Source organism: Pelecanus crispus, chromosome 2 (assembly GCF_030463565.1).
Source record: "Pelecanus crispus isolate bPelCri1 chromosome 2, bPelCri1.pri, whole genome shotgun sequence".
NCBI classification, from domain to species: Eukaryota; Metazoa; Chordata; class Aves; order Pelecaniformes; family Pelecanidae; genus Pelecanus; species Pelecanus crispus.
The window spans coordinates 150,100,662-150,222,557 of record NC_134644.1 but is presented as its reverse complement, the minus strand read 5'-3'; the positions used below and the strand labels follow the sequence as shown (position 1 = coordinate 150,222,557).

The 121,896-nt window shown below is 41.2% G+C and overlaps 2 protein-coding genes across 2 annotated transcripts; both read right to left on the bottom strand.

Annotated features, from left to right (window-relative positions):
* Positions 1 to 812: 812 nt before the first annotated feature.
* On the bottom strand, positions 813 to 67,807 carry LAPTM4B (lysosomal protein transmembrane 4 beta). Its single transcript, XM_075706060.1, has 7 exons — positions 67,712 to 67,807; positions 50,890 to 51,001; positions 43,604 to 43,677; positions 42,840 to 42,962; positions 29,869 to 29,967; positions 22,025 to 22,120; positions 813 to 887 (listed from the first exon to the last, which is right to left on the bottom strand). Exons 1-7 carry the CDS (start codon positions 67,805 to 67,807, stop codon positions 813 to 815), a joined length of 675 nt encoding a protein of 224 aa, XP_075562175.1.
* A 17,973-nt stretch (positions 67,808 to 85,780) lies between these two features.
* Positions 85,781 to 120,457, bottom strand: MTDH (metadherin). The gene is given in 15 exon segments (XM_075705702.1): positions 85,781 to 88,543; positions 90,159 to 90,315; positions 94,268 to 94,405; positions 96,908 to 97,027; positions 97,588 to 97,712; positions 100,056 to 100,154; position 100,467; positions 102,105 to 102,190; positions 104,277 to 104,415; positions 104,417 to 104,529; positions 107,072 to 107,140; positions 108,673 to 108,852; positions 109,323 to 109,404; positions 113,726 to 113,827; positions 120,053 to 120,457. Coding segments are annotated over 15 exon segments (1,887 nt in total). The 3' UTR covers positions 85,781 to 88,472.
* Positions 120,458 to 121,896: the final 1,439 nt, after the last annotated feature.

The following is a 121,896-nucleotide window of genomic DNA, read 5'->3' as shown; positions in this document are numbered from 1 at the left end:
AGCTTTGCCACCTAACCATGGGACTTTAAAAGAAGGGATTTTGTGACCTCAAAATACTATTTGTGAAGTTGGTGGGGAGGAACAAGGTGCGCAGGCAGGAAAAGAAAATTACCAGAAGTTGGTAAGAACTCTTTTTTTTGAGTGTTAGAATGGTTGCAGGCTGGGACAAAGTGAGTCCGTGTAGACCACAGGTTCTGGCTTGTTACACATCACAGAGTGCTTTGTCTATTCTCATTTCCCATACTTCCCAATTAAATTTGTTTCCCATTAGCCAGGTTGATGAGAATAGTGTGTAAGACTCATTCTTCTTCTTGCAATCATCATCCTTCATAGCATAGTAACTTAATAAATTCTTGCAGAACAGGAATGAAGTAGAATGTCACTTTTATGGACTTGGTCTGTATTCTGAAGGTGAAAGTGGGTATCTGAGAAACACATTTGTAATGCTTTGGAAGTTTTACAAAGAAAAAAAGAAAGTTACACTCTGAACCAGATTGAGAATGCAAAGTTCTATGTTCTCTAGCACTGCATGTCAGACATGGTGGAAAAAGCTATTCAGTGACTACCGTAACCTTAGTGCTATCAGGAATTGTTCTGAAACTAGTTCACTAGTTTCTGAAACACTACTGTAGTTGCAGCAAATTATTAAAACTATCTACAGAATTTTAATCATACAATTTAGGTTTCAATATGTCAGCAAAACAGAAATGTATAACCCATAGAGGTTATATCCTCGAAGTGAAATTATCAAACTATTGCTCCAACATCTGAAAAGTAAAGCTATCCTCCCTAGGCACACAGCACCCTCTCACTTATGCTGACACATAAGGTGGTGGTGGATCTTTAGCAGCTCCATTCACAGGATCATCATATGGTGGCAACAGAACCTGCAGGAAAGGAAAAGAAAGGTTATATTTTTAAAAAATAAGCCAGCTGATAAAATTTACAGAAAAGAAAACCCTTAAGGCCTTGTCCTAAAAAATAACAAAGAAGAGTAAATTAGTAAGCAGGAGCAGACTACTTAGAAAATGAAACAGTATTAGCTTGAAGTTCCTCCTGTTCAATTTGTGTGCCTGTTTTCATTACAAAGGAAAATGTGATTTCTTCTCATTTCTTATTGACTACAGCGACGGCTTGATTTCAGTCAAAGATCATTCATCTCTGGTACCTGAATTTGTTCAGTCTCTCCGTGACAGTAGCTGCTTATTCTGCAGCTCTTCTCTGTCAACAGCGCTTAAACCATGTCTCCTGGAGGAGCGCTCAAACTGCTAAGCCAGAGTGAGAAAAGTCCCCAAAACCTCTCTTTCTGAGGTCTCCCTGGACTAGCTAATAATTATTTTGGGGTGGGGAGAAAGAAAGCAAATGTAGAACAAATTACCCTATGTCTAAATAAATCTCCAGTTTTGTGCTTCTGGGGCACTTAGCCATGAGAAGGAAAACCTACGTTACCGTAAGCCCTTCAGTGAATACTTAAACATCTGATAGAAATTAGGACAGCATATATCATGCCCATTCATAGGAGTCCAGGCAGCTTCCTAGGACATGGGAGACGCAAGTTCAGGCCACACAGGGCAGAGGAGGGATTTGAACTGAGATTTCTACTTCTTTAGGCAACCATGCCAGCTATCATGCGATTTTTAATGGCACCAGCACTGACATCAATTAGCTTGCATGTGAAAAGGCAAAGGAGCACTTGGTCTGTGAATTCCAGCAGGGACTTAGGATAAAATAGATGTCTGAATGAAGAATGAGTGTACATTCCCTAAATATCTCAATATTGTGTAAGAATATCAGTTGTAGTGCATTGGCAGAGATACTTTATGCAGCTGAAAATCAATTATTCATGACAGAATTTCCAGATTATCAGCATCACTTCTTGGTCTTTAAAGAGCACCTAAAGCTCATTGTCTAAACATACATAGGGAAAATCCTGTTCTCAATAAAGTCAATGGAAGTTTTGCCATGAGAGGATTTTACCAGTTCTTAAAGAAGTTGATAACCTGCCTTCTGCAAAGCAACATCTGTAATCATCCCTTTTGGACCTCATCCACAACATATCAAAATCAGTGGGAATCTTTCTATAGTTTTAAATAGACTTTGGATCAGGCTTTTGTGGGATAGTTCCAAGGGTGATTCACATTATACTTGTATGAGTTTACAGACATGCACTGATGGCCGTATGTTCAAGTACATCTGTGCACGTTTGTTAAATTACAGAATGGCTACCTTGGCATCTTCAGCCCTTAATCAAAAGAGTTTCATTATTTAGAAAAGGAAATTATCAGAGCCATCACTCTTTATTAATACCATATGTTTGGGCTTGTAAATGCAATACTATGCACACATCCACTACATAATCTAAAAAGCCTCGTATTGAAAAGCATTTAATAAGTTATGTCAACTTTAAAGGGTGCAAACAACTTATGACAGGCTACTTATCTAGTGAAATTAGGACGTGTAACTTCAAGTAAATATGGTGATAAAAATCATAAATATATTTTGCAATCTAACCTCAGTAAATCACACCACTAAAGCGTGTAAACTGTGAAAAACTTTATAGTTGAGATCCTCTCCCTAGTGCTGATCACTAGTTTAATAACAGGGTTTCTAGTAAAATCCTTGTGTTACTAAAAATGGCACCAGTTTCTCAAATGCATTGAAACATGTTCATTAGTTGATTATGAAGCAACATAATTAGTAATTAAATCTGATCTACAGATGACTCTGAATATGAATCAAGTTCACTTTGTGAAGATTTAGCCATCTTATTGCACTCTTGTAATGCTAAGCCCCAACTGTGGTACATTCCTTTTAGGTTCAGAGTCCATTTCGTCAGGTGTGATAAGAAATGATAGCAGACGCAATCCAAAAAACTGTCCATCTTCCAGGTCGACAAGCTGATTAATAAAGGACAATACCTCTTCCTGTGCTCTGATCCTCTTTTAGATCAATGTGTCCTAAGACTACTGTAGTTACATCAATATTATTACTTCAGTGTTGAGCTTACTGTCATTTGCAGTAAGTTTCCTGGAGGATTTACTCATATGAGTGATCTTCTTCATTCCCTCCACTCCCATATGAAACAAAATCTGTCTGGTAGGAGAACAGCCTCCTAGCGAGGCTTTTACCTCTTGGGAGGTGAGCACTCCGCTTTCCTGTATGGACCCAAAACTCATATGTGGGTCAATGGCCCCAGGGACCCACAGAAGACGCTTTCTCACTTATCAACAATTCAACAAGAAGTGAGGGGAGATAGGAATACCTACAGGAGTCATTTTGGAGAAGCCACTGGCTAAATCCTAAAGCATATGGATTTCTATAGGAATATTCAATGTATGTGGGGTATGAACTGGGGAGACCACTAAAAAGGTTCAGAAGTTTCACAAGAAAATATCTACAGTGGAAGGCTAAAGAGTATTTGCCAAATGTCTGTAGGGTTTAGGGTCACTTTATTGCTGGCAAAGGTTATTTGTCTGAACAGTTCTGTCAGTGCTGACTTTCCAAGCTTACTCCCCCCACATTTTCGTGTTTGAATATTTAAATATCCTGATCTTGCATTCCCTGACATGAACAGAATAGTGATAAAAATAATCAGTGTAGAATAAGCAGAATTCAAAATTACTACCTTTGCCTAGCAGTATTTGAGTTAGACAAAGAAAATATGGGCAGGATATTAAACAAAGATTAAGATGAATGAATGTGATGGACAACAAGTGGAAGAAAGCACTCAGAGTTTGTGGAATATATGGCGCCGGCTGGGACCCCAAGTATCTCGTGTCATTAGTGTAGTAAAAGTCCTTTAAACTAATTTAACTGTTTTACTTTCAGTCAATGTGGTTTTGTTACTGTTACTTAATCATCTGTCACTGTAAGTCTAAATCCATCAGCTTCCATGACAGTTTGAATAACTCTACAATTACAAATCTTGCAACTCTGCCTCTGTAAGACTACCTTTTAATTATTTTTGACAAGAACAGAGTTTCAGGCCACTACTTTCCCTTAATAATTTTCCCATCTTTTCTCAATTAAGTCTATTTTGGCAAAAGGGAGAAATATGATAAAACTTGAATTATCTCAGCTTTTAACAGTTTACTATTGAAATGGTTAACAGTTTACAGAAATGTGACAGAAGAGAGAATTCCATTAGAATTTTAATCGTTGAATTTATACCAAAGTAGCGGAGAAGAAAATCTGGATCAGAGTAGTTTTCCCTTCTCTTGTGTTAATTTTAAATCTCAACATGGTTTAATGGAAGCAGATAAGTGCCCTGGACATAAAACAGCGTAGTTATTCAGGCAGTGCGTTATGCTCTCCAGAGACATAAAATGGAAGCCAGTCACTGAGCCAAAGGGTGAATTCAGAAACTGAAAAAAATAGACACTCACTATTCAGTCTTATCTAAGAACCTAATTAGAATGGATGCAGTCTAAAATAATTCATGAAGGACAAAAATATATGCATATTTTAGGTCCATGGTATCCCCAAGGCAGAATATCCACTAGGACAACTGATGCATTTTGCTTCCTAGGCACTACATTTGAGCATTTCCTTGCTTGTTTGTTGTGAATTGAGAAAAATGTATGTTAGTTCCCCTGGATGCCCTGGGACTAATGTTAACAGAGTGTTTGAGGTTGTCACTCACAAGTTACTATAAAAAGCAAGCATGAAGGACCCCCATTTTTTGGAGCTCAGTGGTCCCTGTGAAAAGAAGTTCTGGCTTTTTATCAGTAGACCAGCAAGTAAGTTTGGAAGATTAGATGGTTGCAGGGTTCAGTCCTATAGAATGCCTAAAAACTGAAGGACAGAAGCTCCTAACTTCTTTCACAAACCCTATAACTGTATTTAAGAACTATGTAGCATTTTAACATCATCCTTTAACATGCAGCCAGAGGAGGAGGTGACATTACTCATTGTTTTTATAGTTGTCTGGTGATAAAAGCATTGCACAGAGACTGTGAGGTCAGAGCTCTAGGGGCTCCCAAACCAAGGGGGTTCAAATCCACAGCTTCTATCTGCCATATGAATGCTCCAGGCACAAGGTGTTCAGTTAGGTTGGAAGGACCATTTTCCACCCTCCTGTTGAAGCCAAGTATGCAAGAATCCATGGAAAAAGAAGGAAAATAGGAGAAAGTGTGGCTATGTAGCCCCATGGTTAGGGTGCTTAAGTGGGACAGGGTGTCCTGGGTGCTGGGCTTTGCTCCCAATACCATTTAAGAATTTTGTGATAAGCAGTCTTCTTGTATAATAAGCAGAAATCATCCAGAACTGACCCGTAAGAAATCCTGGTTCTGACTTAGCTGGTGTCATCCAAGTAGTTTGGATAATTGTATTACATAAGCATCTCTCTATTGTAAAGCACACGATACAGGATGACCTTCTCTGGAATAAATAATTACCATACAAGTTTGCCAATGCCTATAACATATTCGGTTAATATAAGCATATGTAATTTCTTATTTTTTACATCCTGGTTAATCTGGTTTTGGAGAGTAAGTTTTTAAAGACATTGCTTAGAAAAATGCCTAAGAAGCAGCACAGACAAATATTTATATATTCAAACAGTTTGGAATTAATCTTGGCCCAAAGGTGATTGGGGGGGGGGGGAGGGGGAATTACATAATTTCAATGATGACTCTGTATTTTTGCAGCTGATTCCACATTTATCTGACAAGTAGAAAATTTTCTTTCTTCAGCATGTGTACAAGTTTTCTCATATTGCTGCAGTCATTCCTGTTTGAACTCAAGCTCTTAGATCTGTTTGGTGTCTAGTACATTTCTAGAGGAGAAAATGTGCTTAGCCCTGTATGAGTAAACTTAAATATTTGATTGATTGATTGAATATTTCTGCATTCTTAAGGGTCTCACCCAAAACTCACTGAACTCAATAGAAATCTTTCTGTGTCTCCAGAGAGCTTTGGATTGCTTTTTCCCACAGCCATTTGTATTCTTCACTGGGTGGAATGGTACAATTGTCACATAACAGCTTTGAGTTTCAACAGCATTTTGGCTGACAGCTCTATGAAACTTTTGTGAGTTCCCATGGCAAAATACCTTGTTGATGTCTTGTTAGAAACACACATTGTTAGAGACAGCTCTAACATAGTTTTCTCTAACACCTAGAACAGAAATGCAGTCGAGAGTGCCAAAAAAGCTATAGATTAAAAATGTCTATGGTAAATGCTGATGGTTGTAGTGAGCATTCAGGATGTTTTCTCAAACTTCAGCTTTTCAATAAAACCTCAAGTCCTTTACGCTGAAGGACTTCACATTGCATAAATACACAGTGTATAGACAGGGACGGGTAAGAATGAGTAGCTGAGTGGAAGTAGGGTCATCACTACTGCAATTTAATCCTGGTCCTGTTGCTGACCTTTTCAGTTTTGACAAATTGTTTGACTTTGTCTTAGGAAGATCTCCCATTTGTAAAACAGGCATATTATTTGAAACATCTTAAAAGGTGTTGGAAACCTTAAGACAGATTTAAAACTCCCTTGGATGAAACTTGCATATGACTGTATGAGACAGGGACTAAATTGTGGAAAAATTTACAAACTAAATATATATTTGCAGGAATTTCAGCCTATGCCTGGAAATGTTTAACCCAACTTCTTCACCACAGCTATGTATGCATTACGTATCATTCTTCTGCAGAAGTGACCTTTACATTTCAGACACCCAAGCTGCTACCAGGAATCCTTATGGGAGGCCTCTGTGAATATGCAGGGAGGAAAGGGAGAGAGGGCAAAAGGAGCCTTTTGTTTCACACAGCTCACATACACGGTGTCAGTGGGTTCAGGCATTATTCTGTTTACTTAAAAAGGGAGGGAGACTAACCACAAAGTGAATAGTGGTAGACAGATGGTAAGAAAATGCCAGAGCTAGCGCTGGACTGTTTCACAGGTAAAAGTGCTGAACCACAGGCATTTCCTTGTCTGGGAGCCTCTGTCCAACATGCAGCCCCTGCTGCGGTGATGGGATGAACACTGACACGGCTGCAGGCTGAAATACTGTCACCACATGCCTTTCCTAATTCAGAATAAATTTTCTCATCAATGTAGCACAGGGCTGATACATCAAGTTCAGAGACAACTGAATTGAAAGATGAAGTTTTAAGCAGCACATGCTTAGTTGCACCAGTCCTCTACTCCAGGTTCACTTAATCTTAGGGATTCCAGCCTGAGACCAACCACCGACTTGTACCAATCTGATCCCATTGTGCAGTTTGGAGAAGGTTTAGTGGTATGCAATCACATTTACTAATTTCATGTTTACTTCCCTGCTCTCCTGTCATTCACCCAGCCAAGAGGAGTGGAATTTCCTCCCACAGCTGCGGTGCTTTGAGGAGCCATTAACTGCAACATAAACCATGCTCAGCTGCAGTGAGGGAAGGCTGCTGATGTGACCACCTGTCCAGTTCAGGATAGTCCCAACAGCCCTTGCATGCTGTTGGGTTCTTGACTACGCAAATATTATGAAGATCACCTGGGGAAACCAGAAGATTTCTGTGTGCATAAACAGCTATAGCTGGCTGATTGTTTCACTCTGTATACAGGAAAGGCTGAGGATAAATCTGTCTTTGCAATGTTTTCCTGTCAAGTTTGACAATGTAGTTTTCTTCTGAGAAGTCTGAGATGATTACACAGGAAAACGTAAAATTAAGATGGGACAACATGACTTTTTATGGTGATTATTAGTGTACTGAGTAGAGTTGGGTAAAACCACAATTTTTGGCATACAAATATTTGGTAAGAAACTGTATGAAATATTTGGTAAGAAATCCTATCTGTCTTTTTTGATTAAAATTTTCAGAAATCCAGATCTTCACAGTAGAGCCCTGTTTTGGAGGCTCAAGACAACCAGGTGGCAGCTATTTCCTTTAGTACTATGTATGACAATGAGCGCTGGACTGTATGTAAATATCACTGATTATATAATTAATTTTGTATTTTACTTGAGAGGAAATAACCATATTAATGTAACACGTGTTTTATTTCCTGTATAAAATTTACTGGAAGTTACTACATCTACTGATTTTATTGAGGCAGACTCTTCAAAAATTTCCAACGTTTCTGTACATAGGGTGGGAAGAAGCAGTGGTTATCATGAGTTTCTGAAGAAATGTGTTTTTCTCCAGTGGGTGCCCAAGAGTTTTTAAGCCCCAGGGTTTTCAGGTGTCTCAGAAGTGAGTCTCCCAAGGTCTTCTGCTACTTCTAAAAATTCAGTTAATAAACTGCAGGTGCAAACTGCACCTTTGGGTCATCTGATCTGGTCACCTCTGAGGTTACTTCAGAAAAGTAGGTAATATTTGGCTCTGAAGAACAGTAGAACATGCACACTCAAATTATCAAGGAAGAGAGATTGACTGAAACACTTAAAAAGCATGAAAACTAAATCCATTCAGAATTCAGAGTTTTCTCTTTAACTCCTTAACATGTAGACACACTTTACACTGACTGTATGAAAAAACTGACAGCCTTCAGGAGAAGAGGTAGCTTTTTCCTAGTAGTGAAGAAACTAGTAGTGAAGTAATAATAATAATTCTGTGGTGAGAAGCAGTCAAATGTTGCATACAAGATAAGCACTGGAGAAAGAAGTAGAGATTAGCTTTCATCACACTGCAGCTAAGTATGCGCATGTAGGGATAGCTCTACTGGATCGGGTGCAAGGTCCACCCAGATCACAGCAATTAGTGATGGATAATGAAGGAAGAAGAGCAAGACAGAACAATAAAAGAAATGAAGAACGAGCAGTACAAGCATATATAGTCACAACTTGCCAGGAATGTTCTCCAAACTGTCAGAAATTTGAATGTTAAGGACTTGCTGAATTACTAGTCATGTCTAATAAGAATTTTTCTTCCACTGATTTTTCTAGCCTGCATTTGAACCCATGTTATCTTTTAGCACCCGCAATGTCCTGTGGTAAGCAGTCCCACGGCTAATCTAAGTGTTACATGAAGAAATACCTTCTTTGGTTTGCTAGTGGTTTGCCGCTAGCTATTTCACTGAATGTCCCTTAGTTCTCTTGCTAAGACAGCAAGTGGTTGTTCCTCCTTTACCTCCTCTGCCACTCATGATTTTAAAGACCTCTATCATGTTCTCTCTTGTTCTGTCCCTCTTTCATCCCACTAAGGGTCCTTGCTCCCCTGCAGTGCAGACCACAGTTAATTTCTTCATACTGAGAAACTCACTTGACAGTTTTGGATCCATGCTGAAGGGAGAGCTCCGAGACCAGGCACGCAGAGAAGCATTACAGTCAGGAGGGTGCTGGGCAGGGAGCTGACCTCCATCTGGATGAAGCTTCCTTCATTCTCAGGAGAGCAGCAGGCACTTTCACCCACCTGACCTGCGTTAGATATTCTTCAAGATGAGATCAACTGCCCTTTAGAAGCAATTCTTGTAAAAAAATGCTTATAAATATCTGCTTCAGAGGTGGCTGTTTACAATGTAAATGGCTGCTCTGGTCAAATGAGTCCAGTCAAAGCAAGTGTTTCTGAGGAAGTCAGAGAGCAATGTTTACAAAAAAGCTTTCCGACTTTCTTTTTCTCCTTCCCCTGTCCCCAGATAAAAAAGCCCTGGGTATAGGGCCAAAGCTTCATATCCGAGCCAAATCATATTTAATATCAAATGAGAAATGTTTTACTTTGCTTTATGCACAGATGCTTTTGCTTGAAAAGTTTGTCCAAAATGTGCTAGTTAACTGCTATTTAAGGGTTTCATGATATGTTGTCTGTCAAATAAATCCCAAGAAACCTTCCTCTCAACATGGACAGGAAGTATTTTCATATTTATATGTATGCATTTCCATTAGAAACCACACTAGAATGATTACAGATGGAGTAACTGGAAGCAGAATAGCTCAGAAATAATTTATAAACCCATTCAGTGAAGAAATAGGCCTCAATGCTGCAAAATCATCTGTGCAAAGTTAGAGTTGGTATGTTTTGTTTGACAAAACTGCTTGTTTATTCCAAGCCACCAGCTCTCCAAAACACTATTTAAGAAACCTTACACGAATTTATGGATTTCTGTAATGAAGCAGCACAATGTTTTCAGTACTCCAGATAGAGGAATAAATGTATATATTACTAGGACACAGCAATATTTAGGGACAGATTGCGATTGCCCTTGCGTGGGAAGAAAATTGGATTCAGGAAACTATTGTCTTTTTTCTATCATGTGCAACCTCATAAAAGTCATCCAGAATAATGGTGTAATTATCCTCTCCCTTCAAAGGCATGGAGGGCTAGTTCACCTCAGGCCACAGAAGTCTTTCCTATGTCTTGGCCAGCCCTCTACTGCTCCATCTCTAGTTGCGCATCATGATTTTGTACAGACAGAACTTATTTATTTTTTCAATTTTTCCTTCTTTTTTTTTTCAAAATGAGCATTTGCCAGATAAGCACATGCTTTCTCAGGGGGTACTTGCCTGCATGTCATCAGTACTGAAGATGTGAAGTATACTTTGACTCTGTCTAACAAATGGTTGATGTGTTGTCCTGAGTGCAGAGACTGTGACAGGCCACTAAGCTTTTGACAGGCTTTTTAATTACTAACCTGCATCTCTTTCTAACCTTATCTCCTCTTACAATTACATTGTGTATCCCACTCAAGAGTTAACAAGACAGGAACTTAGGAATAGCTCACATGGGGCATCCAAATTGTCATCTCCCAGGAGCGTGGTTATCACAGCCGTGCTTGCATTACAGATGTTGCTGGAAAGGCTTCTGTCTTATCTTCATCTCACCAGAGGGACCGTTTGTCCCTATCTATATGCCTAGGGACATGGGGTGACCCAATGTCAGTCTTTGGGCACCGCAACAGAGAGATGGACCAGTTGTAAAGTTTGGAGGTAGATTTTGAAGTCTCATTGTAACATTTGGGAGCAGTAAGATCTGGGATTTTGAGGTGACCAATCTCCAGTTCTGTTTTTCATACATATTTTTCACTAATTTTTATTTTTATATGAACACATTATTTTGGTATCACTATTAAAAAGTAAGGCATAATGTTGCCATATAAAATACAGTTTTTCTTGCACAGTGTACTTAGGCATTTCCTAGTGTCCCGGTTTCGACTGGGGTAGAGTTAATTTTCTTCCTAGTAATAGGCATAGTGCTGTGTTTTGGATTTAGTATGAGAATAATGCTGATAACATACTGATGTTTTAGTTGTTAAGTAGTGCTTACACTAGTCAAGGACTTTTTCAGCTTCCCATGCTCTGCCAGGTACACAAGAAACTGGGAGGGGGCACAGCCAGAACAGTTGATCCGAACTGACCAAAGGGTTATTCCATACCATATGACGTCATGCTCAGTATATAAACTGGGGGGAGTTGGCCGGGGGGAAGCGATCGCTGCTCGGGGACTGGCTGGGTATTGGTTGGTGGGTGATAACCAATTGCATTGTGCATCGCTTGCTTTGTATATTATTATTATAATATTGTTATTATTATCATTACTATTTTATTTTATTTCAATTATTAAACTGTTCTTAACTCAACCCAGGAGTGTTTCTCACTCTTACTCCCCCGATTCTCTCCTCCATCCCTCCGGGGCAGGGGGAGTGAGCGAGCGGCTGCGTGGTGCTTAGTTGCTAGCTGGGGTTAAACCACGACACCTAGTGAATGTTGAAAGGAAGCCTTTGTTTATAACTAAATTATTATAATACTGTGTTAAAACTGCAAAGGACTTGTGAGTGACGTGAAAGGTGATGAACAGACAGGTTGAGGGAAAAGTCTTATGCTTATATAAAAATCCATTAATGTTAGTAAATCACATCTGCAAAGCACCTGTCAACCAGAAACTCCCACAAACTTTTGCACATCTTCTAAATTCGGTACATGAATGCCCACTCAGCCTTGTTCTTTCTGAAGTTGAGTGTTTACCACAGAGTTGATCTAAAGCAGACCTTGCTTTCCTCACTGCTCATAAGACAGAGGACCAAAACCACAAGCGCTGTGCAGCTCGGGACAGAGCACAGCAGACAGTCCTGTGTCCATAAACAGTCCTGGGGGAGGCTTGGGAAGAGCGCAGTTGCTCTATGGAAGCCATTAAAATGAATTGAAGTCAGACTGAAAGAATGGTCCGGAAATCACCAGAAGCCATTAACAACCACAGGAAGCCCGACTTCTCAATTATTGTCACACCCTCAGCAAAACAACCGCAGCTGGGTGCTCCTCCCTAGTAGGGAGCTGAACTTTGCTTTCTCACAGTCTCTAAGAGAACAATGCCACCTACTGAACCACCAGCTGCAGCGGCTCCCTCCCACCTAACTGGTGGCTGATGTTCTTTCTGCATCGGCATGATTTGTGGTGTTGGGCAAGTTTCGGCAGAGAGGCTCGGGGCTGGAGGAACTGGGACGCGCGAGGAGTTCCTCCTCCGCTTGGCAAAGGCCAGGCTTGCGCTGTGCAAGGGGATGTGATGCAAAGATAACGGATGAGCTAGTGCTGGAGCTGAAGGCAGGACCGCCTCTGGCAAGAGCAGCTTTGCAGAAGGGCAGGGCTTCTAGCGTGGGCCAACTATACGGCTATAAAGCCACAGCGTGGCTCACTGCTGCTGGGACTTGGCCTCTTGCACCCTGCTGCATTTCCCTGTTTGAACAATCCCTGCCTGAGTGAAGTCAGGCCTTCCCCAGCCTTGGTTGCACAGTCTAACTACGACTTGAGCCTGACCTGGAAAATTCACACACGGCTCAGCTTATGCACCCATATATCCTTGGCAACACAGATTTAAGTTGTCATCGGCTTTGTGCCACACTGATACATATCCTTGGAATTATACTGAAGACTTCGACTCATTTTTTTGAAGCCCATAAAACGGCAGCTGTCAGATGGTAATGAATCAACCCTGTTAGAATAAAAGGGTCTGTAAAGAAACACTGCAAATTTATAAACACTCTGGTTTTTCCTACATTGCAACACTCCCAATTAGTGAATCCAAAAAGATTTGGAAGATTTAAATTACACATCCACATTTCATGTCTTCTTTTTAATCTAATTACAAACACTGAGAACAGATTTGTCTATTTCTTTTGCAAATGTCTTACGAATTGTCATGTATTAGAATAATTCCAGTATTTGAGCTGCAAACATAAATACAGTTTTTGTGTTTAAAATAAAAATCTACTGGGGAAAATAGATAAACATGTATATTTTTATCTTGTAATTTAACTTGTAAGTAAATGTAATGACTGTAATGACAAGTGAAAATGTTTTGGAAGTCTTGTTTTTAAACTCAAGAGCTCCAAGTTGACACCGTTAATAGCCTGTTCCAATCAGCACAGCTGGCTTCTGACAGCAGCCACCTAGTAATAGGTGAGACCTATAACATGAAGTGTGATTAGCAAGTAGCACTAAGCAACAGAGCAAATAGGCAGTATGAAGCCATTCAGACCACAGGGAATGCCGGATTTTAAGACAAAATCCTTCCATAAAAAAAGGAAGCAGCGGAAGAAAGAGATGAGTATAGATGATAAGATGGGAAAGTTAAAAAAAAGAAGAAAAAAAATCTCTTCACTAAGATCAAAGGACAACAGATGAGGGATGAGACTTCACTGCAGGTAGAATATGAAATGCTGGAGCAACTGAATAGCTGTTTGTTGGCAGATGCAGACTATCATGATACTTTTCTGCAGCTCAAAGTCAAACAGGAGAGGAGGAAGTGTACACGTTGCACATGCACACTAGCAAGACGTGAATGCTGGCATCCACGTGGAGCCTGAGCCCTTTGAAGATTCTCTGATTAAAGACATTGCTCTGGGAATGTTTATAAGTGCAATTCTGCAGAAAAACAGATCCAGCATTTAAACCACACTCCCAGGTCTCATGTAGACTGTTGCATGTGGTTACTAACTAATCAGCCCCTTTACTTCAAGCACTGGGTTGTTCTGCTTATATCCTTTTTTTTCCTTGCCCCTACTTCTTCTTCCTCTTCTCTGCCTCCCATTTTACCTGCTTTCCCTCTTGCAGGTTTTATCAGACAGTTTCCACTAGGGAAGGTCAGAGATCCTCTGTCTGGACTCAGTTGGAGGCCCTGAGAAAGGCTCAGGGAGTGAGTCACACCAGGGGTATTCATTTGTGGTGCTCGCTCACTTTAAAGTATGTTCATGGTTACTACTCACTGGAAAAAGATGCCTCTGATCTAGTGTCCCAGTAATACAAACTGCCACACAAGACCAGCTACCTGGTGAACATTGCCAAGTTTTTAGGATTTTTATGCCACATTATGGAAAATATCTTTAAAGCAGGGTTTTTCTCCAAGTTGTCTTCTACGCTGACACGTACCATCCCAAAACTAGCTCAGTAGTTGGAAATCACAGGTCCCAAAGCACCTATCAGAAACAAGAGCTCCTGTACGTGGTTTGTCTGCCTCTGGGCTCCATCTTACACTTCAGTCTGTTTAATTGGCATGAGTCTAAGGGTCCTCTCTGTCCATAGAACCATAGAATCACAGAATCATTTAGGTTGGAAAAGACCTTTAAGATCATCCAGTCCAAACATTAACCTAACATTACCAAGTCCACCACTAAACCAGTTAAGTGTAGAGTAGCAATTTCATGTTTCCTGGCTTGGTGGCTGGATTATTTATAATGAAAATAAAAACTAGGAATCATTAAGATTGGAAAGGACCTCTAAGATCATCATTCCAATCATCAACCCAATGCCACCATGCCTACTAAACCATGTCCCAAAGTGCCACGTCTACACGTCTTTTGAACACTTCCAGGGATGGTGACTCCACCACCTCTCTGGGCAGCCTGTTCCAGTGCTCGACTACCCTTTCCGTGAAGAAATTTTTCCTAATATCCAATCTAAACCTCCCCTGGTGCAGCTTGAGCCCATTTCCTCTCATCCTATCGCTAGCTACTTGGGAGAAGAGACCAACACCCACCTCACTACAACCTCCTTTCAGGTAGTTGTAGAGAGCGATAAGGTCTCCCCTCAGCCTCCTCTTCTCCAGGCTAAACAACCCCAGTTCCCTCAGCCGCTCCTCGTAAGGCCTGTGCTCCAGACCCTTCACCAGCCTTGTTGCCCTTCTCTGAACACGCTCCAGCACCTCAATCTCCTTCTTGTATTGAGGGGCCCAAAAATGAACACAGATTTGAAGTGCAGCCTCACCAGTGCCAAGTACAGGGGGACAATCATTTCCCTGCTCCTGCTGGCCACACTATTCCTGATACAAGCCAGGATGCTGTTGGCCTTCTTGGCCACCTGGGCACACTGCTGGCTCATGTTCAGCCTGCTGTCTACCAACACCCCCAGGTCCTTTTCAGCCAGGCAGCTTTCCAGGCACTCTTCCCCAAGCCTGTAGTGTTGCATGGGGTTGTTGTGACCCAAGTGCAGGACCCAACACTTAGCCTTGTTAAACCTCATACAGTTGGCCTTGGCCCATTGGTCCAGCCTGTCCAGATCCCTCTGCAGGGCCATCCTACCCTCCAGCAGATCGACACTCCCACCCAGTTTGGTGTCGTCTGCAAACTTACTGAGGGTGCACTCAATCTCCTCATCCAGATCATTGATAAAGATACTAAACAACGCTGGCCCCAAAACAGAGCCCTGGGGAACACCGCTCGTGACCGGTCGCCAACTGGACTTAACTCCATTCACCACAACTCTCTGGGCTCGGCCACCCAGTCAGTTTTTTACCCAGTGGAGTATGCCCGTCCAACCATAAGCCACCAGCTTCCTAAGGAGAATGCTATGGGAGACAGTGTCAAAGGCTTTGCTGAAGTCCAGGTAGATGATGTCCACAGCCTTTCCTTCATTCACCAGCCAGGTCACCAGGTCATAGAAGGAGATCAGGTTGGTCAAGCAAGACCTGCCTTTCATGAACCCGTGCTGACTGGGCCCGATCCCCTGGTTGACCTTCACTTGCCTGTTGAGCGCACTCAAGATGAACCTCTCCATAATCTTTCCTGGCACCAAGGTCAGGCTGACAGGCCTGTAGTTCCCCGGATCCTCCTTCCGGCCCTTCTTGTAGATGGGTGTCACACTGGCAAGCCTCCAGTCATCAGGGACCTCCCCTGTTAACGAGGACTGCTGAAAGATGATGGGTCCATAGCCAAACTAATCACCTTCCACACATATAGAAAAACACAAAGAATGGATCTTCCAACCTTACCAAAGAATATTCTTCGTCTGCTCAGAGGAATCATCCAGCAGGAATGAAAGACCTAACTCTGCACTTCTCAAATAGGTCTCCTATTGCTTTGAGAAAGGGAGAGCAAACAAAAGTGTTGACAGATTAATTACAGGCTACTTAGTTGATGCCACGTCCACAGAAGGAATGTATCTGCATTGAAAAAACAAATACCTTATTAACCCTTGTGGATAAATGTATGTCAGATAGGATCCATTGGAGTGATTTGATTAAGTATGTAAGGATCTAAATCCTGCTTTGAAGAGAGATTTACGGCTTTATATTTTATCCCCACTGGCAGCATGACTGGAGATGAAGTTCGATTGATTGGCTTCAGTGAGAGTTAAAAATAAGCAAAATGAAATCCCCTGGCTGTCCAAGAGCACACAGGAGCTGTTCCTGCTCTGGAGAACAAAATGTCTAACTTTGGGTTATCTTCTGCACTCGTACACTGGCAATTTTTCCAAATTGGATTAACATTTCCATGGTACTGCTGTCACAGTTTAAATGAGTGTAGAAAATTAATCTTCATCCATGGTGTGCTTGAGCAGTTGGCAGGAAAAGCAATCCCAGATTGGGAAAGTGGAAAAAATAATCTTCAGGTTACTATGGTTCACTGCGGGGGAGCCACCTTACTGCCATTCCAAAATCTCCTACAGATACCTCTAGAAACTTAGGGGAGAGAAGTATTGCAAAAACACTTAGAGGATGGAGATGATACCATATCCCAAAGTGACTCTGCTGTGACTAAGGCACAGAGCTGGATCCCCAGGTCCTGGCATTATCAGCCCCTGGAGCATAAGACGGTCATGTCTTCGCAATGGCTGGGGTCCAGGCCATTCCCCTGCCCAGTGCCAGCTGGTCCCCCCACCCCATAACACAGTCTGTTCATGGAGCTAAGCCAGGTATGCTCATGTGGTGTCAAACTTCTATCAAGGGCCACAGGAGGACCTCTCGCCTAACAGGGGCAGCACAAATATCCCGTTCACAGCCTGCAGTGGGGAGGATGTCCATTTGGTCCAGATGGCATGCTTGCAAAAAGGGTGGCTTAAACCACCTACACTGAGTGACAAAAATCAGATTACTGTAGCTATCAGGTTAGTTACAGTACAGATCTATGAGCATTATTTACAAGAACCAGTTTGATCGGGGGACCTAACTGGAAATTTCTGTGCTGGGAATTTCCCCCCCAGATCAGTCCACACTTAAGTTGTTCTCATAGCTTTTAGTGGTATGAAAATTAGACAGTTAGTAGGAAGGCAGAGAGGCAGCTGAATATTTTTTTAAATAAAGTATTACTGAATTGGGAGCTGGTAACAGAGAGGGATCTCTAGAGAGGATCTCACAAGGAGCATGAGAGAAGGTATGACAGACGCAGGAGAGTGCCAGCGACCGGCGTTGGCAGAGCAGTCCTGTATGCGGACAGAAAACACAAAAGCTCATCTCTTGGAAGGACGAATCAGTAGATTTCCACCATACAGCCAGCCAGGAGGAAGATGGATGAATACTGTTGTTGAGATCTGTACACTCTCAACATGAATTTACAGAGTCATGACGGACTTGCTTTAGATAGAAACAGGGGAGACTAATTGTGAGACCCACCAAGGGCTTCCTGAATGCAGAGAACCAAGGAACAAGGAACAAGAAGCAGGCCCACATGGCTGTGCTTAAGGTGTTATCCATTCTCCTAATCAAATCTGGATGTGATGTGTAAGTGTGCTTACATACCTTGCCAGTGGTAAATTAAGAAATGCAGTAAAACAAAAGATAATGTCATTATTATTTTCAGAACAAATTTCTGGACTGGAGATCCAATTATATACCATCACAGCTTCTTACTCTTTTGAACCAAATGCTAGTGCTCTATATTAAAAAAGTTTCCTTCTTTCCTAAGAAAGAGACCTGTAATCCAAACATCTCAGAAGGGTTCACAGCTGCTGCAGCCAGCAAGTAACTGTGGACCCTTCCTATCTCTCATACCACAGCATCCCAGCTAGTAAGTATTTGATTGCTCTTCTTGAGAAAAGTTCAGTTATTAATGTCATATTTCCATTTAAATTGAAACTCCTGGATATATTTTTCAAGGGTTAGGAACAGGTAAAACAGGCAACTGCTAGTTCACAAGTTAGAAGAGGGGAAACAATGATCTTTATGAAGGTGTAAGTAAATTTGTATCTAACTGGCAATGGAAGATCCAAGAACCTGACTTTGCCAAGATGTTAATAGACCAGAGAGAAGAATAACTATTGTAGCTGACATGCCTTCTCTTACAACAGACGTAGGTCTCCCTTCAAAAAATGGCACACGACAATCATCAAGTAATCATAACAACAATCATCAAGTAATCATAACATGAATGCAATTGTTTATGGCTATTTAATTGTCTGTAATTAGACTTATTAAAGGACTGGGGTTTACCCATTCCTTTTCCATTTTCAGTACAAATCCTGCAGGTGTATAGAATTTTGAATTCAAGGATGAAATTGTTGATGATTTGTTATTGAAGGCAGAGATTTCTTTTTTCCCTTTAGTGCAAATTATAATAGAAATGAGGTATATCTTTCATTTTTAGGATATTTTTGAAGACAGCTCTCCCAAAAAATTGTAAGACACAGTAATAAAACATTTGTAGTAATAAACTCCTTAGCTTCATTGAAAATACTTATGTAACTGCAGGAAGATTTTTAATTTCTAATCAACCCAATACATAAACCAGATCTTTTAATTTTGGCAGGAAACTAACCCATACTCTAGCCCATATTTAAACTCTATTCTAAATGTTTTTTGTAATACAGTGTCTAGCACTTGCAAACTTAATAACTTTAAAAAAAATCTTGTGTGTAGAGTGTAGATGAGATGCATTAATTACTATGCAGAACAAGGAATATTAGCAGGTAGCAGCTGGGATCTGATCTCTAGATTTTGGAAGTGTTGGGGTATCTTTAAAACTTGTTAGTCTAAATTGTTGCTATTATACCCACTCCCATATTTAAGCTTAGATTTTCACTTCCATTTGTACTGATTGGTATTCTTTCAGCTAATGATGATGGTAAGTATTTATCAAAAAAACATCCCTGAAGACGAGAATATGCCTTGCAGATATGACCTGCAGCTCTGTTGGAATTCAGGTAACAGGTTTGATTCTAAAAATGACACATTTCTTTCAAAGCAGAGGGCAGAGATTGACCCACATTTTTTAAGAAACTTGTCGTTTCTAATTTAAGGGCATGTTGGCATGAAGGAGCCCCACCGAAAGAAGTTGCCCAGCGTCAGTAAGAATGAAAAAACATTGTTTTAATACAAAAATACACTTGAGTGTTGGGGGAATATTATACAATTCAACAGACAGCAGTGACCTATCACAGCATTTCAAACTTTCATGAGGTTTCTTCAAGAGTCCTAAATTCTCAAAGGTCCTCCGCACTCAACTTTCAAAGCCCTATTCTACCACAATTCATTTTGAAACCATTTTTATCCAATTGTGTTGAGCTTACTTTTTCACAGTCATGTGAATAGGGGGTTTTGCTGATGTCTCTCAATGTAGACATAGAAAAAAAATCTTTTTGAGTCTGTGATTTGGGCAGGTGAAGGGAGGGAAGAACAATCTTCTGATTCACAGTGGAGAACGATGAGGATTTAACCCTACAAACTGTTGTTCCTTGCTGAAGCTCAGTAATGAGCAGAATAAAGAAGGAGGCTGCTCAGGAGCACATCAGCTCCTCCATCACATCTCTGAGTGCACTGCACTGGTGGGTGTCCATGGAGCTTGCCAGGGAAAGATGTGCAAGAGATGGAGACCGACTGTATCAACCAGGGATGAAGGAGCTCATCCTGACTGGAGAGAAGCTGTCAGACATGGGTTTGAATGCAGCTTGCCTGCACGCCAAATAAATAATTCAAAACCCAGGCTGTTAGTGACTCTCTCTCCTCCGGCCTCTGGCTGAGCCTGAGAAACTCTTCCCCAGCAGCATTGTTCCTGAGCCTTTCTGTACTCCTGAACAAGAATTTTTGGGTGAATTTTTTGGTTAGCTGATAAATTCCCAAACAGCTCTTTCTATAGGACCTGATCTAACATCATCTCATTGAACTTACTTAGAAAGAATGAACAAATGCATCATACCTGAAAGCAAGAGATTCTGACCATACTCAAATTAAGGAGGTGTAAATATTGAGGAAAGAAGAACAGTGCAATGGTCAAGGCACTAGCTAGGAATGCACAGCCTTTCTCAAAACCTGCTTCTGCTGTAGCTGTCTTGTAAGAAAGATCAAGATAAGCAAAGTTAAATGAAACTCTCAGTGCAAGAATATGTCATCTGTAAATGCGATAAAAGGGCTTCCTTTCCTCACAGAAACACTTACAAGTGCTTTAAAGATGAGGAGGCAGCTCAGAGCACTTTGGTAATTACTAAATACAAAAGTACCGAGAGCAGTTTTGGTAAACAGGCATCTCTGAAAACCAAAGTCTTTTGCTTTGCAAAGGCAGCAGTGGGGCAGGTGTTTTTAATGCAGCTGTTAAAAAGCCTTAGTAAGTTTAGTTTCCCAGATAATCCAGCTGACACTTTCCCACCCACAAGCCTGCCAGTTCTGTGGGTTGTAGAGTTAACAATGTTTGAAGCTGAGTTACAACTACCCACAGGCTGAACATAAGAGCTATCAAAATTATTTCACATAAAACTCCTGGTTTTACTCAAAGTAAATTCCAGTAAAGAAAGTAGTAATACACTTAGCTTTCAATAAACCCATATTTTTATATGTAAATGTCCTGGTTGCCAGCTCTGATCATAGTCCATAAAACTTCTTATGCTTTTCTTAAAGGTCCAGGTATTGAAGACAAATAACTATGCAAGAGTTACAACTTTCATGTAAAAGTAGTAATAGTTTTCCAAGCCCTTGCGGCTGCACAAGAATCACTCATTCCAATTGTTAAAAGTTGATGGTCTAATACCTCAGCATGTGGAGACCACCCACACTTTTGGAAAGCCTGAGGAAGGCACTCCTGAAATTTTACCCAGATGATCCAAAGGACCAAGTACATGCTGCTCTCATTCTGTTATGTAAATGATGTAAAGACCCTCATTACATAAACCAATGGAGTCACCCCAGGGACTGATTTGGCGCAGTGCCTGCCCTCAGTGTGTAGTTTGGGTGGAACCTAGCAGCTTCATGGAGATACTGCTGCAAACAGAACTAGCGCTTTCCAGGGACTCTTTCTTCTTCTATTCCTTCAGTGCCTTCTGCAACAAGCAAGACATTGCTTAGCAGTGGTGCCCTGCACGTGTGCATGTCAGCACTAAACGACTATTAAGTCAACTGACACCTTCCGTTCTTTGAGGTTAAAATCTGTTTATTCATTTCTTTCATGTTGATCTTCATTTCATTCTGTCTCCTTACTATACAAAACGCATCATGCGCTGGGATATGAATCACTGAACTTTTGTTGCCTTTTAGCTCCTCTCTGTGAGTGTGTAAAGCACTACACCAGATGTTGAGTGTCCTAAATCACAGTTTCTATAGCCAAATCCACATTTCACAGCAGGTGTAGACCATGACATCCCTGGGTACTAATCAGTCCCCACTCTGTCCAGATCATCACACAGCTGGAAAGCTCAGAACTGGCGGTCATTCCTGGGGCCACGAGGTAAGCTGTAGTTTATACTTAACACAGATTCTTTAACAGACTATATGTATAAAATAAAACCAGTGTTTTAGCAACACATGTGATTTATAACCATAGCACACCAGTCTGTTGAATCTCGTCTAAACATAACCAGCAGATGAGGACTCTCAAAGGAATTAAGATGGTTAACTAAGGAGTCAGAAATTAATAGAAAATAAAGCTATTAAATGCATAATATTAGACAAAAGTTTACGATCTAACATCCTTACCGCAGTGTCATTGGTGGTAATGTACACCAACACATCAGAGTTGTTTCTACCATTAATGTATCGGTAACAGTTCCACACGCAGCTTATCAAGTAACCCTGCAAAAAAAAGGGATTTATTATTCTGTGCAGAAAATAAACCATATATATTTTTCTGTTAGAGCATTTCTATTCTTATATAAATAAGAATATGAGCCTGATAGAAGCATGGGACAGTCACTTTGCTGGTTGCAGTGACTGTTAAGTATGTGTAGGGATTCTGTAAGTAATCCAACACTGTTCCTCATACTGACAGAGCTGGGGTTGTTCATCCTGGAGAAGAGAAGGCTCCAGGGAGACCTTATAACAGCCTTTCAGTATATAAGGGGAGCTTACAAGAAAGCTGGAGAGAGACATTTTACCAAGGCCTGTAGTGACAAGACAAGGGGCAACCGTTTTAAACTGAAAGAGGGTAGATTTAGACTACATATAAGGCAGAAATGTTTTATGATTAGGGTGGTGAGACACTGGAACAGGCTGCCCAGAGAAGTTGTGGATGCCCCATCCCTGGAAGTGTTCAAGGCCAGGTTGGATGGAGCTTTGAGCAATGTGATCTAGTGAAAGATGTCCCTACACATGGCCGGGGGGGTTGGACTATATGAGCTTTAGAGGTCCCTTCCAACCCAAACAATTCCATGATTTTATGATTGTGTGATTATGGAGACTTGTGTTGCACTATGAGCCACTCCATCTAGGCAGAGATACTGCAATCTAGACCTATCTATCTGAATGAACTTTACTATTCCAGAGATTTAATATGACAGCATACTTAATATAGACTAATTGTTTTGGAAACAAAGCATTTCTTTGGGCCTGAATATAGCTAAAGTAACATAATTTTGTGTATATACTTTCTATTTTACTTAAATGAGCAGGTCATATATGCTGGCTTTCTTTCTTAAACATCTCTAGAAAAGGAGAGAGATAGGAGTTCAGTCAGACACCTCATTACTATGCATGGGATACTGCGTACAAGCAGGGGTGAGTTTTACAACATAAAATGAAGGTACAAGTTAAACCATGACAAACAAAAGAAGGTGCTGCAGATGCAGAATCTCAGGGACAACAGTAAAAAGTAAACAGAAACCAGTTTTGGATTGCTTCATGGCAAAGATTTTTAAATATTGTTAACTGGGGCTTAGTAGTATTAGGAAGTAGAAGCAAACCCCAGTAAAAATAGCGCAAGCAGGGTGGGGACTAAAGAACTGTCAAGCAAATTACAGGAAACCCTCCTTGTCTTGTGAGTGGAAGCCTGGCCAATGACTATGTGATGATCCTATATATCATGTGCATTGTTCCAGTACTCTGTTTCACTTAATCTGACATTAAAGCAATGTATTCCATATGACTGGAGTGGTCTGGGGTCTTCCCATTCTTGCCTGACTAGAGAAAACTGCCAGTGCAAAAGTTTTTCTTGAAATCTGAAATTATTTCTGACCTTCTAATTGATATTACAAATACTTAATTTATTTTCAGTGTAAAGCAAAAAAAAACCCATTATTGCAGGCAATAATCCTACCACAGGACCATAAACTTCACTGGTTTTGTTCTTGGAGCTCACTTGGCTCTGGGTAGGGCTGCTGCCTGGCAAAAAACTAGTTGTGTCCACTTTTTTTTTAAGTGGTTGGGCAAAGTCCCTTTCAACAGCAGGAGAGATTCCAGTCTGGCCAGCAGAGATTCCAGTCTGGCCAGCAGAGGTGAGCAAAGTGATTGGAAGGAAGACAGGAGGCAATAACACATGGAGGGGAGCGGGAGTCAGATCCTCAGCATGCCAGGGAAAAGACTGATGGGACTAAACAGTTCCCTATGGAGCTTTCTGCTTCCCATGTAGTCACACATGGCAGTGATGAGGAGAACAATGTGTTTTGATAGTGCCTAGCTTATATTTTTACTTAGTAGGTTCTGCATAGCAGTTCTTTCACAAACCTAGCGCGTGCAAATTAAACTGCCAGCGCTGATTGGATTTGCATGTGTGTCTCACTCTGAGTGAGTCATATTTTTGTGACTCACTTGCACTGATGACCTTCCAAAAGCCTCTTATCCTTTTGAGCTGCCCCATGCTTCCTCTCTCTCCAGAGCTGTCACACACAAGCTGGGTTTTTCAGGATGCCACATGACTCACTGATGGCTCGCTTGCAGATCGGGAACAGTTTTTTCCAGTTTTTTCCACCAGGGTCAGCTAGGCTGGCTGAAATCCAGTAAGTTTGCTTCCTCTTCTTAATGGCATCTTACAGACCCTGGATGACTTGGAGGTGTCGCAGACTTTGACAATACTTTCTACCATTAAATGGGGAGAGTAAAAGTCTTCTGGAGGGAGCTGAGTCTTAAGGTTAGGCTGGCTCTACAGCCTGAGCTGCAGGCTATGCAAGCCTGCTCTAGGCTATTGAACCAAGTGGTATAAAGGCATATACATACATATACATCGTATACATATACATGTCCAGTTCTGGGGGACACAAGCCCTTTACATTAAGCCTACCTATTTGCAAACCTATTTCCATACTCCTCCTGTTAAAATCCAAAATGAGGGAAGCCCCTTTTCAGATAATACTGTCTTATCTGGGAGAAGCTAGTGGGAGATTTATTTTTGAATGCTCCCGTTCTGTTACATGCAGTGAATAAAACACTTTTAACCCCACAATGAACACCTACAGCTGTTCCAGCTCTGAGCCCTAGCTCTAATCCGCCCTGATCCTGCATGCACAGGCTATTTCTCAGTGGGTGAGGTCTGTTCCAGCCCTTGAATTAAAGAGGTCATCGGCCTTCACACACCAAGTAATTGGCCCCAAGATGCTGACCCACATACAGCTGAGAGTGGCGGCAGCTTGAAGCATGTCCTTGTCCAAGTGCTTTGGATATGTGCTGCTGGCCTGCTAATTGTGAGTCATGGAAACTCATTTTCCTCAAGCTGTAACTTCTTCTTTAAACTTGTTCCTAATCACTGTTTTATACTGATGCTGCTGCACCATTCAATGGGATTGCTGATTCAGTTACCAATTTTTTTCCTGAAAAACTTGGCTGAGGTTTCAAAAGCTGCTTTAAAATGTGTGGCTGGACACGCAGTATATAAATATATCAATTTTTCTCTCAGGAGACCAATGTTCACTTTTGGAATGGGCCCTGCGTAAAAGGCATTAAGTCACTTCAGCCTAATCCACCCTTAATGGTATTCACACATACCACAGCACAGGCTGCTGACGGACGTCTTTTGGGCGGGCAGCCCCAATAGCCACCACATGAAAGGATGGACGTGAAAGAAGGGCTGAGTGTGGAAACAGGCACTGTGCCTACTTCCACCAGCTTTCAGTCTTCCTGTCTGAATGGTGGTAAACGACTTTAGCCCCTAAGGAACTGAAACCCACAAAACTTTATAACCCTGCCTCTTGCCATTGTTATTGCATATGCACTTGTTAAGCTGCAAAACAACAGTAATGTACTGCACGACTTCTGCTCATCAGACAAATGCCCAAGCAGCTGACTGACCAGCATCTTTGGGGAAATTAGAGGTTGCTGTATCCTGCTGTTTCTTGTAATGCAGCAAGGAAAAGTCTGTGCCAATCTGGGTCACAGCAGCCCTCTGGGCAGCTCCCTCACTGGCAGCAAGCGCAAAGTCAACGCCACAGACCCAACAGAGTGCCCACGGGTTAGGAGCTGTCTGCACTGAGTCACGTTTTATTCTCCAGCTGCTTTGAATTTTCTGTTGACAGAGCTGGGCTGGTCTTCAGTAACCGGTGAAAAATGAGATAAAGATTTCTACGCAAACTGAAATTTATATGAAGATTTCAGAGGGATGCTAATGGCGGACCAGTTGGCCACGTGTATTTCACACGTTGGTGCTGCAGAAGGAGAAACAATGGGTTGCCGTGCTGAAGTAATCTGCAATTAAATCCATCTTCTCAGCACACTAGAATGTGTATCTTGTGAGTATAAAAAGGCTGTACAAGAACCACTCCTTATAACTGCAAAGAAATGCTGTGTTGAAAAGAATTAATGATGTCAAACTAAACCACTGGCCTGCAACACTTTAAATCACACCTTATATGGGCCAGAACATCATCTGTTGGCTTACAGTCACAGATACTGGAGTATGCAATTTAAAGCAAATGACCCCTGCTTTAGACATGCTTTTCCTATAAGCACCCTGCCACCAGCAAGCCTGGTGCTGGGACCTGTCCCAGGCTTTCATGGAACAGGTGGCAACCTTGTGGCTCTGTATGCACCATTCCTGGGAGCGGGGATCAGAACTTGGCTGTGTGGGCTGTGTTCATGCTCCCAGATGCTGCTCCATTGCCCCTGCGGGAAGGTAGCAGGCACTGGGGTGATGTGCCGCAGGTCAGGGTTCCCCTTGCCAGGATGCATCCCCCTGGGCTGAGACACGCAATCTCTCAGGGTGAGCACAGAACTTGATTCTGCATCACCCTTTCCCATCTGCTGAGAACACCAGGACATGCAGAGTGGTCTCTTCTCCAGGCTCAACACCTTGTACATGCAAGTTATAGACATATTACGGAGACCAGGGTTAATTTTCAGTTTGCTGAAGACCAGCTTATCTCTCTGAACTGGAATACCTTTCGGCTGCCCCACTGGCAACTATCTCTTCTTACCTCCTTTCCAGAAAAAGAAAGGCCAAAAAGGAAGAGAAGAAGAGGCCATACTCTGCAGCTGCATAGTGCTCAGGGCAGCCTGGGGGAGAGGTTTATTCTGGTTGTGTTTGTGCTCACCTGAGCCTAGCTCATTTGGGCCTGGGGGGCTTTGCCCACGGTGGGGAGGGGGAGGTTGAAGCCTCAACTGTTCTGTCTCAGCAGCTGGGGCTGGCCAGAAGAAACCGAGGCCCTGTTCCCCAAACCAGCTGCAGAGAAGGGCACAATTCGAAAGCCACTGTGCTGGCTATATGCCATCTGAAGTCCTGTGTACATGTACATAAATACATCTGTGCTGCTGAATGTCCTTCCTCAGCCAGATAGGAAACACCTATGTTTCATGGTATGTAACTCTGGTTCAGTTTCTAGACAAACACAGTAAATGGAATAACACATTTTGGTCTACTCCGAAAAAGATTCTGTGTGAAACTGCCTGAAATGTCCATTAGCTGCTTCGGATCCAAGTAAATCCTAGAAACTAAAAAGACAAGTGCTTGTGCGTGGTTAGCTGGCTCGCTTACTACCCTTCTCTTGTCCCCTTTCCCTTTTCACAATCCCATGACTGCAAAGCACAAACCCACCATCTCATACTGCTATATCTTGATTTCTGCTCAGTAGTGTTTTTCTTTGCTTGTAGCTTCACCCAAAACAAAAGTGTCATGATGCCAAATGTTTCTGAGGAATTACGTGATTCCGTTTCATATTTCCCACCAGCTGAATGCAGCTTTTCCTACTGTAGCTTTTCCTAGGTTACAATGTTTTGGTTTCTCTCCCTATTTCTAGTTGAACTCCAGAGGGAGAGGGAGCTCAGGCATATTTTTATGCACAGTACCTTTTCAGTTTCAGTATATAAACATGGTTATACCATCTGTTAAGTCTATCAGTGATAAAGTGTGACGCATCTGATAGTGTCCAGCTTTCTTTTCATGGAGCAGATTCCATGAATCTGCATAGCAGCTCTTCTGGAAACACAAGAAATTAAAATAAAATCCTAACTGGAATTTAGTATGTGTTTCTTTGTGAGTCATATTTTTTGTGACTCATTTGCACAATAATATGTTGCTAGAATGAGCATTATATGAGCCACATATACTCTTGGAAAAAGCATACGTTAGCCACTTGAAAATGAAACAACTCTTTTGCACTATTAATTTCTTAGGTTTCTTTTTTCTGTAGTAAGTATTTTTGCCATTCCAATTTTAGTTGCAGGTTTTTTATAAGCTTGAGACTTCCTTGCCATACTTAGTTGATGAAATACCAGACCCACCTGGCGTAAAAATGAGCTAATGCCTGCATCTGAGGAATTTAAAGAGCACATCCCTTGTGGCACGTGACAGATCTATGTATTTATTACATTTGTACATATTTCTTCAAGGGGCAAACAAAATCAACAGTACGGCCATGAACATATAAAGCCAGAAGGCTAAATTGTATTTCTAAATCACAGAAGTGAATATCACTTCCAACAGCACCTTAAAATACCCTATCTGTTTTTCTTCAATTTTGAAGTAGCTTCAATAATCTAATATACCTCTTTTGTCACAATACCTTTCCCTGTTCATTTTGTCAAATGTGTTGTCTAGAAGCAACATCTCTGGTGTCACTGTGGCTCTTTGGGACTAATGCATAATTGCTCTGCAGAGAAAGAGCAAGAACTATTCTGAAATAAAACGTAACACGAGAAATACAAGAACAGCAGCACTGCGCAGGAAGAAGCTTGCAGAAGGGTGCAAGAAGAGGGCAAATATACCAGCATACTTTCCAAGAGGTCCAAGGCTCAGGGGTCCAGCTGAACCATACGTGGTTGTTTTTCATACATTGATTTGTCTGATCTTATTCTGAGCTCCTTTTGGACTTCTGCCCTGCACAGCAAGTGGGGGCTGACCTTGCTGGACCATGAACCTGGGTGTGGGGGTTTCACATGAGCCCTTTCTGGCTGTGCTGGGCAATGCTACATCTCCCCTTCATCTGGTACCTGCCACCTCTAGCCCTCTCACCCGCGAGGTTTGCAGAACAGCAAATCATAGAATCGTTTAGGTTGGAAAAGACCTTTAAGATCATCCAGTCCAACCATCAACCTAACATTACCCAGTCCACCACTAAACCAATTAAGGGTAGAGTAGCAATTTCATGTTTCCTGGCTTGGTGGCTGGATTATTTATAATGAAAGTAAAAGCTAAATCATCACTCCCTGTGCCCCCTTTTGCTGCCTGATGTGACAGTCCTTTACATTGTTCCTCCCAGGAGGGATTGTTTGGATCTATTTACCTGCTCTGCAACATCCTTTTTGAGATAGGGCCCCAGAAATGAATGCACGCTTCCAGAGGCTGTAGGCATCAAAACTGGCAAAGAACTCTTTTGATTTCTGGTTTCTCTATTCCTTTCTCAATATTCTTAGCATTTGACCAGAACCAAGCAGTAAGCTAATATTTCACAGGTCTATCTATTACAGCTACAAGATCCCTTTTCAGGTGGTCATGCTTAGTTCAGAGTCCACCAGTGCTTGTGAAACAACACTGTGCTCCCTCTGTGCCCACCACTTAGAATTTATCACCACTGACTTTCTCTGCCATTTCATTGCTCAGTCACTCAGTGCCATGACATCCTTCTGCAAAGCTTTCTTGGCTGATTGTTTTCCCTATTTTGAATGACACTGCAAAAAAATGTTCTTAGATTTCCTTCCCCTTCCCAGAACTTTTATGAATGTACCAAACAGCATGGGTCTCACTGTTGTAAAGACTGATAATTTATCCTTATTCTCTATTTCCAAGCTACAGTCTGTGGGATGACCTTTTTGCTTGTCCCTACACATCTTAGGGTGTTTTTTAAAGCCTTTGATGAGAGACTCTGCCAAACACCTTTTGAAAAACCAAGAAATCTGTATCAACAGGCTCTTCCTTGTCCACTGGACAACCCAATCCTTCAAAGGATTTATGTGTCATGAGCTCCCCCTACAAGCATCATGCTTTTCCATTGTGGCCTATACATTCATGTGTTTGTCTATGAGATTTTCTGCTTTTTTTTTTCCATAATGTCTATCACTTTGCTTTGTACAGCTGTTAGGCTATCTGGTCTGTAGTTCCCTAGATCTATGCTAAAGCTAGGCCTCCCAGCAAGGGACATTCCACCCATGACAAAAGTAAACTTTATACACAGTAATGCACTTACCTTAAAAGCCAAAATGATACTTATGAAAAGGAGGATAATCACAACCAGACACGTAGGGTTCACAGACATAATCTCTTCCTTGTAGGGAAAATTGCTGGGCTGCATAAGCAAAAATAAGCAAAACACTGTAAGTTAATCTCACGAGTCATTTAAGAGCCATTCAATTAGTGCACTCTATAATTAACAGCTTACAAAACTTGCTGTGATCTACTAAATCTGGAGCTCTCTGCACCAATAACCAGTTTCGGTAAGTTTGGCTGGGACAGGCATTGCAAAGACTCAGCTGCCAAACGTTCACCAGAGGGCTGAGAGGTTTGTGCTTTGCTTTGTATGTGGTGTGGGCTGCCTTTTCCTCTGTGCACATGGGTTTTGTATCTGACACAAACTAGCAAAGGACATCTCTCTAGGAGCTTTGCAGCAGGAAATCTGCCATCTTCGGCAATGGCAGGCAACTCCTGTACTTATTAACTGATCATTATCTCATACTGGCGCTGGTTGCCAAAGACCAGTGGCAGCTCCTTCCAGAAAGTCAATGCAGGAATATCTGGACAGCAGGGTCCTTTCACCTAAATATTTGATCAAAAGGCATTGGGTCTATTCTGCTCTGTCTTATTTTGGCTAAATTTGAACTACTTCTTCAGGAGCACTTCTTAGTGCTGCTGTCTGAGTGCATGCCCTGTGGAGGCATGGGTCCTACAGGCAGGCAATGTCATGATTTCAAATCGAAATGTGCTCCAGGTCCTTCTGTTATCTCATACATGAAATGGAGGTGACAAAATTATTCTTCCTACTTCTTCCTACTTAGCTTAGGCTCTAGTGATTTACAATTGTGAAACACCTGAGGATCACTGGCTGAAAAACAACGTTTGAAAATGTTTTACTATATTTGTTACTGCTTCAAGAAAACACACCCTTTAAAATGAATGTTCCAAATCATTTTGAAATATTGCAAGGCACAAGTTCCTGTTTCAGTTAGAGTAAACCATTGTTCACAGACAGAGCTGTTCTCCACAAAAGATAACACTGCTGCAACAGTAGCTCATTATAACTGAATGCATTAGCTCCTTCCACACACAACCCCCTTTGTCCTTACAGGTCTAATTACTCAACCAGGCCAGCTCTGCATCTTTGTCAGAACAATTAACTAGACCGAGCTATAACTGTATTCTTGGCAATGATGGTGTAAATCCAGAGTAACTCCTTAATACCCCTTATACCAGATCTCAGCCCACTGCATCAGGAAATTCTCCTTTTTTTGGACAGCTGCTAGTGAGAATAGCTCTTTATTTAGTGCTTCCATGAACCGTTCAGAGTGGTTAACATCAACAGCAGCTGTAACCGTTTGCTGATAAATGTTACATAAGCACATTTTCCGCTTCTTGACAGCAACGTTTCTGTTCCTGTACTGAATTTCACGGCTGAATTTTTTATCACGTTATCTTCTTTGTTGAAGTATAGCTTTTGTAGGAAACTAGCTTGCCATAATTCAGTAAGTCATTTCTTTTTTTTTTTCCCCACAGAAGATTATTGCTAAATATAGTGGATGCAGTCACCTGGAGACCAAGAAAGCAAGAGTATATGCCAAGAAAAGATGCACTGAAAAATAAACACAAACCTTACATGCAGAAAATTTTAGTATTTATGCCACAGCCTGCCCTCCTGCTTGCAGGAGGGAGGCCATGCACATGGTCTAGTCAGTTAAGGACAGTTACAGTAAAACTGCCCCAAAACAATTTTTTTAGCACTGACCTACCATTAAAAAACTAGTCAAACTAGTTTGTGAATGTAATAAAAAACTCCTAATGAGGCTTTGGTCCTCCTACACTCTGGTTTTTGGGGAGCAATCACTGGTCAAAGACTGGATGACTGCATGCTGGGGCCTTGGCCATAACCTAATGGCCTGTTTCCAGACATCAACTCAACTGGGATTTGCGTGGGGGCAAGAGGAGGGCAAGAAAATGACCAAGAAAGGTCCCACTACCTTGAAGAGCAGGAAAATCTGCTGGAGCCATGAGCCCTGGCCAAGTCTGGGAGCAGCATGTGCTGCGGAGCAGCGCTGGGCCAGCCCTTACATCAGCAGTGTTTCAGGTGAAAGGACAGTAATTCAGTACTGAAAGCAGCAAGCCAGGAGAGCACGTGAGGAGCAAATGCTGTGGTTTTGTTCCCTTTGCACTCAGCTTTCTGGGTCTCTGTCCTGAAGAGATGTGAGGTACAAGCAAACCCCAGCGAGGTGGTGGGTGCTGCACCCATGCGGTGGTCACCCCACCCACAGACGCCCGGGAGATCTTGATGCAGGGCACAAAATCCAAAGCTGCCCCCTCCTGGGGCTTCCCAGATTGCTGTGTGGGAGAATAAGCTTTTGGGGCTGTGATGAATAGCCCCCGGGGCAGCAGGTCAGTGTGGAAGAAACTCCCTTTGTTAACCAGGCTGGTGGCACCTGCTGACTAGAAGATGTTTAATGCTGGCTTGCCCAGGCTGGCCTATGAGCCACCTAATCTGGACTCAAAACTACAAACCTCTTCAGTGCAGTAGGAAAAGCAATTTCTAAAACCTGCAGCTTTTGGCAAAGAAGCAGGAAGATGATGGGAAGCATCTTGGCTGGCTCCAGGTTCACCTGGTGCAGGCACCATCATGGAGCTGGTGCCGTCAGGAGGCACTTGGGATCCTCCCATGGCAACAGCTGCTCCCAAAAATCTCATTCATTCCCACGGAAAACCAATACCAACAGTGGTTCAAATGAATCAAAGACACCTTGCCCTCCACCAAGTTCAGTGATAAGCTTAAACACCAACGTGGGTGTATGAGGTGGGAAGAGAAATTCTGCTCCTGTGCTGGGGGTTAGCTCTCCTGTGGGAGACCAGTAGTTGAAATCCTGCTGCTGGGAAGGCCGCCGGCACTGGACTCAGTGCTGCAACTTCTGGGCAAAGCTCAGTGTCAAATGTTGTGCAAGGTTTGATGAAGCTGAGACTGAAATATGGCTGGGTGGGAAAAATCAAGCCTGTCACTGGAAATACAGGAGTGATTTTGCAGCAGGACATGATGAAATTCCCTATACAAACAAGAGGCAGTTGTTGTGGTGTGGCACCGTGTGGAGTAATTGCTGGAGGTGACTTAGACATTAGACTTAGATTTACAATTTCAAGAAAAACACGGCATTGAAGAAGCTGTCCAGATGAAATGCAGCTGGATGCCAGGAATCTATCCCACAGGGAGTTCCCTAAGCCTGCAACCTTGGATGTTGGCAACATCAGGGGAGCCTGGTGCACTGGCTCTAAGGGGAGTTGCCCAGAGGGAGGAGTGGTGTGGAGACACCACGGCCAAGCTCTGTGATAAGGGACTCAGGAGAGGACCACAGCACCGATAAGCTACATAATTGATACCCTGAGCCAACAAACTGTCATGATTTTGACAAAATGCTGTCCTTTTGGTAAACTTTGCTCATTATAATATCATTATAATACCAAAACACACCTCCATCCCAAAACCTACCCACCTCTAAGGTGAGACCACTCCTCACTGAGCCTGCGCTCTGAATTTTTCCAAGCCTATACCTTTAAAATGAAGCGAGAAAGTTTTACACCAATCGTAATAAAAGTATGTACGACTAGAGTCCCTCAAGCTCCACCTGATGTGTAAAAATACTATAAATTAGCCTAAGAGAGAGGGGATGTTAGGGAAGATACCATCGTGTACTACTCTGACCTCTGGGATCAGTCGACGGGCTGAGCCTCTCTTCCCCCGCATCGGGACACCTTTGGGTAAGAATCGAACACTTGGTTATACCAAGTGCCCCCCACCCCGGGAAACTGAGAAACCTCTATAGAGTCACTTTTAGGTCCTTTGATGCATCTGTACTATCCAAAGCTTTGGTATTTGCATGTGCCTTGCAGTCAGTGAATTTATCACCGGTAATCCAAAGAACCTGTGTGTCTGTTGCTTTAATAAATTGCTTTGATTTATTGGTCTAGCCATGATAGTGGTCATTGAACACGACCAGACGCTGTAAGTGTGGCCGTGATAGTTCATGCAGCACGACTAGACGAAAGGTGCCTACGTTATTTGTGAATCCGTAATCGTGATAGTTCAGTGTACTGAACGCGACCGGACTTATAACGATAAATTGGGTACCTTCCAAAGCCTCTCTTGATGCAACAGAAAAAATTGGCGTAGTTGGCAGGATTACCATGGATAAACTGCTGCAAAGATTCAAATGTGCCCCTTCTCAGGCTGGGAAGGAGTGGGCTCAGAAATTTTGGAAGGAGTGGGCTCAGAAATTTTTGAAGGATAAAGAGAAAGTGGTAGAACGTATTGAGCAGTGTCAGGCGGTGCAGAAGTTTGGAGTGAAAAAGGGTAAAGGTGTGATTTGTGCAGTGTTAGGAGTTTGTTTGTCTTGTGCTCAGCAAGAGGCTAAAGAAACCCCTGCTCCCAAACTAGTTTCTGATGTAGAATATACAGCCTTAAAATCAGAAAATGAGGTGTTGAAGTAATCATTGGTTTTTGAGAGGGAGACAGGAAAAATGCTAGGAACCTGAGTTGATAAACTTGTGAATGAGAATAATCATCTTAAACAATTGCTGGAAAGGGTTAATTGGCTGTTAGATCAATCTTCTGTTCTGGTTAAGCAGATTCGCAGATTGATGCATAGTGCAAGCTCTGAAACTTGGGATGGTGATATTTGGTTTGACAGTGATGATGATGATGAGGTCGAAGGGACCTCCGACCCTGAGCCTCAGTTGGTTTCTTTATGACCTTTGGTTAAAAATGGGACCACTGTTGGTGATGGTGATGAAATCCGCACTACTGTGTGAACAATCCCATGGTCACCAGCAGAACTGATAAAAATACAGGAGAAATTCTCAAGGCGGTCAGGAGAATTGGAAGTTGAGTATGTGTGTTGAGTTTCTCTTGAAGGAAGAGAACGGATTATGTTAAGTGAAGAAGAAGCAGGAGGCTTGTGGGGACCAGGAGTATTTTTAACTACCACGCTGGGGGAGCATAATTATTCCTTAACTGCATGGGCTGCATACTGGGCTGGTGGCATAGATCCTCAGGAGAGAGGGGAACCTCTGGAGATTAAAGCCACAGGCTATTCTGTCCTGGCTGCAGCAGTACAGAAAGCAGCCTGCATACAAGCAATATATGAAAGAGACGAGTTAAGGAAATCCCCAATGTTAACCCCTATCGACCCGGCACAATTAACTCCTCTTATTCGTGGTCTCCCTGATTGTCTCATGATGTTTGTAGCAAATGCCCCTAGATATGTAGCTAGGTCCGTTATAAAACCAGAAGAAACTACTGGACCTCGTGGTGGAGTAGGGAATCATATCCGAATACCTGTTAAATCCCTAAATGAACTCTCCACAGCTATTACAAAAGCTGCCTGTATCCAGGCTATGTATGATCGTGGCCCTCTTGGTGTTCCCATGTCAGACATCATAAATCATGGGTGAGAAATGGGATGGGGTGATCCATCTGTTGAAACTGAAAATCCTGGTCATAACATCAGACAAATTAACCCATTAATCGTCAACCTAGGGTTACGACAATTAATAAAATTCCTAATAGACACAGGACCACAAATTTTTGAGAAGCTGGGTATACGACCCGGACGGCAAAGAGTTAAAATTACTGGAGTGAATGAAGCAAGTACTATTCATCAAACTGCAAAGGTTAATTTATGGCTCCTGGGCAAAAAAATGCATGCTGTCTACGCACTTTGCAGTGAAAACTCATAATGAAAATATTTTGGGTTTTGATGTTTTGAATGGCCGAACATGGCATCCTGCAGATGGTAGTATATGGTCCTTTAGTTCAAGTCTTAATCCTAACCCTGATAAAGATTGGGAGGCTACAGTGCATTTACTCCACACAGCCCCTGCACGCCCTAATATTGCAACCTTAACAGCCACACTACAAGCAGCTGCACACCCATGGATGGCAACGCTAGAAATGTGCCTATGACTCTGACTAAACCTCGTGACACACTTGCTTGGGAAACTATTGATAACAGTGGTACAAAACATAGAATTACTACTAGGTGGATTTATCATGTGTCATAAAAGGGGTAACCTGTTCAGACTATCCCCGCCAAAACAGTTTTTTCCTCTTTTCTTTTTCTTTTGCAGCACCCCGCAGGATGGCGAACGGAAATGCTGTGTTTATGTTACTATTCTAAACTCTAGCAATGCTGCTCCTCTTAGTCTCTGATCCTATTATTGCTATTCCTGTTGGACCCTGAAAAACATTGGTAAATTTTCTCATTGACACTGGGGCCCAAATGTCAGTAATCACAAATGAAACAGCACGAACCCTGGGCATATGACCTGGCCGACATAGGGTTAAATTCACCAGAATTAGTGGTGTGGAAAAGGAATGCGCTACTGCAAAGATTTCACTCTGGTTGTCAGAAGAACAAAGATTAACCAGAGCAGAGGTGTTAGTTGGTGCCTCATATACTAACATTCTAGGATTTGATATATTACGTGGACAGATGTGGAAACTCCCTGACGGAACTGTGTGGAGTTTCGCGAGAAATGAAAAAGGAATCAGGCATAGTGAAATTGAGTCTGTTGCAAACATCCATACCCCTACCCCCCTCTAAAATCACTAATGTTCGGCAGTATCCGCTGCCAGCAGCAGCACTTATGGGGATTGACGGGTGGTAACGGACTTAGAAAAAAGAGGCATTATTAAAAGGACATGATCAATCAAATTCTATCTCTGCTCAGTTCAATCAACAGGTAGACAGCCTTACGCGGCTGCGACAGATTGATGTTGTAAATGATAACCAAGAATGGGAGCGTTTACTCGAATGGCGGCATGTTAAGCGTGGTCACACCGACGAGCCGACTTGTATCGGGAAGGGATAGCCCGAGGAGGGCCCATATCAGTTAAACTATGTGAACAAGTAGTAACTGCCTGTTCGCAGTGTCATTTACTACTTAACAAAGACCATCTGAGTAAAGCGCGGCCCCTGCACGTTCTGGTGAAAATGCTTCAGATTGGAATGGTACCAATGGTATTAACTACCCCCAAAAACCCCTATGCATGGGAAGCTAAAGATTGTTGTGGAAAAGTACACCGGATTAGCACCCGGTGGATCTCACCCTCTTTTTAACCCTGCTGGTTAAATACAACCGAGCACGCTTTGTTTCTTTTTGTGTTCACAGGAATCTCAAAGAAGACTCAGACTGAAGTAGATGCCCTGGCGACTGAAGTAGATGCCCTGGCGTACTGCTAAAACACATCCGAAAAAATGGACACAGAACTCTCACCACTATTCATCATGATGCTGAGGAGATCTACCATGTTTTAGAAAGAGTGAAGAAAGACGGAGAACACCATTGGTGGGACACTCTATTTGGATGGTCACCAACTGCAACAGGAGTTCTAAATAGGATGCTTCACCCTGTAGTTGTTTTATTAATACTTGCTGTATCGTGTCTTATTTTAACCATTGCTTTATATTTTAAGCTTTGGATTATGATGAAACATTTGTCTCATCTAGTATCCCCACAAGATGTGTATATACTCGACGATCCTCACTACCAAAAACATATGTGATGCACCCAATACATTCCAAATATCGTGAAGCTTGAGTGACTATAGTCACGGGGTGGATTATGTGGAGTAATTGCTGGAGGTGACTTAGACATTAGACTTAGATTTACAATTTCAAGAAAAACACAGCATTGAAGAAGCTGTCCAGATGAAATGCAGCTGGATGCCAGGAATCTATCCCACAGGGTAGATCTATACCTACAGATAAATTGGGTACCTTCCAAAGCCTCTCTTGACGCAACACACTGGCACACTAAAGTCATAATTAAAGTGTCATTTATAACCTTGTCATGGACATGGAGAGGGCTGCATGCATAATAATGTACCTGGTAAACTTTCAATTTAAAAAGAAATTACTGCTTATACATAACAAAGCTCTATCAGACAATTAAAAAGAATCTAAAACTTGCATGGGAAGTATATTTCTACTGCATTGACATTGTACAAATGCACAAGAAGAATAAAAAGTCCAAGGCTGAAGCCCCTTCTCATTCCCTCAGCCTTTCATGTTTTCCTTCCCCTTGGACCACAAAAAAATCCACTTTAAAAGATAGTGGGTACTCATTCAACAGTTACAATCCTCCAAGCATCAGAGTCTTACAAAATTGAAAGAAAACAGTAAGGTGTCTGTAGAATTTTTAAAGTTCTGCTATGAAGTTAGTAGTACTTCTTCTTTGGAATTTAAAATGGCATTAAAAATGTCAGAAAGGATATTCCTTTTCTAAGCTTTAGTTTATAGGAAAAAATTCTTTAGCTTTAGTGTCTTTTACGTTCTCTAGACATTTCCCCTAGGATTTCAAGGCATGACTGATACCACCTGAATTGTTAGACAGCAGCGTTTCAGGTAGTCCCATAGTAAAGCTATTTAATGTACTTTGAAATTTTCTTTAGATGAACTGTAATAGTCCTGTACTTTAATAAAAACCAGCTTTGCGTAACTCAGTTGCAGACTAGCCTGTTCTGCACCTCTGCTTCAATTCATTTTGTATACTGTTGTCAGATGACAGAAGATGAAGTGTTTAATTTGAAGGCTTTAGAAAGCCCATATATCAAAGGTTTAGCGGGACTAAAGAAAAGAAATGTGCTTTAGGTCAAACTGCTTTAGACCATTACTGCTCCAAGAACCAAAATAATTTTTATTTTACACATTCTGGATTTACTGTACGTGAAGGTTCTTGTTGTTCTAGTGACAGTGATAATGACCAAGATGTCCAACATAACCCTTAGAAAGTTTTATCACATGTGATTGCCATACAACATTTCAAATGCTAGATTTGTAACATCTACTTATTTTACATGACCCTCCATGCTGAGGTGCTCTTGCAATTTATGGGAATTAAGTGGCACACCTGTGTGCAACTGGGTATTAAAAGGCCACAAAACGTTTCCAAAGACAATTGTGCCTCCGAAAGAAGCAGCCAATATAGGCTGACAGTACCAAATACCCGGTGAACACAATGTTCTGTATTTTACAACTGCAACATTTTCAGCTAGGGCTCTGCCTACTCCATTGGTGGGTACTCATTTATCATCTTGCTAAAAGTACATGGAGGGTTTTACAGTAGCTTGCAATTCACCACTAATAGACTGAAATCTGGCAGATGTGCACTGAAGTGAATAGATAGTTCCAGATACTAGTCTAGGGAAGAAGAAATGGTTAAAAACATGGGGTTTTGACCTTAGAGCAAGAAAAAAATGTTCTTCTGAGACTGCCAAATATATTCTATTACCTAATGCATACCTTCTTCCAGATATTCAATAATGGATTTGAAGAACAATTGGGATTTTTCATTTCCCTTATGGAGCTGTGCTCCCTAAAATATCATTCCCCAAATTCAAAGCAGGTTTAGAACAACAAAAGCTGCAAGAATGCCAGGAAGAAACACAATTCCCTCCCTTGCTTTCTGCCTACCTTGGCAGACCTCTGCAAAGGGGGTGAGGACAAGATGACTCTAGGGCTTATTTATAAATCTTCAGGAGAGATCACACCCAACTGGCATGACTCAGGTCTCACCTATGGGAACAAGGGTATTAATTGCAGTCTTGCTCTAAACATGGTGTTTGATATGACAAACATATCTGCCATGAGTATTATTAAAAGGTAGGGAAACAAGTCCATGGGTACAAGCCTGTTTAACAATATTTGGGTGCTAGCACTGCATTGATGGTGTTATTGCTAAAAATTTGAAAAGCTTGTTTTCGGTTTCAACTCATTGTGTGTCTGAGTATCTGATACCAGTGGATGTGATCTTCACCTCTCCCTTTTGCTTTTGCCCACTCAGAGAGACTGCTGAACCAAATGTGACGTCCTTTTGCCAACAGTTGTGGCCCTTCCAGGTAAGGGTCCAAGGGATTCCTGCTGAGCCACTCATGCGTGGGACCACAGCTAAGACACAGGAGGCATAAACAGCTTCAAAGCTGATGCAGAACAGCTTCAAAACAGCTTCAAATCTTTGTTGAACAGGTGACGTTAACTGTACAAAATTCACCACAGCTCTTGGTAGATTTTGCCAATCACTAATCTCCACTGTGAATGATAAAATAGAAATGACTCCTTGTTTCTAAATGAACTTAACTTGGACTAGCTTTTAGCTACTCATTATCATTATGCCTCTTATCTAATTTAAACAACCTTTTAATACCTCATTATTCTGCATATGAAAACTCTAACAGCATTACCTCTTGGTCTCCTTTCTCGGTAAATGAAGCAGGAAAAGTTGATTGTCTCTCATCATGCTACAATGTATCCAGCTTTTATATAGTTTTTGGAGGAACTTTTCTGCATGTTTTCTGACTTTTAAGCATTGTTCTTTACACCCAGAAACAGACAGACAAAACCTGTGTCACCAACTGAAAAGGGAAGTCTCCTCTCCATTACTGTTCATTATTGTCCACAAATCCCACGAGCAGTTTTCGGGAACAGCAAAAAGCCTGGGGACCCTTTTTTTGGCACTTAGTTCCCTAGACTGTTTACAGGGTCACTACATCCCAGGTACAGTTGCCATACTGTATGCTTATTTATATTCCTCATTTTTTTTACATTTTTTTTGCATTTAGCAATGTAACACACATTAATGACTGAATTCAGGTTCTCAGTCAGTCTAGCTCATTCTGATTAATGGCTCTGTCTTTAGTGTTATTTACTTCTTCATTAATCTCTGTGTCAGTGACAGGTTTTATTAGAAGTGATTTTGCCCGGAAAAGGCACAAGTACTGACTCTAGGAAATGCAGAGATGTGCTCACTTTGGGCAATGCAGGGATAGGGTCTTTCAGAGAATGACACAGAACAGCTAGATTAGGCTCCTGCTCACAACCTCCTGCAAGAGGACTTGATCTCTCCAGACAGTGAGCCTGGGGAAGCTCTCCCAAGGGTGACGCTAACCTTTACGAATGGCCTCTTGGGTACCAAGGTTATTAATGGAAGTCAGGAAGAGCTTGAGACCTAGTGCTGATTCCTGGAGTCCTTCCTCTACCCAAAATAGAAACCCATTGGCAGATGGTCGGCTTGACCACGACCCTTTGCAGTCTGCCAGCTAACCTCTCCTAATCCATTTGATACATCCTTTATTGATCCAGTTCTTTCTTGTTGCTCTGAGTATCATGCTGCGAAGTCACACGTCTTACAACACTCTATTATGCCCCTGCCTATCTTTATTGACGAAGCCAGTAATCTTGTCAGTAACAGAAAATGAGTTTGCCTGCAGGACTGATTTTCCATGAAACCACGCTGGCAGTCATTAATCATATTCCTCTCTTCTAATCCTTTATCAATTGGCTCTCATCTCAGCACTGCTGTTATTCTGCTTGGTAGCAATGTCAGGCTAATCAGCCTATAATTATCCTGGAAATCCCCCTTGCCCTTTTCAGCACTGACAGTTTAGCACTCCTGAAATCTTGCGGCATTTCATTACCAGTCCGGAAAATGATTTACAACATCAAGACAAAGATGTGTGCAACCAGAGGTTTTAATGCTCCAGAGCAGCAATGCAGCTCACGAAATGCTCTGCTCTGTTCCCAATACCTTCCAAGGTCTGCTCCTTGTATTTCTGCTACGGAAGGGCCTATTACATTTTTATCTGCAGGAACAACACTGATGTATTAGCAGACATTTTGAGAGAATTGGCTGCTCTTTGCCCTCCTGGTAAGCCAGCTCCAGCTGTGGTGGCACCAGCTTTGCAGCAGAAGAGCAGGGGCCTTTCTGTGTGCAGCTCCCAGCCTGCTCATGTCCCCGTCATGTTCTTGTACAGTGACCAAGACAGAATAAAACTGGGTTACAACTCATGCTCTGGGAAGGGGGGGAGTTCCTGCAGCCACACAGACTCTTGTGCTGCCACGAGAGTGCAGCTGGCACCGATGCAGAAGCGAGGGACTGCAGACAAAGGATGGGCAGGAGAGGTCCAGCCAGCAGCAGTGCCACCTTCAAGCACTTGCCAAGCTATGGCCTATTTGCTCTTTTTCACTTTTACCTCTGAGAACCTTTTGAATTACTCCTCTGCTTCTCTTCCAGTGTAGCATCAGCCGTGAATGCAGGCTGGTGTTAAATAAGGCGCAGGATAACAGGCCCCTGATGCATCCCAGCTCCCGCTGTCTTGACACATTGCCTCTTCCTGCAGATTTGTGCGGCTACTTATCTGCCTGCTGTTTCTCATTACCTGTTATTTATACTGCCCTAGCTAGTTTTCCATCCACATAACAAAGTTCACAGCCAAGCTAATCTGTATTCACGTTCTCAAGGCAGATTTTCAGAGACAGAGGCACCATTAGCTTCTCCCAGAGCTCCGCAACTCCACCTGAACCCTGCCGGACATGGCAGATGGTCCTGTGATGAGACAGAGGCTGGTGGGCTCTTGTCTTTTCTTTAGGTGGTTGCAATCATATCTTGTAAGCTTATGCAATACTGGCTATGGATATTTGGCCAAAGTAGGCCATGGCAAGAAGGGAGCCTCTAATTGTCTCTGAGACAGAATCCAAAAATATTTTCTAGCAAAAACAAACTTTCATTGAACCAAACTCCTGCCTAATGAAATCTGTGTAAATTAAAAGGAGCAACAAAACATCCTTGAAATAGCACCAAAAATAAGCCACTGGATATGAACACAATAACTCTGAGTCCAAAAGCAATGACTTATTATCTATGTCTTGCAATATGAATCTCATTGTTAATTAAATAGTGCTGAGAGCTTCCACAACACTGCAAAACTTTAGAGCACTGCACAAATATTGTAATAAGTTAGTAATGTAACCTTGCAAGGATGTTGAACAGACACTAGCAAGGACTGAGAGGACTTTTCAAGGACTGCATAGGAAGTCAATAGGAGCCCATTGGATAGAAATACAGCACAAATGGTGCACCTTGCACAGTTTTTTTTCCCCAAAGTTCCCAACGGCTTGTGAACATTGAGTGATTTACCAGCTGACGGAGGTAGTCCTGAATTGTGCTGGGATAAACAAGTACGCTGATGGCAACCAATGTGTTGAGAGCAAAGTCAAAGATCTGGTAACAGAAGAAAGGGATGATCCAGGCTGCATGTTGCTAAAAAGGAAATAAAATAAAAATTCATCAACCACAAGCTAAAATAGGATATATGCCTTTCTGCATTAAAATCTAAGCAATATCTGACAGAATACATTACATTTCGTAAAGCCATAAGAGAAAAGAACTTGTTAAATCAGCTAAAAGAAATATGACATTCAGGCAGAAGAGTTGGCCAAGCCAGCTTGGCTGCTGAACTGCAGTAATATGTGTGGTGTAAGTCAGTCCCACAACTCATTATACTAGGACATTTAGAAACCACATGGCAATTTTTCCCCTAATTAATAGGATTAATACTGGGACAAACCACAGGCTTGGCAGGTGAATGGAAAAAAATTTCCTTAACTTTGGTAGGTACAAGACTCAGGTCTCTGAATTCACAATTTCCCCACAGCTTACTGACATTTGAAACTGCAGACAGTAAACACAACAGGGCAGCCTTCCCACCTGCCGCACGGGGCCCTGGGATACCACTGATCTAAGCAATTAGTTCTGCTGCCTCTTTGACTGCCTTTTTTTTTCTCTCTGTTTTCAGCTATACAACTAAACAAAAAAGTGTTGGAAAGCAATTGTCTTAATTTTGTTTCTACAGAGTTGTATAGTTCACTTGATTCCTGTCTTTACCGAATATAAAGAATTACCTTATATGCGCCATATGTAGCCATTGCACAGATCAGAATCATAAGAAGAGAAATTGCTGTGGCAATGCACATATCTGGAAGAGAAACACATCAATATGATTGCAGATAAATTCAGAGCTTGGTTCGGTTATTTTGCCATCTGCCTTACGCAGAACATCTTAAAGGCCAGGGTGGGAAGTGGGGTGGAGATGGGGGCAGGTGCATCATTCAGCCATTGCTGGAGGAAATCTCTGGCTCTTGTGGGAAATCTCCTAAATATGAGAAGCACAGGCAGCGATTACATTGCACAAGCCTCTACAGCCTCTATGAGGCTGCGGAGAAGCCATGACTGGTTTAATTTTCCTGATGATTTTCAAAAATCAGCAGACTTGACTAGAAAACTCTTTTGCCAGTGACGATGACATCTGTAGTCAGAAAGTGTCTTCTTTTCTGCACTACAGATTGTATTTGTACTAATAGCTTCTGTATGCTATTGCTCACACATCTCTCAAAACTTTGGAAAAGGAGAAACGAATTTTTAAAAGCAAAACTGGCAGGTAGAGGCATTTTAGGGCAGAAATAACACCTTGGAAATTTTCATTTCAACCAAGAATACTACAGAGATACACAGTTTATTAATGAAGATGTATAACTGTCAGGAAAGGTGAAGTAGTAAAGGAAGGAAAATATTCTTTAAGGTTTTGATTGGAGTAATTACAGGACTCCTATCTTTTTCTTCTCTTGCCGCACAGCTTTCAATTAACTTTTCATTAGATTTAAGAAGTTCCTAAGCCACAAACAGCTAGAGGGAGGTCCTGGGGAAAAAACTTACATATGTTTGATCTTTTCCTATATGCATCCCTTGAAATCATTACAGGCCATAGTCAGGATACCAGAATTGTATTTCTGAACCCAACCTTATGGTGAGTTTGGGAGCACAACTGAACATTGCAACTACTTTTCTGAGGCTAAGCCAGTGCACAAAGAGGAGAGAGGACATGAGGTACATAGGACATGACTTTAGAGAACCCAGCTCTGTGGGTATCTGTGAGCCACCTGCTGCTCACATTGCTGTCACCAGGTGCATTTAAACTACCTGTCATGATGAGACATTTGGTGGACTTAAGACGCACAGATACATGATGGAGTTCAGCCTGTTCATTACCCATCACTGCCTGACTTTGGAGGCATTCAAAGTGTGAAGATGCCTCCATTTGATCACAGAGTTGCCACAACATCTAACTCCAGCACATGATGAGGACTGTCCTGCAGCAAGGGACAGTCCCTCCACCTCCCTGGCTGCATCAAAATGAGGTTCTGGGTAGGTGCCCTGGAGCCTGCATCAAAGTCCCTGAAAGGTCCTCATCTGGTAGCTGTGGACAGGTCTCACCTACTGCCACCAGGCAGCAATGCAGGTTCATCTGGGTCATGGCTGAAGAAGAAGGACAGACACTAAGTTTGGTCTGTCATTTTTTCCAGCCTACCAGTACGATCATAGAATCATAGAATGCTTTGGGTTGGAAGGGACCTTTAGAGGTCATCTAGCCCAACCCCCCTGCAGTGAGCAGGGACAGCTTTAACCAGATCAGGTTGCTCAGGTCAGGTGTAGAAGACAAAGGACCCAGTCCTTGACCCTCCTCCACCTGAAGGAACACAAATCTGCACTAGCGCAGAGCTCCTGCCGGCACTAATCCAGATTTCTGCTGGCCCTTGATGCAGAGCGGAACCTGAGACTTGAGAAGCTGGCAGAAAAACGAGCAAGAGGAGACTGTGGCTGGCTGGTGAGGGCATCTCTGGAGAGTGCTTATGTACGTCGGGCTACAGGCTCCTTGAGTACCGTGTCTACCAATGGTAGGATTAAGGATTTAGGAACCCAGGTCTCCCCTTTCCCAGGACACTGCCTGTGTCCTGGTTTTCAGGACTCTTGCTCTCTCACTCTTGCCCCCAGATTTTGTCCTTGTGATTGCACAGGGACTCAAATGCAACAGAATAAGCCCTATTGCACGTTACTTCCTAATTTAATGGATGGGGCCCCTTTCCTGGGCACTTGGAGGAGCACATTTAAACCATGGTAGCCTGATGAAGGCCTGGAGTCCAGACAACCTTACTCACAGTGCAAATGCTTGAATCTTTGTCTTATTGTCCAGATAAGCAGATCTCACCCAGGAGAGGCACCAGCACTCAGCGCTGAGGTTAGGTGCACCCCTGCACTCACTGCTTCCTACCTGGTGGCTTTTCCCAGCTCAGCTTGTGAGCACTTGGAAATGCCATCAGGAGGCAGCTGGGCTCCCTGCCTATAAATCAGGGGGAGCTGACATCTCAGTGCATCCCAAATTGCTCTTCACTCCAAATTGCTCTTCAGAGACACCTCCTTCACCTCTTTGTACAGAGAATCCGGACATCCAGTGTAGGCATCTGAGCTGCATTGCCATGACCAGTCTCCAGCTTTTTAGGAGCTGTAAAGCTGTGCTGTGCTTGTTAGAGCTGATCTGAATTCTTCCCTCAGGAGGAAGAAGCACCCAAAAAACAAACCCATACTGATACAAGGTGCTGCAGCCTCTTCAGACACTTATTTATGTAGTACTTTGTTCTGGCTGCCCACATACATCCTGTGAAATCAAAATTATTTTGAATAGACCAGGTACAATTGAGGTAATGAAAGAAAAAGAGAAAAGCAGAAATGGCTGCTTGTAGCCACTAACCTCAACTGAACCTCTTATAAAAGAGGATCTTGGATCATTATTTTTATTTTAACCATCAGTTTGAAAGCACTGCTCATATATTTATTCTGTCCATTCTTAATCCCAGTCACTTACTCACCGTATCCAAGGGGAAGCTGCTGTCATTGTCATTTGCAGCAGATGCAGCAGTCACAGACCTCGCTTTGCTCATGACCACAGCAGTATTGGTTCAGAGCCAGAGCCTAGCAAACTGCGATAAACTTGACATTGAAGATCTGGTCTGACACACTTGTGCTCCCCATCTCTGTGTCTCTAGCTGTGCTCCACTGTGCCAAGTCCTACTAGGCTCAGGCTGGTTCTTTCTCATTTAAGGCTTCATTGGGTTTTTTGAGCTGTGTTGGGTTCAATTAATGAGAATGAAACTAGATATGTAGCACATTAAATGAGAAGCTAACAGGGGTGTGTGAATTTCTTTCCAGCCATGCTGTACTTTCCTTGGCATTCATGGCTAGAAGGGTGGTACTTGGGCTGCTACAGTGGTTACACAACCTATTGTTCTAGACAGCTTTTTGAGTTTTCAGCTCGGTTTTAAAGAAACCAGTTGGGTTTTTTTCCTCTTATACCTTGCAGTGAGATCCTACCTTCCTGCAACATTGGGGAGAAGATGCTGCTGAGGCTGGGCAGATCTCCTGCCATGGGGTGCTTGTGTGCATGCAAGCTCTGCAGCTGGATCTCCCTCGAACCCATCTCACAAACATTTCCTTGCCTTCCCCTCTCCTCTCGCAGAGGAGGCTTGTGGCAGGTGCTGCAGGGACAGGGAGGAGCAGCCAGCAAGGCCAGTCCCTGAGCCAAGACCTGTGTGGAGTGATGGAGACCTCAAATCCTCCAGCTCATCACCTGCCCCAGCTCTGCAGTAAATCACAGGCTCATGGCTCTGACAGGAGGGACCAGAAAGCTACAATCCTCAGGCAGTTTTGCCCACCTTCCTAGCCTTATTTATTCAGCAGCCTGGCCTCCTTACTGCTAGCTAAGGATTACTGCTTCGCTCTCTCCTCCAAGCTGCTTGTGGGAGCTCAGTGCCGCTACTGTGAGATGCCGTGCAGCCTTCAGGGTCGCAACCTGTGTGGCGGTGGTATTTTCTCTCCAGCAAAGGAGGGAGGCCAATGAGAAGGAAAGAGCTTTCTGCCCCTTTAAGCCCAGCTCATTTACTGCAGAGGACAAGGCTAGAGGGGAAGGTGCAGCCCTGAATATGCTACGCTGGGGCAAGGATCTAGTTTTTTCCCCTCCCTGTGACATGGGGCTCATGCTACAACAGGTGGTGTTGAAGGATTGGGGCAGGAAGGGTATGTACTCTACCCTTTACCTGCCACAGGAGTTCAAGCCTGCTATCTGTAGGTTTTCTTATAAAAATGTTTCTATTTGAATTAGTCTTTTTGTGCCCCAGATGCATGTCACGTTCTGCAGCGAGACCATCTCATTACCCTGCCCTGTCCTGAGACCTCTGCTTGTCTCGTCCGCCCATCCCACGGCCGGGATACGGGATGATTTTGGCCTGGGTTGCTGACACCAGTCTCAAAGTTCCCATCAATATCTAAAGGGCATACATAACATTTCAGCTCTAGTTGTCATAACACTTATGAAGTATCGCACACATCTGTGACACTCTGAAGGTAGTAAATAAAACCAAGCAAGACTCGCTGCTTGTTTGGGCTGGATCATGTTCTGTGTCAGGATCATGTTCTGTGTATCTCAAGAAGCTGAGCAGGAGGCTCAGGTGAAACCTTCTGGGAAGTCAAAATGATTTATAGGGCTTTTCCATCTCCTGCAGAGGCATTATTAGTCTTTTAACAGCAGCAGTATTACATTGGGCAGCTCACACGATTCTAATTTTTCCTAGTCCAACTTCTAGTTCATAAACTCCCTCAGGCCCTAAGGAAATAATAAAAAGAAAGATGAGACTAAATGGGCTCAGCTGAATATCCAGTACAGGAGGAAGCCCAGCATTTTCCCTGGCTCCCAGACATACATCTCAGAGAGCCAGCCAAACCACACATGCTGGTGTCTTCCAGTACGCCCATCTGCTGCATGGCAAGTCTTGGCAGATTATTTTCCCCCTTGTTTCCTTTTGTAGAATAGAAGGGAAAAGCTGTAAGCGACAGCTTTTTCTAAGTGCTCAGGTAAATCCTTCCTCTGCTTAACTGAACAGGCATTTTGGAGCCTCTGGTAATGACTTGGGAACCACACTAAATCCTGAAATTAAGGCTGAACAGCCATTCACAGAAGAACTGATGTTGCACTGGCATTTTCAAGCAGTTTGCCCTTGACTGGTTCTGGCTCTGTATGTGGAAGGAACTTTTCCCACTGCTGGAACAGAAAATTGAAAATGCTCCATAAACCAGGCCTGAGCACAGCCAGAAATAAATATGAATACAAATATTGGGGGAATCCTGGTTTCTTGGAAGTCAAGAGAAATTGGTCATTAACTTCACATTAGCCATGATCCCACTACTATGACCCAGCTGATAAGTTTATTTCCAGTTGATATTTTCAGATGTTTTATGAAGGAGCCTACTTGAGGAGGGAGGGAAAGGGAGTGACAATTTTATGTGCAAAATCTGTGTCTGCATTCTTTTTTGGTTTGCCATTGATAGGGGCATAAAAAGTAGTAATGAGAATAATGGCTACTAGTATTTGCATCATTATTATTTGTCAACACAAGTACATATAGATAACAACTTTGGGACCTTCATTAGCACAAAAATTGATGTATCTTCCTGTATTTTGTACTCATGGTTTCACATCTAAGAATTTCAACACATGTAGCTAACCTGGGAAACATTTCTTCAAAAAAGACAAGTAAAAGTAGGACAAGAGAAGAGCATGTGGAAATTTGATGTTTTATCTTGTAAGAAAACATTTCCTCAGATTTGAACAAATATAATCATACTTAAAGAAAAAAAAGAAAAATAAATTATCTCCTGCCAGCTATTTCCAGTAACTATAAAAGCCAGCAGCTTGATTCAGCTGCCTTTACTCAGTAAAGCATTAAACTGGAGGGAGTCAAAGAATAGAAGGAGACATTAATTCAAATGTTCATTCGTAATTTAACTGCCTGTAAAATGTTCCCTTTAGTGAATGGAAATGAGGTCGCTTGGCCCACAAGCCATCCTTTTACAGTCTTGCAGGGTTCACTTCAGAAGCCTCAATAAAAAAATATAGAAAATACAATTTTCAAGTATAGATGGAAATCCCCAATGTACTTGATCTGACAGCTATTGCATTACAAAACAGAATTACTGTTTTAAAGCCTTGGGCACTGGCAGGCCTCTGATGTCGGCTATATAAAACCACACTGACAGACAGTCATTACCAAGGTTAATCTCTGAGAATTAGGACAAGGCAGTCAGTTTTAATATGTCAGAATCAGCTAGGAGCCCATCTGTATCTACTATGGTCCTTACTTTCTTAAATCCAGTTATATAAAGAGATTTTTAGTTGGAAGTTGTAGGTGGTTTTTCAATGAAGACACAATAAAGTAGCAATTGTCCCTTATTATTAATTAAATGTAGGCCCTCAAGGCATATCTGCACTAAAGAACTTGTGGAAATAAGCATCCCTTAACTGATACCCAGCAGCTCTGACACACCATGGGTGCAATTATTTTTCTCACATGTGGGGCTACTCTTCCTACTGATATTTTTTATTGACTTCAGTAGGAATGAGCAAAGGCCTTTGAGCCTTTTGCTGCAGATGGGTGCGATTATGAGCAGCAAGACACCAGTGTAACTAGTAGGAGACCTTGTTTCAGATTACTGCGAGAAACGTTGAACGTAACAATCTTGTGAGCAGAAATGAAAATAAAGAGACATTTTTATCAAAATCACATCGAGGGAAAACTTTTCTAGATACCTATTAAATGGCAAATCAACAAACCAAACATCAGCAAATAGTTTGAAACAGTCATGGAAGAAAGAAGCGTTCACAAAGGACAGGAGGTTTTTGCAGGTGATATAAATGGCCTGGCTCATCCTTCCCTGAAACTGTATTGAAGATTTTCTATAATGTCCTTTGGAAAAAAGGATGCAGCCCTGTGTTATCACTTATGTTATATGCCTATGACTATACAGTTAATTCTTATACTTGCACCTATTACAACAGGTTTGTGCAAGTCATACCATGTGCACATGGGGGGGGTGTATAAATACATACAACATGAATGAATACATTCAGCCAGTTACAGAAACAGCAGTATGGATTCGTATGCATGTGCAGGCACTACCAGACATGGTGCTAGGAGGTGCAGAGACTCCATATCTCCCTGTGTCTTGCAAAATACCCCTGGGGCTTTCAGCATCATGCTCAGGGATAACATCTCCATGTCAAGGGTTGGCTCTGCCCTGCCAAGCCAGGACACAGCAGAGCAGATGGATTACTAATAGGTAACAGATAAGGTTACTACTAGGTAACCAATTTGAACTGTGCCATGAATACACCTTTCACAATAAAAATATATCTGTAAGATACCAAGGTGAAGCAATGAATAAAGGACAATAATTACTGAAATGATAGGACAGTTACATACATGCTGGAGCAATGAGTACTAGCATTTAGGCAGTTTGTACTTACTGGCATCATCCATAAATTCAAATTCACCCCCTAATTCAGCACTGGTTAGGTGGTACTGGTCAGGATCAGTCAGAGCGCTCAGCAGAATCAGCAATACCACCGAATTAATAATCTATAGAGAAGAGAAAGGGAAAAGGGTCAGACTGTGAAAGTAATCTGTGGAAAAGCTCTGGGTAGGATATACCTGCCACACTCCATGCCAACTACGGAGTTTTCCAACTGCAAAGCTGTGTATTTAACTGCAATTAATTTCTCTGGGTTTGTGTAAACAGGACCTATTTCTTCCCCAAGTGGTGGCAGGAAAATGAAACAAAACATGGATTACACCTTGTTCCGACTCTCTCCCATACCATGAGACAAGTTACCACTGCTCTTTCAGATTCTAAAACATGTTAGCACATCCATTTCAGTTTGTTCTGTTGCAAAAGCTAAAATCAATTAAAAAATTTTGAGATTATTACAAATGAGCGCTGTAGTCAAGGATTATTAGAATGGCAGAGCTGGAATTGTGGACAGGCCTTGTGAAATTGCTAGATGTTCAAAGAGGAGCTGATTTGCTGGAAAAGACTGAATTTTAAAAAAGGCCATGAGTGATGAGTTGATTCACATGACCTGCTAAATCATGAGGCCTTGGGGGGACAGGAGTAGGTGGCAACATGAGCCCAGTGTCTGATGTGCGCATTCCTGTGTCATATGGCACAGAGAGACATTCACATACACTGAGGCCTTGGCTATGAAATGCAGTAAGTGAATTAAATGCAAGAATTTAGTATCAAGTGATTCAGTAGAAGCAGATTGACAAGTATCAGCTATGACAGGAACCCAGAGGTAGCCAAGAGATATATTTTAAAACAAATCTGAACAAAATGTTCCTATCACTTTGAAGCGAAGAGGACTAACTGCAAAAAAGCAGATTGCTCAGCACGAAATAATGCAGCCTGGCTAAAACATTATTCTACAGGAAGGTAACTGATGAACAGGAAAATGGAGAGAAGAAAGCTGATAATAGACTATGCTGGGAAAGATTAATTTTTATTGCTTTGGTTTTCACTTCGAAGTCATCCTAATCTGATCACAGGTTACTAACAGCAACAAAAAGGTGCAGGAACACAGGCTATAATAAAACATGAACAGGCTAGAGAATTTCTTGGGTAAGATAAATACTTTTTGATAGGAAGATTCCATCAAGTTTAGCTGATACCAGATCTGTTAGCTATGACCTTTGAAAAATTGTTGAGAATAGATAGAGTTCACAAGACAGGGAAAGAGCAAGCACAGTTTATGCCTTTAAAAAGCAGAAAGGCCATATAAAGAATTTCTGGCTAGATAGTGAGATTTAAGAATAAAATAAACCCAAAACTGGATAATCAAGTATTCTCCCCATTAGGACTTCAAATTTGTATGGTCATAACCAACAATCACCATGGGCTTGTCAAGGACAAACCGTAATTAATTCATCTTATTTTCCCTCTCTGACAGGCTAAGAGGCCTTGTGGACAAGGAAAAAGCAGTAGATATCACCTCTTTGCATGTTAGCAAGCCTTTTGACATTATGAGGTTCTCATAAATGAGCTAGGAAAACCTGGTTTGTTTGAAAGTGCAGGAAGGCGAGTGCACAAACAGCTGGACAGTTGTAACAAAATAATAGTTGTCAAGGATTCACAGCCAGTGCAGAAGATATATTGATTAGGGTTCTCCAGTATTATTGAAATACTTGGTATTTCAAGCCACTTGTGACTTGTATTTTTTTTTAATTTGCAGACAATGCCAAGATGTAAGCACTTTAGGAGATAAGCTTAAAAAGATTTTGACTAACTATGGCAGAATTCAGACAGTAGAGCACAATTCAGTACCAACAAGCACAGAGCATCACATTTGTGGCAAACTGTAGAAGAACAAGAGAAGAAATAACTGAGTAGGTAATAGTTCCTCAGAAAGAAGTCTGGGTATGACAGTGAATGAACTGAACTCGACCCAGCGCCATCCATGAGCTCATCTTTGTGGCTGCGTGGTGGTGGGCAGTACTGCAGAAACCTGGGTATTAGATGCACAAGCATCCTCCCACTCGCCCTCCAAAGGGCCTCTGCAGAAAGGGCCCAGTTCAAAGTCCTTCTAAAACATACCAAGAAAAACCCTGAGGAGGATTCTGCAATAGAAAAGAAGGTGACCAGACATCTAGAAAGTGTGACTGACAGGGAAAAAAAAAGATTGTTTAGTGAGGAGAAGGCGGAGGGAGATGCTCTCAGTCTTTCATATGCAGAAAGGTGAGGAAAAGGAGGAGGCAATAGACTTCCCTGAAGATCCACTGTGAGATGAGTAAAGTAGCAGATTTAAATTACAGCAAAAGGAAATTTAGGTTAGGCAGCTTGCTGAACAATAAGAACAATCAGACAGCAGAAGAGATTGTCTGGAGGGGGTTAGAAATCTTCATTACTGCATTTTTTCATAGAACAGTTAAATAGCTTTGTGTTGGGAATGCTGTAGCCATAGATGGTCTTGGCTTGGCTTTGAAGACAGGTCAGATGAGTGTCAAGATTCAAAGTTATATTCTGTATATCCTACTAATTTTTAACATCAAGTGTAACTTATAACTTTATATTGCAATCCAGTTCTTGCTTTATACTCTCTTGCGGAAAGCTAGAGGACATATGCCAGTAATAAATATGTTACTTAAGGAGAGTACTTAAAATAACCAAGCAGTCAGAAACTGTAAACGTATATAGTGTTGCTATTTTAAAGGCATATGAGTTTAATCTTTTGTACATATATAGTCAGGAAGATTAATAAAATACTGATCTAGGCACTCTACTTTCTCCATATGGATATGTCCAGATTCAGATTACGTGTTCGTCAGCATTGCCTTTAAGTCTCCATATAAGACACAGATTGTGTTTGCCTGATCTGAAGCCTGCTGTGGTCAGTAGGAATCTCTCTAATGCTCTTTAGTGCATCACTTTTCTGTTCTAGCAGGTTGTTCTCTTGAGATGCTCATAATGATCTCTGAGCACCTTCCATCTGCATTGTCAGGAGTGCAAGTGAAATACTTCATGTGTTTATTTGCTCACCTTCTTTCTCCAAGAAGAAATATGTGCACACTTGGGTGTATTGTATTTGTTAGGGTTTTTCTTTTGTTTTGAAAGTGATGCAACTGCTGAATTTTGAAAAATGCTTTAATATATACATTTAACCTTCCTAAAAGCTTACCGATGTAGCATCTTCCAAGGACACATAATCAAGGACAAGAGTATAAAGTGATTCCCTGTTGATACATGCAGTTGGTATGAGAGTTGAAATCTCTGTGCTAGCAAAAGCAAAGGACATTTTTCTGCTCTCTCAATAGGGCCAAGATTTCCTTCAACATGTTTTACATTCCTTCAGCAACAAATAATGCAACGACTAATTAACAATGTTTAGAAAGCATTTGCATTATGCAAAGTTTCAGTAAGCAGCTACGCCCTATACCTTCCCAATGAGACATGTCATCCTCCTTTTATGGATGGAGAAACAGAAACATGTTCATGAACATGCAGCAGCGTGGTGTTCAGCAGCAAGATTTTGCACTATCAAGTCAGAACTGTGACCAAAGGGTCCTGCTGGCTTACAGCCATGGTGCTACCCAGAGTTATAGGAGAGGAGCCCTGGGGACTCTAACAAGCCTTACTGGCCCTGCCCAGCTCCACCTTGACCTCCCCACACCCCTGCCCATGGCCCAGGACTCCATTTCAGCTCAGCCTGGGGGTCATGTGTCCCTGCCCCAGTAGCACCACAGGAGTGCCGGTCTCCAGCCATGCTTCTTGGATGGACACCTTGAATGCATGTTGTAGCTTGTCTCCAGTTGTGCCCCTGGTCTTTCCCCCTTTTGCTCCTGGTTGGGCTCCCTCAATGGCCCCTGACCCTGGTTCATCACCTGCATGTTGGGGGTTGTTGATGGGACCCTGTTACCAGCCCCCAGTTCTGCACCTGGGCTCAGCACCTCCAGGATGGTGCCCAGAGTGCCCAAACAAAAGACTGGACAAAGATCCCACAGAAAGTCCTAGAAATGCCCAACTGTCCTCTTATCTTGATAAAATAAGAATTTAAAAAATCCCCAAATGTTGCTTCTCTGGCATCCAGAAGGAATACATCCACCTTCTTGTCTATGTAGGATGAAAATAACTCTGCTTTGTAGAGACCCCAGAATGTGTAATCATAGAATCATAGAATGCTTTGGGTTGGAAGGGACCTTTAGAGGTCATCTAGCCCAACCTCCCTGCAGTGAGCAGGGACAGCTTTAACCAGATCAGGGTGCTCAGAGCCCCGTCCAACCTGACCTTGAATGTTGCCAGGGATGGGGCCTCTACCACCTCTCTGGGCAACCTGTTCCAGTGCTTCACCACCCTCATTGTAAAAAACTTCTTTCTAATGTCTAGTGTAAATGAAAAGGGGAAATATTATGGGACATATTATGGAGGAGATAGCTAGTCCAAATATTGGAGCATTACTTGGATTTCCTGCTCTGGGCTTAGAAAACACAGTTGCAGATTTGAGTAGAAGGTACTTTAAACAGTAACAACTGTGTGAGAGAAGGTACGTGCAGGCATGAGGGAGAAAGGCAGCACGTGCTGCGAGTAGGACCAGCACCACCAGCCACTGATACTGCTTCCAGCTGTAGAATCATAGAATCGTTTAAGTTCAGAAAGACCTTTAAGATCATCCAGTCCAACCATGCTGTACTGTGATAAAGAACTGGCAGCTTATGTACGACGTGAGGCAGCTCTGCTAGAGGGAACATATAGCACTTAGGATGCAAGGAAGCAACCTCACGTCTTCCGCAGAGAGCATCCAGCATTTAGAAACTATATAATGCACTAAAATTTAGACCTCTGCCACCAGTGAGTTGTCTTCTTTCCCACATCATTTGTTCCAGAGATCAGCAGTGAACTGTGGTGACCCATGGAGATAAAATGCAGGGGAGGGAAGGTGTCTGGGACCACTGTATCAACAGGTGATGAGAAAATGGGTACCACTATAATTTCAGACCCTTCACTAACATGCAGCTGCATCATATCTACCCCAGCTCACCTAAAATAAAATTAGTTCCAGTAGCTCATAAGAGCATGCCATTAATACAGATCCTTTTGCTGATCCCTAACTCAAGCAGAGAGAGAAATGTTCAAGCCAGTGACTTACACAGATGTCTGTAAATACTAAAAAAATTGCCAAGACTTAGAATGGCTTAATTTGTCCTTGCCTTCCTCTAGCTTACAGTTGAAATAAAATTGCTCTGATAAAGGAGTTTAGAAGAGGAAATATTAAGCTCACTTTAACTCAATACATTGCATTATTTGTTTCTATTGAAGTCCACAGGGTCCCCTCTACAAATATTCTGCTACAGTTCTCCCAAGATTTGCTAATGCAATGAAGAGCGTTCCTTATATTTACAGGAAAAAGTAAGAAAACCCCCTAGCTTTATTTATATTGAGGGTTCAATTTATAACTGAATCCATGCGTGTGACGGTCTGGATGCTGTCTATGTGGTGAAAGATACGCTGTTAATTCTGGGCCTGTTTTCAGCCTCACTGAACTCAAGAGAGAACCACTTAAGTACACTCCTTAAATCTCTGCGCTGGTGAAGCACTAACTTGCTGCCTGTGCTCCCCATCGGGCGCCCTTTACAGTTCCAGAGAGCTGGTTTAATGACAGCGAACACCCCAGTAATATTTAGGTATAAAACCTCCATACTTTTAGATAAGGGGAGAAAAATAAAAAACTGCAAAATAAACTTTGTTTTTATGGTATAGAACATAATGAAAAACTAGATTTAATGAAAACACAGTCATTCTGGGTTAACCCCCCAATTTTCTGTAGTCCGCATTAGTGAATTATAATACTGGGATTGATATAGGTAGCTAGTTACCGAAAGCATCACTGTGGTTTACTCTATAGTCCCATACCTAACACAGTATGAGCTACTAGATTAAAAAGGAGATGATGTTTCTGAACAAAAAATGGCTGTGACTGAGCAGCAAATAACAGCAGATTTCTCTGAGGACTTTGAATGGCAAGCCATCTCAGGGTGTTGCTGACCAAGGCTCCTAAACCTTGGCCAGGTTTTGAACTGGTGCGCACAATTCTAGCATATTTAAAAAACTCCACAAAACTGGCAGGGTTTAGTTTGTTGCCCTCTACAGAGATGCTATTGAAGAAAATCACCAATGACATTAATTTTACTAGTAAGAAATCCTAAATTTTTTTAACAAAACTGAAGAAAGTCTCAAGCAAAACTGTATGCCCTCCATGCCCCTTCAAAAAACTCAAGGTAAGTTTATGACTCTAAGTGTTTGTCCTCTATAGAAACAAACCCCCAATCTTAAACTATTTTGCTCCTTGAAGTCTGTAAATATTTTAGAATACTTGGATATTTGAACTCAGTATTACTGTTAGAAAAAGTAAGAAAGTGTGGAAAATGTATAGTTAAGCTAACTCAACATCCTTAATTCTCCCCATCTACCATTGCCTTCCCACCTGGCATGTTCTTTGCATTTTTCTTGCTTTTTTCTTTTGGCATAGAAGACATTAATAAAAGCAAGAACACTTTTGTTCATCAAGAGGACAAAAGAAACCTACAAAAGGGAAAAAAGTCAAGTTTAGCTCAATAGTTCAGGGTAGATCTGCGCTATCTGGGGCACCTTTCCCAAACTTATTTTGTTAGCATTGATGATGAGTTAAAGTTTATGATCTATTGCCCCATATAGGCAAATTTTTCTATCTCCTCTCTCTCTCTCCCTGTTAGGCAAAGTATATTTTTTTTTCTGAATTCTGATTAAAGTGGAAACAAGGAGGCAATTTTAGCAATAAGGGTTTTGCAGTTGTCTGACTGCTGTGGACAGTAGGAAAACAATGTGAGAAGGCATGACGTGACCCCCTCATGGCAACAATTCAGTCATCTTCCCCCTCAGGGCACATAGGACCCAGGACCTATATCTGAGCCCACCTCAGTCAGTGGCTTGAACTCCTAGGAAAGAAGGAGCAGGAGAATCCTGGCTGCCAGAGTAGATAGATACCTCTCTCTCTTTTTTTCTGCTGTGTAAGCCTTCTGCCTCATGCTAATGAAAATGTTTCAGCTTTCCAATGCAGGGGGACAAGCTGCAGCTGTGTTAGTGATACACAAAACAATGAATGGTCCAAGGAAGGAAACCCGGACACCCTTAGTTATCTTTTCACCCAGTGAAACGTAACAGTGTGAAAAGAAACAGAAAGATGGTCACACAGAGTTGGGTTAAAGGAAATCCTTCACGACTTTCACCAGTGAAAGTCATTATCAGACATTGTTACTGAAGCCAAAAGGTTGGAGGAATACAGAAAAGGATGAGCTGTTTATTCAGGAAATGCAAGTGCTTAGTTGTATTACAAAGCATCTTAAAAACAAAACATAAGCCTCCATGCTTCAGGTTATTGTCCACCTTAAAATAATAGTAGACTAAAATAAAATGTCTTCCCTGCATAAGTCATTCTTTCTTACTTCCCTGTGTGGTTTCTCAAAGCATATGCTTCTAGCTGTTACCTGAAATGCTGCACTGGAATAGGGAGAGCATTAGTCAGATCAGAAGTAGCAATTAAGTTTTTATGTTCTTTAATCTGGAGAAGACAGGGTAGAGTCTGCAATTCTTGTTGCTTATTTTTCCAAATTATTCATGAGAAGTCAAAGAATGATCCAGGCAGGCTCAGACTAGTGTATTACAGAGTGCATATTATAGAGAGCATATAATAGAAAGCTGCATTAAATATTTTAATCAGACTTTAAATATAAACTCAACTTTGATTATTATAATGACACTAAGCATTGAACTTTAAAGACTATGCTGATTAAATCGATAGAGGAAGTCCAGCATAATTTATCAGCACTCTTCTATACAAATGACTCAACTACTGCCTACTGCCAGCCTTTTAACGGTCCTAAAACCCAAACCACAAGAGGTCTGTTACTAATGAAATGTGGTAATGACTAAATTTATAAAAGAAAAATCAGATGGACAAACTGTGCAGGATGCACACTGGAGGTTTCTGCTTCCCTGGAGATAGAGTTTAATTTGTTATATACTTAATCTTAGTCCTGTCATGGTTTAAGGAAATAGGATATTTGTATGCAAATTTGTCGGTGGATTCTTTGTTACTTTTACATTGTATTTAAATGAAGTTGAACCTGTTTCTGAGCAACGTCCTGAAAATGATTGCTGAAGTCTTCTTCCCAACCTTGGAGAAATATAATCATATAATATTGCCAGACCAACTCACAATTTCTACTAAAGCACATCTCAGTTCAGGATGCTGTGGACAGCTAGCAAAGAATTGGTACGCATTAAAACCTTATGAGAAAAAAGAGTTGTTCAGCTGGTCAGTTGGGATTTGTCCTTGACTTCCAGAAATTGATTTGAGTCTTGCAGGTTACTGTGAAAGGTTGAGGGCAGACCTGTGAAAGTGTCACTGTTGATGTGAGTTGTGGTAGCTCCCATGGGTCTGAACCTTAATGTGCACTTGTGACAGAGGACGGGCCAGTCAATGAAGCTGTAACTGAGCAGTTGAGTACTTGGGCTGGATTGCCCAAGGCAGCTGGCCATGGCCAGCAGCTAGTAAGTCTTACCCACGCCAGCTCACAATGCTGTCTGGGCTCAGACTCACCTCTCGCCTCTTTGGACATATGTTACTGCACTGGTGAGAGGAGCGTGCCCCAACTTTTGACAGTGAGCCACATATGCCCACTTCATTAAGAAAAACACACCAAACCTTTGATAATTATTCTTGTGTAGTCACCACAGGCAATATCCACAGAAACCATGCAAGGGATCAGGGCTGTCAGTAGTAAACTCCATCCTTGCATCACTCTGCAACCCAAGGCAGTGATTTAGTTTGCAAGGAAGAAGCAGGCACACCACAAAGGATGGTACAGTGCAGATTATTACTGAAATAGTATACAACGTGATCACATGTACCCGATCTGTCTGGGCACAGCTGTTTCACAGCTGGAAAATGCACCTCCGCACGGTGAAAATCTTCCACAAACCTGTGTTTCTGCCAAAAGCATTTGCCTGTCTGTTTTAAGTAGCTTAATATATCTCCTGACAGAGCAAGACCTTGCTCAGCATAAGCCAGGAATGAAATGAAATGAAAACCAGCCACAGCACTTTAAAAAGCTCTTCTAAGGCAGAGGACTAGGATGACGGTAGTCAGGGCTGACTGCAGGCATCTGAAAGAGAGCAGAGCCGCAGCAGGTGCAGGAACAGTGCGCTAGGCTCAAGTCCAGATTATTTCTTCGGTGATGCCTTGATGGCAGATTCAGTACCACAGATCGACCAGGAGCACTCTCTTCAGCAACGAGTGTGTTTTTTCTCTTCCTATTCTGCTGTTTGAAGATTTGGGGCTTGAAACCTCCAGTCCAGCTGCAGAACACCACAGAAACTCCCGTGCACGTTTTCAAGCCTGGGACACTTTAAACTTCCAGAGTTATACAGTCAAAGCATGAGCCTCACAGTAAAACCAGAGAAAAAGAAAGCAATCCAGGAAATTAATTCCTGGCTATTTCGCAACATCCATTCCATATGTCCAGGAATATATAAGACTAATTGCATTTTCACTGACGTCAGTCTAATCAACGATCGGTTTACGAAGCTTAATGTGTTCTCCTCTGGCTCACTAGGAGATACATATTAACCTTCAACACAACTTCTAAACGCATTTTACCTGATTAATGTAATACCTCCTCTCCTTTCTATAAATACATTCATGAGTTTTGTATAAAACCCAAATGTAATTATAGCACACTGGACTCTTAATGGGTTTCTTTCCTTTAACAAGCATTTATGTAAACTTTGCTCCTCTTACAACAAACCATCTGTTTTCTCACTGGAGGGAGACAACTGTTCTTTGTAATCCCAGTGAATTTATTATCCAGTTGAAGGCCTTACTAAGGAAAAAAGGGTTATTTTACAAAAGTTTACATTTTCTGAATTGATAAGTGTGTTGATTAGAAGAGACAACTGTGTCATTATTCTGGACAACTGATGCAGATTATCAGCTATAGTTGCAATGATTCATACACTCTGGGAAAAATCCCACTGCGGTATTTGGGGTTATAAGAAAACTTGTGCATGTAAGGAGATTAGAGCTTAAAGAAGTTTTCAGAAATCCTTGTGTTGTGTTACAGACTAAGAAACCATTCAGTAAATGCATGGACTGTCCAAAAGATGCTTACAAGAAATTTTAGCCCTCCAATGCCTTAAAAAGTTTTTAAATAAAAACATTAATAAGCACACTAATGTGTGACAGAGTCTGCTGTTTCTGCTCCTCTCTGCAACACAGCAAACACACAAACCTGGTTATTTTCACTCAGAACAGAAAGCACACATAACACCAATGAATCCATCCTTTTTTCAGATAATCTTTCTGGCCTGTTCATGGATTGATTCTGTCACCCAGAGGTGAGTGATTAGGGTCTTTGCAAGCTGTCTTACTGATTGTGTGATTTAAATTCCTCCCATATGGTACTTTATTTTGTAATTGAACTGAAGAGGCCCTGAAACATGAATTGGAATGAGGAGGGAAGGATGTGGGATAAGGCCCTGCACTGCAAAAACCAACCTGGGTTTGCACATGGTAGGAAGGAGTTATTTAAGGAGTTCTCCAGAAGCCATTCTTGAAGCAATTAATTGTTATATTATTTAATACTGTCTCTCTAGATAAGTTACAATCAGAATGTAGTTATTGAGAAGGTCCTTCAGACAAGACACATTTTGTTCATGCTAATTATCAGTGGTGGCCTTTATTCTTTGCTTTATCGTGTCTAAAATGCATACATATATTTTCAGTTTTTTAAGAAAGTACCATGCAGGCCCTGAGCAGGTATTCGTGTGCAGGATCAGTCATTTATTTCTCGCTGGTCTTGAAGAAGATAATGAAATGGATGAGATCCACTCCAAGAGCAAATACCCTGAACCTCCTCTGGTTCCAGTCTTAGTTGGATATTCAACATGTACATCAATCATACAGGGAAGCCTTTGAAAGTAGGATTCATATTTTTCTTTATTCATAATGAATTCCAAGTTGCCTCTCCACTGACCTCAAAAGCAAATATGTGCGCAAAGCAGCAAGTCTCCAATGAGTTACTTGGGAATGCTACTATTTTTTTACAAGATGTCAGCTTTTTTTTTAATGAAAGGAAGTACGGACAATAGAAAAGCTAATGATAATTTTATAGACACGGTATTCGGGACATAAATATTTAGTCACTTCAGCCACTTCCACTACAAGAATTGGGAATCTCAAGTAATTTCAGATTATATTCTGACCCCTTCACCTGCCAGTGGAGAAATTTCACCTGCTGCTGACACTGTATCTCCTACCAAGGGCTGGGAATTAGCCATGTCATTGGCACCATCCAGCTCTTCCCCCTGAACATACTGCCCAGGGCTGGGCCATGGAGGGGCAATCACCTTGTGAACCCACAATGAGCCCCATTCTGCAAGACTTCTTCCTCCAGTGCCACCAGTACCGGACTGTTAGTGGAGGTGGTAAAGGCAGCACTGCCTGCAGGATAACCTGACCCAACACCCAAGCTGTATCACACTGGCATGACACGGGAAGCAACATCCCTGGCTGATATGAAGGAATAGAGCCTTCAGTGAGCTGGCTGATGTACTATGAACGTTTGTATGTAGATAAAGTTGGAGATGCTTTGTTCTTAGCCAATTTCATTCCATATAAAAACAAAGCAAGCTAATTTTCTGAGTAAAACACAAAGACTCATACTTGCATTCATGCAAATTCCCACAACCTGGCACTGGGATAACAAAGTTTCCAACTCCCTGTAACATCAGGCTTTCTAATGGTGCAATTTCGCCCTTTTCACAACTTCAGGTCTTTTTTCAGTTTTCAAAATCTCCTGATTCTCACAGGTTTGAAAATAATTAATAACTTCATCTTTTCTTGGAATGTCTTTATTTTCCCTGAAAGGGCCTTTCCACCCTGTTCGAGGGACTCCTGCTTGCAACTCCTTGCTGCTGCAAGCAGTCTCAGACAGTGTAAAGGTTGCAGGAGTGGGGACAGAGCAGCTTGGAAGGGCCCCAGTGTAGGTATATTTTGTTTACATGAGCAGTCATGCTGATCTCTACTCCCTGCCAAGTAGGCCAAGATTTCAGTAATCTTCTAACTGGTATTTAAGCATATCTCCATGCGTGCTGTTTTGCACGGGGCTTGAAAAAGACAAGGAAATAAGTGTGGCCCAGTTACAAAATATATACCTTGATTCTCTTTTTGACATCAGGTCAAGTGCACTCTACTGATCTCAGCAGGGTGTTCAACCTGTAAATCAGTGAGGCCATAGCAACCAGTGCTTTTCTTTTTCTTTACAGTATAAAAAGACCACTACCAGTATGTTTTTTCATCCATTAGGATTCAGTCTTTTTATTAAAAAAAGACTGGGATGCAGACAGAAATTATGCATGTTTTCAGCTGCCTATTCAGAAAAATCCAGAACTGAAATGTCATGACTAGCAACTCATGCTGAGCTTTCCACAAACAGCAGCTCAAACGTTGAAGCCACCCTGGCTAAAAACTTCGGCTTGCTCTATTTATGTTCTTACCACGCGTCCTTCAGAGGGAACTGCACAACCTGAGAACTCGTGATTATAAAAGGCTCTCAGTCTTCCATTAGCTTTTATTTTTAGGCCCTCTGCCGGGGCCCCGGGGAGCATGGAGGGAGGTGGCGGACAGCTCCGGTGGGGCTGGACAGCTCCCGCGGCTCCCGGGGGACCAGGGCTCCTGGGGGTCCCTGGGGACCGTGGGGAGAAGCAGCCCCTGCCCAGGGCACTGCTGCAGTGGGGCGGGGCACACATTGCTGAAAAAATGAAATATCCTTGTTTTAATGCTCTTTTTTCCTGAACTGATGTCTTAAAGTTTTGTCTTCCCCCCTCCCAAGTCAATGGGAAATAATTCCGTTTGTCCCAGATGGTGCCGGTGGAGCCTCGGGGTGTGCATAAACCCCACCGCCATGTGTCGGGAGAGTGGGAAATCCTCCCGTGATGCTGTCAGCACATCTGGCGTTGGTCCTTCTTTGTGTTTTAGGTAAAGAAAGTGGAGTCCTTTTACTCAGGAAGAAGACATGCTGTGTTTATAAACGCTGTTACCGACGGGGATGTTACTCTGCCTCACCAGTACCGACTGGGTCACCTGGAGCTAGCACAGGTGCCAGCTTTCCCCTGGACTCCAGCACCTGGGGGAGATCAGAACTGAAGTTGGCTCATTTCAGCCTTGAACAGCATACTGATACAACTGCCTAGAACAAAACTAAGCTGCTGAAAGTGACCCTCTCATTTTCCTTAATTTTTTTTTCAAAATATGACACTCGTAAGACTTCCATGCCCAAAATGCTTCTGCGTTATTACTTGTGACCTCTGACTTCACGTTTGATACAATACAGCGAAATGTAAAGTCGCTGCCAGTAGGATAAAACCCAAAGATTAATAACCAGCTGAACCAAACTGGTCCTCAGGTTTTGAAATAATATTACCCCCCCCGTCCAGCCATATTAATGCCATCTTAATCTTCAGCATAATGTTTGGATTCAACATTGCAGCACCCCCTCTTAAGCTCTTCTCCCTAAGGCAGCACACCAGTTCCTGAAGTGCAGGCTATTCTGCAACCTGATTAGATAGTCTTTTCAGGAAATTTCCTTTGGCTGCTTCACCCTCTACAAGTTACTTTTTACACTGAAGTACCTCAGTGTTCTGTGATAGTACGTATATCGTACTATGTATACTCTATCACAGTATCATGTGATGCTGTATTATATGATTTTATTCTAGATGCAGTACCTATGGATCTATCAGGAAGAAACTACTGAAACACAAGATCTATAGAAACATTAGCATTCTGAGATCCATTATGTTCTAAAATAGAACAAAGTTAAATATTTATTTCCCACCTATTGATACTTTATGAGACCATTGTAAGTGTCCGGGGCTGCTGGGTGTGTGTTGGAAAAGCACACAATGTTCCTTCCCCTTACCTGTGTGGGAAAGTGCTCTCATCATGCAGCCCTGATGACTCCACCTGCACTCAGCTTCCTACTCTCTCCACTACTTGTAGGATCCCAAACATCTAATTAAAACGTGAAAACTAATGAGTTAAAACACCATCGCAGAGAAATGCACTATTTTTTCCACATTTACTCAGACATGAAATTCTGCGTCCTAAAATTATACTAACTCAAAACTGGTTCAACATGTGAAAAATATTGTTTTGAAAGCTGCCAAAACTTTTAAGCTACTATTTTTTCCTCCTTCAGAAGCCTCTGCTACTGAATCATTGTATTCATAGTCATAGAATTAATAAAACTTACACTTCACAGGTAGCAAGATATGCAAAAGCAACAACAAAACTATTCATTCTCTAGGGGGATGTTTTTTTTCTCAAGTAATTTCCTGTGAAGCATAATGGCAAACAGCACACAGAATACATGTTGGCATAGAAAAAAATAAAAGGGGTTTTTATTTGAACTGTATTTGAGGTAATGCTCATAGCTCACGTGTGATTTGGAGTAATGCACCCAAAATGCATGCAGAGAAAAAATTTGCCACCAGGACAGCATCTATTTTTATGTAAACCCTCAATAGCACATGATACCAAATCATAATTGTTCTTCTGAGATAAAACACTATTTTCGTATACGACTTTGTAAACCAAAACTTTCAACCAGGGTAGCTATTTACTGAAGGAGCTACTCCTTCCTTACTTATTTCTTCCTGACTTTGTAAGCTAGCAGAAAGGTTTAGTGTTTATTACTGACATCCATCTAAATTCCTATTCTTAATAGTTAACCTTAAAAATCAAAATATTTGCAATAGAGGAGAACGTACAGAAAGAGATGTGCACCCTGCCATGTTGTGCGCTATTGTCAGTTTGAAGTCATTCAGAAATCTGCCCTGAAAAATCTATGAAAGCAAAAGAAGCAAAGTAGGAAGAAGTGTAAATCAGGAAATCCCTGCTAGTTAGAAAAGAAAAATTTAAAACAGATTTTGCAGAAAAATACTACGTGAAATTGGGGCACTGGTATTTAAATGCTAGTAACTGAAAAGGTAACAAAGGCCAAAAAGCTGTTAGGCTTTTCTTTGTATCTAAGGCCAGCCGATGCACTTAAATTGCCTCTTCCTCAAATATCTTTAGGTCCACTGAACAGCTAAAATATCTGTATCCCTGTCTTTGTGGAGCCAATGTGAAAAGGCTTCATTCAGCTGAAGGCAGAAAGAAATAACAAGCACCCTGGAAGAAAAATTCAAAAGCTTTCAGGTCATATTAAAACTTATTGGAACATCACTGCAGCCAGGAAAAGAGGGGTGTCTTTTTCAATACTGTCAGTATTCCAGATACCACAGGCTGTGGATGTTGCTTTGAACTATATTTTATTAAACCAGGAGCAAGAAGTAGTTCAACCAATGCACCATTTTCTCAGTGGTGAAATATGTATTTTATAGGATGTAGAGCATTTTATATGATTTCTAGGACATAAATGTCAACATAGCCTTTTTATTACGCTGATTGAATTTATTTAATGAGCTGTCCTACAAGGGAGGCCAGCCCTGCATTTTTCACTTGCTTCTGAAGGGAATTTCAGTAGTTAGCAAATAAGCCTGGGTCTAATCTGCTTCCGTCTGCAATCATTTGAAAAATGATGCTTGGCAAACAGCTCTGCGTGGCCTTGGCATCAGGCGGAGGTTGCTTTCTCGCTTTCTCACACGAAGAGATGGGGAAGACTGAGCAGCCTGAGAAGTGCAGCTACATAACCCAAAGCGACGCACCAGCTCTTTTTATTCTTGTGACACGTTTGCAAACCCTGTGACTATGGCAGAGCCGGCTCTGGGAAAGCCGCTTTTCCTGCATTGCTACCCAAGGGATTGAGAAAAGATTGTCAAAGACAGGAGGGGAACTGAGGGCTTAATGAGCCTCCTCCTCACCAAATCTTTCCCTTGGCTGAATAACCAGGTGTCAAAACCTCTGGGACTGATGATAACCCATTAAAGCTCTGCCTCAAGGGTCAATTCCTCACTCACGTCCTATAACACTGACGGAGGAAAGAAGTCTTTCTAGTACCTGATAGCAGCTTCCTGAAAGGTTTCAGCTCTCTGCCAGGCAGACCAAGACACTGCTGACAAACACTTATCTGACAAACAAGGAACAGCGGTGACAAGAACACCCGACTTCGTCATGAAGCAGCGACCAGAGATGATAAAACAAGATTTTCAGTGCAGCGTGGTCAGGGTCCGGGCAGCCTTGCCAGAGCTAACGCACCAGCGGAGCCTCAGTGCCGCGGTCAACCCTGGCCTGAGAAACACCGCTCGAAGTTTGGGGCAGCCAGGAAAACCCCTCACACCGGGGATCTTCACTCATCTCACTTTCATCCCCAAACCAGCTTTTCGCTGGAGACGCTGGTGAGCCTGCCCGTGCTCTGCATCTCTTGCTCCCACTCCCCTGACCCTTAAACACGCACACGCTTCGTTTCCCAGTTTAGACAGAGACTAAACACCAGCCTCTGCCGTGCCGGGGGATAACCCGCGGGTTAGCGGCGGGGATGCGCTGGAGCTCGCGGAGCGTTACGCTGCTAATAATAACGTGACTCCTCGGAGGCTTATCTCCAAAAACCGCCCGGGCTGCGAGGGGCAGCCTTAGCTGCTGCGATGGGCATCCCCTCCGCCGAGCAGCACCTAAAGCTGCCCCTGCAGCCGGTGCCGAGCGGCCGGGCCGCGGGGACCCCCCCCCTCCCCGGGGGGGACGGGGACAGCCGGGGAGCCCTTACCAGGTACCAGACGCCGAGGATGATGGTGCCGGTGCGGACATGGCAGCAGAGGCAGCAGCTGTTGGAGTAGAAGCGCGCCCAGGGCGAGCTCAGCATCTCCGCCGCTCCTCCGGGCTCCGCGCCGCTCCGCGCCTCTCGCCGCGCCGCTCCGCGGGGGCGGGACCGGGGCCGGGGCCGGGGCTGGGGCCGCCCCTCCCGGCGGGCGGGACCGAGAGCGGCGGGACCCAGACCAGGCGGCGGCGGCGGCGGCGGCGGCGGCGGGGGCGGAGGGGGGTCCCCGCCGGGTCCCCGGGTGGGAGCTGCAGCTCTGCAGAGCGCGGTGCTGCCTTCAGCCAGCCCAGCCCCTCCGTGCCCGTGCCCGCACCAACACCAAGCCACCAACCCGGAGAAAAACCCAGAGCACTGGAGCAATCGCACCAAAGCAGGGAAGGATTTTAAAACACAAAGTTGAGGGGGTTCGGTGAGTTGACAGCCTGGCCTGCGTGTCCCCGGCATGTCACGGATGGTGGGAAAGTGCCGTTCTCCGGGTGGCCTTACCCACCCCTTCCCAGGCACTGCTGCGCCTGAATTAGTGTGATGAGAGCGAACCCTTGACTGTGCTTCCTTAGCAAAGCTTGTAGCTCGTCTAGTAATTCTTGATGGGCAAACCAGTAGAAATAAAACTCCATTCCAGTATAAAGAAAGATAATACCAAAGGAGATCATGGAACACTTTGGATTTGCCCCAAACTCTGAAGCCATGAGCATTTCTTTTCTTTCACAGTGCGCTCCTAATCCACTCCCAAAGCCACTGCTATTAAAGAGGCTGGAATTGCCCCACGTAACTGATAGGCAAGATTAACCTCACTGTCACTACCTGTAGTTAATGCCCTGATGGTGGTGGGGAAAGCAGCGTTAGGAGGAAGGACCCAATGCTGCATGTTCAAGCACTGATGCAGATAGATGCTAAACTTCCTACCAAGCAGCTGACTTTTTCATATTTTTATTATCTGAGACTTGTATCATTCTCTAGAGGAAATAACAAAGAAAATTCTACCAGGAGGTCTGTATGCCTAGCCTGACCCTAAGAATAATTTATTTACTGCCATCTATCTTGGCTTCCTACCAAATGCCACAATTTATCATCAAAATATAACACTGAAAAGTACTCAAATGTTTCCCTATATGGATGCTTTGGGGCTCTTCTTTATTTCATACATACATCTGCACAGAACAGGAACTCCAAGATAAAAGCTAACTTGGCACGGAGGAACATTTCTAACTATGCCTTATTCCTACTTGTAAAGCCACTATAGTAAATTAAATTAAAAATACTCTAAGTAGGAACTTGACATAACCTTTGTTCTCAGCTTTTCCTTATAAAACTTTCTGGGTTGGGTTTTTTTTTGGGGGGGGGGGGACATAAAGAGAAAAGCCACTTGACACTGAATTTATAATTTTGACAAGATTATATGCATAAGACAAATACTGTATTTCCAAGTTCCATATTCAAAAATGACATTAAAATTCAAGTAAAATGAAGTATCCATATTGACAAAACAAATATTTGAGAGACCAAAGGAAGATCCCAAACAATGTGGTCTGGACTATCTCACTATCTCACTGGTAACCTTGAGAGACCTTGTCCTTTAATATCAGAGAGTAAGCGAGTTAGAGACTGAACCTTCATATGTACATCTTGTAAGTGTACGTGGAAGGTAAGAGCATCTGCTTCATGAAGGTTATCTGACCAAGGACCTGACCTTTTCAAAGCAAAGGGGATAATAAGTAAAGGGGGATGTGATAAACAAGGACATGCAGATGCAAACCTGGTGAGCAAGGGACAAGGAGACAATGGCAAAGACCAAAAGTCTCCGGTTACTGATTGACGGGCCGTTGAAGAGCTCCAGGCACAGCTTTGGAGAGGGTCACCTGGACTTTGCAACTGATAAGAAGAGGCAAACAAGAGGAACATGAAGATTTAGGATATTTGAGGAGGACTCTGCAAAACTTAGGAAGGAATGATTAGGAGAAGGGGATTGGGAAGGAGCAAAGTGGGGATCAGACAGACAGGAGTGTAAAAGGGGCCGGTGGTGTGTAAAGTACACTTGTCTGACTGAGCCTTGTGCCCTACCACCCTCTCTTCCTATAAAGCCTTTCTTAACTGTCTCTCTGTGTACCCTCACTCTCCACACAGCGCGTGTGGAGGCTGCAAGGAGTAAGTGCCAGCTCCTGGGGGGATCACCGGGAGTGAGGGGAGTGAGGTGCTCCATGCCAGTGGCTGGACCCCAAACCGGGGGTGGGGGGGGTTATTCATTTGCAAATGTCAAGCTGAACCAGCTGGTCTGTACTTTGGTCTTCTTCAAGTCCTACACATAGAAGGCACAGCTGAAGGCAGCACCTGGTCTGTGGCATCTGCGTAGCCATCCCCGTCGGTGTCCCGTGCCTGCAAAGGGGAAAGCAGCAGCTGCATCCATCAGCCTGGGATGGGCACAACAAGCTGGGCTCCAGCAGCCGGGCAGGAGGAACCCCAGCCCCTGGAGCTGCTGGAGGCAGTAGCTGCCTATAACATCCCCCAGCACAGCCCTCATCTCTCTAAGGAGAAATTAACTGCATGTCTTCTTTTGCTTTTGGTTTTCCATCAATGGCTTTAATCTGGATATTCTCAGAAGAAAAAGAAAGGAAGAATGAGAAGGTGAACACTAATTACTTCAGAGTAGTTTCCTGTATAATTATTAATTTCCATTCAAAAAGCCTGATGGGAAAGATCAGGAAACATCAGGCATTGTATCACACTCCTGATTTATAACTGACTATATTGGGTTTGCATGGCAAGGTTTTGGTAGCACGGGGGCTACAAGGGTGGCTTCTGTGAGAGGCTGCTAGAAGCTTCCCTCATGTCTCATAGAGCCAATGCCAGCCGGCTCCAAGATGGATCCACCACTGGCCAAGGCCGAGCCCATCAGCGATGGTGGTGGCCTCTGGGATAACATATTTAAGAAGGGGGGAGAAAAACTGTGCAACAGAAACTGCAGCTGGAGAGAGGAGTGAGAATATGTGAGAGGAACGACTGTGCAGACACCAAGGTCAGTGAGGAAGGAGGGGGAGGAGGTGCTCCAGGTGCCGGAGCAGAGGTTCCCCTGCAGCCCCTGGTGAAGACCATGGTGAGGCAGCTGTGCCCCTGCAGCCCATGGAGGCCCATGGTGGAGCAGAGATCCACCTGCAGCCTGGGGAGGACCCCACACCAGAGCAGGTGGATGTGCCTGAAGGAGGCTGTGACCCTGTGGGAAGCCTGCACTGGAGCAGGCTCCTGGCAGGACCCGTGGACCCATGGAGAGAGGAGTCCAGGCTGGAGCAGGTTTGCTGGCAGGACCTGTGACCGCGTGGGGGACCCACTCTGGAGCAGTCTGCTCCTGAAGGACTGCACCCCATGGAAGGGACCCATGCCTGAGCAGTTCATGTAGAACTAGACCACGGGAAGGACCACATTGGAGAAGTTCATGGAGGACTGTCTCCTGTGGGAAGGACCCCATGCTGGAGCAGAGGAAGAGTGTGAGGGGTCCTCCCCTGAGGAGGAAGGAGTGGCAGAGATGACGTGTGATGAACTGACCGCAACCCCCATTCCCCATCCCCCTGTGCTGCTTGGGGGGAGGAGGTAGAGAAAATCAGGACTGAAGTTGAACCTGGGAAAAAGGGAGGGGTGGGGGAAGGTGTTTTAAGATTTAGTTTTATTTCTCATTACCCTGCTCTGATTTATATTGGTAATAAATTAAATTAATTTTCCCAACTTGAATCTGTTTTGCCCATGACAGTAATTGCTGAGTGATCTCTCCCTGTCCTTATCTTGACCCATGAGCCTTTTGTTATATTTTCTCTCCCCTGTCCAGTTGAGAAGGGGAGTGATAGAGAGCCTTTGGTGGGCACTTGGCATCCAGCCAGGGTCAACCCACCACACCAACTCTAGAAGAGAAATATAAATCACAGGCAGATTTTAGAGAAACGATGAAGTCCTATCTGCTCCTTTCTATTTTTATTTCTGTGGCATACTACATACTTTGCAGATGGAAGACCTAGGCCCTGCCTTGCAGCAGTTAGTCTTCAGCTCTCATCAGCAACAGACTGCACAGGCACAAGCGCTGCTGTGGACTTGCACGGAGTCCCATTGGCTCTGGGGACACCCACCCGCTCCCCTTGCTGCCAGCTGTGGAGGCAAAGACATATAGCCACAAATTGAATTAAAACAAAAAGATGCCAGGGGCAGTAGGAGTGGGGGTGGTCACAGCACAGATTACAGCACGAGGTCACTGGGCTCCAATGCACAGCAATCCACTTTTCTTGCAGGCAAATGGATTTTGAGAAGACACTTTGGCTGCTGCAACTCGAGCGTGCAGCTTTCTCTGCAAAATCTCATCCAGAGGAGAACTTGCTTTCCTGCTTCAGCTCTGAGCGAGCTCTATGGAAGGAGGGTTGGCTGGTGGGACATTGGCACCTGTCAGCAGTTTCTGCAGTTTCTGTCGGAGGCTGGCAGCATGTTGGTCTCCTTCTCAGCCTGACCACCAACACATGCGGCCCCTGCTGCCATGAGCCCCTCTGCTAGCAGCGATGCTGAATGGTCTTCAGCAGCCACCGCTTAGGAGAAGGAAACCCACTTACTGGTACTGTTACACAAACCTTTAATGGCCATGTTGTTGAGTGTGTATCAAGAGAGAAGAAATTCAACAGAAATGAAGTGTTTGCAAATATACAAAACTCAGTGTTTACTAATTTGTTTCAGAGCCCAAGTATTGCCACAGTTACAGACCCATAACCACAGCTTCTGTAGTTCAAGCCTCCGTGCCGTTCACTTTGCTTTATAAAACAAGAAACAACAAATGCTTCTTACAGAGATGGCTGTGAATCCACCATATCTTATCTGACACCCCGAATGGTGGAAGATCATTTAGGATGCACCAGGGATGACTTCCGAACTGGGTGACACATGAGATTTGTCAAGGTTCCTAGAGATACAAGAGACACTCCAGATTATCATCTTTGTACATCAAAACTTGAACAGGATCAGTATCACTGCCTTGCTCAGAAAGTGGTATAAACTGAAGTGAATCAACAGCCTACTCACAAGCACTTGTTTTAGCTGTGCTGAAGAAACAGATAAACTTTCCAGTGGGATCCATGATACGGTAAGAAATTTTTCCAAGGGAACATTTGGTTCTGAAATTAAACACTGCACAGGGTCAAAACCTGACACACCCTTGCTCAGCCACAGGTTGGTGTGTAGGCTGTAGGACATATCCAGAAGAGAAATGCAGACTCACAGCTCCCGCCTGCCCTTCCGTACCACAGCAGAGCTGCAAATCGCTAAACTCATTTGGTACAGCCACTCGTTCCCCACAGCACATCCTGAGAGCTGCGCTAGCCAGCTGGGGAAGGACCCAGCCCAACTACGGTTTATTGCCAATTCTTCTCTGTGCTGCAAGCTGCTAAAAAAATCCAGTATCTTCTGTGTCCTGCTTCTGCTCTGTACTCCCCCATGTGTCCCCCATGATCTTCTCACTCCAGGGAACAACTTCTTCCTCCTGCCAGAGGATGCTTTGATCCATTTGGCATTTTCTTGTGCTTTCTGCTGCTCACTAAAATTGGTTACCGGTACTCCTCTTCCCAACCTATCTGAACAAGATTGCTTGAAGAGGACAGGTGGCTTGGAAGCTGCCTATCATTCCCACCGTCTGTCTGTACTCACAGTCCACAGAGATGGTGGAGCATAGTTCAATTGGCCTTGAATAATTCAATTGCACTGTTGCTCAGCATTGCCTACAGCACATACACAAAAGGGCAGCTCAAGGGAACCACATCTTCCGCTTGTAGGATTAGCCACATGCTCCAGAGTGAGCAAAGAAGTTGTTAATTGTGTTGTATTTGGCCAGGTTAAGACAAGATAAGAAAAAGGTTAAACATTGTCCAGAAACCAAGGTCTGGGTATTGTTCTTGGGCACAGGGCGGTGACAACATTGGGAAATGGACTATGATTGTAGTAAACAGTCATTTTAAGAGTCCAAGCTGTTGTTTGGCTTGCTTCAGAGCCTGTGTTTCAGGGTGGCTGCAAATGATTAAAGTATTCAGGGCTACAGAAATATTTAATGCAACAAAGATTAAAAACTACTCATGCTTTCTAAAAGAAGTAACCCTCCAATAAATGTCTAACACTATCTGCCACAAAGACTGGCCAACATGCAATAAAATAGGACTGCTGCCACAATTCAACATGGGTCCAAGAGCTCATTCATTCTCCTGGTTTGTGTAAAAAAGATCAGAGTGAGAACAGTGTTTTTCTCCAGCATGTTACAACTCGGAATACATCTTAGAAGTCTGTAAGAGAGCCATTGCAATGACACAGCTTGGTGTGCAGCTGCTTGCACAGAGCTAGTGAAATTCTCATGTTTCAGTACCAAACAATGGTCAACAAACAATTTCCACCCCCACCCCCCCTTTTTTTTTTAAGCTCTCTTTTGACCTTTAAAAATTTGTTGAGAGAAATGCCTGGACCTTTTTAACTCACTTCTGGGATATTTTGTTATGATTTGCTTTATAGAAGATAGTGATTCTAATCTCTTAGACAACTGATATAATTACACATTTTCTTTCATGATGGTAAACTGCATTTGCAACTCTAGCTCCCCTGGGACACAGCTTCATAGTTCTTAAAATTGCTGATTTTAAAAAAACATATCATTAAAATATTTTGATACATTGCCCTTGTAAATCAGAAAAGCCAAGAGCTCAAATGTTCTCCAAGAATAAGCTCGCCTTACTGCCTCCTTCCTTTTCCCCTTTTCTGACTTGAAAGCCTCTCAGTTTTGCTGTGAAGATATAAGACTCACAAGAAGGCTGATGAGCTCTGGAGTACACTGAGATCCAGCTCTTTCTTTTTTCTTCTGGCCTTCCCATCCATGCTAGCCTCACAGATTAATTTTAACATTTTGGATGAGAAGAAACCATCTGTGCTACATTCACTTGAAACCTCAAAAATAGGTTAGGCAATTATCTAATTATTTGCCTGGCAGCAGATTTGCAATTTGGTAACATGTACCGGACATCTTTCTTCAGTGTCAGATACAATATGGTCTCCATGCGCTGCAGTCTCCTCAGAGGTGTACCTCCTCCAGTATGGAGCGCCTCCTTCCAAAAGTACGTGCCCCATCATGTCGCCAACAATGTGTCCTTCCATGTGCCTCTCTCTTTTCTCCTCAGGTGGCTCTTTTGTGTCCCCTCCCCTTCTCCTCCCCCTTGCCCCTGCTGTTCTTTCTTAAGCACGTTTGCACAGGGTTGCCACAGACTCCCCTCACTGAAGTTTTGGCATGCAGAAGACATGTACACTGGAGTTAGAGCCATCTGGCACTGGCTGTGACCAGCACAGGGCATGGCATCCTCCCACACAGGGCACCCCTGCAGCCCCAGCTACCAAAAACCTGCAATTTATGCCCAATACGTTCCACCCCTAGGACTAGTTGATGGGGTCAGCACTATTACAAATTGAATATGTGCTTACCACAGAGTCCATCCCTCCTCCCTGCTGACCAGGCGACAGCAGTTAACACCCTAACAGACTGAACAAGTTTCTATTACCAACTTCACCTGTTCCCCCTGCAAAACACAAAACCAAGAATATAGTGGCTGTTTAAGTAATTTACTATATTCTAGAAAACAAGTAAATGATTCATATGGTATGAGCAACAATTAAAACCACCGCTGAAGGTACCAATAGGCTCATGAATCCTATAGCAGTAGGGCTTTGTCCAGACCTGAAGACAGCAGTAAACAGTGTTCACTTGATGCAGTATGGGCATTTCCTTCTTTGGGGAGTAAAGTTACGCATCGGACAGATTTGATCTCTTGCTCCAATTCCTCCAACAGCATTAGCTGAGCTCTGACCTTTCCCCTGTGTGAGTCTTCGGCTCATGGTGCCAGATGTCTAAAGGACCTTCTAGCCTAATCTGCCATGGCCTCTTCCTTGTCTTTCTGGAAGATCTGTAAGTCCCAGCCTGTAGGGTGAGACCATGGATAGCTTTCAGCCTTTCTTAACACTTTTTTCAAGGCCAACCACACTATGGGACTTTCTGATTATTCTTGGCCATGCTGCTAATGGAGTTGTTTCTCCTGTGTTCTCCCCGAGTCTGGTATGTGTAGATCCCACCTTGACCCACCATGCCCCACCAGCTCATCAAGTGATAGCCCAGGGGCGTTTGAAACCGTGTGTAGCTGTCAGGGCTTTTGGGCTGTGGCATTACTGTTCACCATTGTTTCAGGGTTCCTTACCTGTAAGGGGACCTCAGGCAGTCAAAGCAACTGCAACTCCTTCCCCACCCCTTCACTGGGACATCTCATTTGCGGGACTGGCAGAGCTGGGCCATTGCTCCTTATTTCCCTCCATCAGCAGACCCCAAAGCCCTCGTCCCTTGTGCAGGGAAGTATTTAGAAGTGGTGTAGGCCCCAGACTCCCCTGAGCTACGCTCTTTCGAGCCACCACCCATTAGATGGCCATCAGCCTAACGCCCCCACACTGCTAAGGGGTCTTGGTCCCTCCAGAGCCACACCAGGAGCACACGGCAAGCCCCAGGCAGCACAGCACACTGATCTCCTGGGGTTTCTCAGCAGCACCAGAGGTTTGGTGTTGGTGCCTAACTGCCTCTTTTGGCCGCTCCTTCCTTCTTATGCATGTTCCTCAGCCCCATGTGGGTCACCTGCTCAACTCACTAGGTAGTTTCTAATAAAAGCACACAGGGGTACCAGGGAAAGCGATACACAAGGGCTTCCCCTGATGCAACTATTTAAAACAAAACTGAGGGGTACTAATTAGTCAGCCAGCCAGCCACCACACAAGAGCACCTGTAGACAGCAGGTCCTGCAGTCACTAACCACCAGAAACCCTGGCTGTGGCTCATAATGGAGGTTTTCTCCCTCAGGGTTAGACAGGAACTATCACAAGTCTCAGCTGCTGCCTCGTGACATTGCCAAATCAGAAGACATGACGGATCTGAAAATTTCAAGTGTCTTGTAGCTCTGTCTGGCTCTGGTGTTCGTCAGGGGGGAGACACATACATGTTTGTTTCTTCTTAAATGTCCGAACACAGAAGGTATAGACCAAAGAAATTCATGCAGTATAGGTGAACCTTACCGTGGTGGTACACAAGAACTGTTTTGTTACAGAAGCAGGTTGGACTGATCTAAATATTGATTAAAAGAAAAATAAAGGCACAACAAGTTTACTAATTTTGAGCATTTGGATTACTCATTAGAATCATTTTTGGTTAGCAAGTTCAGTGGAAATTTTAAAAGTGCTAATGCAAGTTTGACTGAAGATAACTGATGTTAGTAAAAATACTTATGAGATGAATACATGAAAGTGAAGTATCTGAAGTCAAACAGAGCCTGAAAAGTACATCTAAAGATGGACTATGGTGTGTTAAAAGCATGTTTATTCTTTGAAACTTTCTACCCTGCAGCATTTCTACACCACTAACCAGTACCTTAGCAATAAATAAAGAACATCAATTCTTTCTCCTTTTGCCTTGGGAATTCTGTGAATTTCTGTCATAATTTTAGTTCTCCTAGCTAAACGGAGCTAGTGAACCTTGTGCCCCACCTTATGCCCAGGGGGGTAGAAGAGCTTTGGCTTTTCCCCTCTGCTGGCTCAGCATGCCTGAAGACACTGAGAAGTGGAGACACCACTACTAATCTCAGCAGCTTGGTTCTAACTCTTACCAACAAAACTGGTAAGCGCAGGTGATTTGTATCCAACTAAAACTCATCATCTCTTCCTCCATCAGGCTAATGAGTCCTTTAGCATCTCGTACCCTAATAACTTCTACTCTACAATGAAGTCTTCTCCAAGTCTTTTTGATAAATCAGTTCTCTACACATCAGACACTGCTTCCAGTCCTTTAAGTATATTTATTGCTTCTCTCAATAGTGTGGGGATCTGGATAGTTTTGTGAAAGCCTTTAAAACTGCAGGCATCAGACATAACAGTATCTATTTAATCATTGGACACAGTATTGGGATTGTACCCCACACTCCTCTTTACTACTCGGATTCAAACATCCTGGGATTTACACTTGACCTTTTACTCCAGCAACTCAGTGGAAGGTCAGGCTTGGAGGTTTTTTTGGTCTCTTGGCCTGAATGCTTATGCTGGACACAGTATTAAACTGACTGGTACATTTTATCCATAGTCTGTAGCCAATTATAGAACATGAAATACAGCATATGAGGATGAGATGGAGCTGTTGGATAAATAGGTTGTTGTGTTGCCAGCAGTGCCTCATTGCTTGCCAGATTGCTTGAGCAAAGGAAATCACAGTGACAGTTTTTAATACTGTGCTGAGTTTGTGGTCAGAGAGGTCACAGGTCTTTGATTGATAGGAGAGGCAGACCTTCTAAGAAAAGCTAATATACATCAAATAGTATTTACTTCCTTTTAGTTCCATTAGTGAGATTAGTTAATGTTTAATTTATGGATTCATTTGAGTATGGCTCAACACTGGGAATGTTGCCAGATTTTATTCCCTTTTTCATTATGCAATTATGGGTTTTTCCCCCTTCTTTTGAAAGCTCACTTCTTTTTTAACATAGAAGAATGTAGATATTCCCCCCAGTTTTGCTCATCAGGCATGTTCTGTTTACAGATTTGTTTGGATTTTTTTTTCACTTATACCTAGTAGAAGTCATGATCATTGTTTTTTATTAACAATCTCAGTTTAGTGATAAATCATCTTCTTCCATCCTATTGAGAACCAACACTGATTTTTAAGTACAGTCAAGCAGAATTAAAACAACACATCTTCCGTAATTGTAATTTATTACTGCCTGTAACTTACACAGCAAACACTTCCCAGTTTTGTATTTTTAGACGCTAGTCAGGTTTCAAGCAGTAACTCACCACTTTACTTGGGGGCCTGCTTAGACTTTCTGCCAGGTGTGCTTTATTCTTTAGCACATTAAGCTGTATGCACCGAAAAACTGAGCTTTGAGCTATCACCAACTTTAAAGCAACTGAATAGTATCAGCATCATTACTACGAATATCTATGGAGTGATTCCTCTTTTCCTGCTCTCTTCCAAGTTTGCAAAATTTGCTCTCTTGAGCAAACTCTAGGGCATGCCATCCAGTTCTACTCACCAGTGTTCACCGCAGGCAGAGGTTTGCCACAGAGCTTTACAGAAACTTCCGGTCTCATCCATATTATTTTTTTCTATGCTAAGAAAAGCACTCAACTTTCTCATAGTGTCACACCCTCTGCCAATTTACCCATCTACTGCTTAATATGGAGTCACCAATGGAAATCACTTGCTTGCCAGCCATGCCTGGAAAACATGCCATAGGAGCTGGTGGCTTTATACTGTGAAAATGTCAACTGGGTTTGCTCCCTTCAGCAGTCTGTCCTGAATCCCCTTGGTGGTTGGCTTGCTGAGCACATGATAGCAATTCAAACACAGTTAGCCAATACTTGCCTTTTTCTGCAGCCCATGTAGAGGCAAACTGCAAGCACTGTACATGCAATGTAACACCTTTTATATACACTATATATAATTACAGGTCCATGGTATGTCCTTCATGAAGTGCAGAGATATACCACAGGTGGATTTGTTACTTCCAGAGCAAGAAAAACACTTCTTTATGGTTCTGTTGGTGCAGAAAGTTTAATTGGATGAAGTTTGTTCCAATTATAAATCTTTTGTATGTATTGGGAAATGCAGCTAGGAAATCTAGGTTAAAAGCTACATAAAATGGAGCCACCCGTACCAGGTGCATGTGTGTGTGGACACTGAAGCTCTCTAGTACTGTATATTTTATATTGTGTCTTCTAAAGAGAGACAGATCCAGGCTGCTAATGTTCTTCTAATTATAGAAACCAAAGACGCTCTTGGCTTCTCTTCATCACAGGCTCCTCCAAATGTCCAAAATGTCCTCCTAGGATCCCTCATGCCAGAAGTAACATTGATAGTTTAAATCATATGCCTAATTTTTCACCCTCCACTTTGTATAACAAATGGCGTCATAAATACCAATATAATTCTACTGAAATAGCATTATTTGGCAACTGATGCCCAAGTGCAGTATAAACATCACTTCAAAAGCACATCTCACAATCACACTGCTTTCTGCTGTGTGTCCCAATATAGATTACTGATGTAAAGTTTATTACTGTATTGTGACTGTAAAGCATTTTATAGGCATGCACATCTGAACACGTTTGATTATAGTCTGAAGCAACTTTGGTAAATCTTAACTGAGCCAACATTGCCGAGATTTCCCAAATCACATTGGTATTCAGTAAGGGACTGGTAAAAGCACAGAGAAAGTTTAATTGCAGTAACATGCAATTCTAACTCATCACTTCTGTTGCAACTCATTTAGTGTCAAACATCTACATAAAAACCTTTGGAATACAAGTGACTTCGGCATGGCATACGGAAACCCCATCTCTGCAGACCAGAATGATACACATTTGTCACTTTGGAGAGCAGTACCTTCTATTCTGTACTAACTCAGCATCTCATTCAGTCAATGTTTCAAGTGATTCTGATAGTGTTCTGAAACTAAGTCAAACTCGGTTGGCAAGTTGGTAGGTAGGTAACAGTACGATGCCATTGCTATGCATCCTGCAGCTTCCTTATTGCACACTCTTGTAGTGAAGTACCTACCACTGTTTGCTCAGCATCTCAGCATTTGACTTTCTTTTCAGTTCTATCATAAAAAATAACTGATCATCAACATGACATTCTCCAAAACCAAGCACACTTTGAAAATGCAAATCTGCATATTTTTCTCCTTCCCCTTTGATGTTTAGTCTATATGAGCCCTTAAATCACGTAACTGACACCTTCATATTTGCAAGACAGCCAGCACCCCTCACTGAGAGTTTTTACCATGCTGACGGAGATACCCTCAAAGCCCTGGCAGAACACCCTGCTGATAGCTCACTTCATTTGGAGCAGGGCTGACCTGCTGGTTTGCCATAAATAAAAACCAAAATTTGCAATTAGGAATTCTCCCCACGGTTAACTTGTTAAAATACCTTCTTTGAGGCGGACTGCTCATGAAATATTTGGAATGATTAAAGAGTTTAAAGCCCCAAACTGTATCATGTCCTCCATACAGTAGCAACACAAAGAAGTAAAACACTGTGCGAAAGACAACGTGGGGTGCTCTCAAGAGATGTTAGCATTACATTAAGTCTTTACATCAGAAAATGTGTTCCAGCACAATGTCCTCTGGCAGCACAGAGCAATGAATCCCAGTGGCATACTAGCAGAAATTCAAGACTTTTAGTGATGGAATTATTAATGCAAAGTGAAGCTCTTGTGATCTTGCTTCCACATGTTGACCTTGTGCTGCACAACAGATGTTCCACCTGGAAGTGAACAGGCAAAAAGCTATTTTCTGATGTAATACACATGACTTCGGACCAAGTTTCCCATAGCCTAGCATTTGCATGATGTGACTGCAGATATCCAAAACACACGGCAATCCTTGGGTGTGTAAAACCTGCCTCTCTCAGTCACCAACATGCCAGGCTTTGAAACCCTTCAATTATGCATCTCTGTCACAGTATACAAAGTATTTTTTATATTCGAAGCAGTACAAGCTAAAGTGTTTTAATCATTACAAAAACAATCACTAAATCTTGTTGTTCTGCATGCCTACTAAGGACTCACAGTAAAAGGCACACTCCTAAAACATTGTAAAGAAGTTCCACAGTTAACAGCAGGCTGCATGACTTGGATGACTTTGAACTGCATCTCTGGAGTATATGAATATAAAATAGCACAAGTATTGATTTTCCAGCTCAGTTCTACCAAGTGCTGAGCATCCTGAGCCCACTCCAGAAAAGCACTTAAATACATTTTACTACTACTACTGTTCAAAAGTGTTTAATCCCTAGGTCAAATCTGAGTAACATTATTTTTCTTTATTAAAAAGACAGGTTGTCCGTCCGTTCCCCCCCCCCCCTTTTTTTTTTTTTAATTAAATCATCACAATAGTTCAGAGCAGACAGCTCTTTGAGCCTCTGTCCCTGGAAACTGCAGAAAAGAATTCAAGCAAAAAAGAAAATTTTTTAAAATCATAACTGTATTTAAGATTTTTAAAAATTTTAAAAATAATCAGCCAGGCATGACAGTGACAGAAAGAAAATGAAAGATATCTATGAAGGGGAAACACCCCCCATGTTCAAGTCAGCTATGAAACTCGCACACTTAAAATAACACCAATATTAACACTATTCTACACGGGCCACAGACTTGACTTACAGCAGAAATACTGGAGAGCCAGTGGAGTAAGACTACCTCTCACGTACCTCACCACTGCCTTAGCCTTGCTTAACAGCTACACTTGCACCTTCTGGAGGCGAGTCAGACAGGGTAGGTGTGGGTGAACTGGCACTGCTGCTGCAGGGTGTTGGCCAGTTGGCCTGCAAGAGCACACAGAGTCACCGTACAATCTCCGATTTGGTTCTTCTTGAAATGGCTACTCAGACCGTGCTGGCAAGCGTAGAGAAAGAAATTTATGTGGAAAAGTTTCAAAGAACTTGAAAGACTCTAGCTTTCCAGCCAAGATAAAGGCCAGCGTAACTAAGACACAAAACTGGAACAAAATGGTTCAGGAGTCAAATGAAAGACGATGCTAGCACGGCAGGGTTACTTGTAACAGACAGGTCACTTGAAATAGGCACCTGAGGTAGCTGCCCAGTCCTAAATTGTCCCTGGCAAAACTCAGTTGGGCCAAGACTACAGCTTTTGTTTCACTGAATTTATAGTTTGGGGGTTTTTTTGGTTTTGTTTTTTGTTCCCCCACCCACTATTAGAGAAGTAAATACTGATGGATTACATTCTTCTGTAATTCAGAAGCATCTAAACTCTCTTGGTAGTTAGGAAAAGGACAACAACACTGCACTAGTCTAAAGCAGTACAGCCTTCGAAGAACACATGGACCTCCCAAACTCTCAAGCAAACATCTGGAAAAAACCACCTTGAAAAGTCCATGCAGGATTTGACTGACAGAAAATACAACTATTGAGACATGTTTTATGCATACCATAGAAAAATCCAAACACATATGGAAAGCCAGGTAGTGGTCGTGTGGAATTTTATAGTAGTGTGTGTTTTCTGTTCGTAATTTTACTGCATTCAAACAATATGGAAGCATAACTGGCTAGTGTAAGTATAGCTTTTTTTTATTTAAAAAAACAATCTCAATTCAAATCTAAATCCATTTTTTATGTTTAGTCTGAGATATCTTCTAGAGATTTCACAGTCCCTTGGTTAAGGCACAACACGCAGCTCCAAACTCACTGGGCACCGAGGACTCATCACAGGGTTACCTGGCAAAACAGGTGTCTCTATGAGGAACACTTATGGTCTTCTAACTCTTCTGGGAGAGAGCTCCACAAAGTAATCTTAGGAGGCTTTTTTTCGGGGGAATTGTTTTGCTAATTACATTTTGATGTTGGGATACTTCCAGCTTAGTCAGGAAGAGATTACCTCACCAGTCATCATAGCTTACCTTTCAGTTTTGAGTAAGCAAGATGAGGAACTAAAGGATGAACCAAGAATGAAAAAAACAAGTTTCACCCTGTGCTAGATCCCTGAAATACCGCCGCTCTCAAGGCATGGATTACTGTGGAAACATGGAGTATCACCTATTTCAAGCAGCCCTTCTTTTCCCAGGCAAGCACAAAGCAATAGCAGTTAACATTGGCACAAATGCATTTGGGAGCCTTTCAGGAGTTTGTGCATGCAAATCAAATGGAAAAAAAAAAAAAGTGAGGGGCCTCAGAGGATGGGAGAGCGAACTGAACAGCCTGAGCTCTTCTCAGCCTTGAGTAAGGCAATTCTTTTGGTTTTCAAGGCAATGAAGAAAAGTTTAAAGAAATGATTAACCACAGTATATACAAATAGGAAATTCAACATAGCTGCTTATTAGCAAACTAGCTAACTAACTACAAGTGGAAAATTAATTAATTTGAGCTATAAATAACTTTAAATCAGGGTGATTTAACTCTTGCAGCCAATCTAGATTCCCAGCCTGTAGCTCTTCATAAATTGTAATGACAGCTTCAGGATAGGCTCTTTCCCCTTCAGAAAGATGTTGCCTTATTTTTAGTAACCAGATCATAAACCAGAAGGGGCCATCAAATTGATTTCACATATGATTGCACTCTGGTCATGTAAGGACTGGATTTGGGTCAGATCTGAACTTCCAACAACAGCAACTTCTTGTGAAAACTTTCTGTAGTAGTTTCAGACATGGCTGCAGGTATTTTCCACACACAGTAGCTGCCTACGTGTATGGGTGAAAATGCAAGGTTACCCATCTTTCACAATGCCTTTGGAGACTTCTGAGAGTGGAAGCAAAGCTTGTACATCTCCTCGGATACACACCCAGCCACTCAGCCCCTCAACAGCGGAGGGACCATCAGCTGATACAGCTCCTATTCCTTTAGCTAACTGGCTAAGGCTCAGAAAGACACTCATCTCCAGCCCTGCATGCCTCTTGAAAAGACACATGAAAGCCTGGCTGTCCAAGAGAGAGTGAGTCCAAGTTACAGCACCACATCAGAGAGGAGTCATCTCCCATCCAGAGCTTCACTTGCAGACGTGGCTCAAGGCACAACTTTGCTCATTAGCTACATAGATAAGGATGGTAAGGAAATAGTATAGTCATCAAAAACAAGCTGTGGCGGCCTTAGTCAGAATGGCCTCTGAAAACAAAGCTCTCAGTAACGAAGTATTTGGTTTATACTTCATCAGATATTTGAAATAAGGAATCACTTAACTCCAAGTCAGAGCCTATTGAACAACTAAGTGGAAACATTGTGTGTAAAAGACTTGCTATCCCTGAGAAAACAGGGAAACATCTTGAACTAGTCAATTTTACAAGTTCATTGTGGTGATCCGGTTTTGAGTGGTCCATGACTTACCCTCTGCCATGGACTGAATTAAAAATACTGAGCCAAGTTAAGAGGTCACTTGATTGCTACAATTAGGATAGAAAATGTACTTGCTTTGAGCTGCAGATGTTCCTAAGTATGTTGTTTTTTTTTTTTTTAAGAGCATTGTATGAAACCCCGAAACCAGTAGTTTCATGCTAAGAGTTTTAAATGCAATTTTCCTTTCCAGAATTCACCAAATTAAAGACATCATAGTTTCAGTAAAGTAACTGATTTTCAGTGAACCAGAAACCTTCAGCTTGGTACAACTAACCAGATAATTTAAAAGAACATAAGTTCAACAGTTTCATAAACTGAAAGGACCCAATATGGAGACTAGACAATTTTAGCAATTCAACCAAGTTTCAATAGGAACGTCTGTGAACCATGAATAGCAACACGCTATAGACTACAGGAAACACGAATTCTGCCCCCCCACACCATCTGACAAAAATCTGACAAAAAAAACAAGTTCTCCCACTTCATTCCCAACATCCATCCCAACTAATAGCAGTTCTGGTAGTCCTGCAGGGAATAAAAATCCATGGTGACACTGCGTTACTTTCAGGTTAAGAACTATTGGCCACACAGCCCTTCCTGGTCTTTCCCCCCACCCAAATTGACTCAGCTAGTGCTCTTAGTTCTTAACTGAAGCAATTCATTTGGAACTTTAACAGTAAAATAATTTTAGCAGTATCTTTTAAGAAGTAATTCCACTTATTAGTTTTTTCTTTCTTCCATTTACAGCAGAACAAAGGAATCTTTCAGTACTGGCCTGGAAATTGAAACTTCATTGGTACTCAGTGGTCACCAGAAGGAGACTCCAGGTACAACTGGCTGTAAGAGATTTCTAACAACTGAAATCTTGACTGGCAACCAACTGGAGTCATTTAAAGGCAAAACAACTATGATTAATAATAGCTGAAAGGCTGCTTAAACCATGCATTCTAATGCCTGCACTTTTCAAAAGCCTTATTCACAGGACAATCCCATGGCCAGGAACTATTAATAAGGCAGTTTCCAATGAGATAGAATTCAATTACAACACAACAGTACTAGAAGTATTTCTATAAAGTTTGAAATGTTTTTAATATGTACATTCTTCCTTAGTAAATATTAAAGTAGTGCTTTTCTCTTGCACTTTTTTCTTTAGACTTCTAAAAGGGCTTCAGAAATACAGTTTTCACCCCCCTCCAAACCAATGCAGTTTTTACCTTCGTAACAAGCACGTATGAATTCTGTACACCTTTCCCTCCCCACAAAAGAAATAAAAATATGCCATGACTATCCAATTACACATCATCACAAGTTTAAATTACGCATACAAATAATTCCAGAGTATTTAGAAAAACCCAACATATTGGATTTATGAAACCATTCCATGCATTCAACAACAGAAAAAAAAAAAAGAAAAAAAAGATTATGTTTCTTTAAATGGCGTTTTCTCTTTCTATCCAAGTACCAAAGTCTGGATTCAGTGTATCACTAAGACTAACCACTGCTTGAGTCATAGAAACATGACAGTACATAGATAACCAAGTTTCTATTTATAGACAATATGCTATACAGTTACTACCTCTTTAATGAATGTCAAATAAAGCAAGTTTTGCTTTCTAAGACGTTGAAACTGCACATTAAGAAAACAGTTAAGAGGTGCTGCTAAATAGGTAACAACATTTTGAAAGGAAGGCTATGTATTTATATGATCCTGCTTAGTAGTAACAGTTAATTAGCAGGGTTCCTATGTTGTTAGCTAGTTTGTTTCTTTTTTCCAGAATGACAAGCTATTCAAGAGCTAGAGCTTACTAACCCAGAAATATTACCAATTTTATCTTCAAGAGGAAAAAAAAATATTCAGTGACAGCCCTTGGGCGCAGTCTCTCTCATTACATAAAATCTTCATATTTTCTACAAAAGAGGCTTGTAGCACAACATACAGATTGGAAACAGACATTTTGGATATACATTATAAACCTAAATTCAAAGGGTATTCTTTTTAACCTTTACTATGAAGACAAGTAAAATGAAAATATTATTTACATGCAAATGACTCTGCATGATTGTGTAATATCCTATTTTCCTGTTTGCCTTAAGATATACCTTGAAAAGCTGTACTTCAGTTCTAAATTGATTTTACATGAATCTTGACAGGTATCTGTCTCAGGCATTACTCCCTCCCAGTAAATAAATCAATACTGTCAATATGCTCAATTTATTTTAACAAATCAATTTAGAGTGTCACATGTTCCTGATATACAGGGTTAATACCTGTGCAAGTTAGTATCCATTTATTAGAACTGCAGTCAAGTACAGTAAGAGTACAAGATTGTTGATCAGTACCATTGTTACAGCTGTTAACAATTCTGTTTGTGCCACAAAACCAGAAGTCAATCACTTTTTTAAAAAAAAAGTCTTGGCTCTTCTTAAACTGAATTTACGAGGTGATATTAATTACCATCCTTATCAATCAATTTTTTGTAAAGGCTATTTACAGTGTACATGGCTGAGCATGCACCTTACAGACACAAACACATCTGCCAGTTTGATACCATGTAATTACAGAGTGCCTGAAAATGACAACACATCTTAAACACCATTTTAATTAACAGTTTCAAGCGGGAAATGGTCTTTATTTTACAACTGCTATACTTGCATGAATTTTTATTTTTTTATATAAAAACACTAACTCCTGTCCAGAAGTCTAGACACTTTCTACATACTACAGGTTAAGGCAGTAAAAAAATGTGTTCCTGATAACTGGTCTTGACAATGTCAATTAAAGCTGTCTGAAGCCACTCCAGTTCTCCAACAGATCATTGAAATCCCAAATAATTTGTGAGTGAAAAGAGTTCGCTTTTCTTTCTTCCAAGTCTCAGTAATAGAAAACAGAACAGAATTGGGTATGGCAGAACAGAATTGGGTATGGCCAGTTAAAAAGTGTTAAGGGAAGGGAACAATTGATTTAAATTCATTCCATAAATTTAAAAGTTGAAAGGATACAGTTTTAGATGGGAGTCTGAATCTACCAAGAACTTTAGGGAATGAAGGAGAAAACCAATTTTATGCACATTACTGCATTCTTAAAAATATAGTTATCTTCAACAATTCAAGTAAGGTAATAGACATTATCAAAAATAACTTCATGAACCATACTCAAGTTTCAAATCACATTCTCAAACTTTTAACCCAAAGCAGTTTTATTGTGTTAACTTCATATATAATAAACCATGAAGGTCTGACTGTACAAATGGTTAATGATTTGCACTTGTGACTCCTGTAATAGCTAGCAGACTTGCTAACTAACTTCCTGTAAAGATATGGCAGATTATGTATTTAATCAAAGCACTTTGATTTAGGCATGAAACAAATTCAAATGTTTGACATTCTGTGCTTCTAATGCATCACTCCTAAGAGAGGCAAGAAACACCCACTATTGTACAGACAATTGTTTTTACAGAAACCCCTTCCTTGAAATTAATCTTTTATCCGCAGCTGTAGATGAGAGTATAATCTGTTGTAAACAGGGCACTGTGTTGTAAAACCAGTTTAATTAAGATCTCTCTCCAGAAGTTGGAAAAACAGACTCTTCAGAATGTCTTTCAGATGTAGCATGTTCTGTTTGCTATATTGTAAAGTTACTTTCCTTTGATTCCTTTTTAAAGATGTTTGTGTTCACAGCAGTTCTGTTTTTAAAAATCGTTTGAAATTTATATAAAATTCTGTACATGTTCACAAATTATTGCATAAACAGCATAATCTTCATGACAGTATTCAGCAACACATGTCCATCTCAGGAAGTTCACGTTTCCCTTCTTGCTTTTTTCTTCTTTTTAACTTGTTTGGGGGATTCCCAGCTTTCTTCAGACTTTGCTAAAAACAAAACATAACTACAGTGTTAGGACTGAGAAAGTTTACACAGAATTGACTTTTAAAATCCTGGATAGTACACCCCATATTATTATGAAGTAATTCAGAACAAATCAACTAGCATGATTTTTGAAGAAGAGTTATATTTACCTGCTTCTCCCAAATCATCTAATTTGAAGTGCATCTAAATCAACATTTGCTGATTTGAACCTACTTTTTTACACTACAAAGAGTGATACACAATGAAGGTAATTAATTTTGTAAATGTATTATTTACAGTAGGGTCATTACTATTACTTGGCTAACTGGAAATAATGTACTTGTATACAACTGACATTAATTGTTCATTTTTATCAATTACACTGTTTTTAACCACTAAATATAAGTGATGTGTCAGAAGAGTATTTTTAAAAATAATGAACTATGTAAAGATGTGGTTACATAGAATTCATAATCAAATAAAGAAGCACTATGTTATTTTATTAAAACAGATTGCCTTAAAACATGCTGGCTGCTAAAAGTGGTTAATCAGGTAAGCTATTTTATATGCTGAACATAAGAGATGTTCTTTCAGTTGCTGAGGTGTGAATCAGTCACAAAAGCCTTCATATTTTAGAACCAGAACAAAAAGTTTTAAGTTGACACATTGACTTGAAAGACTCTGTTTAATATATTCAAAACCAAGAAGCCAATTAGTGCAGTTGAATGAGACTAGTATTATGAAATCATCTAGTTTCTTCTGCAGTCATGAAAAACCGGTTTAGTAGTTCAACACTTAGCCAGGAACATCTTACGAAATGCAGTATTTATTAGTCTCATTAAAAAGCCTAATTCAAACAAATTCTCTTTTAAAGCAATGCCTTTCACATCCTGACTTCCCTTCTAATTTTTCTTTCTTACTGGGCAAGTACTTCAGTACAAGCGCTTTTGCTGAGTACAACAAAGGATATGTTTGACATCTCTGGGCACAGCATATTTTTAAAAAGCAGGATACCTGCAGTAGTTCAGCCTGATATATGGGCTGTTAGGCTACAAAAGAAATAAGTGCATCACCCAATACCTTTCTACTCCTATATCAGCAACTGTTTTCCTCCACGATTACTACATTTCATGGAAGGATATGGCAAAAGACATTAATGAGCTAAGTTGAGAAGTCAGAAAAACCCCAGTAGGTTGAAAATTGAACTGCTTGTATTTTTTTTTCCGAATTTCTGGTAGCTAAACATCCTGTCAACTGCTATGTTAGTACCCATCTGTTCCACTGAAGGCTCACAAGCAGACCTTTGAAACAGTGTTGGCAGAACTACTTAGTCACAGCATGGAGCTCCAGTCCTGAGGGTGAAGAGTATGTCCAAATGTCTGTTAAGGACTGGACAAGGCCAACAGACATTTTCAGTCATTCAAGCATATGAAGCCAGTTTCTCCTCACAGTTAAAGCACATTTGTCAAAGCACTTCAACGAAAGCTAAAATATGGCAAGATATACAAATGAAATACATAAGCACCTGATATCGCACTCTAAACCCAAACCTCGGGCAAAGCATTCTGACTATATGCACTCTGTGGAAAAAAGTACACCCTGAATTCAGATGAACAAATTGTACTGAGAGATACTTACTCTGTGGAGGAGGCACACTGTTTTGCTTAATATTGGGACTAGAAACATCTGTCTCTTGCAGCATCTGTGGCACTTGGGAAGCGATCTTGTCAGAATCGCTCTCTGATACAATTACAGATGGCTCAGTAGAAACAGCAAGCGAAGAAGCCTCCTCGGGCTATTTGAAAAACAGAAAAAAGTTTCCAAAAGCTTACTAAGTCACACAACAGTAAAACACTCTTATATGGTGTTATTTTGGCAGTATACTTAGCAGCTGCTGGAGAGATTGCATTGAAAAATTAAGCCAATATTAAAAGCCTTCAAAATTTTAAATCAAGGCCGCAAGACTATGACTGCCACCTAGTGCCAAAACTTGTAGTTGCAGACAAGCAAAGATAAACGATACGAATTCTTATTAAAATACGTGACATGAAAAGAAAGGGAGAACAATCTAAAAATCACTAAGATCCTAAAAAGATTCTAGAATATATATTCAGAAGAGATGCAAGACAGTGACATGTATGCATTTGGTTGTAAGGCAAACAGGTAAGCCATATAGGTCCACATACACAACTCAAACCCCCAAATAAACCAAACTTTTACAATATTTAAAAAGCATTTGCAGTCCTACCTATCAACTGCTCAAAACACTCTGTATGCTTATATTAGAATAACAGATACTTGCGAGAGCAGTCAAACTATTTCAGTGGAAACTACTGTAGGAATAACTGCCAAGTAAAAGATACTCCTAGGATTTTCCAATTATACGGTTACCACTAACCATTAAAGGTTACCACTACAAAGACAAGATGTAACTGTAGCTTACTGTGTAGCACTTACTGGAATTAAAGTACAGTAAAATAGAAGTCAAAATGCAAAAAACAATTTGATATTCCAAAAGAAAAGTCAGAACTTAAAAACCATATGATTCCACAGCAGGTGACCTACTGACAAAAGGCTTCACATAAGACTGTATTAGAAAACAGTGCCTCAGACAATAACATCTGAAGTTTGGGGTTTATCATTTAAGAAGTCATGGCTGGAATTGCACCACAATAGCCAGGACCTGGAACTATCACAACAAAACAATGAAGTCTACATCCAGCCCTTGACGTGGAGGTACACAGATCCTACATTACAGTCATCAGTTTGTACTGTTTCCCTCACTGTAATGTAAGCATCTCAAAAATTTAGTCAGAGCATACAAAAGAGCAAAAAGATACACTTGTTTACTTTTCTTTTTAATCATATCGTACTGAGCAAGAAGTTAAACAGCTTTAATTAAAAAAAACCCCAACCCATTAATTTAGAGGGTAGCAGTTCTCTGATCCTTTCTGAATAGAGGAGTTTGCTGTGCCTTTACACATCAGCCGAAACAAGTTTTTTAATAACTGTAATTGCAGTATTTCTCTCAATCTACCGAAAATATGGTAATCTTGACTTTTTTTTTTTTTTTACTGTCAACCATGCTGATAAAATTAACTCCCATCCTACAGGATTTCCAAGCTTAGCCAATTCTAATGCTGTCTAATGGTTAGCAATCATCAGCTACATAAATATGTGAACTCTAACAAAATGGATGTGGCCTCCAAAACAGAAGGAGGACTTAAAGCTCCTAGTTGTGCAAGGTAATTGATTCACGTCACTGGCATCATAGTTTTGTTAGGACAGAGTCTCTCTCCACCTGCAGGTAAAGCAACTCAATTAAGATTTAAATGGCATACAGCTGTCTCAGGCTGACTAACAAACATGTTGCAGCTTGAATGTTAAAACATGCAGTTTTACTGCAAATGTAGCAATACAGATACATACAGCATTATCTGGACATTTTTCCAAATACCATACTTCTGTCTGAATTTTGGATGAGGGGAAGCGGATAGCAATACAAAACATTAAGAACTGGATACTACTCTGCTAGGATATTCTGTCTTAACAAATCAGTTCAGAAAGGAAACCTGAAGCAGTGAATAAAGCCTCTTAGATAATATAAATGGTTATATGCATAATTCTGCAATATATTAATGAAGTAGTGACTTGTGAAACTGTTACAAATGAAGGATTTCCAAAGATATCTCTTAATTTAAAACCTGTGCCTGCTGATAAAATGCCAAAACGCTTCCATGCAGCCCATTGTATAATATGGGAAAAATATTACCAGATAAAAACCAGAAGTGTTCAACATTCAGCTGTTTCTGGTCTCTATGAGGATATTCTGGATAATAACTTACTTGTACTCAGTTTATTTTTCCTCATATTTGGTTCTCATGTTTTGGAGCATTTGCTCAAGTCTAGGCTACCTACCTTGGAAACTGAAGTCATCCATTTCACACATCAGTCACAGACTCTTTCTAAAACTTTTTGGAACAGCCAAGTCAAACAACATCAGAAGGCATCTTTGCATGTGTGAAATTACAATGAAGCCAACCTGATGGCAAGGAGACTTGATAAAGACTGATAGACCATCTGTATCATCAGACTCAACAATTCATAGTGTCCTTTATCAAGTACAACTAACTTCCAGAGAATGTTGTTAGTAATAGTGTTGTTTGTCCTTTGCCCCACACCAAGTTTAATACAGGCTATGTCTTGTTTCACAAAATCGCCACTAACACAGCTATACATAGCCCATGTATGAACAAATTCAATTTAAGACTCAAGAGTAACAGGAGCACTCAAGCCCCCAAAAAATAGTGCACAGTGTAGGTCTACATCAGATTTGATGCCATCAAATCACCTAGGAAGTTGGGTATGGTTTTAAACACCAAAAAAATTGAGCAAAATCTATTGAAACTGGGCTGATATTTTGGCAGTGTTGATGACACCTTGTGAGAAAAAATATAATATCTAACTGCAGATCAAAAGAATCATTACCTGTAGCTGAAAAGTATTTCTCAAATGAATTTTGATTTCTAAACAACAGAAGCTAGCCTTTTGGGATGCACCAGTACACCTCTTTCTAGACATCAAAAAACCCCACCTTGATGTCACAATCCAAATACAGGTTTTCTGTCTACACATTTTCAACTATGGACTCCAACAAAAACCAGTGTATTTGCTTTTAAGTTTTTTAAAAAACACACACATTGCCAGGAATAAAGCCACCTGGACACATAGGCAGATGTCCTTTTTCACATACAGCTCCAAAAAACCCACAAAAAATAACTATGCACTAGTCAGAATAGGTAGATGTTGCTAACCTTGAATAAAGGCTGAACTGAACCTAAACTAAATAATTATAGTAAAAGCTCTACTTCAATGTAGGGTATTTAGAATAAGCTAAAAGTATATCTGAATGTGCTTTTCAAGGCAAATGTTCTCTGCAAACACCTTCTGTACTTTGGTGACCTGCAGGCTCTCATAAAAGATTCCATTCTAATATTCTTATTTGAATCTTAAGGCCTTGTTGTCTTTATAAAATGCTTAGCAATTAAAAAGTAAAACTCAATATTCTGTCAGACATTCTGTGGTACCAGACTGCTGTCTCACTGGTATTGTTCACTCTTTATGGAACACAAAACCAATACCACTAGAAATATTAAATACTTTACATCTTCCTACAATGTGATGCTAGGATAACAGTATCTGAAAAAGCTGCCAGCTGGAGAAAGATTAAAGAGAACTTGTATTCTGTAGAATATTTGCTTCAACTATGAGCTGAAGCAAACAGTCAGTTTGTGAATTGGTTTAAATAAAAACTTTTCTTATTCAGTCATTAACATTAAGCTTACCACAGCCATAAAAATCAAATTTAGACTGCATTAAAGTCAGAATATAATGCAACACTTCATTCTGTTGCAATGAAACAGTAAAATATGCTATTAGACTTGCACTCAGATCTATTATGTTCTTAGGTTTCCAGATTTTAAAGTTTGAAACTATTGCTTGAATATTCAAACAAGAAAATAACTTGACAGTCATGAAAGTGACTACTGATTTAGAAGACACTGCTTTTCAGAGCAGACATCCTTTTTAAAACTCGTAACTGAACTGTATTTAAACTTCAACCTCCGAATCACCTTTACATTCATAAACATATAGCCTGAAACAGTATTGTTTCTGTAACCTTACCTACACAAATTAATGTTTTAATGGACTTTGAGCACTTCCAGTTCAGAAATTGTAACATAAACCCAATTTTGTATCCCTACCTTAGCTGGTTCACTAGTACTTATGGTCTTCAGAGAAAAAGCTATTTCCTGCTGTGGTTGAACTTTTGAGGTATCCTCCTGAAATTCCTCTCCAGCTTCTCTATCCAGTTCTTCAGTGTCCTACAGAAGTGGGGGGGTGAGAGAGAGAGAAAAAAAAAAAAAAAGAGCCTGTGTTTGCAGTAAAATTCTGACTTTTCTTCCAATACTTTTCTTCCCTGCACATTGGTTTTGTTGCCATAATAAGCTTCTGCAACTAAGAAAATGTATCTTAAAAAAATTAAAGTAGTGGGCTAATATTAGCCTATGCTAACACTCAAAATTTAAAGAACATAATACAAAAATACCCATAGAATCCAATAAAGCCCAGAAAGCAATTTACTAACAAAAATCCCAATCTCTGAATGCACTGCTGTGAAATTATGAGGATGTGAAATTAAACTAAAGTTACTCTAAAAAATTTGCAAAAGTCACAATAAGACTTGACTGCACTCAATTCTGTGCTTTGTTACAACTGAAATGTTTTTAAACACAAGCTCTGCATATTAACCTGTACAGTTTTCTATCATATATTAAGCTTTAATAATATTTTTGCAACCCAATTCAGTCTGCCACGATACCTGTAAAACAAACCTCTCTGTACAGAAACTGAAAATATATCCAAAGTATCCAAGAGACTCAACCTTTACCTCTTAAACACTCTGATGGTGTAAAGTTTTCATTTCACATGAGGAATTAGAGCAGTTACATTTGTTTATAGCACCAGAAGAATCTTGTGGTGGTGAACAGTAAATAGAACACAGGTCTCCAGCTTTAAGCTGGAAGTACCTCTTGAAACATTGTTCCTTCACTTACTCCCCCCTGAAACCTTGCAAAAACACAGTCACAGCCTAAGTCTCTCGATTCTCAACAGGAAAGAATATATATTGCCTTACATCTAACTCTGAAGGTAGCTTCCACCGCCTTGACAAACACTGAAGTCAACAAATATGAGTGTGAATACTTAAGTACATCAGTGAGAAAGATGATGCTATTTAAATTAACATGTTCAGTTTTCAGAGGATAAATATACAAATTTTAAGTGAGTTTGAAGTAGGACTGGCAAGTCAAATTACTAAACTGCTATAACAAGGATAACTTAGCTGTGATGTATTAGCAGTACTGTCCACTCCTATCAAGCAACACCCCCCAGTTTTCCACAAAAATTTAATACAGAGAAACTCTCAACTTTAAACTGATCATCTTGGAGACTGATGGATTGAAAGAAAAAGTAACAAAATCAGAATGGTCGGAGACCAATGGGTAGAACAAAAGAATCTGATTATGTTAATATGGACAGTAGGATTAAATTTGACATAATACAACTTAAAAGGCAGCTCACAGGCAATGGAAAAAAAAAATTCAGAATACATTCACTGACCTTAAGACCCATGCAAGACATCCGCAAACCACCTGCTAACCATAACCTATTAATCTTGACTTACACTTAAGAGTCATTGCAGATACCAGAACATAACAGATTTCAATTACAAAAAAGCTGCAGTCCTAGTACCCTCAGTTTGAATTTGCCTCAAAAAACCCCACTGCAAATTGACACAAGCATCCACCTCCACATAGACAACTTTAAAAGAATTCTGTGTAATAGGAATTTAATCTTTTACAATCGTTTTAATAAAATCTCAGACTGAAAATATGATAATCATAAAAAACAAATCCAAAGCAACAATGACTGAAGTAATGCCTTCCCCCTCTTCTCCAATTCACCTAGTCAGATTCAACCGAGCATTTAACATTTTGCAAAGAATGTAAATTACGAACGGCTGTCACTACAAGCAGAAGCAGGATGTATTCTGAGCATGAGCTATTAAAAGCTTTTTCCTATTAGGAAAGTACTAGTTTTCATCTATTCAAACATGATTCAATTGCCAAGTGAAGTACAATCTGCTTTTGCTATTTTTACAACAAATCTGTTTCAATGTAATTCTTCAAAAGCTATTTAAGTAACAGGGAAAACTCCAACCATCCTCAGTTTGCAAATACTATCTCATTCAAATCTGACTCACAGAGTAGCTCCACCTACTGAGTTTGAGGCGTTGGTACTTACCATTTCACATAAATCAAGCTATGACAGTACTTCAGAAAACCACTATATTCTCGTAGAATTGTACTTTAAGACAGCCTAAGAAAAAACTTCAATTTCTGTCATTCTCCTAGCTACCTATGTCCACCAAGGTAGCTGTCTTTCAAAGGACAGGAGAAGAAGGCTTCCCATGCAGAGGAAAGTTCCTCCTGGAAGCATCCCTATGGTACAGAATCCTGATTTGATAGAAAATAAATAATTCAGAATAAATACTTGCCACATGTTTCATGCTTTCCATAAATCCAGTGAAACTACGTTGTATTCGCAAGTCAAACATGGAATAATTCAAATTAAAGGAAGTACTAGTAAGAGAACAATTACTTTAACTCTTGAGAAACAATGTTAGACAATCCAATACCATAAGGAAATGAATTTCCCCAAAATAATTTTTGCTTAAGACACTAATATACAAAAATAAGGTGATTTTGTGAATTCCTAATTCCTCACAACTGCCTTTCAGACTATCCAGATTTTGTTCCATTTACCTGTGCAGGAGAGTTAGCTTCTTCACCCTGCTTCTTCTTTTTCTTCTTCTTTTTCTTGGATTTGCCACTTGTAGAACTCTGAAGAATTGGCTCTGCTTTTTCTCTTTCATTATCTGAAGCCTTCATATGAGAATATAAGGTATTTTACCATTTAAAATTACAATGAAACATGCCTTCTGTAGACTAAACACAAATTAATAGCTATAAGGAATTTAATTGCATACAAAAGTATAAATGAACATAATCTTACTGTTCAGTTCATTTTAGGAAGACCACATTCCTTACACGCTATCTGGTAGTATAGGTACAGGAATTGGGAATTAAAAAGGTAACAGAGCACCATGTACTGGTGGCATGGAAATGCTGTTTTTCATGCAGAGAATTAAATATTGTTAAGAAGTATTTATGAAAACAGATCTAAATCCTCTCTTGGTCTACAATGATAAGGTAATCCTTATATTATGGTGAGACAGTAATATCTGACATGGAGCTAAATGGCTTCTATTTTCTCAATAACAACATTCAGCATTTTCCTTCTCTGTGTAAACATCAAACAATTGTGCTACTCTCATCAGTGTAAAAGAGGAGAGATTACCTTTATCACCACCCTTAAGTTACTTTAAGAAATGGTAGTGGTAAGGGCAAAGTCTTGGAGCTAAGGAGAAAATATCACCTTTTACCTTCTGAACATCAGATATCTCTTCAGGCTGAGGAACAGAAGCAACTTTTTCTTCATCTACCCAGTTTCCCCACTCTTCTGCTGGTGCATTCCAATCAGAGCTGGGATCAGATGAAGAAAGCCCATCTACAAAGATTGAAAAGATTTTCAGGAATGTCTCCTTACTTTACAGGTGCTCTTTGACAGTTTAAAAATGGGTAGGGAGGAAATTCATGCACAAAACCACTTCCTGGTATCAAGATATAAATATTAATTTCCTGTATTTCTGAAAAAAATGTAAAGATTTTAATGATAGGTGGAAGACTTTTCTAAGTAATGAGCAAGACTTGGCTATTTTACAGAGCAATCAGATTACAAACTAGTCAACAGCAGCAGCTATCTAGATGCAATTGTTTTGAGATACTTTTCTAGACTATGTGAAGAGGGAGAAATTTAAGAGTTGTTTTCTATCTTAAACCTTCTTCCTAGTTTGTGGAAAAATTAAGATGAATTGTAACACTGATGAATCTTACCTTAGTAAGAATCCTTTACAAGTGACATATCTGAAAGTGTACATCTTACTGAGCCAAAAGTCATCTTGTAACAGACATTTTTTACTAACCTTACTTTTTCTAAGACTAAGTCCCTACTCCATTTTGCTATCATTCATTTATGATGACACTTATTTATGTTGTCACACAGGAATGATAGATTTCAAGGGTCAGTTATATAAAAATTAAAAATATCTGAAGGGAAGAACTAAGCCTTAGACTGTCTGTTTAGTAGAAAGTTACAGCAAGCTGATTTTAAAACAGAACACCCTGTAAAAGATCATCTTTCATTTCACATTTAAATTAACATCACAAATATTTCTGCCAAATTGAAGAAGAAGATGCAAACTTGGTCTGCCAACTACAGCGCGATTCAGTGTAAGCATTTGAAAATTAAGTCAAAATGAAAAGCAGTAATTAACCCAACTAAATTTACTGGCCAACGTTATGAAACCAAAAATATACTAAGAGATCTTAAGATTACTTAGAATACTTTTCTACCGCTTGCTTTCGTATAAAAATATTAACTCAATTACACTTTGTACATTACAATTTACTGATTTGAAAAAACAATTACTGCCCATAATAACACTTTGTGGTTTATCTACTGCCCTCTCACTAGTTGCTTAAAAAAAAATTTCTTTTTTATTATTAATAAAAATTAGTAGTATTTGTATATACAGTTAGTTTCCTTGTCTTGAACCTGATAAAGCAGTAAGGTGTATCTGTGTATCACATTGGCTTAAACTTCCATTATTTCCCCACTTCTATTAGCATACACTTCAATTAGTTGACACCTATGACCGAATTACTCTATTAACAGAAGCTATAGCCATAAACATTCTATGCTCAGAAATGTGAGTAAATTATGCTTTTGATAATATGTAAAACTGATTACTTTCAAATGATTAACTGAAATGTGCTTCCCTTATCCTTAAACCAGATAAAAGACAAAAGGTAAGTTTCAAAACGATCTGGTATCAGAGAAGTCATGCCAAAAACTGGTGGAATCAAGGACTGCATCAATCCGTTCCACTTTTGCAGTCATTAAACAAGAAGTTGTTCTTAGAGAAGGTAACGTGCAAGGCAGCTTTTCTGGTCAACTTCTTGACCAATTTTTCAGGACAATGACCTAATGAGAGGCACTAAATTGTTCTTATTCTTAGATCTGACTGAATAAAGATATCAATTACAAGGCAGTTCAAAAAGAAAATTTAGGGCTGAAAGCTTTCTTCACAGGTACAGTTTCACTAGTAAATATTTAGGAGTGGCTGTAACTTTATTATACTACAGCCCTGTTTAGGGGGAGACTGTGGTAAGAATAACAAGAATATTTTAAAATTGGCAGGGAGGCCAAAGGGGAGAGTAAATACCAATTCTACCACAATTCCCAAGTAATTTCAGTGATTTCTATCCTGCATGTGCTTTCTACACACATAAGAACTTCCTAATGTTTGTTAAATGAGAAAGTAAGTTAGACTAAATACAAGAGTCTTATGTCACATTAAGTTTTCAGTAAGGTACAAACATGTAAAAACAAACTTAGTGACTCAAATACAATCTGCTAAATACCTACAGGCTTTTGCAGACTTGCAGTAGATTTTTCTCATCATTTGCAGTAAGACTGTTTTAATTGATTACCAAGATTTTCTAGCAAATGCCAGAACTACCTTAAAATGCATGAACTCTCTTTTCACTTCCAAGTTTCAACATCCAAGTATTTTTTCCTAAAAATTAACCATTTTCTATTACCATTTGTCAAAATACTTCTTCCTCTTCCTCTTTTCTTCAAACTGTCAATTAGCTTTACAGAAGTGAAACATTCCAGTTTTTTCTTCAGATGCTCACAACTGACTGATACATGTAGCTAAAATAAGTAACTACACTTTAAAGTAATGGTAATTAATATTTTGTTAATGAACATTTTAGAGGAACATACTTAACCCAGACCATTCGTCATCGACAGGGGGTTGAGCATGACTTAAATCCCACTGAAAATCAGAAGTACCAGCCTGAGAAACTGACTCACTGTTGGATCCTGAAAGGGAATAAATAAAATTGTAAGTTAACAAGCTTCCCCAGTTTTCTTGGGTAAAGAAATTCCAATCAAAGCAGGAGAGAAAGACAGAAGGCTCAAAAAGTCTGATTCTAAGGACTGCGGAGAACAGGAAAACTACAAGGCTCTTGAAAATGAGATATATTCATAAAAAAGGGAACTGAAGAAGGAAGACAAGATTAAGTCAGAAGAATATGGAAAAGAAGAGATAAGAAGAGTGAATAACAGCAGTCTATAAGCTGTCTCCTCAAACTGAAAAATACAATGAAATTTTATGGATAGTAAAATTATTACCCTGTATCAGTTAGAACTCTTACAGGGAGAAGCTTAAGAGAAAAGAGTACTAGAAAGAAACCTGATAGATTACATTGCAGATATAGCAATTAAATTATTCATTACTAAAAATCCAATTTCCATTTCAAGTAAAAGGTTTCAGAAACATAAAAGAAGCATGACAAACAACAGTAAGGCCAATATCAGTCATGATAAAAGAAAAGTGTTAGACATCTAACATCATTATTTTAAGAAAAATAAGGCATCAGTGAACCAACCATTTCAGAAAAAATAAAACCAAAAAAACTGAATTGTGAGACTGAATATTACTTTATGATGAGACTTACTTTTGAAATGAAGTTTAAATAGGACCACAGCTACCTGGGAGTCTATTTTATAAACACCACTGCAGAAGATACCTCAGATGACAGGAACCTTGACATGTTCTCATTTTTTGCTAGCCAGTCACAAGTAAGTATTTAGTGTGGTCCCTTTGCATTAAAACTTTGTTGGCTAATGTGCATCAAAGATGACAAATATACTTCACTGTCTTCACACTTCTCTTTCAATTAAAGTTGGAATGGTGGTGCAGATGCATCTCAGATCAGTCTGTCGTCCCACTTTATTAACTAAACTTTAAGTTTTAGCCTAGAGACTGAACTTGAATTCAAGTGGCTCCCCTGAGAAATGTTATTTTATTAAAACTCTCTACAATTAAGACTTTGTTTCTTCTTTTTCTTTAAGACAAGGTTTCTGTAAGTTTTCATTAAGTGAACTGTTCTTTGGAAGGGCTGATAAATTAGACCTTGGCATTTGTAACAACTTAGTTTTCCTGGCTCGGATGTGCACAGAGAATGAAGCACTTGTGAGCTGTAGGACACTGAGCTCGAGTTCCACAGTTAAAAGACTGTAAACTGCAATGCAAGTAAACATAGCCTAAGTGCATAAGCAACTTGACCAGCTACTTCCTAAAAGAAAACAGCCATGCCAAGCTCTTTAGATAATAGGAGTAAGCAAGCAAGAGCAGAAAACCTGACATATGATCCCTTTATTGTATAATAAATCACTGTAGCACTTATGTCAGTAGTTTAACACATAAGATTTGTTATGAAGCCAGGTTTGCACTCTACTGCAATTCTACTCTTCAAAACAAGAAAACCCCAGAGCTCAGCTTTCCCACCAGTCATACAGAGAAAAGACTTAGAAAAGACTTAAATCCTGCCTATGGAACGTATTTTCAAAGTAGTGCTTCAATTCCTTGAAGGGAAAAAACACAACCATCAAATAACAAACCTCCCAGAGGATCAGGGTAAACAGACTTTCCTAGAAAGCAATCTTCAGATCTTCAACTTGACACACAGCAATACTGATCAATCTCTTATGCCCATTATTTAGACTCAACACAAAAACAGGAAGGCTAAATAAGAAATATCACCTTCTTCTTGATCTAGCTTTTGATTACCAATTTAAAACAGTTATTTTATTGTGCAATTTGAGCATAACAAAAAGCTTTCTAGGCTTTCATAAAACATGTCTTCCACTTGTTACAGTTACCAGTACTATTTTCAAAGAATAATGGTATCAGTAACACCTGGCAAATTCTATTTCCACCTGATGGGGTAAAACAGAGTAGAAAAATCTTTGGAGGGGCATACATACAGAAACTCCAGGAGTTAATCCAAATGAAGAGAAAGAAGTAGAATTCTGTTCAGAGGTATTAATCCTTGCATCCACATTCCAAGCAGCTGTGCAGGAAGGAGAGGGGGGAGAGAGAAAAAGAAATTCACACTGCTGGCAATGTTGAAAAAGTTACCTATTTAATTACGAATAGGGTCAGAAAAACAGTGGACATTCCAGCCACGTCACATTTCACGCAACTGAGGGCATTATTTCGCTTATTATATCCATCAGTGTGAACACTCAGCTTGAAAACAGTTTCAAGCTTTCTAAGATCTTCTTCCTGCCACAGCCTTTTCTAGATATAAACTTCTTGAAGTAGATTGGTGTTTTGAGCCCCATACTATTATTATTCTTCTTCCCCATATTTATTGCAATCATCTAAGTTACTGAAAAGCACATTTATTAACTCTGCAGATGAAACCTTGCTTGGAGCAAATTGTATATATGTTAAAGAACAGAAATGAGTTCAGAACAATTTTAACAAATAGGAGATACTGCTTAAAAATTAAGATATACTTGACTGTTAAGTGTAAGGTAGAAAATAAGCAGAAATACTCAGTGGCACTAATGTGTCAAAAGAAACATCTGGTTAGAATTGTATTTATTTAGCTGGGGGAGCGGGCACTCAAAACTGAACAGAGTACTCCAGATGTGGTCCAAGAAGTGAATAATCACTATCCCCAATCTACTGATTCCTTTTAACACAGCTAGAGTACTGTGGTGTCCTTTGCTGCTGTGGCCTATGGCTGGTTCATGTCCAGCTTTGTGTCCACTAGGACCCCATATCCACAGAGCTGTTCTCCAGACAGTTAGTCCCAGCCAGGGGTGCTTCCTACCCAGGTGCAGCACTTCACATTTGCCCTCATTGAACTTCCTCAGGTTCCTGTTGGCCCATTTCTCCAGCTGGTTTAGGTCCCTCTGGATGGCACCCCGATCTGGACTATATCAACTGGTTCCCCCCTCCCCACTCAAGTTTGGTGTAATCTGGGAATCTGATGTGAATGACACTCTGTTGCCTCCTCCAGGTCATTTATAAAGATGATAAACAGGACAGCTCTAAGTACAGAGCCCTGTGATATCCCCCTTGTTACCAGCCTCCAGGTAGAATATAACTCACTAACCACCACCTTTGAGCCTGACCAGTTTTTCAACCATACTAACTTGGATACAATAACACTGTAAGAGACAGTGTTGATGAAAGCATTACTAAAGTCCATCATAAAAGAGGTCCACTGCTCTCCCCTCACCCATGAAACTAGTCATTTTACCAGAAGCAAATCAGCCTGGTCAGGCATGACGTATCTTGGTAACAAAAACAACAACAAGCTGGTCAGAGTCACTAAGAACTACCTTATTAGAATATACACCAGAATACAGCTAACCAGAATATGAAAAAACCCTTTGCCTCTAACTTGACAATAGCAAAGCTTCCAATGGTATAGCAGGTCCAGCCTCAGGCACGACATTTCAAGACATGTGAGAAAAATAAGAGGTGTAGACTAAAGCAACGTTGCTGACTACAGTAGAACACTGCTTTCCAGAAGAGACTAGGATCACTTAGACTGAACAGTGGAAAGGACATTACAGTGTCTACTAATAAGTTGAAGATCATTGCCTAGAGAGAAACAAAGAATCCTCTTCTCTGTTATTACTATGATAAAGGCAAAACACTGTACCGGAGAAGACTAAAAACAATTTCTAATGAGAGAAACAGTGTAACACTAAATGTCACCAGAGCTGAACAATCTTCATGCCTGGAGCCTAAACAAACATCTGCCAAAACCAAACACAGTTGATTTGATTGTGTTGGATCAGAATAGACTTACAACCTGGGTTTTAAGACATTCATTAAAAAAGAAGTTACACTAAAAAATTACTTAGGAATTTTAGGAAAGCAATATAAAAAAATTGATTCCTTCACATAAATAATTTTATTCAGATAAACTCCAAAAACCCAGTTAAACTGTAAACAGAGACATAGATGTTAAGCCATCAAAACTTAAACAGAAACTGCTCGGTTTACATTTCACTAGACCACTCCAAGATTTTTTTTTAATATCTAAACATAAAGCTGTTGAAGAGATTCACTAATAATAAATGCACTTATGTAAAAACGCTTAAGTGAAGCAAGTTTTCTTTGGAATAGCTTACCAATAGGAGTGAACAAAGAACGCTCTTTCCAGGGCCTGCCCACCCAGGGTTACGCCCAGTCCTTTCCATTTCCATTAGCATCTCCAGTGTCCTGGCCCCAAGCCGATGTCTCGGTCTTCCTCTTCCCAGCTGCAGTTGAGGGAAACAGACGTCCACTTCTCCTCCCCTACACCAATCTGTGAGGAGATTTTTACAGACTTCTCATTCCAGCTTCCTCCATTTACTGTATGGCTTTCATTCAATCCTGGAGAAACTTAAACACAAGCATAATGAAAGCATTATATAAAATAAGAACTGAATGAAGAATTAAAATATTATTTACATGTACATACACTTAACAATAAAAAAGTACAAATGACAAGCAGCTTTGCTACACCAGTGTGATACAGAAGAACTGCTGCTCTGTCTCAGATGATTTTCCAGTTCAGATGATATGCACCATCTGTCTACTAACTTGAAGAGTGAGAAAAAACAGCACTGAACTGCACTCTCCTTCCTGTGTCCCTTTCTTTATAGGCCTGATACGTTGGTGAACCAGTGCCTCTAGATTTAAAAAAAAAAAAAAAAAAAAGTGTAATTTCTCTTAGGGTATGGTGACAATTTGTGGAAAGCCCAAAGCACTAAATAGATAATAATTTCTGTTCCATAGCTGCATACAGCAGTTCTCTATGCAGGAAATAGAAGAAATGACCAAGAATTAGAAAATGCTTCCCAAACTCTATGCAGAATTTACGAAGACGACAGCTATCATATTGACTATAGAGTCCATCAAAGTTAGAGGAAAAAAATCATGGTAACACTCTCAAAATAATTCATAAGCAATATATTTTATATTACATTAAGATAAAAGACCACAAATCTATCTGCAACAGGCTACCCTGCTGAGGTATTACTAGTCATAGCAAGTTTAATGTATACTGTGAGAGGAGTCAGTAGTACACTGAAACATAAAGATCATTACAAAACTTTTTTTATTGTTTTTAATTTATGCCCCTATAAAATGTAAAGGCTAATGGTCACCTGGTACACCCAGCCTGACCTCCTATATATCACAAGAATTTCTCAAAGAGCTCTGTATATCAAATCCTCTCTCCCTCTTTTTATATATGCAATGTGAACACCAGGAAAACTTCTCATTTACAAGCAATTAAGAAATATCTGCATATTGCAAGTGTAACACTTAAACAGTCAGCCAAAACCTGATGCATGAGTAAGCCAGTATCACATGCCAACAAAAACTACAGACCAAATATTTAATTCCTCAAATGAACTCATAGCTCAGGCAGCACGAACACACCACATTCAAGGCGGCCTCACCGGCAAGGAACTGATTAGGTGGGGTATGCCTAAATTTTCTTAGACAAATCATTTCCTAACAGACATCTGTAAGGTCACCATTGGTGTACCTAAAAGCACTGCCCTTTCTCTATACAACTTCACAGCATTAACATTGTTCATGTCCGTCAATGTCCTCCAAGGGTAATATGACATCTTAGGGGAAGGCAACAACAAAAATAGCAGAGACAGAAATCAAAGTATAGCTGATAGAAAAGCTCTCTTGCAACTTTGCAAAAAGACAGCTGAAGTTCCAAAGCAGGAACTTGATTATTCTATGTTTATCATACTACTCTCCCGTCACAAATATTTACCTTCCATATGACCAGTGAGTTTTCAAAGAATCACAGAAAACTTAAGATCGGAAGGGATTTCTGGAAGTTACCTAGTTCCACCTTCTGCTCAAAGCACAGTTAACTTCAAAGTTATACCACTTTATTCAAGTTCTGGAAATCATAAAGGCTGATAGTTCAAAGCATCTCTGGGCAATCTTATGAAGAGCTTTTTTCCTCATGGCCAGTCAGGATTTCCCTTACTGAAACTTGATTATTGCCTCCTGTCCTCCCATTATGCATCTCTGAAGAATACAATGGTCCACGAAGTTTGCATGTGAAGTAAAGTTCTCAAAAACTAGCAGAAAGTGATTCACTTTCTGGACCTGGGTGCTTTTAATAATTCATTTGTTGACTTGCTTAATTGCCCTGAATACTTTTCATTAAAGCAACACTGCTAACATTGGCTATGAGTAAGAAACAACCATCTTTACTTCATTATGCCAAACTAATTCACTTCAAGTATTACTACAGCAGTATCTCTTAATTAGAAAACTGCTAAGATTCACTAGTCGATCACAGTCTAAAAATAGCCAAGTATTTTAACAATTACATGTATGACATATAATGTCATGTATATTCATTTATGAACATACATTTATATTTACGCACTTTCAGAATGAATGTATTTAAAGTATGCCTCTCAAAGGAGCATGCAAAGAACTGACTACCCTTGTGTATACAGTCTGAAACAAGTACAAACTTTACAATAATCAGGATGGGTATCTTTGAGCTCTTTGCAGTTACCTGTATTAAGTCTTTCTTTGAGTAAATAATCAATTCATTAATACAGAAAGTGAGTAAGTTTCAAAAGCTAGCATAAAGAATTTTGAAGTGGAGTTTGAGAATAAGCTTTACTGTTCTGTAAGCAACAATTTGTATAATAGGTAATCTGGCTGAAAATTCTAGATATTGAATCCTTTTTCTACATGTAACAGAGACTGTTTTCAACCTTTTAAGAAGTAACTGCAACTTAGAAGTCTAACATTTGCATAGCCAAAAAAGCCAGCTGCATAATAGAGTTCCACACCAGTAACCGCACAAAATCCTGCACTGACAATTTGTGTTTTCACTTCTGTAAAAGACTTTTCTAGTTAGTTAGGATGCCTACAAATGAAAGCCTTTTACCTTGTGGAATTGATGACTCCCCCTTTGCAGGTTTAGAGCTGCTAACTTGTGCATTCAGAAGTGCATCACCTGATTAAGAAGCAAGAGGATAAGTTTTTTCAAAATAGCAACACCTGTAAAAATCTTCAAAAAGAGTATCCATCACTGATATTTTAAGGGGGGGGGGGGGGGGGGGGGGGGGGGGGGCAGGCAGGAATCAATACCTCAACGTAAATTAAGACATTTCCAGAAAACTTAAGACTATAATTAAAATGCTGCTCTTTTTATTATTTGTGTTTATTTTGCAGACAGAATGAACTCAAAACTGATGTGGGGCTATATACCGAGTAACTGTGGATTTCAAAGAACTCTAGCTAGTTTCCCAAAGAATGGCGAGCAGAAATCTAAACCAGAGGCTGTCATTTTCAAGCAAAGGGCAGCTCTAAATATTTCAGAAATATATAGCTATTTCTAACTTCTACCTTACCATGAAAACACTATATACAGCTGAACTCTTTTCAGATTAGTCTGGTACAAGGTGATACAGAAGAACATACGATACATAAAGGACTCTGGCTAGAGAGCTTACAGCAGTTATGGCTAGCCACAGAGCATACAGACAGTTGGAATTACCATTTCTTGAGGCTGTTTGTGTGTAAATGGACAGCAAAAAAGAAAACAGGAAACACTTGATCTAGTCCTCAACAACAAGAACCATGCACTCAGTCAAGATGCAAAGAAGTGTCAATAAAAACACCAGGTAAGGCATGCAAATTTCAATAAATTGTTAGAAGGTACCAGACAGTTGCCAGGCTCTGTCTTTTTGTCACTTTGCTAGAACATGAAGTTTGATCTAAATAAGCACCAAATGTATCAGTAGGTTAAAAGTATGTTAGAAAGCTAAACTGATTGTGTCTTCAGATTCTTTTAGCTTCTTAAACCATTTCTCAGTTGCAGCCAAATATGAATTCCTGTGCCTACACACAGTTTAAACCAGCCCATGCAACTTTTTTCTGAAACAGTAGCAGCCATAGAAGCTAAAGCCTACACTTCCTTATTGAATCCTCAGCTACAGTAATTGATTACTGAATCTCAGCCAGATGTACCCCACCTTTATGAACAGCTTTAGTACAGGTACTGCTAAATCTATGTTGGAAAAAATGTCTACATGTTAAGCAATGAATGATCTGTAAAGAGAACTCATGGGCATAACCTTCCCACAAGGAAGTATTCAAAAAGTTAAGGAGTTGGTGCTGCCTGAAGCAGTGCTGAGGGTGCCTTTGAAGTTTCCAGAAACATAAAGGGCAGAGTCAGCAGAGCACAAGTGAAGGAATGGGGACATATGCCCATGCAGCTGTGCAGCTACTGACAGAGCACCAGTGTGGAGGCCAGTGTCTCAGCCACTTGCTCGAGAACATTCTCTCCTGAGATTGCCCGAAACCATGGCTCCAAAAAGGGGGAGTTTTGCACAATGAAAAGTACCTTTACACAGCTTGAAATAACTTCCTCAAGAGTTACACCTCCAAATATACCTACCACACATCTAAAACAGAGTTGCTATTTAAGCATTCAAGTAAAGTTATGTTTCTAGAACACATTCACAGACCTATCAACCATCATACCTTTATTTTTTCTGAGACCAACCGGAAGCGACGGTGTAGGCATCAGTTGTTCAATGGATACAGTAACTGTATTTTCCACCCCTTGGAGATTTGATTCTCCTGAGCCACCGTCGGTCAGCACCTTGTCTCGCTTACGCTGCTGTCGCTTCTCTCTGTTACTGATTTTAGTCTCCCAGGCTCCTAAAACATCCCCCAAATGAAAACATCACTAAATACGTCAGAGAGCAAAAAGGAAAGAGTTTTAGCTTGTTTCATATCAAGCTGAAGCCCGAGTACAGGTTCAGTTTAAAAATGACAGACATGGCAGTCAACTTCAACATCAGTTTGAAAACATGAACAACTGGCCAAAGGCAAGTTTTTCTGAATGCAATACAATAATACTTTGCTTCACAGAGCAAAACATGAACAACATGAGGGCCATATTATTCACGACTTCTCATTTTTCGTAAGTTTGACTTAAAAAAAAAAGTCAGCTGAAGTTACTAAATACTGTTGTTTCAAAGATCAGATTTCCAGATATAGTATGCAACTATGGAGTTATGACAAAATGAGTTTGTGTTTCTTTATGAAGCACAAACAAACAAATCTTAAAGAGCATTTAAGCCAAAATATGTCTAATTGTATTTTTTGTGTGTGTTTGCATTCAGTACCTTCATCAACTTCCTTTCCATCTAGACGTGACGTATCCTGAATTGTTTTAGCATCTCCCTTGGATTTCTTTTTTTTCTTTGACTAGAATAAAAATAAAACATTATCTTAATAATTACTTAGTGATCACTTGTCACAGTGATTTAGAATTTCCCCCCCACCAAAATACAGGTGTAAATTTGAAACAGATTTTCCTGAACAACCCTCTGTACAGACAGTCCCTTGAAAGGAGTACTAACCAATACTAATTCCTAAACATAAGTTAAGACTATTGAAGTAACATGAAAGAAAGACACAGCACACAAACGGCAGGTGAAGGGAATGATTACTTATGCTACAGAGCACAAAGCATGGTGGAAGAAGCTATACTGATGGCATCACAACCACAGAGAAGTAATGAACTGTTTGGCAGGCAGATCTACTCTGGCAAAATTTGTTTTGTGCAGAAGCAAGTATGAAGTTATACATGGAAAAATAAATAATGCCAGTGACTCCTTTAAAAAAAGTGGGCAAGAGAATTCCAGCTTTGAGAATGACTGCAAAACAGGAACTGTGATTAGAGTCCATACAATAGATACATAGTTGGGTTTGTTTTTTTTTTTTTCCCCAAGGCTTCATCAGTTATAGCTTCTTGGCTATACGAGCAGAGATAAACAAAAAGGAACAGAGATGACTATTTCTGCAGGCAGTTTTGGTGCAACAGGTAGCAATATAAAGCGTTAAAAAGAGATTGAGAAAAAAAGATGAAAAATGACCCAAGATATTGGGAGAGAGTATACTGCAGAAAGCCTTGGAGTTTAATCTTTTGATAAGCTGAAGTGATGGCAAATTGACATGACTACCTTCTCAGAAAGAAAATACAGTACTGAAAAGCTTTTCACTCTGTGTAAGAGCTACCAGACAAAGGTAGGTATAAGAACTACCAGATAAACCTGAATGAAAAAAACCAGACTTTTTAAAGCAAGATGGTTATCCACTCAGATGTTAAGAGGAAGTATTCACTGATTCACTGTCTCTATAATATTTGAATAAGAATACTCTAAGAATGCTGGATGTCTTTCTGGAATATGTGCTTCTGCCAGAGTAAGACTTAGTAATTGCCAGCTTTATACCCAAGTTCAAACCGTATGATTTTCTAGTCTTAGATGTCCAAGAAGAGCACAACAATCTCTCTGTAACTCAGAACTGGTAACAGCTAAATAATGACCACAGCTGCAGCAGATATCCTATGGGCCCCCAGTGTCATGCAGTTCACACACATTTGAGTTAGCATGCCCATGAAGTATCATGTAGCTTCAATATAGGTACTGAAAGCAGTATAGCTTGTTAGTGCAGCACCAGAGATAATACAAATTTCACTGCTTATATGCAATGCTGTGCCAACACACCTATAACACTTAGGGAACTGACTTGGAACAGTTAACTCATGGTTTACTGCACTAGGGGACCCACAATACAGATGCATCCAAACTGAATTATCTGACTGACTTGCTCAGTAGACTACCTTTACTCACATATCAGCTACCTAACTTCTGAAAAGTCTCCAAAAGAGAAGGGCTGGTTTCAAAAGCAGCCCAAGAAGAATTGGTTCTAAGAATGTGAACAAGCCAAATTATTTGCCAGAGCACCTTCTAAGGACAGAATTAAAAAGGAAAGTGAAAAACAGCATGAAAAGCAGTTATGAATTGCTTCTTGGAGCTCAAGCAGAGGAAAGATTACTAAGTTTGTACATCTCCCATTTTCAACTACATTGAGAATGGAAGTTGAGGTCTTAGAGTTTGCCACTCACAAAGCTGTAACTACCCAACTGTCCTCTGGCACTAAGAGAACACCTGAAATGACTTCAGAATTCTCCCAGACAGCGGTTTAAGATGACTGCTCCTCCAAGTTAGAACTCCGCTTTCTTAAATAGCTCCTACAGAGGTACCAGCATAAAATTTTACACTTCTCATGAAAACCTAGTTTAACAGTTTTAAAAATAATTTTGTTACTAACAAATGCTGTTTTTAAAAAGATCAAGAATTCAAATCTTGAAAATATATTTACTTTCCTGAGTTACTAGAACCTGATCTGAGAAACCAGAACAATAATTAGTTATCCAATTTACTCACCACCTGCCAAACTTAGTGCTGTAACAGTTGCTATCTCAGTAACAAACTAACTGAAACAGCCACAGATGTTACTGAGCAAGCTAGCCGATCATTTTGCAGAAGCCTATTCATTCAAAGTGTCACCTTCTGCAACACAGAAAGCTACCAGTGTTGGCTCTACCACCAGCCAAAGGGCACGTGAGGAACTCAGAAGGCCTGCCAAAATTTTAAGTCTTTAAGATGCACTGTCCCCCATGCAGGAACAATAGAAAAATAAACCTTTCTTCCTTTCCCTAATGGTCTGTTTATTTCTAGTATTCAAGGCAAGATTGTTGTGTGTTTGCAAACAGAACGGGCAATGAAGTTTTAACATCCTGCAATCCCACCCAGAGTCACTTCTTTAATACAGTGTGTTACACTAAAAACTGAAAAAAAACCCTGTACTGTACAAGTCATTAAAACGGAAAAAAGGGAAGAAACTATTCTAAGTGTCAAGAGAATCATAAACCCTATGAACAGCCACAATCCAGACACTACCCAAAGCTTCCCCTCCCCCAAAGCAAAACAAGAGAATACAACTTAATGTCTATCCTGAAAAAACATGCATGAAGTTCACAACCCCGAAGCAGCTAAGAAATACAGAAACACAAAGGGAGTGCGATTTTCATTGAAAGCATATATTCAAGCATAAAAAAAAAATCATACCCTTCAGGTCATAGATTATATATATTCATATACATATACACACATACTACTTAATTCCCAGCCACTGACTTAGACCACCCATCCCAAGCTATACAAAGACACATACACAGGACCCCTTACAATCTTCTTAGCAGGTTCATAATGTTACAAATGCAACAGATACCCTGAGAGGCTTAACCAAATAATTAGATGCCTGTGAAGTTACCTGTAGTTTAAAGAAAGTTCTTGGGTATGTTTTTAATTGAATGGTAACAATCAACTCCTGAGGCAACCATGCTTTGCCCAGGGTTCCCCAAAGTGATACGAAAACATAATCAGTTGAATAAGCATCCACATCCATATAGTAGTACAGATTTCCTGCGGCTGCAGCTTCAACTTAACATTTTAAAATTGAGATCACTGTGTTTGCAATTTTAAGGTAAAGCTTGAGTTTAGCATTTAAACACCTTACCTACTTGGAAACCTGCCTGAGATAAAGTGAAAGTTAAGAAAAAGATAGTTATTCCTTCAGGATCAAATTTTGTTATGTTCTTGAAAAAAAAAAATCACAAAGTCAATCTGGTATGTGACACATGGAGAAGAGAAAGATGTGCACAGAATGAAATTTTAAGGCAAAGCCATTTCACAGAAAAGTCTTTCCATTTGCCAATGCTAAAAACGTTTAGAGCCCTACAGCCAACTAACAGGATACAGTCTTTTAGCCAACATACTAACTGCAAAAGAAATTATTATAGGATAGTCAAGTAAGTTAATTAAAGCTTGAATGAGCTAAACAAATTACAATAATGAACTACTGGTTTCTGACTATTTATGCATAATCATTTATTTTTCCAATACTCCTCAGTATAGTTAGCATATTTTGTTGAAGAAAATAAAACAGAAATCCATGACAGTCTGAAACTTTCACACGTTAGCAAAAGAACCAAGCCAAAAATTATCGTCAAACACCCGTCATAAATATATCCATGTTGCCTATAAATGATAGCATATGTGATAAGGCTAGAAGATATTAGTCCTCACAATGCAAAAAATAACATTGCCATTGGTATGGTTATCTTTTAGATAAAGCTACAGACCAAGCTTTAAAAAGATGTTTTTAATGTAGCTGTTCAATTTGCATAACAAAAAGCTCACACCAGACTTCAAAGCCCATATTTGTCATCAGAAATTAAGAACTGTAATCACTAATGGATGTGTCTGACAAAAGAAATAAGACGACACATGGTCTTAATCCTTTGAATAGTAGTCCCCCAATTGTTAGACCAGTTTCAAGCCACTTAACAATACTATAATTATGTTACATCTTCATAGAAGCCAGCAAAGATGAAACGGAGTGTTAATTTCTGCAGGCTTAACATTTTCACACAGTGAACAGAGGTATCAGTGTTTAGCAGGGAAGGGAGTTTGCTTGATGCACACATTCTGTGATAAGGCATAATCTCAGAAGTTAAGAAAAATACTACTTTAGCTCTTTCCAAGGCCAAATTAGATTAGTACTCTTCATACTAAGAAATATGCCAATATGAAAGATGCCAATATGAAATTAGTTATCAAACATTGAAACAACATGCACTAAACTTTGACATTGTCACTTCATATCCATAACTGACCTTTTCATTCTTCTTTTCTGTGTCCACAGGCTGCTTTATATTTTCTTTACGGATGGTCTGTATTACTTCATCCTCAGATACGTGGAAAGACCGTCCATTAGGCTGTGTAAAGAGTAAGTGTGAATAATCAACAATTTGGATAAAGCAGATGAAGCAAAGCTCAAATTACACTATTACTGAAATGCAATTATTTGTTGATGGAAAAACACTCACAAGATTATTAAGTAAAGCAGACAGAATCGTGGATTGGCACTCAAAATATCTACTGCAATTCTATATTTATCAAACAGAAATGAGAAAGGAAAGAAAACAGAAGTCTACTCATTTCAGCTCAAATCCTACTGGACACAGGAATTGCTTATCAAAGGTAAATTTCTGGAAGTTACCAACTTTGTAGCTGTTCTGAAAAGTGATTCAGAACATACAGTTGTATGTGCCATAAATTATCTAATTAAATGAACGCATTTACCACTTTGTAGAAGTTCAGCAACAGGCTGAATTTTTAAAATAATTTCTACCTTGGCTGAATTTCTGCAATTTCTACCTATGCATATCCCTCACAGCTCATTTCCTCCACAAGTTAAACTTCATAGTAGAACAGAAATTAGAAGTCAAACATGAAGCATGACTAAGCATGACATCCCATTGTTCTTTTCAGACAGACTTCATTATAGTCATTATATTAGTCTACCATTTACCCCTCACATAATAAAGGAAAGAAAATTAGCATGTATTATTTAACATATAAAGTTAAAACTCTGGACACTCATTAAATTAATCTTTATCATCACCTTTGACAGCAACGGCATACACCTTAGCCTATATATTCCCTATGCAAAGAGGTGGTAATTTTTTAAGTCGCATTTATTGTTAACAAGAAGCTATGACTGAAGTTACTTCTCTGCAGTTAAGCACAGATGAAAATAAGCAAAGCATTATACTGCTGGTAGCCATTAATTTCACTGAGTGAAAAACAACTGCCAAGAGTAGTAGTTGATAGAGTCCACACCAGTTTCATATTGATTCACAGTCATGATGATTCAGATAAATTAAAGACTGAAAATGAAGACATTAAGCATACCTACTTCATAGTTGCTTTCATTTCTGCAATTTCTTTTTAAATCAAATTCAAACTGTATTATCTTTAGTTATTTTTGTTATTAAAAAAAAGCAAAAGCTATTTTAACTCTGCACCACATGAACCCGATTGCTTTTAAGTAAAACAATGGCCATATTACAACTTAGTGTGACCTATTCCTTCAAATATCAGATCTGATCCTCAACTTAACTTGTACAGGTATTTAAGTCTTGCCATGTTATATTATGCTTACAAATCACCCTTGGCATGCTTTCACCAGCGCGTAACATAGTATTGCTTACTGTAGCTAGCCAGCATGCCAACTTCTTATTTTGTAACTATTAATAGAAATTGAAAGATCAGGTCACCTAACCCTTCTTCTCCTGCAACAACCAGCTTTAAACTAGACTTTTCATATCTAAGATGCAGTACCTTTCTCTCAGCATTCTGAAAATGAAGTATATTTTACAGATCTGTGGCTCAATTTCTAGACTTCCTCTCAACAAAGCTCACAGTACTTGATTCCACAGGGATACCAACGACCTGATATTCAATCTTGAAAAAAACCCGTTGCCAAAAATCAGTTCTTAAACCCTCTATTTTCTCCAGATTCTGCACAGCCATGTTATTAGTGGTGTGATGTCTTTCAATCCACGTTAGTACCCATGACATTTAAGATCTTAAGCTGAAGAAAGAATCACAAGTTCTAGGTTATTTAGCAGTAGAGTTAGATAACAGATTTGCTGCATCTGGTATTGGACTTGTGTCAAAAATGTTTATGGCCAACTAACATTTTTAATTCTGTACTTTGCTTTGGTTCTTTGCTATTACATATATACCTTAAACTGAAAACCATTTTCTTAATCCCTCTCAAAAATTCAATAAATAAAAGTTTTAATCTTTAATTAAAAAAAAAAAAGCTGTTTCTCTGAAGTAATATACTAACTCATATCCATCAAGAACCCTCTGGAAAAATTCATCCACATGACTGTTTAAAATGCTGTCAGATCATCTGATCATGTAAACAACAACCATTATAAATGTGTTTAAAAACTTGTACTTTGATACATTTCTCCCTGAATGTATCCCCTGAATTGTAAGTCTCCTTTTCAGTGGAAGCTTTCCACATTTATTTTCTGCCCACAGATGAATCATAGAATTTTAACCAAAATTCATGTGACCATTTTTGGACATACCAAAGATAGTAACAGAAGCGGGAAAGAAAAAAGCTTTTCTATAGTATTCAGAAATGTTTCTTTTATAAGACAACTACAGCCAAAAAGACTAAGCTTAAAACTTTATAGTAATACATTAAACATCCACTGACAATATTAACTCATTCAAATTGTGCAATTTATTATTTGCATTCTTTTTTCCCCTCATCCTAAAAGCTATAAGGAAGATGCAACAAGGCAGAAAGTGCTGTCAATAACACTACTGATTTCTGAACGCATTTCTTGCCTGCTGACCTTAAAATCCCAATATTTAAATAAACATTTTTCACACATATTCATTTGAGGGCGTTAAGATAATCCAAAAGTAGAATAAAGGTTTTGCTGAGACTGTTCAAATGAAAAATACTGGTCTTTAAATATGGCACAGTGCAATGAGTAACTCCGTTTCCCACTTCAAATGGCAGTAATGAAATTGCTATAATTTGAATCTTACAAGGCCATATTAGCCAAAGCCCTTAGTTACACATTATAAAGATATGCCTACTTAGAATACCCTTGGCCAATGAAAGAATCTGTTTATCAGTATTTTCTGTAAGCTTCTCTTCAGAAAGAGCCTAAGCAATTTACTCTTTGAGCCCTGGAGAAGCCTACAGCCCTACTTCTGCAATCTGACAATTAACATATACACAAAACCAGCATGTGAGTACCAGCTGAAAGTATGAAGAAGTCTTTATGCAGTCTATTTCTGAGTGCAACAAGCATAAAACAATCATAGCCTGCAAAGTTAGTTTCCTACTTGGTCTGCTTGAAATTTCTCAAATGAACGCAAATGCCTTTACTAAAATGTGTAGCATTTACTGTCCAGGTGGACTTCAAACAATAGGAAGTGCATAGTCAATTTGGTATTTTCTGCATCTACAAATAGATAGTATGAATGGCTTTCTACAGCTGTAGCAGAGTACAGAAGATGGTTACTGCCAAGTTTCTATGGTGTTTTGCAGATTGTACAGAAACCATGTAAGAACAGTTTCACCTTTTTTTCTGCTCAAAGTTTAAAAAGTAGAAGAGAGAAGCACAGCAATTATTCAAAATGGAAAGGAATTAAAATTAAAGATCAAGAGACTTTTGGAAAGGAAAAAAAAAATTCCAAAGAGCTCTGTGACAGGAGACAAAGAGCTCTGCCCCTACCAGGAGCTAAAAAAAAAAGCAAAAAGAAAAAAAGAGGCTTCAGTTTTACTGCACAGAATCTAAAGGAAGGATACCATGATACTACCTTGCTCCAAGCAGCTGGAGAAAGCCAGAACTGGCTCTGTAAACTACAGTGTTAATGAATGCTAAACCATTTCAGCTTAATTTTTTTCTCAGTCTGACCACAGCAAGTAAATAAACAGAATCTCATCGCTGCTACTGTATCCAGTCAATGCAGTGCTATTCAACCAAACTTATTTTACTAGAAGTAAGTTGTACCCTACCTATACAGGAACTGACTAAAGCCATGTGCAAGAAACAAAGCAATAACACTCTTCCTCAGAAAGGGTACAGCGAAGAACATTTCTGATCCTGACTGATAAAAGAGTTACACACCACCTGCCAGGCAATGAGCTCAGTAGTTCTGTATTAAAGTAACCCTACAGCTTTTAATTAGACATCTGTAGTGTGCTCTTTAATGCTACAGAGCAGTTGCTGTAAGCTTTCTGAAATGCCCGCAATGGAAATCTAGACCCTGGCATAGCAAACCCTGTAGTAAATCTACTGATAACAGGATTACTCTTTTCCCTTCACAGACCTCAGCGTTAGCATCACAGAGTACAAAAACACAAGACGAAAATGACTAGGCAGCAATCTGTAAGATGTTTTGTTGCATCTTTAAATTGCCAATGTTATTCTGAGAATTTTTCATGTGAAAGTTGGAAAATATTGGGACATGCTAATACAGGTCTCTCCAAACTTATCTTGGAAAATGAGCATGAGGCAAGGCTATTAAACTTTGCCACTGGTATCAACTTATTTGCACTACAGCTCCTGATTCAGTTTGTGCATTTTCTTTTTGGAAAAGGTGGGTTTTTTTTCTTTTCACCTCTGCATGGAAGTAATGAATACAAAGTACTATAAAAATAACTTAAAAAATCTTAACAATACAGAATGACAGCTTGACAGCTGAAGAACTATTACACTGTTTTGGTTATGAAAATATTTGCTCTTACATAGCCTTAACTTTATTTTGTGCCCAAGTAAACCAAGCTTGAAACAGTACAAATATTTATATTCACCAAAAATGTCACGTAAAGTTTCATATAAAATACAAAGTTTGCTTTTATGAAGCCCTGCACTACAGAGCATTGTCAAGCTAACAGTGTATCTACCTCTTCCTCTATCTTTTGTTGAGGCATTTTTTAATGTCTTCAATGATGACTTGCAAGACTTTATGCTTTGTTTTTACACTGAAGCTTAAAGAAAATAAACCAAGCAAAATCTAAATTATTTCTAGGATTAGCCTTTGTTTTCAAGAAGGCATAACCGATCTACTACATCTTGAGGGATTTGCTGTTCAAGATGGCAAAAAAAAATTGCATCTTTAACGTGCCTTCTCCAAAATGGAGACCTAGCTACACTGGAAAGATTCTGAATCACAATGCTTCCTCTTCTTGGTCCTCAGCATTCAGTCTCTTGCAACTTCCAGAATCAACTTCAGTAGTTTACTGCTGAAAGACAGGTTGGTGGCATATGCAGACTTTTTTTGCTTTAAGATATTCCAGCCTTCTCATTAAAAAAAAACCCCAAACTTCTCAAGTCTTAATTACTGCCAGACTCAAATGAAGGTACAATCCCATTTTCTCTCCTTTTTCTGGTCATTAGGTAAACAATTCAGATTTTATAGAACAAGACATAATTAAAAGACACAGTTGTAATAGGCAGGGGACATCTGCTGCACTTGCATTCCTATAAGCCATTTGGACGTAAGTAGGATTACAAACATACTAACAATATAAAAGCTATAGAAGCAATCCCTTCAAGCCCCAAAACTATGGTAACTGGAAGCTTTAAAAGGACAATAATTTCTGCATTCTACTAATTTTCTCATGAAGTGCACGCATACTGTCAAAGACGGAAGGTTCCCACACCACATACTGAGGATTAAAAAAAAAAAAAAAGACGACAGGAATGATCTGTTTTTAAGGGGCTGCTAAGACACAGATTTCCTTATTAAAGGAGATGATCCTTACTGTAACAACTAAATCAGACATATTCCTACTGAGGCAAGCTCACCACAAGATTGATGTTAACATGTTCCGCCAAAAAGACAGAGCAAAAAGCCTTACTGAAGTCTGAATCATCACAGCATTTATGGGGCTTACAATGCTGCTTCCAACGGTCTATACCTGCCTGGACTGCAACTCCTGGCTTGAAATTCTAAGCTATACTAAGGTCTCCACTACTGGTTCCTACCCCTGCAAGCATTCGATGAATAATAACAAAAAAATAATGCTTTTGTATAATTCTTGTTTCCGTTAAAAAGCTTCTAAAAAGAAACGAGTACTTTCCTCACCACCGAGGACTACTAACGCGTAGTTTCCGTGTGTGCGCGCTGCTCCTCCAGGTTTTCAAAGCAACCGAGTAACCCAGACGAGACGAGACAGCTCCAGAGCAGACAGTCAGGACCCCCCGCCCGCCCCATCCCTTCCACAGGCAAATACCACCCAGGTGAATCCCACGGCGGCTCGGGGGGAGCTCTACGGCCTCCAGACCCCGCGGCCGGTCCTCCCCCTCCCCACCGGTGCCTATCTGAGCGGCAGGCGTCTCACCGAGCAGGGGGCACCTGGGACAAGGCCTGGGGAGAGGCAGCCGCGCTGGGGGCCCCTCGCCAGACGCGACCTCCCCGGCACCTTCCCGCGGGGGGACTCGCCGCGCCCGGCCGGGTGCCGCCGCAAAGCCCGCCGCCGTCCCCATCCTGCCGCTGTCAATGAGCCTTTCATCGCCCTCCCCCGCCGGCGCCCGGGCCCGGCCGCCTCGCCCGCCCCACCGCGTCCTCACGCCTTCCCTCCCGAGCGGCGCGGACCTCGCAGCCCCCCTCACCCGCGCCGTTTTCTCCGGCAGCTTCTTCTTGTTTCGCTTCTTCTGCTCGTCGCCTTTCAGGTGCAGCTGCCCGGGCCCCGGGCCCGCCGCCTTGCCCTGGCCCCCGCCGGCTGTCAGGCCCGCGCCAGCCGCCTCGTCAGCCTTCCTCTCCGCCGCGCTCCGCGCTGGCTTCTTACGGAGGCCGCCTCCGCAGGCCACGGCCAGGAGCAGCCCCAGCAGCCCCAGCCCCAGCGCGGCCGGCACCAGCAGGGCGAGCCAGGTGGGCAGGCCCTGCGGGTCGAGGCCCAGCTCCAGGCCCAGCTCGGCACGCAGCAGGGCCAGGCCGCCCGACAGGACGTCCCGCACCCGCGCCGCCGCCTCCTCGGCCTGCTGGGCCGCCGCCTCCTTCCAGCTCCCCGCAGCCATCGCGGCCCCCCTGTCCCGCAGAGGCCCAAACCGGGCGGGGCGGCGAAGGGAGCGCTCAGGCCGAGCGCATCGCGGCCTCAGGAGAGCCGCGCTCGCCTGCCCGAGCCGGAGCCGCCGGGGGTGGGTGGGGGGGCGGGGAGAGGACGGGACAGGAGCGGAGCCTCGGCGGGACGCAGCTGCCTCAGCCCCGGAGGCGCCCGGGTCTCCTCCTCTTCCTCCCCGCCCTCCGCCTCAGCGCGCAACGTCACGGCCCCGCCGAGGGCCCACCGCTGCCGCAGCGCGCCGCCGCCATCACCGCCGTGCGCGGGGCGGAGGGTGACGCCCGCAGGGCGGGCGCGGAGCTCTCCGCTCCCCGCCCCCCGCCCCCTCGGCGGCCACCGCCCCCCGCCTCCCCCGCCCCGCCTCGCCTCCGGGGGGCGGTGCGGGGAGCAACCTCGACGTGGCAGCCAGCGAGCGGGGCGGGGGAGGCGGCCCAAGGGCTGCTTGGCACCGCCCGGCCGCGCCGCCCCTGCGGCCGGGGCGGGAGACCCCGCGGCGCTGCACACGGGGCAGGGCGGGCGGTTGCGGCCGTTTGTCCGCCTCACCCGCCGCTTCGGTGCTGAGGCAGCGGGTTGAGGGGCGGCCTCGGCTGCTGTCCCTGCCTTCCCAGAGCCGCCGTAACGCGGGTGCGTTCCGGCGGGAACGGTCGCTAATCGGCTCTGTTTTTAGGTCGTGGTCGCCCCAGAGGGGTAACTGCCGGTTCGCGGGTGCTGTTGCTGCCGGTGTAACCCCAGAAGCAGCCGCGGGGCCGTGTCGGGGCTCTCTGGGCCTTGGAGGTAGATGCTCCTTCCCCTCAGGCTTCAGAGGCCGCGATCAGGGCCCCTCGGAGGCTCTCCTGCAGAGAAAGGATTTGAAAATGTCGCCCCAAAATGGGTGTGCTGTCGTTATTTCTAAAGGTACCACTCAAGGTAATACAATCACAGATAGTTTCAAACAGCCGCGTGTTCTAAGATCTTGACTCCCGCAGAGTGGCTTAATACATTGAATTACATAGCTTTATGTAAAATACAGCTGTGTGCAGCACAGTGGGAGTTGTTTTGTCATTGGGAACTCAAAAAAATGCGCCTCTCCCCATACTTTAAAAATGAGCTCTAAAAAATTTGACTCCACATGCGTGCCTTGATTTTTAGAAATCCAGTCGCACAGCATCCAGCGTTCCTGCAGAATCTGAGCTGTCAGAACCTCAGAGCTGGCGTTGTTGAGTGGCTTTACAGTGATTATAGTCATCTGCAGTGGTGACTTGCTGGAAAGTAATGTTGTGTCCTGTTCTTTCCATTTGCAATCCTGCTTATAAAAAATGTTCCTCTCATAGCCTGCTAGAAAAATATCTGGGTTTAGTGCATTGAAATCTGCATGGGATACTTGAAATTTAAAATGTAGTAAAATAAAATTTGTTTGTT

Excerpts from the sequence above, each read along its gene's own strand:
- LAPTM4B (XM_075706060.1), bottom strand. The coding sequence starts at position 67,807 with ATGCTGAGCTCGCCCTGGGCGCGCTTCTACTCCAACAGCTGCTGCCTC. Across the intron at positions 42,963-43,603 it reads CTACATATGGCGCATATAAG|CAACATGCAGCCTGGATCAT; the intron begins GTAATTCTTTAT and ends TTTCCTTTTTAG. Across the intron at positions 888-22,024 it reads TTACCACCAATGACACTGCG|GTTCTGTTGCCACCATATGA; the intron begins GTAAGGATGTTA and ends CCTTTCCTGCAG.